This window comes from Lampris incognitus, chromosome 17 (assembly GCF_029633865.1).
Source record: "Lampris incognitus isolate fLamInc1 chromosome 17, fLamInc1.hap2, whole genome shotgun sequence".
NCBI classification, from domain to species: domain Eukaryota; kingdom Metazoa; phylum Chordata; class Actinopteri; order Lampriformes; family Lampridae; genus Lampris; species Lampris incognitus.
This window is the reverse complement of record NC_079227.1, coordinates 24,332,929-24,477,107: the sequence shown is the minus strand read 5'-3', so window position 1 is coordinate 24,477,107 and position 144,179 is coordinate 24,332,929. Positions and strand designations below refer to the sequence as shown.

General features: G+C 45.0%; 7 protein-coding genes, 1 long non-coding RNA gene and 1 pseudogene across 8 annotated transcripts; 7 read left to right on the top strand and 2 right to left on the bottom strand.

The window, feature by feature from the left end:
* Positions 1-19,611: 19,611 nt before the first annotated feature.
* On the top strand, positions 19,612-28,691 carry LOC130127685 (elongation of very long chain fatty acids protein 6-like). The gene is made up of 4 exons (XM_056297399.1): positions 19,612-19,880; positions 23,505-23,636; positions 27,205-27,356; positions 28,261-28,691. Exons 1-4 carry the CDS (start codon positions 19,786-19,788, stop codon positions 28,689-28,691), a joined length of 810 nt encoding a protein of 269 aa, XP_056153374.1. The 5' UTR covers positions 19,612-19,785.
* A 5,898-nt stretch (positions 28,692-34,589) lies between these two features.
* On the top strand, positions 34,590-63,816 carry LOC130127742 (transmembrane protein 150A-like). The gene is made up of 8 exons (XM_056297466.1): positions 34,590-34,808; positions 35,197-35,325; positions 42,462-42,509; positions 47,628-47,714; positions 52,384-52,451; positions 56,442-56,569; positions 61,669-61,846; positions 62,397-63,816. The coding sequence occupies exons 2-8, from the start codon at positions 35,261-35,263 to the stop codon at positions 62,642-62,644; spliced, it is 822 nt and encodes a 273-aa protein (XP_056153441.1). The 5' UTR covers positions 34,590-34,808; positions 35,197-35,260; the 3' UTR covers positions 62,645-63,816.
* Positions 63,817-65,516: 1,700 nt separating this feature from the next.
* Positions 65,517-75,221, bottom strand: LOC130128030 (S-adenosylmethionine synthase-like). Its single transcript, XM_056297741.1, has 8 exons — positions 75,106-75,221; positions 73,643-73,720; positions 72,602-72,724; positions 72,163-72,275; positions 71,941-72,084; positions 67,154-67,372; positions 66,407-66,589; positions 65,517-65,654 (listed from the first exon to the last, which is right to left on the bottom strand). The coding sequence occupies exons 1-8, from the start codon at positions 75,194-75,196 to the stop codon at positions 65,517-65,519; spliced, it is 1,089 nt and encodes a 362-aa protein (XP_056153716.1). The 5' UTR covers positions 75,197-75,221.
* Positions 75,222-77,581: 2,360 nt separating this feature from the next.
* On the top strand, positions 77,582-79,325 carry dydc2 (DPY30 domain containing 2; the record flags this gene model as incomplete). The annotated part of the gene is made up of 5 exons (XM_056296729.1): positions 77,582-77,725; positions 77,882-78,001; positions 78,089-78,160; positions 78,883-79,074; positions 79,260-79,325. Coding segments are annotated over exons 1-5 (594 nt in total), but the record flags the coding sequence as incomplete, so codon positions are not given.
* A 1-nt stretch (position 79,326) lies between these two features.
* LOC130128039 (uncharacterized) lies at positions 79,327-81,029 on the top strand. Its single transcript, XR_008811863.1, has 4 exons — positions 79,327-79,409; positions 79,830-80,006; positions 80,335-80,601; positions 80,833-81,029. It is a non-coding gene; the product is annotated as an uncharacterized LOC130128039 (long non-coding RNA).
* Positions 81,030-81,167: 138 nt separating this feature from the next.
* Positions 81,168-83,425, top strand: LOC130127585 (peroxiredoxin-like 2A). Its single transcript, XM_056297263.1, has 5 exons — positions 81,168-81,498; positions 81,728-81,819; positions 82,010-82,150; positions 82,450-82,614; positions 82,811-83,425. Exons 1-5 carry the CDS (start codon positions 81,345-81,347, stop codon positions 82,910-82,912), a joined length of 654 nt encoding a protein of 217 aa, XP_056153238.1. The 5' UTR covers positions 81,168-81,344; the 3' UTR covers positions 82,913-83,425.
* Positions 83,246-90,545, top strand: LOC130127157 (peroxiredoxin-like 2A; annotated as a pseudogene).
* A 21-nt stretch (positions 90,546-90,566) lies between these two features.
* LOC130127291 (PDZ domain-containing protein 7-like) lies at positions 90,567-105,341 on the top strand. Its single transcript, XM_056296885.1, has 16 exons — positions 90,567-90,729; positions 91,176-91,313; positions 92,328-92,502; positions 93,824-94,000; positions 94,775-94,922; positions 96,810-96,870; positions 97,135-97,312; positions 98,414-98,640; positions 99,854-100,006; positions 100,421-100,545; positions 100,819-100,910; positions 101,945-102,036; positions 102,817-102,888; positions 103,105-103,734; positions 104,457-104,557; positions 104,776-105,341. The coding sequence occupies exons 1-16, from the start codon at positions 90,567-90,569 to the stop codon at positions 104,959-104,961; spliced, it is 2,718 nt and encodes a 905-aa protein (XP_056152860.1). The 3' UTR covers positions 104,962-105,341.
* Positions 105,342-105,568: 227 nt separating this feature from the next.
* Positions 105,569-142,936, bottom strand: LOC130127292 (leucine zipper putative tumor suppressor 2 homolog). Its single transcript, XM_056296886.1, is given in 8 exon segments — positions 105,569-109,632; positions 111,217-111,363; positions 111,573-111,695; positions 112,033-112,629; positions 112,851-113,286; positions 113,288-113,415; positions 125,938-126,071; positions 142,711-142,936. Coding segments are annotated over 6 exon segments (2,112 nt in total). The 5' UTR covers positions 113,389-113,415; positions 125,938-126,071; positions 142,711-142,936; the 3' UTR covers positions 105,569-108,924.
* Between the last annotated feature and the right edge of the window lie 1,243 nt (positions 142,937-144,179).

Below are 144,179 nucleotides of genomic sequence, written 5' to 3'. Positions count from 1 at the left end.
AAAAGCCTTTTGTCTCTCTCTCTCTGCTCTCCTCTTTTCGTCACCTAAGCTTCCTGTTGCTTTTAAGAAGGATCATTGTGGGGTGTCCCGGTGGCTCACGTGCCAACATAAGGCTGAATCCTTACCGCAGTGGCCTGGGTTCAAATCCAGCGTGGGCCCTTTGCTGCATGTCTTTCCTGTCTCTGTCTCTCTACTATTACTGTCAAATAAAGGTGGAAAATGCCAAAAAAAAAGAAGAAGGATAATTTCATCCTGTCTAACACAGAGAATCTGGAGCCAAATCAAAAAAATCTTGCGCGCTTCGAAACACATCGATACACACCTGAATTTGGCACAACCATGCTGCCTTCTTGCCATTTTTTGCAGATACTGCCTTTAAAAGGTGAAAGTTATAGTTACGATAAAGGATCTCTACATAAACGGACACTTTAACTCATTTGAACAATTACAATCTAAGGTCTCACTGTCTAAACACAATTTGTTAGGTATCTATAATTAGTAAATTACATCTGACAAAATATTCAGTCTTTTGAGTCACTGCCCAGGGATAAATCACTGTTCAAGCTTCTGCTGGGCTCTCCAGAAGCAAGAAATATAATTTCAGACTTTGCATGCATCTTCTCAACCAAACTAGATAAACCCACCTCCAAAATAAAACAAGCATGGGAAAGAGAGCTAAACATTGAAATTAATGATGGGACGAAGCGTTAGAAAGAATAAAATCCTGCTCTATTAATATCAGGCTTCAACTGATCCAATTCAAACTAATACGTAAACTACATTACTCTAAGGCTAAAGTGCACAGACTTTTTCCTGATCTCTCGCCTTTATGTAATACTAGGTGCAAGGGTGCTGAGGGCATGTCCATTTCCATGTCCTTTTTTGGACATGTCCAAATCTCCATAATTTTTAGTGTCTTCTATTCCAATGGTACGCCATTGTTTTTAAACTTAATTTAACCTCTGCTCCTGAAACTGCTTTACTCGGGTACTCCACAACTGTAGAAAATTTAGACCATAGTGCCTGCACAGCCTTGGTGTATGGCATGACAGTTTCAAAGAGATGTATTTTGAAACCGTGGCAATCTAACTCAGCCCCCCAATTTGAGATCTAGTTAAGATAATGGTGGGCATTTTGCATGTAGAAAGACTGAGATACGAACTGTCTAGCAAGCTTCAGAAGTTTTTTCAGAATACGGAGCCCAGTGTTACCGCACATCAAGGATAAATAAAACTTTTCCTTCTTTATATAACACACCCTTGTACCTTTTTCTAGATGGGCAGTGAAAACAGAAAAATATTAATGAAAGTGTTGCCCTAATGTTTTTATTTAAAAAAAAATTTTTTTTTAGGTATTGTACTTGTCGACCTGATTTAAATATCTCTTGTCTACCTTGTCTTATTCCATCCATCCATTATCTTAACTACTTATCCTGCTCTCAGGGTCACGGGCCTTGTCTTATTATATATGCAAAATCTCTATAAATAAATTGTTAAAAAAAAGAAATGATTCATCATATGATAAAGGTGATCACTCAGAATAACTTTGTACTGATTTGCAGTGACCCTTACCTCGAGGGGGACATGTGGACCCAAACCATGCTAGGAAAATGCCCCCGGATAACAGAGCCCCCGGACCCCCTCACTGTAGGAGTCAAGCATTCAGGTTTTTCCTTTAATTTGTCGTTCATCTGTATGTTTCAGGTTTGCATGGGATATAGCACTGATGGGTTTTTGTTTTACAAATTAAATGAACGATGAACATACCAAAAGTATTGAGAACAAATGCCCAATTTATACTCCAAATGTCGGTTAGCAGACAGATGTCTCTCGACAATTTTGACGTCATGAGAGACACTTTTTGTGTCTCCCAGGGCTGTCGTGTACACAACACATTTTCTTACGTCGGTTAGCAGACATTGCTAGCCGACATTTGGAGCATAATTTGGGCTTAAGGAGTACTTCCTGGTTACAAATACTGGTGTGTTTTTTGGACATCATTTCCTATGTTTCTTATTTCCCGTTGAACTTTTTCCAACAATTCAAAGTTTGTCCCAACAATTTGTCTCCATGCTTGACATTAGAGATGTGAGGCAGTGGGACATCTTTATCCTCTGACCTCCAGTTAGCCCTTGAGCATGCAGCTCATTTATCTAAATATAAACCCCTGTCTGAGACGACGTCAGCAGAGTTGCTGTGTCACAGCAGGCAACATACAGTATCTCCCCTAACACCGCAAAGGATCATGTCTGTCTGAGGAGTAACAAGCTAATCCTGTCTGCTAAGAAGACAGAAAATGGATCACAAAACTTACAGCGAAAGCAGATTATATATACTCATAATACCTTGAAGGGTTTGGGGATGTTAAGCTCCCTATACGCCTCTACCTGGGGGATTCATCATACTCTGAATGTATTTCATCATCGCTCATCAAAATCTATCCTTCCAGGCCTTCATTCTGGTCTGATAACTCAATAAAGAGGATTGTTTGGTGGTTGTGTGATCAGACAGTTTTCACCAACATGCAGAAGCATACCAGGAATAAAGTGTGCAAGGGCTGCAGTGTCCGTAACTGGACAAAATGATGGGCAGCAATCACAACCGGTCCTGATCTCTGCAGACTGCACCAACAACACCAAGCCAGCTTTGCACCTTATAGCAGTGTCAGCACTACCGAAGCAGATGCAGATGAGAGTCTATTTATATATTTATTTCTGTTAAAGTGGTGAGCCATTCAGTCAGCTGAAACAGGCTGAACAAAAACAAACTGGGCCACTTCTGACCATACCCCATGTACTATTTCAACTAAACAAACTAATCAACTACTAATTAAAGGATTAGGTTGATTGCTTTCACCAATGCGGCAATGTTTTTTGTGCATTCAAGTGTCTTATAACAAGTGGTCAATGGGGTTTCAAAAGCAGGCGTCCCACTGTGACAAGTAGCGAATGGAGATTGGATTTTCTTGAAGGTCAAGAATGTAATTTACTTCGATTTATCCTAACTGAATTAGGGGATACGAAAGCTGCGCTCTACGTACCCTATGCAAGGGAGTCAAATATGAAATATTTAGAAGCTATGTATGTTACACAGCTTCAAACTTGTACCACTCTAATACCTTAGATGAGGCTGAAAGTTTATTGGCGCTCAGATACTACAATAGCTGTCATTTTTATGACATGTATTGTAGTATCCTAGTGTAGATACTACAATAGTATCTATTGTAGTGTTGTATGACTATAAAGCAACAGTTAGAATAAACTGCCGAAGAAAAATGTTACTTGACAAACAGCTCACCCAGGCTGAGATTGAAGCCTAAGTCTCTTAATTCATTGCATTGGCTCTCTTTGAATGACACAAGGCTGCCACAAAATGGTATAAGAAGGCATTTCATAGCAAGGAAAGCATGGCTCCACAACAGATTTGTGTTTCATTAATCACACAGGATCCAGGCCACCGCAAAGCGCTCCATCTGCAACACAGCCAACACAAAAAAAAAGAGAAAAAAAAAGATCCCCTCGGATTGGAGCAGCTAGCGGCAGACCACTTAATACAACGAAACGCAGCAGGATTGTAAAATGCTAATGCTTGCCATCAACACACCAGCTCGGTGTTATCCAAATGCTAACAGGCTCGTTTCAGTGCCAGCGCTCTCGCCTCCCGAATACTCCCACTACCACACATCCAAAGCATCTTGGCTCTTGGCACTAGTTATTAAGATTGGAAAATGAGCTGTGGAGATCTTTATCGTGACTATACTGATTTTAGCGTTTCTTTCCAAAGCTCCATTCCATCTCAGATCGTTTGTTAGCTGTCATTTTAAAAAAACAAAGAGAGAATCCAGAGTTAAAAGAAATTAATGAAAAATTAATGAAAAAGGCAAGAGGTGGGAGAACATGGCCTAGTGGGAGGAAGCACAGAGCGGGGGAGTGTGGAAAGATAGAAAAGGAGGACTGGAAAGGAGGGAAAACAGTCTTTGAAGACTGCTCAGGCAACTAATGCTGTTTTCTTGGAATCATTAACAACATGGCGGGGGGGGGGGGCAAACACAGTCTTCCAAAGAACATTGATTGTGGGCCAGATATTGTTGTTAGCACTAACCACTTTCCTATCCTGCTGCTCACACATGGCCACAATGGAAGTAGCCGTTTGATGCAAGTTTTGTGGTACCTCTTATTTTGGGCATTTGCAATCTTCCATTAAGGGTCCCTCCACCATGGAGAATGAGGAACCCTTAATGGAGCATAGCAAATAAGTCATTAACTTGGTTCACGGACATATTTGCCTATTTTGGATTTTTCAGCTGACCAAGAAACTTAAGTTCATTTCTTTCTTTCTTTCTTTCTTTCTTTCTTTCTGTCTGTCTTTTTTTTAAGATTTTTTTTTACCCCTTTATCTCCACAATTGTATCCGGCCAATTACCCTACTTTACTGAGCTGTCCTGGTCGCTGCTCCACCCCCTCTGCTGAGCCGGGGAGGGATGTAAACTACCGCATGTCTCCTCCGATACATGAGGAGTCGCCAGCCGCTTCTTTTCACCTGGCAGTGAGGAGTTTCGTCAGGGGGACGTAGCGCGTGGGGGGATCACGCTATTCCCCACAGTCCCCCCCTCCCCCCAAACAGGCGCCCCGACCAACCAGAGGAGGCGCTAGTGCAGCGACCAGGACACATACCCACATCCGGCTTCTCACCTGCAAACACGGCCAATTGTGTCTGTAGGGACGCCCAACCAAGCCGGAGGTAACACGGGGATTCAAACCGGCGATCCCCTGTGTTGGTAGGCAACGGAATAGATCACCACGCCACCCGGACACCGACTGAAGTTCATTTCTGTCGTGGCTTGTGTGAGATGGCATCACTCTGATGTTTGACCATGAAATTGAAATTCAACATGTAACATTTTCATGACACGAAATCATGACGATGTGATTTGACGTTGACGGATGATGAAGTAAATGGAAACTTGGCAGTTTGACAAAAAGTTTAAAAAGTTATTACGGCGCATTGACAACTAGTCCCCAATAAAGGTGTGTGTGTGTGTGTGTGTGTGTGTGTGTGTGTGTGTGTGTGTGTCCCGGTGTACTGTTAGCGTGTCTTTGCCCATATTTGTTTTCTCTCTCTGTGTGTCCGGCGCGGATGGGAATAGAACCTGTGACCACCTGTGCCATACAGTCAATAAAGCATCGAGGAGGAGGAGGCGAGACTGAGCCCCAGAAGGAGAATTCACAAACTGCCATAAATGAAGAAAAAAGACTCTGAGCTGTGTTCGGCAGGAGCAACAGGAGCCATCCGACAGGGCCTTAAAATGTGACCCTGTCGCCAAGCTGCAGAACAGCCTGCAGCGTAATTCATCATCACCAGCCCCCGTCAAAATAGCAGCTATCCTCCTCATCTCTATTGGAGACCCTTACTGAATATTAACTCCTATCCCGGAGACACTACAACATGATGCCTGGTTAATATGCAGCGGCTGTATTAAAACAGCGTCGTGATGCAAGGTTGTTCAAGCCTGTTGAGCCCCAAATCAGGGCAATCGATTCGACGAAGAGTCCGATACAAACGACAACAGTGTCTGAGAATCCTCAGACACGACAACATGCATGCTAGCTCATCAGCTGTCAAGTTTGCGTGGAAAGTTGAAAATAAAAATAAAAATCAAGGGCATCCTGCGGGAATTGCAAACAGCCCCTTCATTCACTTCGTGCACAATGTCAGCAAAATGTCAAGATGCACCTGTGCACGTGCCTGCTGACGGCTCAGGTGCAGTGGGCCAAAGGAGAAAGTTATTTGAAAATCCAGAAGCACATTTTACAAAAATCCCCTCATCGCCAACTTTTCCAGACAACGGCGTAACTTAATAAAGCTATTAGGCTGCACATATGCAACACAAAGATGAGTCACTGGCAATCCTGTTCGTCGGCGATGCCCAGTATCGTGTATGACCTTTCTAGAGGTTGCACATCCTACAGGTTCACGGAGATGCTTATCCCTCTGTGATGCAGGGTACCATGGTTCAAGTTGTGCACTTCAATATACCGGTTTATGAAGCCTCTGAGATATAGCAGCGGGAAATGGCAGCGGGGGGTTAAAAAAAGCACAGTGCCTAGGCGTCAAAACAGACAGGGGGAGAAAAAAACCCCACAACTCGCTCCTTCATATCTCTACTTTAACGAACGGGTGTCTGCTTACCTGAAAATCTGCTTTCTCTGCAGGTTGCATTGCCTACCGGCTGCCACAGACGAGAAGATGCGGATGCAACACCGTCGGCGTGCCACTGCAGTCCACATTTATGCTTCACCGAGCTCTTTGGTGCGTGTGTGTGTGTGTGTGGGGGGGGGGGGCGTGTATGAGTGTTTCTCGTCAGGTTGAAATATGCCCGATGCTGAATAGCGATACAAAGTGGTGGTACTGAAATCGACAGCTCCCCGTCCGCTCGTTTGTGCAAGCGCATGAGAAATACGCTTCAAGTCCACCCAAACATGGTATAGCTCACAGACAAGACACCAAAACACTTACTGTAGTCATCTCTCTCTCTCTCTCTCTCTCTCTCTCTCTCTCTCTCTCTCTCTCTCTCTCTCTCTCTCTCTCTCTCTCTCTCTCTCTCTCTCTCTCTCTCTCTCTCTCTCTCTCTCTCTCTCTCTCTCTCTCCCTCTACCGGCTTGGGCATGCCCAGTCACCACCTCCCTCCCGGCAGCAGTCATCCCATGCAGGTGTATGATGTTATTCAGGTATAAACAATATCAAGCCGTTCAGCCCAGCCGGAGAGTCATGCCCACGACGTTTAGACGACACGTTGCGACAACGGTGGGAAATACACCAGCAATTTCTCCATATTTGAGATATTTAGCATAGCAGCCCAGTGCTCTGGTTTAATGGTGGTCATGCATCTGTAAAAAAAACATATTTTTGGGGGCGATGTCGTGCAGATCCCCCGTATTGGTTAGAGGGTTGCGGGTGTTGTGTGAAATTTACTGCCAAGGTGTAAAGATTCGTGCTTGAATTTTCAAAATATCGCCAACAGCCTGGACAGGTCTAGTGGCTCATAAAACAGACACTGTTTTCTTGAGGGTTAAGGACTTACGCTTTAAAAAAAAAAGAAGTTGGATGAAAGTTTGTATGAAGTGTGCAACATTATTGTATCACTTCATCCCCCCAAAACTGAGAGCAATGTCGACGTCGGGTAGTTTATAACCGGCGGTATAGGATAACTTAAGCCACAGAGATGATCAAGCCATCAGAGAAGGTCCATATATATAATAACGTGGTCAGCTATGATGAAGGGCAATATCATCATCATTATCTGTCTGATGGGAACCACTGTCGATTTGCTCTGGCGATAATGTGTAGCACCAGGAAGGCAAGATAATCTGGTGCGCACTGCTTTCCTGAAGCCATTAGCATTTCACGAGTCATTATTACCTATGCCTTATTCAACATGCATGGTTTAATAAACATGCAGCATATCTAAATAATGAAAATAAACAGTATTTTACCACTGTAGTTTTGTTTCTCGTAGCGCACAGCAATGGCTACTTGCTTACGTTGCCAATCTCAAAATTACAAGGCAAATTATTCGTATGTAGCCTTCATTGGCTTGAAAACGCTTCTTCACGCGCTTTCACATACATTACGGTAGGCCTACCTCTGGACGTCGTCCACGAGATGGCGCTATACCCATTCTAGTTTCATAGGACTCAACCTGCAGCAGTTTACCGGAAGATTTTTTTTCCCTCTCTCGAGTCTTTCCAAAATCGATCAGATCATATAAAACATGAACGATTCCTGTGGGAAAATTGATCATCGCAGCAGCATATAGAAATATACAGAAGGGCAAAAACAAGTGGCCCAAATAGACGAGAGACAATACAAATAGCAAGATAGGCGACAAAATAGATATCTTCTTTCGATAAATTTACATCTACATGTTAAGGTGGATGTTCAGGTGAGCATTTCCCAATTAAACAAAAAAAAGGAAAAGCAGATGTCTTGACCCATATGAGGAAAACAAGTAAAAAGTCGAATTCCTTTTAAACTGTTAACCCTCTTTTTAATTCACCACTGCATTCAAGCATCGGATGTGACGTATGAAGTTTGTCCGACAGCGAGCTATTTCAATACATTGGCTATTTCTCCAAGCCAAATGACCTCTAAATGTGGCAATTTGTTGAGTATACGTACAATTCAAATGAAAAATCGTGTCCAGATGAGAGAAAACTAGAAGATATTACAATGCAATCATCCTAATTTCATCTGCACTCTTTAATAGTTGCTGTTTATGTAAACGTGGCCTTTTGCACCTGGGGCAACCTTTAATCAAACTCACTGAATTTTGATCGAACGCTGCTCACAGGTAATATGACAGCAGAGGCGGATGAAGGTTGCCTTGTTTGTTGACATTGCCAACAGGTTAAGAGGTGGAAGAAGTTAATTTCTTTATCACAGAAAGTTGAATCAGTTCATCTGGACATAACATTTATTGAGAGAAACGTTTCATCACTCATCTAAATGATTTAGTCAGTCTCAACTGACTGCAGGCATCCCCACTCTTATAAACAAAACAGTTGTATAATGACTGAATCAGCGATCCGTTTCATATGCAAATGAACGTGACCGTTAACTAGAGTTACAAGAAGAAGAAGACAGAAAAAGAAAGCCACTTTATTTTGTCACTGTATTCTTACAATGAATTGTATTATTACAACGAATTTGTTCTCTGCATTTAACCCATCCTATTGTATAGGAGCAGTGGGCAGCTGCGGCGCCCGGGGACCAACACCAGTTCTTCTTTCCATTGCCTTGCTCAGGGACACAGACAGGAGTATTAACCCTAACATGCAGGTCTTTTTGATGGTGGGAGGATCCGGAGCACCCGGAGGAAACCCACGCAGACACGGGGAGAACATGCAAACTCCACACACAAAGGACCTGGGACGGCCTGGGGTTCGAACCCAGGACCTTTTTGCTGTGAGGCCACAGTGCTAACCACTGGGCCACCATGCTGCTCAAACCAATTACAATGGCCATTGTAATATATTCTCTATATTATCTGGATGTATCTTATACTGCTAATATATCCATAACAGTGATTTGAGCTGGAGACCAATTCCCAACGTCTGGCCCTCTTTATTGTAACTCTCCGACTGGCGCAGCAGTCAACATCCGGGGTATATGAGAGCCTAGCTTAACCACCACTAGGTAGCGCTGTTGGTCTACTAATGATTATCATTCAGCTAAGCATTTAGTATCCATATACTACAGCCATGTGTACTATTCACAGAGGATTGGGGAATAGTTGCAAGCATAGCATCGTAAGGTGGCTACAGATATACTCTCTATACAAGGTGCTGTTTAGCCCCCCCCCCCTCGGTTCAGCGATGGTCATTCCATCTTCACATAGATGGCCTCTTTGACTCTCCATTCAAACCATCATTCTCCCTATCAAGGATGTGCATATCCTCATCCTAGAAAGAGTGGCCACTGGCCTGTAGATGGGTGTAGACTGTGGAGTCCTGGCCTGACGTGTTAGCTGTCCCGTGTTGTGCCATCCTCTTGGCCAGTGTCTGTACAAGTCACGGCAATCCTCCAGGCACTTAACAGCATGCACTATACAACGTACACTAAAAAAGAGGACAGAAAAAAATTAAAATGAGGGCAGGAAAGGGTTTGAAAATAAGAAAAGGATGAAGAATACATCAAATTGCTCAAGCAATTCTAGTCAGTCATTGAGAAAAGGGGAGACTTATCTCTTTTGGATGATAGCCGTGACAAGAGGAGAAGGGATTTTCAAGGACCCACAAGAGGTTGGAAAGTGTGTAGGGAGAAACCTGGAGATGTATGATCAATAAAGATAACTAGAAATGTGACGGTTATCGCTGATTGTATCTCAAAGTGTGAGAGAGATGGAACCTTAGGATCGCGGTATGTAGAGGTTATCTCTGTGTGACTTGCTTCCCACTCGGAATAAGATTACATTACATTACATTGCGGTCATTTAGCCGACGCTTTTATCCAAAGTGACTTACAATAAGTGCATTTAACGTAGGAAATCAGGAGAACTACTAGTCATCAGAGGTCATAAGTGCATCTAAACAAGCATCTAAGAGCAAAACCAGTGCTAGAGTAAAAGTTCAAGAGAGACATTTTAGAGGGGAGAGGGGAGTGATAAGTGGCGTGCCACTGTCAGAAGAGGCTGAGTCATTTTGGGATGTCGCAGGTGTGCGTGAGGCAAGAAGAATGACTAGATTTCAAGAAGGGGAGAAGGAGGACAGTAATTCTATGTGTTTTGAAGGGGATTTGCCGTAAGTGTACCTTGATTATGTGAGTCGCAGGGTGAGGCCATATGAGACAGCTCCTCTAGGATGTTTTTGCTGTTAAGAATATGGACATGTTGCTGCAATATGTAATAGAGTCAGAAGATGTGGGGAGGACAACTGCAATGTAGAGGAGTGTAAAGTTGAGAAAGAGCAAGCACAGTGCCTGCACTGCAAGGGAAATCATGACACGGGGTCGGCACAGTGTCCAAAAAGAATTAAGAAAGAGAAAGTGAATAAGATGAGAGCAGAAAGGGGATTGTCGTATGCAGAAGCTGCTAAGAGAATGGAGAGAACAACGAGAATGATGTGAGACAAGGAGCTGAGGAGGACAAGTTAGTCAGGAAGCATGCTGTGTTTTGCTTTTGTAAGGACCGGATGAAGTTTTGGGCCTTTTTTTGTGGCAATGGTAATTAACTGTACTGCTGGAGTAGAAAGAAAATCTGAGAGAATTGGCACAATTGTAGATGCAGCAAGGACATTTCTGGGTGTTGCGGGAGTTTCTTGAGAAGGTGTGCAGCAGCTGCTGAGAGAGGCTTTTAGTTCCTGTCAGACACCTGGGACATAAGAGAAGTGATAGCAGCGTGGGAAACGGGTGGGCGGGGCATTATCATTATTTTACGTAGTCAGTGAGATATTAGTTTAAATCCAGTAGATGGCGGTAATGCAACATTTCGGATGCCAACCGCCACTAAAAACCAATAATAACAAGAAAAAGAATCGTAACATCAAGTCGACACTGATGTGCATCCATGCAATCATACTTTTTTTTTTAACCGGGATTTTAAGAATGGAGGGCAGTAAAAACGAACTATGTTGCGCGATTGAGAAGATATGCCGTCTGTACATTGTAAAGAGAAAAGCCCTGTTTTTATTTTGGAAAAGGCAAAACTCTCATAGTTTGTTTTTGCAAGAGACTCATTCTTCTGACGTGATGCGACTCATTGGACTATCAATGGGGAGACAGAATTTCACCCGGTCAAGGTTCTAACCGGTCTGGAGGTGTGGCGATGTGCTTTAACAAATGCCCTGGAAAAATTATGACTCACAGCACTGATGGAGATGTTTTGGAGACAAAGCAAGAGAGGCAAGATAGAGATGGTTTGGACATAGGTGGCGGAGAGCTTGTGGGTATATTGGGAGAAGGATGCTGAAGATGGAGCTGCCAGGTAAGAGGAAAAGAGGGAGGCCAAAGAGGAGGTTTGTGGATGTGGTGAGAGAGGACATGCAGGTGGCTGGCGTGACAGAGGAAGATGCAGAGGACAGGAAGAGATGGAAACGGATGACCCGCTGTGGCAAACCCTAACGGGTGCAGCCGAAAGTAGTAGTAGTAGTAGTAGTAGTAGAGCTGACGGAGTTGGTCACTGGCTGACGGTGATACTGAAAATTGAAAGTTTATTTTTTATAACTAATACTTATGGTTATGATAATGATGGCCAAAACAAAAAGCTAATGGAAAATATAACAAATGTGATTTTAGTGTTGTACCCTACTGATTATACCTTAGTAGAGGTTACTTGGAACATGACACCAGACGAGTGGGACTGCTGTAGAGAGGGTCAAGAGCTTCAAGTTCCTCAATGTCCACATTACCGAGGATCTCGCCTGGGATGAACACACGAGCCATGTGGTGAAAAAGACACAGCAATGCCTCCTTCACCTCAGGCGAGTGAAGAAGTTCAGCATGGGGCCTAGGATTCTACAGGCCTTCTACAGAGACACAACCGAGAGCATCTTGACTGGATGCATCACCGCTTGGCATGGGGACTGTACTGCCCACAACTGCAAAACACTGCAGAGGGTTGTGCGGACGGCCCAGGACATCAGTGGATGTGAGTTTTCTTCCATCCAGGACATATACAATAGACGTTGTGTCAGCAAAGCCTATAGGATTATCAAAGACCCCAGCCACCCCAGCTATGGACTATTCCAGCTGCTACCATCAGGCAAGCGGTACCGCAGCCTCAAAGCCTGGACCAGTAAGCTCCGAAACAGCTTTTTCTATGAAGCAACCAGGCTTTTGAACAAAGAACACTAAAAGACACTGAGCCTGGTACCGGACTGATAGTACTGACCTGTGGTCTTCAGTGGATCGTTGGCTTACACACACACACACACACACACACACACACACACACACACACACACACACACACACACACACACACACACACACACACACACACACACACACACAGGTAGCTTGGCATGCACAGACACACACGGATATGCAGACAACTACACACACACACACACGTGTGTGCACATTTATTGGGGTTGGGCCTACACACACACACACACACACAAAGCACCTTACATACCCCTGTACATCACACACTATTATTGTTGCTGTTTTTTTGTTCTGTTTTGTTGTTGTTCAGTTACTATTGTTGCTGCAGCGTCAAGGAGCCAAAACTCAAGAATTTTGCTCTCTTATACTTTTATAATGAGATGTAACAAATAAAGAATCTTGAATGTTGAATCTATAGGCAGAGTCTTATCCTGCAAAGTGGTGACCACGGATGCCTCATTAAAGGGCTGGGGGACCATGTGCGTAACAATAATAGTGAGGGGAGAGTGGTCACCTGTGGAAAGCAAGCGTTACATAAATGACTTGGCGCTTCTAGCGGTGTTTCTAGCGCTACACCACTTTCAGTCTGTTCTGGTGGGTCTCCATGTTCTGATCAAAACAGACAACACGATAGTGGTGTTATACATAGACAGACAAGTGGGCATTCGCTCTCATTCCCTACTTCAGCTATCTCACTCTCTGCCAGTATGGACCAACGTGCATCTTTTGTTGATCAGAGCAGCACATGTTCCTGGTCACTTCAATTGAGGCATGGACCTCCTCACCAGAGGAGGCCCTCTGGTCAGAGAATGGAGATTTTACCCTAGGGTGGTGGCACAGATATGGGATCAGTTTGGCAAGGCCGGCGTAGACCTCTTCGCTTCCAGAGAAAACACACATTGTCCTCTCTTGACAGACCCCAGTGCACCACTGGGAATAGATCATCTGGCTCATCCATCGCCTCAGACTCTACTGTATGCATTCCCACCAGTGAAGTTGATTTTGCCCACTCTGGAGAGGGTCCACCAGGGGGGATTAGCTATGATTCTGGTGGCTCCCTGTTAGGCAGCGAAAGTGTGGTATATAGAGATAGTCAGCCTCATGGTGGCTTGAGGCCTTGGTGTCTCCCAACCTGCAAGGATCTTCTATGTCAGGCAGGGGGAGGGATAGTGCATCACCACCCAGAGCTGTGGCATCTGCATACTTACCTGATGAGAGGTTAAAATTAATGGCCAGGGGCCTACCTTTCAATGTTGTAGCTACCATTCAGAGTGCAAGGGTTTCATCCACCAGCGACCCCTATGCTTATAAGTGGCATGCATTTGAGCAGTAGTGCCAGGGACGGGGTTTGATTCCATTTCAGTGTTCTATGGTGGATGTTCTGACATTCTCTCAGGACCTGTTGAAGGGCCATTCCTTTTCTACTCCTAAGGTCTATTTAGCTGCAATATATTCTTGTCATGTGGGTTTTGATGGCGTGTCACCGAAGGTATACCCTCTGGCCATATGGTTTATGAAAGATGTATGGTCTTTAAAACCGGTTGTGTGGCCCAACATTCCTTCCTTCCTGGGATCTTAACATAGTTCTTGATGCTCTGTGTGAGCCACCTTTTGAACCCTTATAGTCAGTTGACATAACGTTTCTCTCATATAAGACAGTCCTCCTTTTAGCATCAGCTAAATGGGTAGGAGATTTTCATACTTTGTCAATACATCCAGTGTGCCTGGTTTTTGGACCAGGGGATACTAAGGTGATGCTACGCCTGACTATAGCATACATTCCTAAAGTATGCTATATTCAGTCTTGCTGAATATAGCATCTTCAGCAGGGCTGAATTCCACATATTAATAAAGCAATGTCTATGTCCTGCAGTTCATTGCTTTTGAGTTAAGTCCACTGTCCCCTCCTCCTTTCGCTTCAGAGGAGCACAGAAGGTTGCATATATTGTCTTCTGTGAGGGCTTTGCGCATGTTAACCTTACCCAGCCTGTTCGTAAATGTGATCAGCTGTTTGTCTGCTTCGCTAATCCAGTTAAGGACAAGGCTGTGTCAAAGCAACGTCTTTCTCATCGGATAGTTGAGACCATTTCTCTGGCATACAGCAGCAAGGGCTTGAGTTTACCTGGGAGAGTGCGGGCATACTCTACCAGAGGAATAGTTTCATCTTGGGCCTTGTTTAAGGGCTTGTCTGTCCAAGACATTTGCACAGCAGCTAGCTGGGTTTCTCTACAAACTTTTGTGTGATTTCATCATTTAGATGTCGTGGCCCCTTCAGTGGCTCACTCTGTGCTCTCTGCTGGGTCTACTTGACTTTGAACCCAGTGGGTTGGTTCGTTCCTGATTTGTGGGGCGTGAATATACATCCCATACAATATGTGTTGTATCAAGTGAATCGACTGATAGGGAACATAGGGTTATGAATATAACCACTGTTCCCTGAAGGAGAGGAATCACATTGCTCAATACCGATTATTAAAGTACTTTCCGGGCTATTACTTCTAGACTGCAGAAAGGTATGTCGACCATAATTAGTGAGACACAATCAGGATTTTTGAAAGAAAGGTCGATTCATAATCACATAAGACTTGAATTAGATTTACTTGATTATACCGATAAAATTCAAGGAAGTGGGTTTGTTTTCTTTTCAGATTTTTATAAAGCATTTGATTCTGTTGAACACCATTTCATAGTGAAAACTCTGCATTACTTTGGATTTGGAGAGAGATTTATAAACATAATAATTACCATGCTTTATAATGGAATCAGTAGTTGTGTAGCTTTAGGACATGCCGCTTGTTCAACATTTTTGGGACTACGTCAAGGATGTGGTAACTCACCGTTACTGTTTATAATGATTGCAGCGATGTTATATATTTTGATCAAAATCAGTTGTATTGAAGGGTTAAATATGAAGGGAAGGTACGTATTAATAAGTCGGTTGGTAGAGGACACTTTATTTTTAAAAAAAGAAGAAGAAGAAAATCAAATTTCCTTAGCCTTGCAGTCTATTAACCAATTTTCAAAAGTTGCAGTCCTGCAACCGAATTTCAATTCAATTCAATTTATTGTCATTAAAAACAACGTGCAGGCACATGTTAAAAATGAAAGGAGGGCTGTGGCTTCACCAAACAGTGCAAGACAGACACAGACAAACACAGCAAACACAATATAAGAATTTAGATAAATGTGAAATATTAACTTTACATTACTATCCCCTGCAGCCATTATGTAATACAAAGATTAAGAAGGATGTGGGGGCGCCCGGATAGCGTAGCGGTCTATTCCGTTGCCTACCAAGATGGGGATTGTCTGTTCGAATCCCGGTGTTTTAGTCGCTGCACCAACGCCTCCTCTGATCGGTTGAGGCACCCCTTCGGGGGGAGGGAGAACCGGGGGGAACAGCGTGATCCTCCCACTAACTGGGGGGAATAGCGTGATCCTCCCACGCGCTACGTGCTCCTGGCGAAACTCCCCACTGTCAGGTGAAAAGAAGCGGCTGACGGCTTCACATGTATCGGAGGAGGCATGTGGTAGTCTGCAGCCCTCCCCGGATCGGCAGAGGAGGTGCAGCTGCGACTGGGACGGCTCGGAGTAGTGAGGTAATTGGCCGTGTACAATTGGGGGGGGGGGGGGAGAGAGAGAAGGAGGTTAACTATTTGGGGATTTTTCTTTCTAATGATAAAACAACTGAACATATGAATATTTGGAATAATATAGACAAGTGTAATTCAATTCTAAACAGGTAGCTGTAGAGAGATATCACAATCTTTGGGAGAGTGTTATTATCCAAGAACGATAGTTTGTCCAGATTCATTTACCCGGGCTTCTTCTTACTCATATTAGCAAAAGTGATTAAATCAATAAATGTCTAATTTTAGATTTATATAAAGAAACAAATTTCAGTACATAAGAAAGATCGACATGGTTAAAAACTCTGAAGATGGGGGTGGGAATGCGATCGATTTTGATATCATGAATGGTGTCTTGAAATTGAAATGGCTAAAATCTTATTAAGAATAGTCAAGTCAAGTCAAGTCAGTTTTATTTGTATAGCCCAATATCACAAATTACAAATTTGCCTCAGTGGGCTTAACAGCAACACAACATCCTGTCCTTAGACCCTCTCATCGGATAAGGAACAACTCCCGGAAAAAAAACAAAACAAAAAACAACCCTTTAACAGGGAGAAAAAATAGAAAGAAACCTCAGGGAGAGCAGCAGAGGAGGGATCTCTCTCCCAAGACGGACAACGTGCAATGGATGTTGTGTTTATGTAGCGAATTCGGGGGGGGGGGGGGGCGCAGTTAGGTATCGCCGCAGCCGGGACGCGAACCCGGGTCTCCCGCACCACGGGTGACTGTTAATCCGTCGACTAGAGGATCCGACCTGTTAGCCAAGGGCTAGCGAGTCTATTTATCCGTGAACGTTACATTAACCCCCTCCTTCAGCACGCCTCTGGGCGCTCGCGCTTCCGATGGCCTCACCATCCCACTTCTGACACCAATGTAGCGAATTCGGGGGGGGGGGCAGCTAGGTATCGCCGCAGCCGGGACGCGAACCCCAGTCTTCCGTACCACGGGTGACTACGTTAACCAGTCGACTAAAGGGTCCGACCCGTTAGCCAAGGGCTAGCGAGTCTATTTATCCGTGCACGTTACATTTACACAATACAACACTGAAAGAGGATAGACACTCTTTTGGGTTATTGTTCCCTGTGTGATTTAAAAAAAAAGGTGGAATAGAGTTTTTCTATGTTGTGATTATGATTGTAGCTAAACCAGTTAAACGTTCTGCTTTCCATCAGCAAGTCCTTCTCTATTGGAAATTGATATGTATGAGCGGAACCATCTGCAGTACAATGTGATTAAGACAAAGGAGCTGGTTGTTGACCTGAGGAGGGACATGACACCAGTGACCCCTGTTTCCATCCAGGGGGTCAGTGTGGACACTGTGGAATATTACAAGTACCTGGGGGTGTATATAGACAATAAACTGGACTGGGCTAAGAATACTGATGCCCTCTACAAGAAGGGACACGGAGCCGTCTCTACTTTTTGAGGAGGCTGAGGTCCTTCAACATCTGCCAGACAATGCTGAGGATGTGGTATGAGCCTGTGGTGGCTAGTGCTCTCCTGCTTGCTGTTGTGTGTTTGCTGTTGTGTGTTGGGGCAGCAGGTTGAGGGTAGCGGATGCAAACAGGCTCAATAAACTGATACGCAAGGCCAGTGACGTTGTGGGGGTGGAGCTGGACTCTGGTGGCGGTTTCCGAGAGGAAGATGCTGTTGAAGTTATGTGCCGAAGTTACGTGCCATCATGGACAATGTCTCCCACACACTCCATGACGTGCTGGTTGGGCACAGGAGTACTTTTAGTGATAGACTCATTCTGCCGAAATGCACTACAGAGCGCCACAGAAGGTCATTCCTGCCTGTGGCCATCAAACTTTACAACTCCAAGACTGGCCCTTCGACTTATTTTACCCTGTCGGGTGTTTGTTTGTGCTGTTTGTTTCATGCTGCAGTAATACAGTATAGAAAATAGGTAAACATATGTGCACCATGCTCTAGCATATAACACCCTATGTATTATATGCTAGAGCATGGTGCACATATGTTTACCTATTTTATTCTTATTTCTATTTCTTATTCTATCTTCTATTTCTATTTTCTTATTTCTATTTATGTCTATTTTCTTGTTATCTTGTATCTTGTCAGTTTTTCTTTAATACTGCTACTTTTCTTTACTAAGTGTAGGACCCAATTCCCCTTTGGGGATGAATAAAGTATTCTGATTCTGACAGTTTTATTAGAAACATTCTCTTAAAGGAATGCTACCCTAACCCTGTAAGAAGAAAATATGTTCTTAGGGAATTTGGAGTTGAAGAGGTTAAGAAAATGAGAAAAAGACATATTTAATTTTCACTCCCTCTTCAGGCTTAAAGTAAAGGAAGCGAACTTGAGATTTACCCTATGAACGAATTCTCAAGACTGACATTTAATCTTGATGGGAATAACTTGTGTATTTTATGAAAGGAAAATTGAAAGTTTGGATTGTGTGTTTTTCCATTGCGAGTCAGTGTAGTCTTTCTGGAGCGATATGCAGAGCTGGCTGCAGGCCAAGGACATTGTCCCCCTTGTCAGTGAAGACAGTCAGGTTTGGTGTTTTTGTTGAAAACGGGAATTTGGACTTTGTTCTCCATATAGTGTTGCAATTGGGGAATTTTTTTTATACTTTAAGACAAACCCAGTTTGAACCCCTGGAAGAATTAGTCAAATCTATTTAGTAAGTACTAAAACTTCTTAAAGACAAGAAAGCTCTTCAGTTGTTTTCATTACTTGATATGTTTGAGTTAATTTTAGATAATAATAATAATAATAATAATAATTACATTTATGTAGCGCTGCTTTAGATTGCCCTGTTTTTTAATAATTTATGTATCTTTATTTGACGTATATATATTTCTGTCATATTTGTATTTGCTTTTGATCTTGCTCAACCTGACAGAAGATTTTGGCGAATAGGACATGAAAATGTGTCTTTGTTTGTTTGTACTTACATTCTCAATAGACATGCCGTCTACATGGCTTGACGATGACGTTAGTCCCGCTCATGGCGCTGACTGGCTAATTTTTAGTCCCGCCCATGGGGCTGATTGGCTAATCACTTTTTCAACCAGAACAGCGGTTTCTTGGTTTCATTTCTTGATGCCGGACCAGAATCAGCCAACGGTGGAGTGGGCAGATAAAAAAAGTCTGCTTTCAGCTGCATTCTCCTGCAACGATACGATCAATTTGACAGATAAAAAAGTTAACTGAGTGTTCACTGTGACGGATCTTCAATCTCAAGCAAGTTCTCCTATTGATTTTCATACCACAGTGAAATTGATGGAAACGAATGGCTGGGTGGAAGGCATTAAAAAAACGAAACTAAAACAATATTTATGCTTTGGAAAATGGTCGGGAGTGACATAGAGTATGCTATTTGTAGTAAATGTTCTAAAACATGCAAAAGAAGAAGAAAAAAGGCGGTCTGGTCCTTTAACGTCAGGTCCAAGCTCCACCTCCTTTGCTTCCATCAGTGGATGATCTCATTACCTTCATAGGGAGTGGACGCACTTCTTCCTCCTGTTCGCCGCCCGGGCTGTCTGCCGGTGTATGCGGAGGTTTAATGAGTGGCGGAGAAGAAGTAGGTCTGGCACCGCATCCTCCCCTCGGACACAAATCGACCCGGATCCGATTCATATCTGTTGGATATAGGAGAAGTAAAACAGTCTCATCGATCTGCGGACTGGGTTGGCTCGGTTAAAAATTTCCCCCTCCCATAGAAACCTTAGCGTGTGCGTGTATGCTCATCAGGCCCCGTTGTGAACATCGGCAGGAGAAAAAGTCAGACGCCGTGAACGAAAATGAACGAGAGTGAAAGCGGCTCCCCGCTGGAGGAGTATGATTTTGAGCGACGGTTCGACGAAAGGGAGGCTTTGGAGTGGATGCAAGAAAACTGGTAAGTTGCTTCGGGAGTAAAAAAAAACCCCCACCTTAGAAACAAGCAAAGAGACACCACACACACACACAGACACACACACAGCGGATGAATGGCAGCGCTGCAGGCCGACATCTGCTCCCGTGCACTGTCAGGGCTGCTGCACGCCATGCGTCTGTGTCCGAGGATTTACCGGCTTGGTTACGATTTGGTTAAAACTTATTAGTAGCCACCGCTCCGCCCGCCAGCCGACGAGAAGGCTGCAGCATGCATGATGGATTTCGGTTGTGACCGAGTGATGAACAAAACATTTACCCGCTCCTAGTTCACATGTCCTTGAGGGATGCGTGACAGACCCGCTCCAACTTCGCCTCATCCACGTCCACACCCCCATACGAGGCTCCGGCTGATGGAAAGCTGACCGTGCCATGGACGGAAGAAACGCCATCGTTTCACAGCGAAAGAATAAACCGCACCTTAGCATATTATGAAGCATGCTTTTTATTCAACGGCCACTCGTTTTCCAAAAACGCATGGCAAAACCGTCAAGGCAGTGGTGAAAATATGACACGTTGTTGTGGACGTACCAAAGGATTAAGTGGGAATGAACAGAATGGGGATTGAAGGATGGAATCTCTGCTCATCGATATTTTCTTTTTAAAAGGGAGGAAACGATACAGTCAACTCACAAGGCACGTTGAAACATTGCCTTCCTCATTGTCCAATGACGTATCTGCAAAAGAGGGCGGTACTCAGTTGTCACACTACCTGGTGAGACCACATTTTTTTGCATTGAGGCTCTTTTTTTTGCCCCTTCCCATTACCATGAGGTACACGGACCTTATGTGCGGCTTTATTTCTGCTTCATTTGCAAGCAAGCTGTCCCAGTTAACTTGGGAAAAGGCTGGCAAAATGGGCGGCAGCAGCCCGTCACGTGCCATTTCTCCTCAACCTGAGATTAAACTTCACATTGTGTGTACTCGGCACTGATGCTTTGCTGGTATCTGACACCTGAGTCTGCGAGACGGTGATTAATGAGTTGGCCCTGCCTCAGCATCCTGTCTGCTGATTAGCCAAATAAAATTGCTGCAAATGCACTGGATTCTGCCTTCCAGTTGCATTTACTGCTCTACACACCCATTCCCTTTACCCAGCCAGTGTCTGTCTCTCTCTCTCTCTCTCTCTCTCTCTCTCTCTCTCTCTCTCTCTCTCTCTCTCTCTCTCTCTCTCTCTCTCTCTCATGTATATGAAAATCCTCACTATCATCATCATAGAAATCGCCGCCATCATCACCACCAACGTCAATATGTCATGCCACCTTTTTTGTCATCTGCTGTGTCTTTTTGCAGACGCACTAGTGAGTGATTGTCTCTCACATTCTCAACGTTTTAGAGCATAATTGCAGCAACGGGATATTGAATTACCTCAGACCACTTCAGTTGACATAGAAGGAGGGGCTGTCTGTAGTATCAGTTTTCATTGTTGGGTAGTATCAATTAATCACATACATTAAGCTAGCAACAATAGGGCTCTATTATATACCCACACTCTTGTGCACATACACACACACACACTTGCGCACACACACACTCACTCTCTCTGTTTCATGTACACACAATCAGATGGCATATATATTATATCTCAATACCGACCCACTAACATAAGGTTTTTTTTGTATTTTCGTGTGTGTGCGCGCGTGCATGTGTTTTACACAGAATTCTGAAATTCTCTTTTTAAACTGTTCTTCTGCCATTAGTTTCCACTATAGGACCCAAGGGCAGTCAATGGTTCAGAGAAGACTTTTCCACATTTCACAGGAAGGGACTGGGAACGACCATCAGAAACCCTTGTAGGCTAAACTGGGTCAAGCATCAGCATCTCCTCAACTTAATATGTATTCTGCCAATCTGGATTAGTCATCTGGTCCATTCCCAAACCCCTCCAGACACGCACAGGCACAAAGAAAGTATATGCACACATGCAAGCCAACACAATTGTAGAATATTTTCATCATTTACCAAGTCCATTAACAGCAAATTCTTATTCGCAGCATTGACTTGGCACACACACACACACACACACACACACACACACACACACACACACACACACACACACACACACACACACACACACAAACCCTATTTTTTTAAAAATAGAATAAGTTGGTGTTGATGTGCTGGAGAGAAAATCACCACATCATCACATCTAATTGCCTCATCACCCCATGCTGGCAGTCTAAACATGGTCAGTGTGTCAACTACCAATCTCTGCTAATCCTCTGCAATAAATAGGAATTAAGAGGTGAAGACGGAAATCCTAGCAAGGCTCGCGTAGAGGTCACTAAAAGTTATCCAAACTCATCTCATTTCACTTTATTCAGCAAGGATAATCCATTCAGCATCAGGATATGCTGATTTCCAAAGAGCTCTGTATATACATATCAAGTGGTTGTGGGGGAATATGTAACATACTGGCTTTATGAATTTGTTTACGGACTACAGTGAATAGACTTTGGCAAAATTTCAGCATAAATATCAAACAGCTAGTATGTAATATGTCGACCATGCAGGAAGCCTGACAATCTATTAGATGTCATATTTGTTTGACTGTATCGGTCTGGGCCAGTCACAGCCTTGCTAATTGTGTAAAATAAACTTGCGTATCACCACCATATAATCTCTTACTGTTTCGATAACTGACTGCAGTGATGAGACATTAAGCAGGGCAGGTTCTCACAGGTCGAGCAGGTTGGGGAAAGATTGAAGGGGGAAAAAAAGCCACACTTGCGCTTGACTCAGAGTTCACCAGGAGGCCAGTTTTCTTTCACTTTTATTTATCCTTCCGTGTAGAATTTATGCCGTAGCCTATGCAAGCAGCCTACACCGTTGAGCATTCATACTTGTGCGCTGGTGTGTCTGCATCGCTCTGCAATTACACCACCAAAAGGCTAGTTGGCGGTGGGGGTTTCCATGCCACTGTGTTGAGTTTCTCATAGACAGTAGAAGCTTCTTCATGTACTTCAAACAATGGTGACTGAACCTGAACGGATCATGTTGGAACAGACGAAGAAGAAGTAGCAGCTGAAAATGCATAGGAGGAAATGCGATGCTTCCAAGTGGACCAATCAGTTGTTGCGGTCTGCGTCGCCGCGGCGAGTAGTTATATTTCTGGGGAGGTGCATGTCAGGCTACAGCGTAGGGTACGGGGCTACGGCGTACCTACGGAGTAGATTCTACACAGAAGTATAAATTGGCCTTTAGGGTGAAGTAGGGGTATTGTAGTTCGTATGTTCTCATATTTCAAATTCAATACAGGCTCTAACTAAATCTTTTTCGGTGACTTTTGTGACCTCTCTTTGTGAATATTTTACTATGCAAAGGGGAAATTAACGTGTTTTGTTTCTGATCAGTGGTTTTCAAATGTATCACTTTTTTCAGTGCCAGTCAAATCATGTTGAACTTCTTTTTTTTATTTTTTATAAAATCCCCAGTATTCAAGTTTGCACTGAGTCATGTTTTGCACCGAGTCATGTTATGTGTCATATGCTTTATATAGCCACCCGGGTTAGTCGACTAAAGCTCTATTCTAAGTACTAAATACAGTGTGTGGTGTGTGTGTCATGTTGTGTTTCCTCCTCCACAGGAGCAAGTCCTTCATGTTCTGTGGCCTGTATGCTGCGCTCATATTTGGGGGCCAGCACTTCATGAGGGAGAGGCCAAAGCTGAACCTGCGTCGGCCGCTGGTGCTGTGGTCTCTTAGCCTGGCCATCTTCAGGTGAGGGAAACTCAGGGCTTACTGGGATTTCTACACCGCTGTCAGTCATCATTTTTAGAGAGCTTTCTAAACAAGATAATCCAGTGTTGGGTAGAGTCCTCAGCTAACAAACAAGGTCTTTCAGTGCAGAAAATCAAATTGAATTGCATTATAAACATTTCTGAATATTTTGTGGCTCTGTAGCTCAGTGGGTACAGCATGGTACTCATGCTGCCAGGGCAAAGGGGGTTCGATTGCTACCGGGGCTTGGAGTAAAAGCATCGACCAAAGCGCCTTCTCTTAACATACATATGCTGAAAGAGAAATAATGTGATGTGAGGGTCCTGTATCCCAATTTCGAATCTTAAACCTAAAGCAAAAAAACAAAAGTATGTGATTTTTTTTTTTTAACAAGAGACCTTATCTTTAATGTAGATAAGAGTTGTCTCCGTTAGTGTTGTGTGGAGCAGTCGGCGACTTTTGCTTTACAAAAAAGCCTCAGAGATAATTCCACTACCAAAACTAGACTTACTGTGCCGTGACACCCATTTTTGTTGGCGTTACCGGCAAGATGAACTCAATGGGTCTCTTTTGTCAATCGTTCGTACGTACAAATTTGTTCTTACACACCCATGGGGTTTTTTTTTAGCCCTGAAATTTGTCTCAGCCTGGGTAACCCCTGAATGTAGACACCAATTAGCTATCACTGATGTCTTTGCAAGCCTGGGTGATTGCTCGTTGCATGAGGTAGACAATAGATGTTATGGGGAATGCGTTACAAATAACCATCCCGAATTTGTTTCTGCCAGTCAGACAATCTTGAGAGCTAAAAAAAACCCATGGGTGTGTAAAAACAAAATTTGTACATTACGTACGTACATATGAATGAGGCCCATTGTCTTTATATGTGCCCTATTTTGAGAGGCCAAACCTGCTGGATAAATGCAGGAGGGAATGTGCTTGAAGGCCATAAACCATAAACTGTCGCTGCATTCCAGACAGGCTTGTAGGCAGTGTTATGTCAACAAAGGAACAGCCCATGATTAATGGTAGATGTTACAGATGATAATTTGCAGATGTTAATAGTTCTCATTTTACAAGTCCCCTGTCCGTTGCTTCTACAACATCTGCCCTGTCTACCGTGACAGACACTGTAGATGAGTCTGTACAGTAGAACAAAATGGATATTTGATAAAATGAAACTAAGCACCTGTCTCTTTAGTACCAGATTGAACAACAGTTTATTGTTCTACAGATAGATAGGATGTCATTGGAATTTGTCAAACAATTCCTCTTGGGAGGGGGCCAGCAGAGTAGCGGAAGTACAACAAAAATGCAGCGAAATGCAGAATTTCTATGTGTTCATCTGTAGGCTATGTATTTTGAATTTTCTGATCTTTGTTGTTTTTGCCATTTGGGTGAATTTTATTGCTAGAAATCCTGTATGTACTTTAGCACTTGGAAATTAAATGGCCACATTTTATATGCACACTGTTAATTTGTTGCACAATGATAACAGGTTTATGCACTTTAGATGATATTGCTCTTGAAATCCACGTACCAGCCACTTGTTTGATATTCATGTCATCTACTTCTGACAGTGATTGTGTTAATGGTGTTGCTTTTCCTCCATATTTGCAAGTGAAATAAACCCTATCAGCAGAGTCAATCTGTAAACACAGCCCATATTTCAGATGACATGATCCGCATGGTGACCCAGTTGGCAGGTCACGGCAGACGGAGCTGATGTCCTGAGCTCTGCAGTATGCACAGAAGTTCATCAGTTTCTGTCTGCACACCACCGAGCCCTCTTCCTAATCCTAATCCCACAGCAGTGGCCATGACCTGCCCATTCGATCCCTCTTCTGTCTGCACACAGGCTGAGACATCGGTGCTTTGTGATGCCCCGTTGGCTTAGGTTAGCTAAAATGTGTAGCATCTAGTGAGCTACAATCCGGTCCATGCCCTATGTTGAACACCACCCCCACTATCTTTCCTGTCAATCCATTCTCCAATAGTTTATAATGCACAAAACCATAGAAAAAATAATCCCCTTAACAGTGGCCAGTATGGCCACAGTGCAGTCCACTCATCGCTGTGCCATTTCAGATCCACAGTATGGAGGACCTTTGAGTGATTTACCTAAAAAGACATCATTATTGATAAGAGCTGTTCGAGTACCATGTTACAACACAACAGTGACTGTGCAGTTTCTAGTGTTTGTAGTATCAGGGCCGGTAAAGATCAGGTTTTATATTACATGGGCAGTGAAATTACTTAATATAATCTGTGGATCAATATTAGTATGAAAATAGGGCTTTTTGTGGTTTTTTTGGTTGGAGCTGAAAGTATTGAGCATTGTTGCGTTAGCGTGGCTGGCAGCAGAGCTGAAACAATGCGCAGGGGGATGCACTTTGTTCTTCCCCGTTATATTTTATGATCAACAATATCTTAATTTTGTGTCGTAAGGGAAAAGGCAAAAGATTTAAGACACTGGAAACCACAGTGAATCAGTTATTGCCCATGGCCAGACTTACTATATTTGGATGAAAATGTGATCTACACTTCATCATGTGTGCTGTACTATATGTATATGAACTGTACAGTGATTATTTACAGGATGATTACAGGTTAGAGCTCACTATGCGAATTTACTGTGGAGTGGAGGTGGAAGTAAACCTGGGAAGGCATTATGAATTCTTGCGTTTCAGATCTTAAAATAAGTGATGATAATTACATACTAGCTCGAGCCATCAATTTGTGTCAGAAAGTGTTTTTCAAGGGAAAGATTTAACATTGTCATGGTGTTCATGGCTGCACGATTCGCGTTTGCAGCAGCCTCACCAAGTGCTGGTGTCGGAAGATGGTGGCACGAATTCATATTTGTGGCTGCCTCACCTAGTACTGTCCATGCAGTGTCTTTGTACACGTTTGCGTTTTGTCTTTGTTTGATGGCTGGGAGAGCTGGCGCTGGATTGGCTGGGAGAGCAGGGCAGGCTAAGATAACTGCTAGCACATGCAGACCGGCAGTTCCGATAACACCGAGGACGGTCTGGTGATGGCCTCACCTGGCCTTGACTGTGGTGTTTTTGATGTCGTCATGAGGAGTGCAGGGAGGTGTGTTGAGGGTGTGGGAGTCTGGGAGAGCTGGTGCTGGATCGGCTGGGAGAGTTTGGTCTGCTTCGTCCGGTGGGCCCGGGGACCATGGCCCCTGCCTGGAGCTGCGCCCAAGGAGGAAATGCCGAGGGCGGTCTGACAGGACATGGAAGTGGGGTGGGCTAAGCTAACTGCTAGCCCATACAGTTCCGACATTCATCCTGACTGCTGTTCGTTCCCTTGGACAGTGACTTTTTGTTCAGTTTTGATATGTGTTGGTTTGGATATGTGTGTTCTTGTAGTTTTTGGATGTGTTTTTGTCTTTGTGTTGTACTGCTGTGGGCTGGGGGGAACAGCATTTGATTTAATTTCATGTATGCAAGTGCATGAAGTGAAATGACAAAGTGTTCCTGATCCTGTTCAATCTGTAGATTTTCCATATTGCATTACCCATTTGCTAATGTTTTTGCATGGGGTGGGGTTCATTTCGCAGTATCATTGGAGCAATAAGGACCGGCTGGTACATGACGCACGTCCTCACCACCAGTGGCTTTAGACAGTCAGTGTGTGACACCAGCTTCTACAGCGCCCCCGTCAGCAAGTTCTGGGCCTACGCCTTTGTCCTCAGCAAGGCCCCAGAGCTGGGTAAGGTTTCTCATTATGTTACCTGTGAAAATGTGCCAACGTGGAATGATGATCTATCTATCTGTTATGGAAGGGGAGGGAAACAGACAAAATTTGCAAATGTAAGGTTCGATAAACTTCAGTTTAAGCATGAATTAATTGAGCAATATTTTGTGGAGAGCCAGTCTCATTTGTTTCTAACATATTGATTTATAGATCAAATTGGTTTCGGTGATAAATCCTCTTTGAACATCATGTCAGTATAGTAGTGATGTCATGGCCTATAATTGGCTTCTAACATGAGCCCCATTGGTAATTTATATTAATAACCTTGAGTGACCAAGTCATTTTTCCACTCGGTCATTTTACCTTGAACACTTAAACTTTCCAATGCGTCAACATTGATCAGCAGATAACTATTATGTTAAGAGCTATGTCTCCGAATTGTGATGCTAAAGCCCTGTCTGCACAGTAATCTAGTCACTTCTTTCTCGCTATCAGACAAGACTCCATTAACCTGGTAAATGAGAGTAGATGCTGAGGGGGCAAAAAAATAAAATTCCATTAGTGTATGATTGATGTACAGAATGGCTCTGCAGCTGCAGACAGGAAGGACATCCTAGTGCTTTGGCTGACTGAGCCATTATTTAACATCTGAAACAGGCACTATGCCAGGCCTGGGCACTGCATATTGCCCGCAGGCATGGGAATTCTGATTTGTACAAATAAGCACTATAAATCACATGCAGAGCATTGTCTTTGAGGTATGGGGAGCAAAGCCTTGTGAATCATTGACAGCCATGTTTGTGCCTACACTTCATTCTGTGATTTATGCTGATAGTGCAGTTTGCCAGCTGAATGCACAAATATGCACCGTATTTGCATTTATGATGGTTTATGACCTCTTCTCCATCCTCTCTCCCAGGCGACACGGTGTTCATCGTACTCCGTAAGCAGCGCCTCATCTTCCTCCACTGGTATCACCACATCACCGTGCTGCTGTACTCCTGGTACTCCTACAAGGACCAGGTGGCAGGTGGGGGCTGGTTCATGACCATGAATTACATTGTGCATGCTCTCATGTACACGTACTACGCCACCCGGGCGGCCGGCCTGCGAGTACCCCGTCTCTGTGCCATGGTCATCACGGCCACCCAGATCATGCAGATGGTGATGGGCCTGGCCGTCCTAGGCCTGGTGTACCGCTGGATGCACGAGGTGCGCTGTCCGTCCTATGTCGACAACATCGTGTGGGGATCTCTAATGTACCTCAGCTACCTGGTCCTCTTTGCCTCTTTCTTCTACAACACCTACCTCAAGGGCTCTTCTGGGGACAAAGGATCCAAGGCTGAGTAGGCTGCTTTCGCAAAGGGGCAAGTTTGTACTACCCTGGGCAGTCATATTAGAGTGTGCCATAAGTAACAATGACAAACAGTGTTGTACCATAAAATGTGAGTCACAACTAGTTTGCTGGTTGCTGGGTCCAGGTTTAGCCGTTTTTTTTTTTTTACTTGACTTTTTGTATGCATCTATAACTCAAAAGGCACCTGTAGCGCAAAAGAACAATAGAACACAAAACACTAGTGAAATGTCAGGAAAGGGTGGACCCTGAAACCAGTGCATTGTCAGCACACTTTAATATGTGATCCCTTGAAGAATAGGGAGCCAGCACAGGAAGGTTTGAATTAAGGTGATGTACATTGACATGTTTATGTATGACCAACACTGAACTCACTTCGTTTAAGTTATTGGCTTTGTTACTCAGACTCTAGAGCAGAGTCGAGAGCCTTGCAAAAAAAAAAACCCCACCGAAACAGCCATTTAATGGTTAGTCTTGGGTCAAGGTCAATATAGAACCGCTCACGTCCACGTTTTAACAAAGAAGGGAATCGATGTTGAACAGTGCTAGCGATCAGGTCAGTGCTGTAGCACAAGCACGCCTGTAATGCACAGTATAATAAATTATGCGGTGATGAGAAAAGGGAACTTAAAAAGTCAGATTGTACTGAACGGGTAAAAGCTGTTGTAGCAACTAACACAAAAAGCAAACGTTGGGCACAGACCACTTGAAACAGGCCCGTGTGAAACTAGCTGGAGTGCCCCGTGCGTTCACCTTGTGTCGGTATCCTCATCGCTCACCGACTTAACAGAGGCATCGATATCCTCCCACTGCCATACTTGCATAAATTGCCGACTGTCATCCTTATCTCGCCATGCTTTTCACAAAGAGTTACTGATAGCGACGGCGACAACGATGCATTATTCCATACATGAAACGCAGCTCAAAGTGCTTTACATTGGCAAGAAGCAAATTAAAACCTTCACAAGCAGAAAAATAAATAAATAAATAAATAAATAAATAAATAGTCGTTTTAGTTTAAAGGTGCTTCACAATCAATATGAGAGACTGGGGGAGAAAGTGCATGAAAGATGATAGAAGCAGCATTACAATAGAGATGAATGTGGAAAGCATAAAAAAATTTGTGCATTAATTATCAAGTAAAAGCTACTGCAAATGAGAAAATGAAAGGCAGGTTTTAATTAAAAGCTATATTAGAAAAAAAAAAGATGTTCAAGTCATCTGGGTTCACCTAGTCTTTTTAATGGAAAATGGTAGTCTTGACCCATTATGTGCTTAGTTTCTATTATGCAGAAGCGACTATGGGGTCGGTCACATGGGGAGCCTGAGTTCATAATGTGGTTTCCTTTACTAATTATAAGAGCGCATGTGAATGCTGTTTGGCTAACACATGTTGTTTCGGGAGCCAAAACTCCACCCTAGCTTCAACCCAAACATTCCTCTATGCTGCTTATAAGCAACCTTTGTTATTTTGTTACTTTTAGTCATTGCAAACTCCACCCTCTGCAGATATGCCATTGTACCGGTCTATTCAGACACATCCAGCTCAACTTGGGATGGGTAAAGTGATTAGGAAATTGCCTCAATAAAGATGGATGTATGTTACAGGTGGGGGTAAAAACGCACACACACACACACACACACAGGCAATAAAAGCATAAAACCCGTGGCCAATGCAAAGTTTGAGTGATAACATAGCATGGAGGTTTTACACTATCGTGGGGTGCCATTTCAGAAATGGCGGACTCCATCACGTCGCGGAAGATGATGGGATGTTTGATGTGCTGATGAAGCAGCTACATTTGGGGAGGGAGGGGGACAACGAGGGGAATTACGGAGGAGGGTGGTGCAGAATCGAGTGAACAATGTGTCCACTGTAAATAATATCTGTAGAATCTATTTATTTTCTTAAGGGGTCATCGGATGTCTGCAGCTCCCAAGGGTGTGTATTCATTGATTATGCAGTCTTTTTCTTTGTTTTTTTCCCCCTCTCTTTTTATACTCGCTGTGTTCCTTTTATTCCATCCAGCCGTTTTTATCCCTTTCCTCATTCCGTTTGTTCACTCGATTCTCGGGAACAAATCTTTCCTCTCAGGTGTAAAACGGCGGAGGATGATGGAGGTTAACGGTGTCTGTAAGGTCAGAGGTCGCCTTACTCAAACAGCCTGTAATACATGTCATTAAGTAATGCACTTAACACACGCTATAATAGCATAATCTCAGACCCAGTCTTTTTTTTATTTCTTAAATTATGTGCTAGCATTTCTGCAAAACAGGAAAGTTAATCACAATGCATGCTTGCACCTTTTTGAATTAATTCCCTCAAGCGGCATAGAAACGTATTCCCAAGAATGTCCAATAGATCAGGTTTTGTAAAGATGTCCATTCATCACTGTTGGTTTCGCGTGAGAGCTGGTGTCCACTGGATAATCTGTATGAACACATTGCAGTTTACACACACGGTAAACACTGAAGGGTGCTTTGTCTCAAAGTACATTTAATACAGATGTTTGTTTAGCTCTACTGTCTTATGTAACCTCTTCTACTGTATGTTCAATTCTCGGCAGCTTATTTGATTTTTTTTTTGTTTGTTTTTTTTATATGGTGCGAATAACCCTGTGTTCACTGTTGTCACTTCACTTGCCATACTGTCACAAGCCATAGTATGTGCACATTACCGTGTGGTAGTTTTAGTTACTGTGGGTAGTTTAGCGTCTTTTCAAAAGTGTAACTTCCAACTTGCCTTCCAAAATGTGTAATATTTCAAGCACTTGCTGGAAATTTCTCTTTTGTATGAATTATTCGATCGCTAACTCGGAAGTGGCTATTGTCGCTGCACCACTTGCACATGCATTAGCTGTGACTCACCGTACAAGCATTGCTGCAGGTGCCCTGTGTTCTGCCTTTGCAACAGGAAACGGCCCCCTGTAGAGGAGCGGCACTCAGAACATTGTGACGATAATCTCAAGGTGGTACAGAGTTGAAAACCTGCGAAAAATGTGATCATTCATGTCATTAGATTTTAGAGATTGGTCATGAATTCTGAGGGCTGATAGGCTTACTTATTGGCCACCGCTCAACTTGAAGCAATTGTTTGAAGAGTCATTTGTGTGCCAAACTCTATTCTGCAGTTTTGTGTCATGGCTCAGTGTCAACACACTCGTGTTAGATTGTGCGCTCTGTTTGCTGTTGTAAAATGTTGGGACACATGCTTCTCACACCACCTGTGGTTTCTACTGTCAGCTGCAATGAAACGGGGGGGGGGGATGTCCAAGGGCTTCAATGTTTAAATGTTCAAATGAAGTTATGATAATAAATCAATGCTGGTTTTAAAATGCCTCATCCCGTTTCATCTCCTCTGCATCTATTCCCTTGCTGTGTACTGAGCTTGATTTATATGTATACATTTAGAGTAAATATAGATGATGAAACGGTAGTTTTTCATTTTATGGTCATGGGGAGTTCATCCTTTATCCCCTTTTTGTTTACTACATGCACTGTACTTTGGGCAACAGTTGTGTAAAATGATGCCATATTTTACCTTAGGTACTGCGGTTCCCTTCTTGTTGATATGAAACCCTACTGACGAATGATAGTGCCATACCTTTTTCAGAGGGTGAGCATGTTTTCAGTAACGCACTTTTGAGTCATATTTTGACCCACTGTGTAATTGAAAAAACCGCACACCCACAATATTGGATGTACTGATGAATAATTGATTGGACCATGGAGATTTGTATAATATGTGCCTCCCTGTAGCCAGGAAACCTGTCGGTCTGCAGATGTCCATCCAACCATTATCTTAACTGCTTATCCTGCTCTCAGGGTCGTGAGGATGCTGGAGCCTATTCCAGCAGCCATTGGGCGGCAGGCGGGGAGACACCCTGGACAGGCCGCCAGGCCATCACTGCCACACAGTGTCCGGGGTGAGATAGGGGCTGGTGGCAGAGGTGTGGTTTGGAGGAGGACTCGGGTGTGCTCGCCATGTTGGTCCTTTAACCTGGGGGTGGTCACGTGGGGGCGTTGAGGACGGGTTTCCTCCGATGAACTGGAAGAACAGAGTAGTCCCATACAAGAATTCATAACCGTGAAAGCCAATGATAAAAAAAGAAAAGAAATCCTGCTGCCTACTTCCTGGAAATGACTGACTTTCATGACATTAAATGTGATTAGTTGAGTTCACCATTTGCCATATCATCATTGGATGTATTAAGACCCTTTGATAATTGTGGGTATCCAAGGGGTTAAAGAGTGAACAGGTCCTTACCATTTGATTGATTTTAATCCCTTTTAATTACATCAAAAGTATGAGATCTAGACCTATATATGTAAATCGCAAGCCAATAGTATTTTCTCAGACCATATTACTTTCATGGCTGGTGACGTATGTTGGGGTGTTTTGGATTTGTGGCATTTAATAAAGCTAAAAGTTGCCAAAAAAAGAAGTTTATTACACATTATCCAGTGAGTTTAATCGTAATTTTCTTCTTTCGTCTTGTTCCCTGTTTCCGCAGTGGTTTAATCGTACTATAAGAGATTATTCATCTTTTCAGCAATTTAATTTCTCTTCTCATGCAGTTTGTCCATAGAGACTCTTTCGGGTCTCTCTGGGAAACCAGTCATATAGTCTCGTCCAGTATCAGGACTCGGGGATAGGTCACCTGCACACGTGACATGTAATTGGCTATAAAGTGATACAATGAATAGGACGAGCTTGTATTGCAAATACGCAACATTACAAGCACATTGGTAAATAGACTGATATAAAGATAAAGTTCAATTGGGTAAATATTTTGAATAGATATAATATGGTTTCGGTTGATGGGTCTGATCTGACACTCAAACAAAGGTGAAATATGTCATTTTAATTTACCATTACAGCTCAGGAAGCTTATGGGTGTGGATTTGAAACCAAAAAGAATACGAGTCCAAAGAATAGCGGAAAAAAGAGTTAGAAAAGTATTAGAATTATAAATACTTGTTTTTTCTTGACTCCTAACTCCTCGGACTCGTATGTCGGGAATTTGACGAGGTTAATGGGACGGGGGGGGGGGGGTAAAGTTAAGTCGTTACTGCCCCCGCGTGGTATAAATGCGAATCGTTTCTAGAGGTTTCCCCGGTGTGGATGGAGGACACGGGGCTGGCGACCCTGCGGGTTGTACACGGAGCCGCCATGTTTATCTCCCGCCAACCGGGATGGACTTAATTGAAGACAGCTGTGGAGCTCGCGAGGCAACGGCGGATGTGGGATGCCACGTGAGGCGCCATGTGAGTCCGCCGCTTCCTTTGCCAGGAACATAAATACAATAAAATAAAGCAAAATAAATAAATAAATAAATAGATACAAACCCCGCTCGGGCTTCGGTTGATTAAGAAATAAAATAAGAGGCATCAAAACAAGTGTATGCCTCTTTCGCCTCACACAGTTGTGAGGCTTATTGTGAAACCCCGTTTTCCAGGAACTTTGACTAGATGGAGAACGAAACGTATGAAAAATACACCCTCACTTAAACCTCAGTGGCCCCCGATGATTCATTTAATTTAATTTCATATCTCATTCGGCAAATTTTCAGCAAAATAGTGCGATAGTCATCTCTCGCGCGCTCTCAAACACGCGCGCGCGCGCACACACACACACAAACACGTTTTACCTGCCTCTGTATCAGGTGCATGCACAGCGCACTGGCTGAAATAAATGACAATTTCAACACGACTTTTAAAAGGTAGCCTAGCTGGCCAGTTCTCGTTCAGTAACGGCGACTCCTTTCGAGATGAATGAATAAAGACGGGATAAAAACTTCCTTTAAGGGGGCGGGGCTTGATGCTCCAGCTGCCTCTCTTCATGTGGCATCTCGTATCGACTCATAACAAACAGGCTGCAGAAGGAGCGGGCACCCCCGGGGATGAATGGAAAGAGGGAATACGGTCTCTGTCCCGTCTGCCATGAGATAGTCGATATCTGGCTTGTAGACGATGAAAACATTTGCCTCGACACAGGAGAGAGAGATAGAGAGAGTTTGGCTTGACGGGATCTTCTGAAAAGTTTTCCTCGGATCTGTGGGGGAACTGAGATGAGGTGGGGAGCCTGAAGGACATCTCTCTTCCACGACAAGGTAAACTCGCTGTTTACCGAAATGCTCATAATTCACTCTTTGGTGAGCCCCCCCCCCCCCCACTAGCAATAACACACCAGGACTTGCAAAAGGTTTAATTGATGATAAACTGCAACATGAATGGATAGTCGCACTATGGTCAAATGCCCAAGCTTCCTTCACTTTTCGATGTCTGTTCCTCTAGGAAAAGTTTTTTTTTGATAACTCAAAATAAAGTGAATTTAAAGACAGCCATAGCGTGCAGTTAGCTGCCTTACAGTCTGGGATCGTAAATGCACGTATACATTCATGTCCCAAAGTCTCTATAAAAAAAGAAAAAGTAGTGGATCTGATTCTGAATTGTGGACTGGCATTGAATGCAGATGTGTTCCTTGAAATCCTTTTGAAGGTGGGGAAAATTTGTGGTGCTGCTTGTAGTGGTGCGGACAACAATATACACATTGGAGATCAACATGTCCTTGTGGATGATCCTTCCAGTCAGCCTACCTGTCTTCACCATCACTGGAATATGGGTTGTGTAAGTCCTGCCGAGCGATGAAACCACAGACACATTCACTGTCTTCATGCCTCCTCTTGCATGTTTTTCCCTCTGAAGTTTGTTGCGCGACTGATTATCAGGACTTCTGACTTTGCTAAAAACGCTTCGCCCTTGTCTGTGTGGCATTTTTAATCATGCATGGACTTGCAATAAAGGCCTCTTATATGTATGGGGAAAAACGAGACAACGGTGCTGTTTTTGATATGCACCATTTGACATCTGTCAGTATTACTCAACAGGTGGTGGGACCTCTTTGGGTATCATCATACGGAAATCTGTAGTAGTGTCTGTTAGAAAAGGGAAAAAAAACTTCGATGTGTCGATCTTTAAGTTTTACGGCGACATTACAGTGGGCCAAGCGCCCACAAAGGTTGCGTTGCTTTTAAAGGAAGTTACAAGATTGATCAAGTGGGATGAAAAGGGTGATGCATCAGGGAGAGCGAGGGAGAGGGAAAGAGAGAGACTATACATCAAGTAATGGTGTTGGCATATCATCCCACCTGTTCTCCCTCCCGCAGTGATTTGCTGGCGTTGAGGAGGAGCCGATAACCTGACTGGCTGTCAGCTGCTGACACGGTGGAATGGCTGAGAGAGGGGGGGGTGTTCAAACAATGCATTTATAACAACAAACAGGTTTTCAAATCTTCCACACTACAAAATGATGAAAAATTCCTGCAGAAAGGACAAACATTGGTGGGAGGGAGGGGGGCGGAGGGAGAGCGAGGGCATACATGACTGATAGAGACTGAGTGGGAGAGTGTCATAGAGATAATGAGAGAGAGAGAGAGAGAGAGAGAGAGAGAGAGAGAGAGAGAGAGAGAGAGAGAGAGAGAGAGAGAGGGGGCTGTTATGTCTGCACAAATCGACAGTGCTGCATTTGATTTGGTGCTGTTCTATTGTGCTGGGATCGATTGGTGATGCCTAAGGGCTCTGGGTTGTTTGATCGGGTCTGCCTGTGATGCTGTGTCAGTCTAAATAAAGAATGCAACGTAGCGGTTGTGTCGAGCGACAGCGCTGTGTCCTGACGTGATTTCTAAATACAATATTGGCGACGAGGATGGCTGATATCTCTCTCCCACCACCTGCCCCCTTCCTGGCATTACCTGGCGAGCCTCTGGTACCATGGACTCGCTGGCTACATAGTTTTGAAAATTACATCATCGCCTCAGGGCTCGACGACGTGAGCCAGGCTAGGAAGACGGCTCTGTTGCTACACCAGGATGCCTTTCGGTCTCAGCTCCGCCCCTAGCTGCTTCCAGAAAATCATGGTCTCCGTGCTGGCTGGCATACTGGGCGTGGCCATTTATCTGGACGATATAGTGGTACACGGGCCCACCAGGGAAATCCACAACAAGCGCCTCAACATGGTATTTGCAGCCCTGTCAAGGCACAAGCTAACTCTCAATGCTGAGAAATGTGTCCTCTCTGTGCCAGCCATCGAGTTCGTGGGGTTCCGGCTGTCAGCGAGCAGTGTAACTCCGCTACAATCCAACGTGGACGCCATTCAGGCCATCCCTGAGCCCAGCTCGGCCGCCCAGGTCGCCTCCTTCCTGGGTATGACAAGTTACTACCTGAGGCTTCTTCCCCAGTACTCTGTGACCACAGCCCCCCTGCGCCAGCTGCTGCATAAGGACGAGCCATGGGTGTGGTCAAAGGCATGCAGTGACGCTATGCATGATCTCAAGACTCAACTGACTTCACCACCAGTGTTGGCTCACTTCGACATCTCCAGCTCCACCTTTGTGACCTGTGACGTATCAGCCACAGCGATAGGGGCTGTGCTGTCTCAAACCCAGAACGGTGTGGAGAAGCCCATCGCCTTCGCCTCCCGTGCCATCAACCTGACCAAGCAGCGGTACTCCGTGGGTGAGCGTGAGGCGTTAGCCTGTATCTGGGCTTGTGAAAGGTGGCACCTCTACCTCTATGGCCGCTCCTTCACCCTCAGGACAGATCACCAGGCCCTGACAGCGCTGCTGTCCACATCTGGGACAGGCCACAAACCCCTGAGGCTGCACCGCTGGTCTGACCGCCTCCGCCAGTACAACTTCAGCCTGCAGTTCACCCCAGGCAGAGACAATGTTGTCGCCGACCTGCTCTCTCGCTCTGTCTCCACCCCAGCTCCACAGACGGGCAATGACTGTGTGGAAAAGGACATTGTCCAAATGCTACACACACGCCTTCAGGCCACTGTCTCTCTGCAGAAGCTGAGGGCAGCCTCCGAACAAGACCCTGTCCTCTCCCAGCTCTGCACCTACATCCAGAACGGCTGGCCTCACAAGGTCCCAGAGGAGCTGGTTGCGTTCGCCCGAGTCAGACAGGAGCTCTCCTGCTGGAACGACACCTGCGTGGCACGTGGGTTTTGCACAGTGGTCCCAGCTGCTCTCCGTGCACGTGTTTTGAATACGGCGCATGAAGGCCACCTGGGTATTGTGAAACTGAAACAGCGCTGCCGAGACCTGGTGTGGTGGCCGGGGATAGACAGAGATATTGAGGCTCTGGTGAAGGACTGTTCTGCCTGCCTTGTGAGTGGCAAGACTGGCCACCAGGCTCCCCCACCCCTGCAACCTCTCGCTTGGCCCTCTCAGCCCTGGGAACACCTGCAGTTGGACATTTGTGGTGAGATCCATGGAGTTCCCCACCACCAACGCTTCATGGTGGTTGCCTACGATCTACACTCAAAATGGCCTGAACTCACCACTTCCGGCACTGTGACCTCACAGATCATCATCGACTTCCTGGACTCTCTTTTCTCTCGCTGGGGCCTCCCAAAGACCATCACCACTGACAACGGCCCTCAGCTGGTCTCTGCTGAGTTCACTGCTTATCTCGAAAGCAAGGGCATCCGTCATATACGCACTGCGTACTACCACCCCCAGGCCAATGGCGGCGTTGAACGTTTTCACCAGTCACTGAAGAACGGCCTCAGAGCACACATGGCCCAAGGGTGCTCTTTCACGCAGGCCATCCGTCACACTCCGCTGCACTATCGGGCCACACAGCACTCGACCACAGGCGTCTCCCCAGCCTCTCTCATGCTAGGCCGGGAACTGTGCATGCCCCTTGACAGGCTCCGCCCCTCCACACCCCAGGCACCTCCCTCTGGGGTCAGAGCCTCAGTCACTCGTCAACAGACGCGGATGAAGCAACGGTTTGACCAGTCAAAACGAACCAGGGTGCCAGACATCAATGTGTCAGACTGGGTCAGGGTCCGCAGGCCCCACAGGGACAATAAAATGGCTTCATACTGGTCCTCTCCTCTCCAAGTCACCCGTCTGCTGGGCCCAGCAACTTACCTCCTCAGCGATGGCACTCGGTGGCACTCCAGTCGTCTACGGAAGGTGTCAGCTCCGCCACACACAGCTGGTGACACAACCTTAGCCATTCCCTCAGCATGGCGAGATGCCCCGGGGCTTCATGCAGCTCCTACACGGGCCCCAGACATTCCTGGGCCTCAGCTTCCCCTGCTTTCTCCCTCCCCACCTCGGCCTGCCCAGCCTCAGGCCGCCCCGCGACCTGTTCGCACACGTTTACGCCCTGGCCACCTAGAGGACTTTGTGTCAACCTTTCATGTTTGAAATCCTACCGGGGGGGGGGGGATTTTATGTATGCACACATCGACAGTGCTGCATTTGATTTGGTGCTGTTCTATTGTGCTGGGATCGATTGGTGATGCCTGCGGGCTCTGGGTTGTTTGATCGGGTCTGCCTGTGATGCTGTCAGTCTAAATAAAGAATGCAACGTAGCGGTTGTGTCGAGCGACAGCGCTGTGTCCTGACGTGATTTCTAAATACAATAGGGGCAGCTTTTCAGTTTAACATTCAAACCTCCGTTTATAACAGAAGAGAACCTGTAAAAAGTGCACACGTGGCTGGAAGACGGGGGACTTAACACTCACCCACCTCTTGTCACGCGGAGGCCTCACCCCTGAAAGTCGCCCAAACATTTAAAACGCTCCAGAAATTTTCGTTTCCCCCTATGGAGAACTTGTTAACCAGGATCAACAAAAAAAATATTTTTTTTCTGAACCGTATGCAAATCACAGTAGCGATGTCACTGTCACACGCGGATAGCGGATCTGCGTGCAGGCTCGTGCGCGTCCGTAGTTCGCACGTGCCGCAGCAGCTGTGATGAGAATGACCTGTTGATTGGAGATTGGCGTTACGGGTAATTGGCGTTTCTCTAATCTCGCAAAAAGAAAACAACAACAATCCATTTAGTATGGAGATTTGTCCCTAATCTGGGAAAAATTCTTTGTGAAAGCATCCTATTCTCCCCTCCCGAGCTTAGAAAAACAAGGCATTTGGTTGAATGCATGAGATTTAGGCTCCCTAATACCCATGGAGAGGACCCCCCCCATCAACCCCCCTCACCCCGTTCTTCTATTATTATTCTTTGTTCTCGCTCGATAACAGAAAGGTCACAACATCAACAATAACAGCAAAAGCAATTTGATGGATAATACCCAAAACGTTCATTCAGATATCAATAATCTGTCAATACACTGGTACCACATACTGTTTCCAGGTGATTGGAGGAATTTCAGGTAATTGGAGGAATTTCACAGAAGTACTAGAGACCACCGGCTCTGGCCTACTGTTTGCTTTCCAGAGGTCATTGTTACTGAGAGAGGAGCCTGTACAAACGGAACTAAATACCTGTATACATGCAGGGTTTGCATTAGCGGAGGGCCAGTAGAATATATTATGAAGGCTTGGCCGCTGACGTGGTTTCATCGCATGGGGGCTATTGCTCAACACAGGTGCATGCAAGTCCAGAAACGTGGAGCGGGTTTTTACAGTCAGCGTTTCATATTCTGAAAAATGCGAATGACACGTTGGGTCTACGCGGTAAAACATGCTGGTGCATTTGTTGTATAGTCTGCGGTAATGATCAGATGTGACTAGACATGACTTTCTTTGTACTGATAAAAGACCCCTCTTTTTCTGGTGCTTTTTTAAAACAATTTTTCAGATGGTGAGGTTTCAGGAATGCATACGATCGATTATTATTAACGGCCTGTCCAATTTCACACACTCTGGCTCATTTCTGCTTTACCATGCCCCTGGTCAGCCTCACTTTCTGTCCATCCCTTCATCTCTGTGGGTTACTGTATATAGGTGTATTTCTGCACCCCCCCTCGTCTCTCTCTCTCTCTCTCTCTCTCTCTCTCTCTCTCTCTCTCTCTCTCTCTCTCTCTCTCTCGCTCTCTCTGTTTCTCTGTCTGTCTCGTTTTCTCGTTCTGTCTCGCCCTGAACTGAAACTGACGGCATCTCCACTGAGTCCACTGTGCCATGCCATTTGAAACCTTTGGAAAGTGGGCGCCAGATTTTTTTCTTTCACACGGGGTCTTAAAAGCCCCCCAACTCACCCCACCCTACCCCCACCCCATCCCCACCCAGTCAGTTTGACCAGGGCTGTTGTTTCACAGCGCGTGCCCGCACAGGCCGGTGACTCCTGTTATGTAATTGTATGACTAAGAAAACGCAACTGCAGAAATATACAGCCTGGCCACTTTCTTTTTGGAAAGTAGCGAGGGGAAACGGCTATAAAAAGTGGGAGTTGACTTGTTTTCCGAAAATAATCCAGTTGAATTTTAAAACCATCTAACCCAGAGACATGCCTCTAAAATGTGTTGCGAGGGCGCATTATTCGTTTTTTCTTGGAAAAACTCAGTGATTAGTAAGTTATTGAGAAAAACAACCAGAGAGGGTTTCTTTTACGTTATAACCATTTTAACCAATACGGTCCAACTTATTTTTACTTTGGGTTTCATGTGGCGAATTAGGGGGGGCGGCCCGGGAACCGCCACAGCCGGGACGCGAACCCGTGTCTCCCGCTCCGCAAGCGACAACGTTAACCAGTCGACTTAAGGGTCTGAGCCGTTGACAGAGGACCAACGTGTCTACTTATCCATGCACGTTACAATATACAGGGTGTATGTCGTGAAACTACATTTTCCAGAAGTTCTCCCACCATCACCTACGACCAATAAAGTCGCATCGACCATCACGCGTCCAACTTCCAACTTTTGTATACAAACTGTCGCGTCAGTGACTTGTTTTGATGAAATATGTGATGATCTTATCTGGCTGTGGAAAAACCTTTTCCCACTATGAGGCTGTGGGAGTGCAGGAATGAGGAGACGGAGAGATCGAGTCGAGTCAATTCCGTTTACTCGCCACACAAAACCACACCGATACAGCACAATCTCTCGTGGCAACCAGCTAACCGCTAGGCTACTGCCAATATGGCTCCGCCCCGGAAACTCTAAGCAGTGCCTACGTCAGCACTCTGAATGTCTGCCTTAAAGGAGCAGCAGCCCCGGGCGAATCTACCCTCGTTTGTGTATCACCACAAGGCAATGTCTTGAGTCTTTGGAAGATAGCTGATGTTAGGGTTACTTGTACTAGGATGTGGTTAAAACTCTGAAAGACTGACTCAGAAACGTGTTTCGTATCAGCGACCATCGCATGTCCCACTGGCTGAAGTGTCCTTGAGCAAAACAACGCTCTACTTGACCAGTCATTGTGGGCCGCTCTGGATCCGGACATCTGTTAGACACGTTAAAAGATAACCGTCGATGTGCTGAACGGTATCAGGACAGAGGCCAGGTTGTGTGTTCGGCTCCTCGCCGGAAAGAAGAGCAGCGCCTGTCAGTGAATACGCGATCCGTAGCAGCTGCCTCATCCATATGCACATGCGCAAAACTCCGCGCATGCGCAGAATTTAACCTCGACACCCCGATCCGTTCCCTAACCCTAACACCTAACCCTTGGACAGGAATAAGCAACAGTCTCTCTGAATTTAAAATGTAGGTAAGAGATCACAGGCTGCGGAAGTGACACTTTGTCAATATATGTGACGTGTATTTTGGATGTACGCACGTCTTTTCCACCGGAGACCCTTGGATAAATCACAACGTCCAAAAGTATAATGGTCCCAGTCTGGCTTGCTTTGGCAAACATCAAAATAACATTAGAGAGGTACTGTTCCTCAAACTTTCAGGATTTCTAACACTACACACAGATTTTAGTCTTGATTGTGTCCTATAATATTTCTTGACTTGCCTGACTGACTGGTTCATTGAACAAATGTTTCTTTGTCCTTTTTCGCAGATATGCGATGGCCCTGTACAACCAGCACGTCTGCCCTGTGAGCAACTGGTAAAGTTATCTACACACACTCCTTTCTATCCTTATTGTTGTTAACTGACCTATGATTATACATATAGCAATGTTACTTGACACATAATGCACTTTATCTGCCCCAAGACAGTTGAGTAAGATTTTACGCCCAAATGAGCTTTTTGGAGCAACAATAGCAGCCAGGATTTTAATTGGATAATGTGCCCCTATCAAGAGTTGCCAACTTGGGTAACTTGGCCGGAGTGAGATTTTGTGCACGTGCACGCGTTCACGCGCTTTCATTCTTCTCTCTACCATGCACTTAACGTTAGACAGCTAACGTAAGCTAGCTGGCTGTTTACAGAGCATTTATTCAACACAGAGATCATCGGCGGTCACATCCGGATGTGGGCCACTTCAGGCAATGATGCGGCACTGATGGCTTTCTTCTGGCCCTGACAAAATGGATGTGAGCCTGAAGTGGCCCACATGTATAACAGCATATATGGCTGAAATATGTCAAATCAAATGTGGGCCTTTTTTGGCAAAGATGCAGTGCTCTCGGCAACATGTAATCTGGAATAGACCCTGAACTGGCCGATGTGGTAAATGGTGAATATGGCCCAAATATCACAAAACAAACATGGGCCACATTTGGCAAATACACTCACCGGCCACTTTATTAGGCACACCTGTCCAACTACTCGTTAACGCAAATTTCCAATCAGCCAATCACATGGCAGCAACTCAATGCATTTAGGCATGTAGACATGGTCAAGACGATCTGCTGCAGTTCAAACCGAGCATCCGAATGGGGAAGAAAGGTGATTTAAGTGACTTTGAACGTGACATGGTTGTTGGTGCCAGACGGGCTGGTCTGAGTATTTCAGAAACTGCTGATCTACTCGGAGTTTCACGCACCACCATCTCTAGGGTTTACAGAGAATGGTCCGAAAAAGAGAAAATATCCAGTGAGCGGCAGTTCTGTGGGCGAAAATGCCTTGTTGATGCCAGAGGTCAGAGGAGAATGGCCAGACTGGTTCGAGCTGACAGAAAGGCAACAGTAACTCAAATAACCCCTCATTACAACCGAGGTATGCAGAAGAGCATCTCTGAACGCACAACACGTCGAACCTTGAGGCAGATGGGCTACAGCAGCAGAAGACCACACCGGGTGCCACTCCTGTCAGCTAAGAACAGGAAACTGAGGCTACAATTCGCACAGGCTCACCAAAATTGGACAATAGAAGATTGGAAAAACGTTGCCTGGTCTGATGAGTCTCGATTTCTGCTGCGACATTCGGGTGGTAGGGTCAGAATTTGGCGTCAACAACATGAAAGCATGGATCCATCCTGCCTTGTATCAACAGTTCAGGCTGGTGGTGGTGGTGTAATGGTGTGGGGGATATTTTCTTGGCACACTTTGGGCCCCTTAGTACCAATTGAGCATCGTGTCAACGCCACAGCCTACCTGAGTATTGTTGCTGACCATGTCCATCCCTTTATGACCACAGTGTTCCCATCTTCTGATGGCTACTTCCAGCAGGATAACGCGCCATGTCATGAAGCTCGAATAATCTCAGACTGGTTTCTTGAACATGACAATGAGTTCACTGTACTCAAATGGCCTCCATAGTCACCAGATCTCAATCCAATAGAGCACCTTTGGGATGTGGTGGACCGGGAGATTCGCATCATGGATGTGCAGCCGACAAATCTGCAGCAACTGCGTGATGCTATCATGTCAATATGGACCAAACTCTCTGAGGAATGTTTCCAGTACCTTGTTGAAACTATGCCACGAAGGATTAAGGCAGTTCTGAAGGCAAAAGGGGGTCCAACCCGGTACTAGCAAGGTGTACCTAATAAAGTGGCCAGTGAGTGTATGTGGCACATGCGGCATTGCTATGGCTTGGTTCTGGCCCAGATCTGGCAAACAGGAGTAGACTGCCCAAGTGCCATCATTCCATGTGGTATTTGGGCCGGATGAAGTGTCAGGTGTGGGATGGGTCTGGACCACAGTAATTTTGCTATCTGGGATCGGGGTCGAGTATGACTGTCCTTTTAGGTCCTTGTGGGTATCCTTGCGGGAGAATGCCTGCATGTGACAGCTTTTTACGTGGAGTGGCTGATGTGCCTGCAGCCACCACACGGTCCTTGGCAGGGGGTGGCTGGAGTGGCATGGAGAACCAAGACGATTGGGGACCACCCTCTCTGTTGCAGCCTTCATCCGCCTTCACTGGCATTGTCTTCTGCCAATTCCGCCGTTGAGGTCTTTGTTGGATCGCACTTCATCTGGAACCTCCCCCTTGATGTATCTGCCTTGGGTGACCCTACTAGGAGCCAAGCTCCGGACGGCATAGCTTTTGGGATCATTAGTACACACAAGCTTCTCCACCATGACATGATGGCGAGCCAGGGGAGGACACGGAGATAAGCATCGCCCATCAATCATAGAGTAATTTAAGATGCATCTTAAAGGAAACACCCACATAAAAGACCTAGTTTTCAGATACCGTCAGATGCTGTCTTCTAGAATCAAAGTTGTTCGCTTGGTTTAACTGGTACTATACCAGAAACTTTTGTTTTATTTTATTTTTGGATTCCCCCCCCCCTTTTTTTCTCACCAATTGTATCTGGCCAATAATCCCACTCTTCCAAGTCGTCCTGGTCGCTGCCCCACCCCCTCTGCCAATCCGGGGAGGGCTGCAGACTACCACATGCCTCCTCCGATACATGTGGAGCCGCCAGCCGCTTCTTTTCACCTGACAGTGATGAGTTTCGCTAGGGGGACGTAGCGCGTGGGAGGATCACGCTATCCCCCCAGTATCCCCACCCACCCCCAAACAGGCGCCCCGACTGACCAAAGGAGGCGCTAGTGCAGCGACCAGGACACATACCCACATCTGGCTTCCCACCCACAGACACGGCCAATTGTGCCTGTAGGGATGCCTGACCAAGCAGTAGGTAACACGGGGATTCAAACCGGCGATCCCAGTGTTGGTAGGCAACAGAATAGACCATTGTAGTGTTTTGGCGTAAGATTTGCCATGGTGTCACGAGAGCATGAGACTCACACCAGATGCATGAGAGTTGGAAACCCTGCCATATCCTTGGATGTGAGAGTCAATGCCAGGATGAATCTGTCTCTCTTATTTCTGGTTGCAGCGCCTTGATGAATTACTGAATGATGAAGTGGTAAAGTTTTTTTTTCCCCCTCTGAAATCGTTTTACAGTGCTAACAGTTGAAGACTAGGCCATTAAAGAAAACGGAAAAAAATCAGATAAAATCGATATATTCTGATGAAGTGAACGTTTAATTTCATCCAAACCTGAAAGATTCCGTGGAAAAGGTCGGACGTATAAAAAAGCAGAAAAACAAGTTGTCACAGTCAACATGTATATCCAACGCCGATTCGGGAAAAAGATAATTCGTGGCTCGCTCGTTTTGTAAAAGGGAATATAAACCCTTTTTTTTCTCAGCCTACATCAACAAAGCCCCATAGACTTCCTTGGCAGGAGTCCAGTTCAACTTCAAACATATCTGAGACACGTGAGACAGCGAGGGAGAGGCGAAGGATGGAGAGAGTGGGCTTTGAGGAAATAAAGTAGAATCGATAGAAATGGCTCGGCGTTGACATGAAGAAATGGAGGGGGTTTTCAGAGAGGGTGAGCAAGGGTTTGGGCTAAAAGCCTGGCTGACAGAGCAGTGGGGTGTGAATGAAAGGAGGCAAATTGTAACTTGAATTTGGGCGAGCGCGGCGCCCAGATTTTTATTGGGATGGAGCAAATTTTGTGGTATGTGAAAAGTCAACGGTGGGGGAGGTCAAGATCATGTGCTCGCGCCCTTAGTACAACTCTTTTTCCATCAACAGAGCAACACTGCAGAGGAAACTAAGAAGCACGCCAAAAGACATTCATAAAAGCGCTGGCTTGCTTTTTAATCAAGAAGGGGTTCCCTACACATGGAATTATTCAGAGATTCAGCAGAAACTTATCGTTAGATGTGTACAGAGCTAATGCATCTGCCTTGAGTATGACAGGACCTGTGTTTCATTTACCATCAGATTAGATTTAGATTTACAGGAGACGTAAGTGTGCCGGTTGGAGAAGTTTGGTTTCCTAGTCCAGTCGCCCTCGCCTCCATTCTCAGTCATGCATTTTGAAACGGCCCAAACTTGGATGTTTTAACAATGAGCAAATGATTGGAAACATGGCTTGACGATTGCATTTTCATGTAAATAAGTGTCTAAAAGGATTGCCAAAAATGTTTGTTCACCAGACACTGTTTTGGTTGCCTTTTACTTGCAAAGTGTTGTATGATGGTGTTCTGTACTTCCAGCAAAAATTGCACAATGTCATGATGCCTTTCTGATGTCTTTCACCTTAAAGGAATGCTCATGTTGTGTCTTTCTCTCTGAACAGTCTTTCGCTGTCCAACTCCTGTTCAAAATTCCTTGGTAGCACGCCACAGCTACAACGTGCATCTTCATATTGACTTAGGAAGATGTTTTGGCCGGCGGCATTGTACAAAATGCTTACCCTTCCACCTGAAAAGTATTTTAGGTTAATGCTCTACCATCATCTGTGTAAAATATGAGCCGCGGACTGTCTGATTTGCGATTTGGTGCTGACACATTAACAGAGTTCAACTAGTGTGTTTACCCTGGTCTTGCTGTGTGCTTGGTTCATCCTGCACCAGGACGGAGGCATATGGTGTGTGCAAAGATTAGACATCAAATGAGAACGAATTCATGACCTTTGTAGCACTTGGAGACCAAGAACCCATAAGTGCCCATGTGTACTAAATACTACACAGAAGTCAGCTTGTCCCCAACCCACGTTTTAAAAGCATTTGAACAACACACAACACTAACCTGCCTCCGAACAATTCATATCACCCGAGCCTAATGTCCATCCATCCATTATCCGAACCGCTTATCCTGCTCTCAGGGTCGCGGGGATGCTGGAGCCTATCCCAGCAGTCATTGGGCGGCAGGTGGGGAGACACCCTGGACAGGCTGCCAGGCCATCACACAGGGCCCTGAGCCTAATGTCTCGTTGATAAATCAATGCTAGTACTTGATGTCACTGTTTAGCTATGTTTGTTTTATGTGTTCATATGTGTTTCCATGTGTGTGTGTGTTTTGTTTGCAGGCTTTATAATGAGTCATGTGAGGAGCAGCTTCCCTTGCAGAGGGGTCCTGTATTGTGCTGCACCCTGGATAATGTACCACTGATCAGGTTTGTGTGGAAGCTTGTTATTTTTCTTCCTTTTTTGCCATCTGTAATTATTACAGGAGTTTGGCAGTAGCATTTCGACACGACTTACCTGCGTGTTAGTCCATGATGCTATTGTGAAACCATAAAGCACATGCCGTAGTGCGTTTTGTCATGGAGTCTGCATTCGAGAACACTAGAAAATAAGTTATGAAATCCTGTGCTCTCTAAATCCCATTCTCCCAGTTATTCCATTTAAACTGAACATGTCGTACACATGATGTGAACCATGCATAACTGATGAGAAAGCGACTGGGCTTGTGTTACGGCCCCAGTGCTGTGTGTTATGTACAATTACCCTCTTGTATACAAACCCAGGGTTGGTATTTATGGGAGTGGGTGTTACGGCCCCAGTGCCGGGTGTTGCAGTTACCCTCTTGTAGACAAATCTAGGGTTTGTTTTTATGAGAGGGTGTGTTACGGCCCCAATGCCGTGTGTTGTGTATGTGATTACCCTCTCATATACAAACCTAGGGTTTGTACTTATGGGAGGGGGTGTTACGGCCCTAGTGCTGCGTTTCTAATTTTCCCTCTCCAGGTAATGCCCTGCCTCCTGTGGAACTGCTGATTGAGCCCAGGTGACCCCAATTGCTCATCAGCTGGGTATATAACTCGGAGAGAGACACCCAACAGTGCCAGTGGGCCATTTATTGGCAGCTAGAGTGAGAGACGGCCAGTGGGCCATTGTTGTCAACCAGAGAGCACGCTCTTGTGTCTATACTCCTTGAGAAGGAGGGTGAAACCTATTAGTGTTCTTGTTTCTTTCGGTTTGGTTGGCTCTGAGTTTGTTTTGCTAAAAGCCTGGTTAGTTAAGCGCCAGCATCTTTAGTTGCCTGTTTATTCGATAGTTTGACTAAAAGTTCGTTTTGTTAATAAATCTGTTTTTACACCTGGTTCCGCCTCCCACCTTTCTTATTCCCCCGGGATACTTTTATTTTCTTTGTTACTTCCCCTCATCCCCTGGACCTTTAACGGGGAACGTAACAGCTTGCGTCTAGGATTTTCAATGTAGGCACGTTCTCTCATTTCTTGTTCTTGATTTGTAGACCAAACACACACAAAATTGTAAGAGAAAAACAAAATAAAAAATGTGTGAGCACCTGATGTTATGCCGGGGTTTGTGTTAGGTAGGCAGGTAGGTCTTTATTTCAAACATAGAAAGCAAATATTATTTCAAACACGGCAAACAAACAAAAGTTAGATGTTTAAAAAGAAGCAGGAGGAAGTTTCTGCTTATAATATCCTGTCCCCTCTCTGATGCTCAATCTATACAATCACATTAATAAACTTTTTTCTTTACACATCAGAGTATGCCTTACTCATATACCTTGTCAATGAGTCAACAACAAAAAACCCCAATAAGAATAGTAATGATGGAAATTAAAAATGGAATAAAAATAAGAAAAATAGTTGAAAAAATGAAATTAATTTGTGTGTTTGTGTGTGCGTGCGTGTGTGTAAGCACACACTTCTGTTTTTTGTTTCACCTGCCCTTTTGTATGTGTTTAAGTGGGAGAGTACTGCTGGCATCGTGTGTGGCTGCTTCTCCCTCTCGTAGCCCCCCCTTCCCATCCACCCCTGTATGTCTGTGTTATGTTTGCTTGTTTCACCCCGTTTATTGTAAAGTGACTTTGAGTGTTAGAAAAGTGCTATATAAGTTTGATTTATTATTATTATAAGCAAAGGAATTAAAGCCATAAAAATACTGAAAACAAGCGAAGAAGAAGCCCAGATAAAAGCAATAATAATTGTGTCCCATTAGACAAAGAATGGTGACAGCAATAAAATATTGGAAAAAAAAAGATCCCCAACAATCAAAACAATAAAAACAATGATGAGGAAGTGGAGGTGTTAGCCCTTGCAAGATGGTGAGAAAACCGGGGTAAAAAAAACACACACCTCTCTAACCTATTCTTGTGAAGTTAAGTATTTGGAAGTCAATTTCATGTGCTCCCCTGCTCCCTTGCACCCCTGCAAGGTCACCACGAGGGGTGGGGCTGTGCAAACTTGATGTGCAAGGCCCTGGTCATTGACATGCATGGATCACGGTCTTACACACAGCTATTCTAGTTCAACTGCATGCATAATCTTGGTGCAATACATTACACAACAAGTAGAATAATACAGCATCATCATGCACGTAGTCTCAGCTATGAAAACAAATCAACTGTATCACCGTCAGGTCAGCTCAGCTGTCAGGTCAGCTTAGCTGTCACTTTATTTTGGCATGCTGAAGAATGACAGTATGTTACAATTCAATATTTCAGGTCTATAGCCTACATTCCATTCAGATTTTAGATCACCTTTCAGACCGGTCAGTATACGTAGCCTACGGTCACAGCCACATGCACCCGCTAGCTTTGGACACCTGCTCAGCCACAGAAGTGTTGACAAATTTACCCACCGATTGTCGCAGCGACTTATGAAATTCTGGTAACACTTTAGTATGGGGAACATAAAAAAACTTAATTACTAGTGAATTAGTAATGATCAAGGTGTCACTTTAGTATGGGGAACATATTCTAAGTAACAAAAACTTAATTTACAGTAATTTAACACTATTAACACTTGTAGTTTTGTGTTTTGTTATGTAAGAACAGACCATATTCATTAAGTGTTAGTAAGGGAGAATAACTCTTCTTGTGGTACTACCACCTTATAAAGTCCATACTAAGCAAAGCATATTGAGATGGTACTACTAATAAGCAATAATTCTGAGGTTATAGAGGGAAAACTCATAGTTAATGGCTTACTGGTTGTATAATAAGGCCATGCAGAATAAAGCATTAATGAGTACGTAATAATGACCATTAAGAGCCAATATGTTGCTTATTTGCATGCTAATAAGCACCTAATTAATGGCGACTACGTTCCCCATACTAAAGTGTTACCGAAATTCTTTCTTCTTCTTAATTTCGTTTTTTTTTCTCAGCACCCGACTTGTGTTTATGGAATTGGTCGGGCTCTTGTGCAGCCGACATTGTTTCTTCTTCTTCCTCATGGTACGCAGCGAGATGGAGCACGCGCTACGGAAAACTGAATATCGAAAATGAAAAAACACGAATAATTAATTAGATTTTTTTTCCATGTGACCTTGAATATGGATAATGAAATTGACACACAGGAATTTAATTTTAGAAGCATGTTGGGTCAAGAACAGTCCTAAAAATAATATATATAGCCCATGCAGATCGGCAGTTCCGATAACACCGAGGGGGGTCTGGCGGCCGCCTTGCCTAGCCTTGACTGTGTTTTTAGTGTCGTCATGTGGAGTGCGGGGAGGTGGGTCGAAGGTGTCTGGCTGGGAGAGCTGGCGTTGGGTCGGCTGAGGGAGCTTGGTCTGCTGTGTCCTGTAGGCCCAGGGACCACGGCCCTGACCGGAGCTGCGCCTGAAGAGGAAACACCGAGGATGGACTGACAGGCCGCGGAAGCGGGGCAGGCTAAGCTAACTGCTAGCCCATGCGGACCGGCAGTTTCAGCAGTCATCCTGGCTGGTGTTCGTTCTCCTGGACAGTGATTTTTTTTTTTTTTTTTAGTTTAGATTTGTGTTAGTTTGGATATATATGTTCTTGTAGTTTTTGTAGTTGTAGGATATGTGTTTTTTTCTTTGTGTTGCACTGCTGTGGGCTGGAAACGATGTTTCGCTTCATTTTATGTGTGCAAGTGCATGAAATGAAATGACAAAGTGTTTCTGATTTCTGAAAAAAAGGACTTGCAGGACTGCAGGCCAGGCACGAGGCCCTGTACGGTCGCACACTTGGCACAGCCATGTGACGGTTCTGCTCCCCTGTAACTGATGACCTCTTTGACATGTGATATTGGGCTATACAAATAAAATTGACTTGACTTGACGTGTTGACAACCTCTGTTGACATGAACACGGTTAACCTCAGCTGTTTAGTACGCCACACGCTAAAAATGACCTATTGTATGTGTCCCAGCTTCTTGTCCGCAGCGTGTGTGTTGGCCACGTAAGACAAACCCACATTTGTTCATCTGAAGTGGAGGAAGAGACCTCTGTACCAAGACAGGATGAAGGCCTTTTGTTTTGTTTAGTGTATCTTGCATGACTATTTAAACCTTCGCCACACTGAGCTGAAGAATGTAAACAAGAACATTGTTTTCCTGGGTTAAGAAAAAAAAAAGACCCAGGTTGTACTTTTGAAAAGGGGTCTATGTTTTAATCTTTAGGTATCTTTGTGTCTGTCTTTATGGATATGTGTGAAAGACTTTACTAAGACTTTCACACATATCCATAAAGACCGCGATATTCAAAAGGTCTCTTGATTCTGGGATAAACTCCTGAATTGGCCCAAACTGTGCCATCAAGCTTGCCTTGGCTTTTCAGAAATGTTCCTCGCTATCCGTCTATACAATGTGGTGTCACTGAAAAAACCCTCTAGAGAAAAATTACTGAGACCTTATAGCACCCACAATAACCTTTGACACTAATCAGTATTTTCCCGGGATTATTCTTGAAGCATTTATGCTTTACTAGATACCACACTGTAGAATAGAAACAGACAAATGGCGACTGTGGTGATGTTACGACAAGTCACACGAATCATGACCTGATGTGATCTTACCAGGAGTTTCCTTCACTGACTGACCTCTGTGTCTTTCTTCATTACAGTAAATGTGGGACCGTGCCACCTGAGAGTTGCTTCTTTAGTCTCATATGCAGCACTGGGTCCTTCATGGGTAAGTTTCTATATTGTTCGTTGGTGTAGAAAACAGGCTGTATGGGTTTGAAAGTTATGGTAATTTATGTGCCTACTCTGGGTTAATTACAACATAGCATGGTTGGCATTGCAGATAGCCATCCCCTGCGAGCATTTATCCAGCCATAGCACAGCAGAACAATCTCAAAATGATCAAACTGACATTACAGGAGGGCATCTGGGTAGCATAGCGGTCTATCCCATTGCCTACCAACAGAACGCCGGTTCAAATCCCATTGTTACCTCCGGTTTGGTCGGGCGTCCTTATAACACAATTGGCTGTGTCTGCGGGTGGGAAGCCAGATGTGAGTATGTGTTCTGGTTGCTGCACTAGCGCCTCCTCTGGTCGGTCAGGGTGCCTGTTCAGGGGGAAGGGGGAACGGGGGGGAATAGCGTGATCCTCTCACGCACTACGTCTCCCTGGCGAAACGCCTCACTGTCAGGTGAAAAGAAGCGGCTGGCGACTCCACATGTATCGGAGGAGGCATGTGGTAGTCTGCAGCCCTCCCCGGATCGGCAAAGGGAGTGGAGCAGCGACTGGGACAGCTCAGAGAGCGGGGTGATTGGCCAGGTACAATTGGGGAGAAAAAGGGGGGAAAATTTAAAAAAAATTGACATTACAGTATGGTCTTCCTCTCTGTAAGAGTGATTGATAACATTTTATTAGAAGGATAAACCCTTTGAGATGAACCATCTCGTTTTCAAGGGGGTCCTTGGAGTGATTTCAAAAAGGGGAGCGGGGTTATGAAATTCCAGCTACAGGCTTAGCTACTGATCCAGAGGGACTATATAGGTAGGACACAGTGTACCAAAAAGAACTGTAAATAAAATTTTGGGATGTTAATGGAGAACGGTAACTGTATTCATGTATAAGCTGTATCATAAAACAAGTCACAGGACCTGCTGCCATCTATCTAGCATTGCCAGTGTATGATTTTCTAAATAACTCCACCTGAGGCCAGAGGGATGCTGCAGCAGGACTGAAACAAGCTTACGATAAGCAATTACATCTGTACAGAGTCTCTCTACCTTCCCTCGTGTTGTACCCTGTGCACTGTTCCTGGTTGACTGTGGCTTTATGCGTACGATTTCAGGCTTGTTTTTCCAGCTGTGGCAGTGGCTCCAGCCAGGTCTCCGTGTTCCCTCTGAGCCCCCTCGCTCCAGCAGAAATCTACTTTATGCCCTGAAACGTGCTTTTCTGTGTGCCTCCCATGACCCAATAATACTCTTGACCACAAAGGCCAACCACAGTGGTGCTGGCCCTCTCTTGGGAGATGTCAGACTGTGCCAAATCTACTTTGAGCCATCTATTTTGGATGTATAATCATTTACCCAAGATTTTTGGAACTGATGTGGAATAAATATGGATCCCCCCCCCCTTTAATGTTCACATTGCAAAACAATTCCTGCATAAAAGGAATTTCCAATCAAGGAAATATACCGTATACCTTGTATAACACACTGTGAAATCAGAAAAAGATGGCATTTAGGTGAACGTTGCACAAGGGTATTATGGAATAGTCCATTTGATGCCCCTCGTGGGTTAAAAGGTGCTCTCTGATGTATTGACTGAGACTTTTAGGGCAACTGGGTTGGAATGAAGGTAACATGAAATGGTGCCGGTGGAGTCGTCCCATTCCAACAAAGAAAAAAAAACGGCTGACTTTGAAATTCCACTAAAGAAATACAAAGAAAACCACGGTGGCCGAGAAGAGTGTGTTGCATATAGCTTTGAAGGAATGAGAAGAGACGTAGACTCCATGCAAACACCGTTTATTGTCATCCTTGCTGTTGTGGGTGTTTTCCACTACAGACATGGAGTAGGCGGTTTGCCTTTGGAGGATGAAATACTGCACATGGCGAGTAGTACGTTGCACAGAGTACATTTATTCCCTTCCATCATTTCACTATGGTGTCGTTTTCCAAAGGCTGAGTGTGGCAGGGCTCACCGGGGCACACCTGTTTCTTATGTTTACAGAGAAAATACTGGAATTTGGGAACTTTTAACAAGCCCGTTAACCTGTCTCTGCTAAGGTTTTTTTTTTCTGCATGCACTATTTATCCTACAGCTTGACTGTTAACACCCACTGGGTGTGTTGCCGGACCATATGACTTCTGGTAACCAAAGTATTTTACAATAAAACCTAAGTTTGATTTATGTAATGTAGAGCGGTACGTGCAACACCTTTCAAGCGGTTATAATTTCATTGTTGTTAAACAAAATGGTGTGTTCCCTTCAGCCGTTATCATATGCATCCAGTAACTTGTAGCTCGAGAGTAACTTGGCCTTGGCGAGGTTAAAGGAAATTACATTTGGGTAATTTCTTCCTTTTTTTTTTTTTCGTGGAATTTTTCTCCCCAATTGTATATGGCCAATTACCCCACTCTTTTAAGCCGTCCCAGTTGCTGCTCCACTCCCTCCGCCGATCTGGGGAGGGTTAAAGAGAACCACATGCCTCCTCCGATACATGTGGAGCCGCCAGCCGCTTCTTTTCACCTGACAGTGAGGAGTTTCACCAGGGGGATGTAGCACATGGGGGGATCACACTATTCCTTACAATTCCCCCTCCCCCTCAAACAGGTGCCCCGACCGACCAGAGGAGGCGCTAGTGCAGCGACCAGAACACTTACCCACATCCGGCTTCCCACCCACAGACACGGCCAATTGTGCCTGTAGGGACGCTCGACCAAGCCGGAGGTAACACGGGGACTCGAACCGGCGAGCCCCCGTGTTGGTAGGCGACGGAATAGACCGCCACGCTACCTGGACACCCAATTTGGGTAATTTCTTTTTGGGCCTTAGGGTTGATCGGCCCGAAGTGTCAAAATGTATTTTGAATGAGTCAGAGCAGGATTAACAATGGTAAGCAAAGGCGGTGATGTCATTCCATGGGGGATCTGTAGTTAACCCCTTGAAGGTCAAGGGTCAGGTTTTGGAGAGTAAAGTTCAAGGTCCAGCGTTACTACGACTTTAAGCATTAGACTGAAAGGCCCCCCCCCATCTTGACAGCGCTCTAATTTTTTGTGCACGCACACCTCGGAAATTTCCCCGACATCAAAAGCTTCCCCCTTTTCTACCCCACCCTTGCAAACAATATTCTGTGTATTCCTGTGAAAGAGTTTGTTTAACTCCTAGGTGTGGCGCAGGTTGTGATGAGAAGAATAGGGATGCCGGGAGCCCCACAGACCACAGAGCAGAATCTCTCGCTGTGTTGCGAACCAATGGATTGTCGGGCAAAGCGGCGAGCTCTGTCGCACCGTACGCCTGATCATCAGAAACCAGGCTGTGTTGTGTTTTTCCACACTGGCAGCGGCGAACATCAAAACAGCCATTCTCTTTAAGCAGCCAGCTTGATGCATCCCAGATGTGCATCAGTTTGTGTTGTCGCTGAGCGGTGTGTTATATTTGGATGTGTGGGGAAGACGCTGTGAACAGATTGGCAACAGCAGTCAGGGAATCTGCTCACACTGTGGTTTTCAGTTCCCGCCAACATCATCCTACCACGTTCTGACCTCGGGCCCGTGTCCTGCCTTCTGTATCCACTTTTCCATCTTGAACCTTGAAATGCGAGCGTGGGTGTGTGTGTGTGTGTGTGTGTGTACACATTTTGTGTGGGGAGAACAACTCAGCACTGTAGAATGGCTCAGTAATGTTGCATTATTCCTTATTTTCAGTTTTTTTACCTTGTGTCAGCAGAGTTAGGGTAAAAAAATACACTTATTTATAATGAAACGGCAACCTTTGACCCATGTAGTGTTAAGTAAGAGTGAAAAGTAGGAAAATACCCAAAGCTATATGAACAGTGTACAAATACGGTTCACGGTGCAGCCACAATTCCTGGAAGAGAGCACATTTGGGCACATCTGGTTGACTACACAAGCGACAGAAGACGTCATTCTCCTCCTCCGTGCCTTTGTTCTCTGCATGCTTTTCATTATGTGTTACCTGCTCTCTCTCGTTTTCATCCAGTGATGCTCATCGGCCTGCTGCGATATGCCCACGTCATAGAGAAGCACCAGAACTGCGTTCTCAACACTGCAGGCCTCTCCACAGGCTGGATCTGTGCTGCCGGACTTATCATGGTGGGAAACTTCCAGGTAATTGACTCCAAATAACCGGTTGCCAACAATAATGAATGTAAAGAGAGGGATGCACACGTTCAATACAAAGATCCCTGCTTTCACTCAGTGGCACAGTTCCTGTCGTGCAGCCATTTTACGTTTCACCGTGTAGTCGTTCGGTTTAAATCAATCAAGCAACCAAGTCTTCCTCTTTCCGGCTACATGGTGAAACCTTCCTGTCATAGCTCGTTTTTGACTCATATTAATATTCATGTCTGTTGACAAATAATCACTGGGACCGTTTCTTTGTTCAGCTATGAAAGCCAGTTCATTATCATTTTGTATTATGGTATGGTAGGGTCGATAGTAACATCTCTATCCACAAAAAAACAAAAAACATAAGGGGCTCCGTACGACACGGGGCTCCATAAAAAAAAGATAACAAACATGTCTAAGTTACATAATTTGTTACATAAATTCCACACAATATTCATTTACAAAGGCTGATTGCTATCTTACTGTTTGTAGTTTTCACTACCTCCGGCCATTGTAAATCACAATAACTTTATTGAGGTGAACATTGACATTTGATCTTTGTGAGTGAGTTGGAGGTCCCCCACGTGTGATCTAGTAACCCTGGGGTGGGGGGGAAGTGTGTGTGTGTGTGTGTGTGTGTGTGTGTGTGTGTGTGTGTGTGTGTGTGTGTGCGTGCCTGTGTATGTATGTGTGTGTGGGTATGTGTTTGTGTGTGCATTAGGGGATGTGCAAACATGGATATTGCAAACAAAACTTGCCAGCCAAATTATGTGTAATTTAGCTACTTTTTTTGTTGTTTGTTTTGTTTTCCCCAAAAATGCTTTATTCTCTTATTGGTAAAGGGCTGGTATGGCTCATGCCACACATAGACCATCATGCAGCATGACAGACAGGGATTTATGGGTGGATACCATAGCTACTGAAAGCAGAGGGTCTCTTTGGCCTCTGTGTAACATAAACAGCACAAAGGTTAGAGGTGGGCCATTATGGAGCACCCACCGTGCTGCCTGTCTTTTCCAAACTCACGGATACTCCGAGGTAATGGCCAGGACCTCTGGTGCAGGAATGAGGCTCGTGCCACTAAATCATCTATACTGTGTGTACGAGTGCAGAATAGAACTGGCTCCTTCCCTCCGCTGTCCCCACCGACATACCTACTGCCGAGCCACTCTGACTGTGCAGTCATAACACCAGCAACAGCCTCGTAGGAATTCAGATAAATGCTTCCGTAGATGATTTCGAAAACAAGGGTCGGCGTTTGCAACCCTTTGCCACTACACATACAGTAGAGATAGCATCATCGCTGTGAGTCTCGATTCATAATAGGTCCCGTCTTGAAAGTCAAGCCTCTTCACTTCTATACAGGATGCTGCTGGTTGAATAATGGTCCGCTGTGGTGCGGCCGCTGAGCATTTTTGATCCCCCCCCTCCCCCCGCTGGCCTCGAGCTCTTTGTGTGCCTTCCAAGCAAATCTCTCTTGATGTTCGTTCTGTTTATAAATGGTCCGGCAGCTTCCCTGTGGTAGCATGGTCTCAAAAACAAGAGGTTTCTGCTGGCTGGCCGGCTGCCAGTGTTCCTGTCCTCAGCGCACACACACAACACGCAGAGGTTCAGAGTTAAGGACGTTGCTCTCGTAATGGATCGTGTCCTCAGCTCTCCTCTCCCCACCTGCACCATGCGAGTACCCCCCCCCCCGCTCGCTCGTTTGTACGGCCGTCATCAGGTTTAGAGTTGGGTTCTGCATAGATAGAATGGCTAAAATAGAAACAGGTGCAAAAAAAAAGTGCATCTGAGGAAAACCATCTCACCTTGACAGACAATTAAAAAGAAACCAAAAAAATAACAAGTTAACAAACGAAATGTTTGTCCGTATAACAATAACAGAACACTTAAGTGACAATGCAGTCAGGATAAAAACCAAACCAGGAAGGTCATATTGAGTGCTGAATAGGCACACTGTGTCCTCTGATCGCCGTCTCGTTCTCACCGTTCTCAGACGGGCCAAGGAAAATATACGATGTGCTAGTGAGATCAGCAAGTCACGACTTGTGCCGTTTTCACATACATACACACACACACACACACACGCACGCACACACACACACACACACACACACACACACACACACACACACACACACACACACACACACACACACACACACACACACACACACACACACACACACTCAATACATATTCACTCACACACGCACATGAACACACACTCACTTATAGAGGTACACTGCTTCAGGTATTAACAGAATTAAGCTTACCAACACCCCAAGGTTAAAGTAGCTGCTGGGTTCTAAGTGTTGGTCTCTCTCTCTCTCTCTCTCTCTCTCTCTCTCTCTCTCTCTCTCTCTCTCTCTCTCTCTCTCTCTCTCTCTCTCTCTCTCTCTCTCTCTCTCTCTCTCTCTCTCTCATACACACACACACACACACTCATATTTTAGGGTATAACAGCCAATGTAATAATTAGTAGGGTGCCAGTTGTGTGTGTGTGTGTGTTGTGTGTGTATGTGTGTGTGTGTGTGTGTGAGAGAGAGAGAGAGAGCAAGAGAAAGAAAGGTCAAAGTTGGGGGGGTAAGTCTTCTCCTTGGTCTGTGGGGTGTGTGTGAATTCCTCTTAGATTGTCTGCACATACCCAGTGCTCACCAGTCAGGTTCTGGCTCACGTGGCGATACCTACAGCTGAACGTCGTTCCAGGGGTCGTTCTTATAATTTGCCTGCTAGTGGTTAAGGATGAGGGGGTGTGGAAGCTGATCCCTGCGTTGCACCCCAAAGAAACTCCACCCTCGCGAGTCTCCACCTCAACCCCACACTGGCCTCTGTCCGCCTCTTCCTGCCGGCTCCTGATTGGCTGTCGGGTCCTCCTTTCTCTCTTTGCTGTTATGTAATGAATCCTGCTGTTTAACCACGAATAAACATGGCAGGAGTCTGTGTACCCCCGATGTATATAACTACGCCTTGTCGTTGCATCAGCCGCATGTGTTTTTCATTGGTGCTGTAAACAGCTAAATACACAAGGCTGACTGTTTACATCCGCGTTGCATTGAGTCAGCCTCTCTGTCGGAAGAGATGAATGAAACGCCGAGAGCATGGATGCAGGAAATAGTTGCGAAATAAACAAAACAGCATCGGACCTTAGCTTGCATATGGTATGAAGTGTCTCAGAAAAGGATGGCTGACCCGACATCTGTTGGCTCTTGAGGTACATTTGAGGTCATAGTGATCATTAGTCATCATCAGTTTTCCCTCATAAGAAATCCTGCCACGAAATGCTCCAGACACGGCAGCCATGGTCGCTCATCTGGTGGTGCATTTGTTCAGGTATGATCAGGAAAAGATAAAAATGTGAAATTACCGCCCCCCCCTTCCCCTCCACTCGACCTTCCATCGCACTGGAGCTTGTGCAGAGAATAAACCCTGTAAACAAGAAGGAAGGCTGTCTGTGTATTCTGTATGTCTGCCCCCTGTCATTACAAAGGCTCAGCAGCTGTCTCAGTTTTTCTTACAGGTCACCATTGTCATTCACGTGTCATCATCCTACCAGCTGTTGCAATTATAAATTCTGTGTGTGTGTGTGTGTGTGTGTGTCTGTGTGTCTGTGTGTGAGTGAGTGTGTTTGTCCTGCAGACTTCTCCTTTGCACCAACTGCTTCACCCCAACAGAAGTTATTTCGTGAATCTTAAAATCCTCCAGGGGAGATACACCCCCCTCCCTCTTCTTCGCCTTACATTGTGTTGTGATCTATATTTTTCAAAATGATTTGTAGATTGAGAGAAGTAAGTCTGTGTGATGCTCATGTTTGGATGGGGATTCGTCACCGTGTAGAAGAATGCCCTGTTTGAAAGCTACCTCCACGGCCCTCGCAATAATTTTCAGGCCTGCCTTTTAAAAATCTGTGTTGAGCTTAACTGAACCAACTTGGATAAATACATGTTTGATTAATGAAATATATGAATAAGTACTAACTGGTTATACAGTGGATATACCTACTAAAAATGAGTGTAACTTGACACCATCCCGTCTCTATCACCCTGACATGTACTGATGATGATAATGGAATAGCTAATCTCTTTGACTGCGTAGTTAATTATCATTACCCTAATATTGTTTTCTGTCGTCTGCTTTCATCCCCTGTGTGCCCGGTGCATCGTGTGCTCGTGGAGTCAAGGAGGGCCGTGTACACGATATTCTGCATGAGGTGATAATGTAACAGCGATTATCCCCAGAAAGGTGCTGGTGCACGGTCGCCACGACCGTGTCAGTGTTTTTACTGTCTTGGTTACGTCAGAAACTTCCTCTCGCTGAACCCCCCCACAATGCACCACCGTCATGTTTAGATGAACATTTTCTGAAAGAAAGGGCTTTGTACGGGTTTAACGTTTGGAGGTTGAAGTACAGTAGGGTTTGAAGTAGAGGTTGAAGGATGCAACACAGAGGTTTAGAATATAGATGTTTGGGGGGCGTCCGAGTAGTGTAGAGGTCTATTCTGTTGCCTACCAGCACGGGGATCACTGGTTCCAATCCCCGTGTTACCTCCGGCTTGGTCAGGTGTCCCTACAGACACAATTGGCCGTGTACTGATGTGTTGTAATAATGTAAACTAACCTACAACACATCATTTATGGTTATTTTAGCCAACCAATACAGGCTGGGTCTGTGGGTGAGAAGTCGGATGTGGGTATGTGTCCTGGTTGCTGCACTAGGGCCTCCTCTGGTCAGTTGGTGCGCCTGTTTGGGGGGGGGGCTGGGGGAAATAGCGTGATCCTCCCACGTGCTATGTCCCCCAGGTGAAACTCATCGCTGTCAGGTGAAACGAAGCGGCTGGTGACTTCACATGTATCAGAGGAGACATGTGGTAATCTGCAGCCCTCCCCGGATCGGCAGAGGGGGTAGAGCAGCAACCAGGACAGCTTGGAGAGTGGGGTAATTGGCCAAGTATAATTGGGGAGAAAAGGGGAAAACCCCCCCCCAAAAAAATATAGATGTTATTTTTTGAATTTGTCACAAAAAACATGTTTTTGTATATGTGTGTATGCGTGTGTTGCATGTAGTCACGTGTGTATTTCTCTCTGCCCATATCTTTCTAGGTGGATTATGCCAAAGTCCTCCACTATGTTGGAGCCGGGGTGGCCTTTCCTACCAGTATGCTGTTTGTGTGTCTCCAGTCAGCCCTGACCTATAGACTGGCCAAGACCCAGGAAGAGTATCGAATAGGACACTTGCGTCTGGGGATGTCGCTGCTAGCACTTATTGCACTTGTGCTCAGAATCCTTTCAGTGTGTGTTGGAGTTGTCAATACTCAAGCTAGGAGTTGTATTAAAAGACAGCGCCACTGAAATCAACTTTAACTTTTGCTGTGAACGAACCCAGTTAAAAATTTCTCAATATATTTCCCGCCCTGATTTTAGGAGTTTGAAGGAGCAAGGCGATGCAGCCCTCTGATGGCATTGAGTTCCAGTTTTTGCAAACTGTCATTTTCTTGCTCCTATATTAAAGCGTATAGAACAATTGCAGCAAAAACACATAGACATGTAATATGACTTTGGGCTGTTCGCCAATTCAAACACGTGTTGTACCTCCATTATGTCGACAGCTTATATTAGGTTGCATGGCCCCCTGCTGGAGAGGTATCTGACATCAAATATTTTATTGTACAGTATTATCTCATTTGTGTGTGTGTGTGTGTGTGTGTGTGTGTGTGTGTGTGTGTGTGTGCGCGCGCATGCATGCATGCACGTGCAATTGTGTTTACTTGTCCTCGCACACCCTAAACTCCCGCTGTGCAGCCATTGTTCTCCTTAACTCTCTCCTGCAGGTGGAGTTTTCTTTTGTCAGGAGAGCTATGCCTTGCAGCATGCTTCAGCCATATTTGAGTGGATCTTTTGTATGCTCATCATGCTGTTCTATGGGACGTTTGTGTTTGAGTTCGGAGGCATGTCAGGTGACACCCTAATGGTCCTGTCCAGAGGAGGGGGGGTGCAGAGCTTCTCCGAGTCGGACCATAAGGCAGAGGTGGCGGTAAGGCCCAACCACCACCAACCGGAGAATTTGGCTATGCTTTAACCTGATGTACTTGCGACGTACCATCGTGGCCCTGACCAGTGATGTGAGCTTGAAGTTTATTGATAGACTTAGAGACCAATCACTGAGAATCTGGAGGGCTGAAAAGCATCTTTCTTTTGTCATGTTTCATCAAGGAAAATGAGAGCGTTTGAACTCTGCATATCGCCATGCCCAGTATTGTGCACAGCCACAGAGCAAAAGCTATTCTAACCAGCAGTGACCAAAGACTTAAATAAATTCTATAGACTACTGTGCTGCTCTGTGCAAATGCAGACCGGAGCAGATTCACACTGCACAGCGTTGCCTAGCATTATGTGCATAAATGTGTTTTGCAATGCAATCAACACCAGTGCATGAATGCAAAGGATGGACTGGATGCATGCAGATGCAAACACAATTCTAGTTCTTTGCTTTCACCATCATTATGTAACTTCTGTCACTTTCAGAATTGTTGACACCAGCTACCTTTTCATCTGATTCAATATCTTGAAAGGGCCTTAGATGTCTTAATTTACACAGCAGAAAATCACAGGTTCAGTATTGGTGTTTGTTTTTCACTTGAAAGTTCAGACACCAAACTGTATTGTTCTTCTCAGGAAATCCCTTTTCCATCACCAGCTTTCTCTGAGTGCCTCAAAAGTCATTCCTAACCTCTGACAATAGAGAGATTGTTATGCTGTGCCAAAAATTGTTTCATATAAACGGTTTAACTGTTGTATTATGTGAAAGGAAACGTGCTGTTACCCAAAATGTAATGGCTGGACACGTCTTGCCCGGTTGTGTCCAACAGTTCTCTGATATTTAGAGTTGTATATCCACTAGGGGACGCCCAAAGCTTGTGTTGTCCTTTCATTTTGAGACTGTGACACCACACACGCAACAACTTTTACTACAAGATATACGTAGATGTCTCAGTACTCTTGCATTTAATCACAGCAACCAGTTGTCCAGTTAAATGCTACTGCGTATTTTACTTTTGCATATTTGTGTCTCACTTTAACTCCTTGCCAAGAAGTTGCCAGTTAAATGACTGTCTTCAGGGACAATGACCACCTCTGGTGCATTAAGGGGACCAAAGCAAAGGAGTGAATCACCATGCTGTATTTGATCATATACATCTCTACATCCCCAAGATATACAGTTTATTATTGTATGCTGTCTGAGATAAAAGCAAGTGTGTGAATTTTTCGTGATCCCATCTCTTTGAATTTGTTGATATATGGAAAGAGAACGAAACAGCTACCTTCTTTCAGAAATTGTATTGTTCAAAAAGCATATTTACATTGTTTTCCAGCTCTATTGATAAATTAATGTGTGATGAATCTTACATGGTCAGTTTAAAGAAAAGCGCTGAGAAAAGATGACACAAAGATGATTAAGGTTCACATGACGATTCAACAGGACCGCAAAATAATTGGAGTGAGGTGACCATTTCTCCTTACTGAATAACATTACACAAAGTCTCCTTTTTGTAGCCATTTTTGGGCTATCAAACACAGCTAAAGTTAAATTTCAATAATCCTTTGTATGAAGTCTTGCATAAACAGTGGAAGCAACCAGCTATCAAATTCAACAACCTAAATAAGAATATGCATACAAATATGGTGGTAGACATGGAACAACCCTGCCCCATATAATCTCCATATCCTGAATTTTAGGAACAAAAAATAAGTCCAATTTCAATGCACAAGACAATCATAACCTGATAACCAGAGCTTGGTTATTTTTTTATATTGTAATTATTATCAAGACATGAATAATAACTTGCGCTAACATATTTATTCTACCTTTGGATTTGGTCATTTCTTTAACATTGAAGAACTGTTTCAAAGATAAAAGGCCAACAGTTTAATATACAACCTCCTCAACCAGCTAAACCTCTTAAGACATTACAAAAGATTTTGAAACAATTTTGAAAAGCTGAAAGTAAGACATATGCGTGACAGACTGTACGCATGGACTTATATATCTATGCATGCCATGGTGAAATGCCAAACAGCTAACTTGTAGCTGTGATTAGCACCGAGAGAGTTATAAATTACAGTCAACGCCCCTTTCCTCCAAACCCAGAATACCGTCATGAACGAGGGGCTACGCAACACACCCACCCTTGGCCATCTTTCCTTCCGCTCCCTCATGCTGTAACAGCCATCTTCTACCCTTACTGGGTTACAGGGATATGGTGGAGCGGACAGCTAAGTTGGTACACTGACACACACACACACACACACACACACACACACACACACACACACACACACACACACACACGCGCGCGCGCACACATTCATACTCACACAAACACACCCACCACCACCCCCAAAACAGTTCCTCGTGAAGCATTAGCTCAACACATACAAATAAACAGGCACCGTGGTATACAAAGATGAATAAACTTAATAGACGCACACACACAAACTAGAAATTGAGGTCCTTGGGGACCTCCCAGGGAAAGTCCTTTCTGCCAAAGTGGCCATAGCACGCTGTCTTCTGATAGATGGGCCTCTTCAAGTCCAGCTCTCTGTAAAACAATCCATCAGCAGTCAGGGCAGCCGTACTTCACTGAACAAATGGCACAATGCATGGCCTTTGTTTGTTAGAGGTCGAACCTGATAATATTAGTGATACAGTAAAAACTGACACGATCTAAAGTATGTACTATTGATGTGATAAAGCTGAATGCCATAAAACAGATTAATGTAAAGTAGTATCTGCCAATACACACGACATCATCCTATATCTAAAGTTAGACCTGGCTGGCAGCATGCACTCCACAACTATCATCCTGAATATATTGCAAACAAGATCTATAAGTTTCTATAGCGAAGGATTTTGTGTTGTTCATCGCCTTGCAATTTTTATAGCCCAATGCCTACCTGACAATGACCCCGGGTCGAAGGTCAAAGTTCTTATTGACGATTTTTAGCAGTTCCATTTCATTTTTCAGAGAGGAGCCATAGGTGAACAGGGAAATGGACAGTGGATGGGCCACACCGATAGCATAAGCCACCTGACAGCAGAGACACAGGAAACACATGAACTTAAAACCCACAATAACACATGACAGGAATTCAGTGTAGTGAAGTCCTATTTACACCATGAGCCAATGCAATGGATTTTCACCCCTTTTTCTCCCCAGTTATATCCGGCCAATTACCCCACTCTTCCGAGCCATCCTGGTCACTGCTCCACCCCCTCTGCCGATCCGGGGAGGGCTGCAGACTACCACATGTCTGCTCCGATACATGTGGAGTCGCCAGCCGCTTCTTTTCACCTGACAGTGAGGAGTTTTGCCAGGGGGACATAGCGCATGGGAGGATCACACTATTCCCCACAGTTCCCCCTCCCCCCTGGACAGGCGCCCCGACTGACCAGAGGAGGCACTAGTGCAACGACCAGGACACAAACCCACATCTGGCTTCCCATCTGCAGACCCAGCCAATTGTGTCTGTAGGGACGCCCGACCAAGCCAGAGATAACATGGGGATTCAAACGGGCGATCCCCATGCTGATAGGCAATGGAATAGACCACCACGCCACCCAGATGCCCCCCAATGCTAGATTTGAAATAGTATTTGTTTGCAAACCGAGTGTCACTCAGATCTTGAAATCTCCCCAGTCAGGAAAGTTTTCGCTCACAGAGAAAGATATGATTAATGGAAAGATTCTGACACCAAACTTCCAGTAAAGGCACCATCATTCTTTGCATACTAATGCATTTCTTAAGGACTTATTTGACCAAAAAAAAAAATGACATCACACCTGTACCAAGACCCTCCTACAGAGTTGGGCTTTGACCAGGGACTTGGCCACCCAGCGGGCAGCATAGGCGGCTGAGCGATCCACCTTGGTGTAGTCCTTCCCAGAGAAGGCTCCACCACCATGGGCACCCCATCCACCATATGTATCCACAATGATCTTCCTACCAGTAACACCAGCATCACCCTGCCAGAGAACAACACTGAGTTTTATGGGTGTATGACATACTAAATAAACACATGTACATCGGCTCTTATTAAAATAAATAAATAAATAAATGTGAGATGAACACAAAATAGCAATAAATGGATTCTTTAATACGTCTTTAAATGACTATTTTCAATTTTGTGCAGAGTCTAATTCTTTCATTCATTTTCCAAGCCGATTATCCTAATTAGGGTCACTGGGTGCTGGAGCCTATCCCAGTGCTCATTGGGCGGAAGGTGGGGAAACACCTTGGACAGGTCGCTAGTCCATCACAGTGTGCAAAGACTGCTCTCATGATATGTTTTGGGTTTGCTATCCTATTTCTACAAAGAAGAAAGGATCAGCATGAATAAAGAATATGTTGACTTAGATGCCATGTTATGTGTTATGCATTTGGTGCTTTGTATATCCCTTTGAGACAGACACACATGTGAGCATTTTACCAGAGGTGGTCAGGATGTAAGATCAGCCACAGGAGCGGGCCGGTTTCTCAATCAAACCCCAACACTCAACTTGCTGCCAGATCACCAGTAAGACTTTTACCTGGGGTCCACCAATGACGAAGCGGCCACTAGGCTGCAGGTGATAGACGGTGTCCTTGTCCAGGTACTTGGATGGAACCACGGCCTTGATGACTTTCTCCTTCAGGATCTCCTTCTGCTCCTCCAGCCCCACAAAGTCATCGTGCTGCACCGAGATGACTATGGTGTGGACCCTCATGGGGATCACCGCACCACTCTCCTGGGCGTAATGAACGGTCACCTGCAATATGGACGAAGGGAAGGGAGACGGAAGGAGAGAGCAAGTAAGGAGACAGACAGACAGAAAGATTAGACGAATATAAATAAATGCAGGAGAGAAAAGGAAGAAAAAGAGAGAGGATACTGTAGTAATGGGCTGTAACATTTTGGAGACAGCACACTATATATAAGTTGTTCTATCAATGATATTGAGTTGGTGTCACTTTTTTCAAATCTTATTTCGGCAGAAAATTTGGTAGGTTCTCAGTGGAGAGTTTCAGGAAACGGACTATTAGTATTTATCAGTATTAGTATTCTGCCCCCACCCACATCTATCTATCTATCTATCTATCTATCTATCTATCTATCTATCTATCTATCTATCTATCTATCTATCTATCTATCTATCTATCTATCTATCTATCTATCGATTCCATTGTGCTCTTCCAAAGCTGGACACTTGTAACATGGAATATAACATAAATTTTTAAGTAAAAATCACACATGGAGGTTAACCAGATGTGCACAGACCTTTTGGACCAAACGAGTTAAAACACACTCATTGGCTTGTTGGCTTTTTTTTTTTTTAATAAGGGAACTTCAAAAGAGCCTGAGGCTTTGCAGCGACAGGTGGGTATTTGGTTCAAAGGAACCCACAGGCCTTGCTCATGAGACTGTGGGATTAGAGACAGCAGAGGGACGAGTGAGAGCGACAGCGTCGGTAAACTCAGAGACCCTGTATTCTGGTATGCTCCGGTCTCTGTCGGTATGAGTATTCTATATCAAGACCGCTAGCACGAGGTCGCCGTTCCCATGCACAGCAAAACCAGCGACCAGTGTGTTCAGTGTCATCACAGAGACTAATGCTGTCTGGCACTTTCCCTTGTTTTACTGTTAAATGAGGGTTTTATAGGGGAGCATGTCTGCAAATTGGATAATACTTCATGGTTTTCAGGATATGTTATGATCAAACTGTTATGCAGAAGAGGTCCATCAGGGCCTTCAGAGCCTTCTCTTCAGGCCCTGGCATTTTTGAGAGTTAAGTTTTAGTTCATAAAATATTACAAATAAGTCACAATGTTTTGTTAAAATAATTTATTATACGTTATTAAAACTATTTATTTGATTTAAAAAAAAATCGTTTTGGTTCGATTTCAGTTACTATCATAACCATGAACCCCGCTATCTGGAGCTGGAACTTGATTTGCCTCTCTGCCTGTGCTTCTTCATACAGGGCCTATTGTGTCCTTGTCTGCAGGCTCTGCTCATAGCAGTGGTGATTTCTCTCGGAGGACAAGGGAAGCCCCTGTTTTTTGAGGCTGTGGTTTTTATTTTAATAAACACTTAGTTTAACAGTTTCGGTAACTCGCCTGTGCTGTTGCTGCCATCTCTTCCCCATTTCTCATTGAGTGTTTTACAATGAGTGAAACAGCGTCCCTCTAAGTGTTAATTTGTGATGCATGTCAGTCAATGTGTGTGGTGAAACACCGTATTGCATTCCTACATAGTCATATCAAATCCGTGGGGAGGCCAGGCCGGAGTTGGCTTCCCTTGGTGGAAAAAAAATGAAGGATTAACCAATTAGATGAGGCCACTGCCAAACTGCAATTAGTCAGGATGAATTGGACCTCTGCCAAGGGAAGCCAATGGAAGCCAGCCGCCCTCTGGCCTCACACCAATCAAATCATAGCATGTTATCAACATAATTTGAATGGAAAAAGGGGGGGTTGATTTAATTGTTAGCTTTTCTTCTTTTTTTTGCATTGATATCACCGTTAGCAAGTAGTGGCGTGCAGTTATGGCGGGTGGAGATTTGGAGTTTTTTTTTGAGGGGGGGACAACTTTACCAAACTACCACTAGAGCAGCAACTCAAAATCAAGACTGACAGCAAAACTAGAGCTGCATACAGAGAGAGAGAGAGAGAGAGAGAGAGAGAGAGAGAGAGAGAGAGAGAGAGAGAGAGAGAGAGAGAGAGAGAGAGAGAGAGAGAGAGAGAGAGAGAGAGATTTAAATGAATAAAATTATGTCCGCGCAAAATACTGCCTGGTGGCACTAAACTTCAGCAGCTATTTTGCTGCTGAAGCTTTCCTCTTCAAATAGGGTGAGTGAATTGCACACCCCCTTCTCTCTGTGGCTTTACTGTTGACAGAACTGCCCCTGTAGCTAGGTGTGCAATTTTTTTGATGCGGTTGTATTACTTAGGTGTATTGTGCCTTGCTTGACTGGATTTAGTTGCATGTGTTAGTCAGTCCACAGAAGTGATTTTATTGCGGTTGTGTACACACAGAAAATAAGCACCACAGACAGCACCCAAAGGAGCAGGTTACCTGTTTAGATGAGATGCTGGTTATTTGTAGCCTCTGCAGGTCTGGTACTTGGTTGTTAGTCTTTTAGGCCATGTTGTATAATGAATATTTGAGCTAATCTTAAACAATAAGTATGGAAAGTATTTGCGTATGTCAAGCACGTACAGCGGTGTTTGTAAGTCATGTGTTTGAAACACGTTGCCTACTGATACTTTGTGATGTGAACGTAAGACGTACGTCATCTGATAGAGTTTGTGAATGAAACTTCTTATATGCATTATTGAATCTGTACCATACATCCGAGTAATTGTGTGATATTGTATAGCCTACCCAGCAAAAAAAAAAAAACGTCCTCAGCACGTCCCCTACAGGTCCTCTCCTATTCCGGTAAATGTCATTGTGTAGGGTTTTCATTACGTCACGGGGACGTTATTGTGGGACGTCCCAGGACGTCCCAGGGACGTTAGGGGAAAGTCTTCTAGACATCCCCGGGACGTCACGGGGATGTTGTGGGACGTTCTTTGAACGTGTCGCAATAACGTCACCGTGACATAATGAAAACCCTACACAATGACATTTACCGGAATCGGAGAGGACCTTTAGGGGGCGTGTCGGTTGACATTTTTTTTGTTTTTGCTCGGTTTACTTTGTAAGAAGGTTGATAACTAGCGGGCGGAAGTTGTAACAGTCGAAGTTGGGAGGTGTACCTTTAAGACGGACTTGCCTGGATGCGGGGGAGGCGGCATCATCAGACGGCGCCCTGTGTTCTTCAAGTTAGTTGAGCGGCGCACACACTAACAAACGGCTGACGTCACCGAGCTCCTGTTTATTTTGCCTCTCAGCCTCAGCAGTAACGTGTAGTTTCCGTGTGGCCTCTGTTTGTTCATGTAGGATTAAAATAGTAGCCGTACAACCGGGCTCGGTAAGGTTGATGTGTAGTTAATAAACGAAGAGCATTTGTGAAATCCCAGCACTTGTGTGGATGTGAGTTTTTGCCGTCGCCCTCCACTGCCTCAGCCAAGACGCACGGACCAAAACCGTTACAAAGTCCTGCATCTGTATGGTACAATTTTTGTAAAATGAGACCAGGTGCTCTAATAGCTCATCAGGTTGCATTACGCTGGCTGTTAAAACGGGAGCTTACTCCTGTCAAGTAAGACCCCCCCCCTCGTCCCCCCCACACACAACGAAGGACACAGATTAGAGGTCTTGTCTCACGTGGCTTCCTCAAAACATTCTCCCAGGCCACGCCACTGGCTCATACAAAGTGTACTTGGCATTAAACAGAATGACAACAAAATTAACCAGTCAAAAGTTGATTTGTGGTGATTGGGATGGCCCTAGGGCCTGCTAGAAGGCCCCAGGTGATGTCATTATCCATCCATCCATTATCCAAACTGCTTATCCTGCTCTCAGGGTCACGGGGATGCTGAAGCCTATCCCAGTAGTCATTATATCAACCAAAAATCGTAGGCGTTTCATATTACATTTGTATTATGCATCTGCGATTGTTGGGAACCAAGAAATTGACAACGTGTCTGATTTGCTTCGGATTCCATTTTCCGGGCAAGGTTATGAGCACGAAACCGTTCAGACCTGCAGCCCACCTAATGCCAGGGCATCCTACTAAATATGCCTTGTAAGCATCCCTCTGAGGTCGTCCATGAGTGAGTGAGTGACCACAATTTGCGATGCATAGCCCATGGCGGCAGTTGTGCGGCCACATGGGAAAAATATTTGAAAGGGAGAGACCATGACCTAAACTCGGAAGGGTTCACACAGGCAGGCAAGGGCTTCGTGAGGCACTTCACCAAAGCTGAAGGCGATCGACTGTTTCATTAGAAAGGAAAGAAGGATGGATTTTGTTTTAAAGTGACTACTGAGTCCTGCTGTATTAGTTATCTATAGAGTTGAGTTGATTAAGATGGTTGTTGACAATGCTCGAATTTTCTGCCTTGAGATATGGCCTAATTTCCACCTTTCAAAAAAATCGTACCTTTATTGTTGGCTGATTATTGAGCAACATGAGCAAATATCTAGGCAACTGGAAAGCCGGTCGGCAGTTTTTCTATTCCATTTTTCTTTGTGAGAGAAATAACTAGGTTTGCATAGTTTGAGCTGGTTGAGCTGATGGTTTGAGTACATGAGTCTCTGTGCATTTACTTTTTGTGGGTTTTGAACTACAGTTGCTAATATAGCTCAACCATGTTATCTGGCCATTACAGACCCCGTTATACAGGGAGCATAGTGTAATATAATATACCACTGAGATTCTGATCAAACCTGTGTCTTGGAATCAGGGCGCAGCCAAGGCACAGTTCCGTTCCTTCTCAGTTCAGCCATCTTGGCGTTAAGTTTGTGGGCGAGGACAATAGTGAGAGGCATGCACTCTTCTGTCTCATCAGTGGCATATCCAAACATCAGACCCTGTAATCAGAGATGACGTATATTTAAACTTGGATTCTATTATGGGTTTGATACTTGTATGGACGTTTCCAGGATTACCTGGTCTCCAGCGCCAATGTCATTCTCCGATCGATCGACATGAACTCCCTGAGCAATATCAGGGGATTGCTGTTCCAGAGCCACCAGCACATTACAGGTCTTATAGTCAAAGCCTAGACAAGTGATGAAGAGAAAAAAGAGAGAGTGTAAAAGAAAGAAAAAACAAACAATGAGAGAGATTTCAGAATCACTTTACTTCAAATGAAAGAGAACGCTGCTCAATTCAAATGTAATGACATTTTGTATGTGTTTCAATGCATGCACACTGACACTTAGTACAAGTCCAATGCTTTCATTCTAGGATATGACACAATGCTCTCTAGAAAGGGTGCAAAGCAGCCGGAATGAAATCACTGCAGGCACCGAGCTCTGACTTCAACTGTAAGTAAAATACTCTAAAGGTGTAATGGAAAGTGAGCATCGTTTCTACTGTACATACCTTTATCCGAGTTGTCGTATCCAATGTGTCGAATGGTGTCCCTCACCACCTTCTGGTAGTCCACATTGGCCCGTGATGTAATTTCACCACAGAGCAGCACCATGCCAGTCTTACAAACAGTCTCTGTTTCAATACACAAACATTATTCTACAGTCGTCACTGTGGCCATAGCACAAAGTCATATGTTGTTCTGTGATTATACTGTAAATAGAGCTGCAGGTGATCACTGAAAACTGTGTAATTCTACCTGACCAACAGGCACTACAGTTTAAATCATCTCTTTCTAAGAGAAGGGAAACAATTGATTTGTTTTCAGCTTGCTTTTATTTTAATATCTACATGAAGAACGATGCAGTTACTGTATTAACGATAAAATATTTCCCTTTCCAACTCTCTGACCTGCATGGGTGGACTCATACATTTATAATAGTATTTACAAAGGCCACCTGTCTGACACCTTAGTATACTAAAATAATTAAACGTGTAATGCCCCATAACTAGGCTCAGATCTGCTGACACTAGATAAAGTATTTGATCTGTTCTTTCTCCCCCCTTTCTCTCCAATTGTATCTGGCCAATTACCCGACTCTTCTGAGCCTTCCCGGTCACTGCTCCACCCCCTCTGCTGATCCGGTGAGGGCTGCAGACTACCACATGTCTCCTCTGATACATGTGGAGTCACCAGCTGCAGCTGCTTCTTTTCACCTGACAGTGAGGAGTTTTGCCAAGGGGACGTAGCACGTGGGAGAATCACGCTATCCCCCCCCCCAGTTCCCCCTCCCCCTGAACAGGTGCCCTGACCGACCAGATGAGGCGCTAGTGCAGCGATCAGGACACATACCCACATCCAGCTACCCACCCGCAGACATGGCCAAATTGTGTCTGTGGGGATGCCTGACCGAGCCGGAGGTAACACGGGGACTCGAACCGGGATCCCTACACGGGTAGGCAAAAGAACAGAACGCCACGCCACCCGTACACCCCATTTGATCTGTTCTGTGTTGTGTTGCCTCCACTGGGGGGATTCTCAGTGTTACTCACCACAAGCCACCTTAGCGTCTGGGTCTTGCTTCAGGTGAGCATCCAGCACAGCATCGCTGATCTGGTCACATATCTTATCTGAAAAATAGAGGGGAGACCATTACAAAGTAAGCAGCACTCAGTGAATTGAATTTCACAAAACGCAACAGTGAGCAACTATCTCAGTTGGTCCTGTTGGGTTGTCTCCTTGCCTGACCTTTCGTGGGTAGGGTTGCAAAATATTGAATTTCAACCCTTGAAATTACGATGAGGAGCTACAGTTCTAAGAATAGACTTGGTTTGGTGGATGCATACCACTGTGGCTTTGCTACACTCCAAGAGTGTAACAGGTTTATTAGAGCAACCAAAATATCACCACATTTCAGTCATGTACAAAACTTAACTATATCTAAGTATTCTTTCTATTTAATTCTTCGATAAACAAGTGCATTACTTACTCTATTTAGGATGCAATACCTCTGGCTGCATGACAGGATCTCTCAGAGCCATATGGTGGTTTGTCCCCTTAATTTTGCATGCATACATGGAGATTACAAGGGCAAACAAAGAATCTATTTTCTTGTCATGCATTCATGAATGCAAAAAGCTGCTGAATGCAGGTTGTGCTTTCATAATTAAAGACTTAAATTTGACAGTGACAGCATTGCTAAATGTGTGGCATGAAGAGTCTTAAGTGATACCAGGGTACTTTAAGCAGGTGTGAGTGACCATATTTCATGAAACAGGACCAGTAATGTACGTCATCATCAAATTAGTATATCTATGCATTCGAGTGTGGTCTGAGCAGGAAATATGCACCCTAACGATAATGGCAATTATATCCACTGTGCAGGCTAATGTGTTAAATATGATTGATCCCATGAGGTACCATTTGACTACTTCTGCAAAGGCTACATGACACTGCATGCATATCATTACCATGCACATTTTTTTGTGGAAAATTACAGCACTTAAGTTACAAGCATACAGACACAACATTCTGTCCCCAACACCGTCAAAGACTAAATTGTGCTAAATACAACTAAAAACCCTTTATCATTTGTCTCTTTATAAACTTAGCAGGTTGAAAAATTGGTCAAAATCCTCATCTCCATGTCAATACAAAAAAAAACAAAAAAACCCCAACAAAATCACCATGGCAATACGAATCAGTTGTGTGTGGACAATTACAACTACTTTCCTGCATGGTGCAATGCCATGCATGCCTTCATGGTTGCGTTCTGCATCCTGCAATGTCCATTTAGGGATCTATACATTGCACAAGGTGACGATCAATCAGTAAAACACAAACAAGCCTCTATACAGGCCAACAACAACCACTTGATTGAGATTTGTTTTCGGTGGTCGATCCATTCTCTTATAGCGGACTGCAATGCTGCTACATTCCATTGCTGTGTTTCTGCAGCATGCTGCATGAATGGAATGCTTCTGAGTAATTAAGAAACATCATGTCCTCCACTCACCAGGATGTCCCTCTCCCACAGACTCAGAAGTGAACATAAAAGACCCATCATGTTGAGTCTGGTTGTACATCCCATTCTCTGACCTATTCATGATGTCCACCTACGAGCAGTTCCACAAGGCCAAAAACTAGAAAATGATAAGGAAGGGAAAAAAAAGATTACGAGTGCTGAAGCTGTTGTGGCAGCTGCTGCGTCCTTATGTGCTAATAAAGAAGGGATAACAATGAGATACGGTCAGTGACGGAGACTTTGGCTGCTCCTTTGCACCTGTACTCCGACAACTTTGTACTATATAAGGCAAAGACAACATACACTCTGGTTCAGACACACATGCGGTCCCTCTCACAGGGGGAGGGGGCCATGTGAACCAGTGGGCTAGACCATTCAGAAGAGAGAAAATGGAGGAGGGATAAATTTTTCCTGGAGAAACTTTTTAACTCCTTGTGTGCCAAAGATTTTCACTGTGTCACAGCTAGGCCTGTGGCCAGGCCAATCAAAATCAAATCCCTGTGCAAAGACATCCCAGAAAGCTCTTAATAAGACAGAAGTAGGAGTTACTTTGAAGTTCTGCCATCCGCTCAATCTGGTCCTGTTTTCGTGTGTAGCATTGGGGCCACTGAGTTTCCCATCAGGATATCTGTACGCACAAATCTTCCTGAGTTCTCTGCTGCTGCTCTGCCCTTTTCACTAAATACATTGCATTGCTACGAATGGATTATGGAAAGACATGTAGAGTCACGGAGAGATGATGAAACTTTGTAACACAAGATGATGTTGCCTGCAATATTTGCACCCTTATATCATTTTATTTATTTTTACCTTTTTTTGTATTGCTGGGAACCTGTAACTTTCAAAGAGCTAAGGTTGTCCAAATTCAATTTGGGTAAGACCTGTAAGACCAGTAAAATACTCTCTTTTGTTTTGCTGCACAGGTATTGTAAAGGTATTGTTATCAATTGACAATATTTGGTTTCATTTCAATGTGTCATAATTTGTATGCAGCTCATGACTGTGCAGAAGTCATAAGCACTTAAACAGGTAAGGGTCTGCAAGTGTGCGTGAACGTTGGCAGTGGCTCAGACCACTGTCTGTGACTACTGTATGTACCCCATGTGTCAGGAGGGTGCTGTGTGAGGTGATATCGAGGTTGAGGTGCTGTGGAGGTGATATGTGCCTTAGCTGCTGGTCATTGGCACCGTGAGGTGAGTAATGCACTAAGATCCCGTTTCCCCTCCAGTAGTTCTGGGGAATGTGGCAGCTGCTGGGTGGGTCATCCATCCAAGTATATTTCAGCACATTCCATCTCCAGCCAGTCAGCAGCGTTTCTCCCCCGATGTGAAGGCTTGCATTACAATCCATTATTCAGTTGCCTTGAATAAGCAACTGAGACATCACTAGATGAAAACAAATAAAATATGTCAGACTGGTTACAAATGTATTAAAGTGTTTTGTAATTTATTTATTTACTTATTAATTTGCCGAAAACTTGTTGATCTTGGAGCGATGCATTGAAAAGGGTGCATTGTGTGTTTACAAATTACTATTGCAGTATCTCTATAATCTCATTACCAAATAAACGCTATTATGTAAAAATGTCAACATAAAACCCACCATTAGATGACACAATATCAAATGTGATCACTGTGTAACTTTGATTACTGTTGTGAATCCAAAGACCAGGACACTGAATGTTGCCAGCTTGAGATAAAATGTGGTTTGTGTTGCGTTTGTGATACACATCTGTGTTTGTTTAAACCCTTTTGTGCATATGTGTGTATTTGTATATAGTATATATTTGCAAACGTGGGCGTCTGTGTGTTGATCAATTCTGTTACTACTTTTAAGTTTGTGTGTGCATGTGTGTGTGTGTGTGTGTGTGTGTGTGTTTGTGCGCGCGCATGACACCTGTTCCAGCAAATCTAGAGGACAGAACTCCCAGCACGACTGTAGACCAGTAGACGAGCTAATTCCCACTAATAAGTGGGAAAGCAGCACCGTATCGTCGTTGAAATCATTAAATTTGTTAACAAACTGACAGAAAACAAGACCTAATAGGCGTTTCAGACCCAGTGTTGTGTTTCCATTTAGGTCGGAACCCCTTTTTATCAGGACACGGAAGGGTTAAAGAAGGACACCGTTACCACGGACACCCAAGCACTGGGTCTCCATGGTAACAGTGTACGCCGTACATCCAGGAAGCTCAGCGACGTGAAGGTTTGTGCGTGGCAAAGCCTTTGGCAAATATTTTGTAAATTTTAACAGGGCTGCTGATGTTTTAGTAACAATTGCGAAACTGTAAAAACGGTACGTTTTTTAAATTTGTAATGTAAAAAGATATGTTGTAATAAGCAGACATTTCAGTCGTGAACGGTAGCGCGTCAGATGTGGGCGAGTAATGCAATGCTTGTTTAAAACGAGTTAAGCTAACGTTGACTCGTTATTAACTTTACGTTTCAACCACCGCGGCAGGGGAAAAATGGATTCGGAGTATGTTAAAAAACATCTGGGGAAATGTCTTGCCGAAGGACTTGCCGAAGTGGTAGAACGGCGCCCTGCAGACCCAATCGAGTATCTTGCCCATTGGATTTACAAATACCATGAAAATATTCAATATGAGACGGTAAGTTTGCTGGGTTATTTTATGCCAGCTGGTGGCAGCATTGCACCACATGCTGTACACCTAGGCTCTTCGGGAGAACTACGAATCATTTCCCACTGACATTGCTGATGCGAACAGCTGTATTATCCTTTACACTACTATTTCTTGTCATTTCAGCAGAAAGAGAAGCTGGCGTTACAGGAGCGGGAAAAAGTCAAAGCCAGAGACAAGGCAGTGCACCAGCAGAAACTGGGGGAGGAAGAGAGAAACATTGAAGAGGCCGAGGGCGCCAAAAAAGTATGTAGAGGAACAAAATTCCCTTAATAGTGGAGCTATAATTTCTTTGCTACCTATGCCACTAATCTGAATGTCTGATTTTTAAAGGTATCTGAACCCAGGGTTTTCACACCTCCAACAGACCTGCCAAAGGTTGCCACACCACAGGAGAAAGATGATGTAAGTGTTTTCTTTGTTATTAGATATTTTTTAGGCTCTGTTTAACAGGTTCAAGGCTGGTTTTTGCATTATTGTTTTTACTTAGTTTCATTATGGATCTTAATTGAGCTTTATAGTCCGAGATAAAGGACTGATATATTGAGAGTCAATCTATCAACAGTCAGCAGGGGCAACAAATGAGGAGAAATTTGGGTAAGAAATCACAGAAATGTAGTCCACACACCTCATGCTCCCATGGAGGGAATTTATTAAAGCCTCACATGATACTCTACACAAAGGTTTTACACTATAGCCTTTGTGTATTTCATCAACACACTACTAAATCTCTCAGAAGGAATGCTTAGGGTTGACTGAGACCACAGTGGCCTTAGCAGATAGTGGGGAAGAAAACAAGGCCTTGAATGCAGAGGAACCAGTCACCGCTGATCCAGACAAGAAGCATGAGACGGAGGAACTCCAAATCCAACCTCAGGAAGATAAAACTCAACAGGAGGTGATACGTTTGGTCTTAAAAGACAAATGCCTGTGTGCCTATGGTGGTGGGTCCTTTCTTGTATCACTGCAATCTCCTCTGTGGTGACTGTGTTAGGGTGAATGATTCTTGCTACCATACATTTTATTTCATGTAGTGCCTCATAGCTTGGTTTGCATTGTTGTGGGAATGGTCGTCAAATTATTTATTTCAGATTGCATAAGGAGGTGGTGTGTCTGCTTGGGTGAAGGTTACAGATAATGTTGCAGCTCCAGAGTCCAGTGGGTTACAACCTGTGGGGGTCAGCGCTTCTCCTTCTGAGGTCCCCAGCACTGAAGCCAAAGAGGAATCCAAAGAAATGCCTGATGGTGAAACTGAGTCAGAGTTAAGCAATGCTCGAGTAGAAGTTGAAAAAGCTACAATTGAGCAAGATGAGGATGAGGTGATGAGTCATTTTCTTTGACCAGTCATTTTCTGTGACTAATCAAATGAAGAGACATGTAGTATATTTAAAGCAAGGTACATCATCTTTAAATTTACAAGAGCAGGGGGTAAAACATCTTCATCTGCATGTAATGCTTATGTGGTCCAATATCATGTTGCTCTGTTTCACGTATTGCTCAGCAGGGGGCTGAAAGAAATGAGGTGGCTGAACCCGAACTCACCACTCTATTAAAATCTTCAAGCCAAGACGCTGATGATTTTAAATCAGACCAAACAGAGGAGCTACACGAGAAACAAAGCTCTCCTATCCATGACCTTCAGCACAAAGAGAAGGTGATGCTGCTGAAGTTTGGACTGTGCAAACATTCACCTTGTGAGAGAAAAGATCTTATGTGCCCAGAGCAGTGATTTATGTTGTCATGTGTTCAGTTGGCAGAATCCACAGACATCAATAGGAAAAGAGAACAAGGAGAGAGAATGGATGGACAGAGAGGTTGAAAGATTATAGCCAAAAAAAGAAGAAGACAGGTTTAAAGTAAAAGACCAGTGGGACAGGAAAACAACAGCTAGTAAGAACGGAGTTAACATTTTGAATGTGTTTTTCCCAAAGAAAATTCTAAGAGGACCAGGTTGAAGAAAATAAGTTAAAAACACGAGTCGGGCTGAGCAATGGAGGGAGGACAGGAGTGAACTGCAGGTCATGTTGGCCATAATGTAATTTACACCCTTTCCTACCTGGTACCATTTTACCAGATGATCAATGAACTGGAAACCAGTGAACCCACGGATTCCATCCAAGAGAGATCGGCCTCTGTCCCAGAGAGTGAGGGCCTCTTACTGGGGGAGACCCTCTCTCTGGAAGAAAAGATGCAGGAGGAGGAAGAAGAAACTGGCAAACCAGTTTCTCCTCAACATCAGGACCAGGAAAAGGTGACTGCTTTGATGTTCTGATTCTAACAAGCATATGAATTCATTCATTCATTAGAGTATTGCAAATAAGATGAGTATTCCTGGACTGGACAAGAAGTATCCCTAGACAGTATCTGTGTGTGATATAAAAAGAAATTCAGTGGAGGCAGCAGTGTGAATCCTAAGAAAACAAGCTTCCGGTAACAATGGAGATTTAGAAGCAGCTTTTGAGATTCTACCAAAGGGGGGCAGATGAACAGTACAGCACTATGGGTGGTGATACCCAGATGCAGGAATGCTCAATTCAGTGGTTTACATCTCCTCTGTTAATCTTTTGACATTGTCCCAGGATGCAGACGGGCCCATGACCCGTGAGACCACTGATAACACGGCTCTGGCTATGAGGGATACAAACAAAGAGGAGACAGAGTTGGGTGAAGGGTCCGTAATGTCACGGGGGACCCCCGGGGAACACTCTGCCTCTGATAATGGAGAAGAACAGAAGAAGGTAGAGGACCCCAAAGGAGTTGAATCAAGTGCAACTGGACTTGGTTGAACTTGATTCAACTCCTTTGGATAACCATGACCTGGATGAATGAGAACATTCACAGAAAAGGTAGAGGGCTGTGTTTCTAAAGGAACAAACCATCTGTCACACAAATCCCAGGTCGACAAGTAACCGTTGAAAGTAGTTATCATTTGAAATATTCTGGTGAATAAGTTCGCCCATAGTGTGGTGCTGTGGCCCACGCTAATATCAGCCTCAAAGCCCACACATGATTCAGAACTGTGTGAGGATTTATCACTGGTGAATAATCTAACTGAATCCTGTTTTTTATTTTTTCAGGAGGAAGAAAACGAGGCACACCAGACATAACCTCCTCATTTTTAATGTACTTTTTGTTTTAAATGTCATACTTTTGCATTTATGTGTGATTACAAAATAACTTCTTTATCAAACCATGTAGTATCTGTTCGTTGTCATTGGGGAGAGATGTACATGATGCATGTGAATATGTAACTGTTGGGTCAATAAAGAAGTAATTAAAGCAGCTAGTGTCATTGTTTCATATGCGTTTTATCACGGTGTCTGCTGATCCGGAGAACTGTATGGTGATGCAGTTTTAATCAATCCGTTCTGAGCAGCCACAGGAGGGAGGGCAAAGGGCGGTGATGCAAGGTTCATGTGACTGGTGAGCACAGCTGATCCTCATCAAGGCTCTGGTTGGGGGGGAACTCACTTTATCCACCCAACTTCTCTGAGAATCTCGGAGATACAGAGAAGATGGTGTGAGAGAAAGTAGACGAGCTTTCTTGTGATTTGTTTTATTTATTTTTTTTGCGCGCGCGCATTTCGTGATGGCGGTGATGGCAGTCATAGCGCAGGTTTTGGACGCGTGCTGCACCTTCATCGCTGTGATTCTGAACCATTTGACGGACGGATTCCTCACACCGCCGCTCAAAGCCACTCTCAGACACTTGGAGGAGACTGACCTCAAGACTTTGAAAGGAGGTAAGCGGTTATTCACTTGTGAATTTCGAGAAAATGCAACTTTTTTTTCTTTTTTCTTCTTCTTATCGCTCGTACCTCTGTAATGATATTTTTAACCATGGGTGGGCGCTGTTTATTTTACAAAATAAGTGAAGCGGCTGGATACTTGGACAAGCATGCAAATGCAAATCTTGAGTTGTGCCTCCGGTTTATTGCCTAACGGCCCCTTTCCCCCAATTTCGTCACTCAGAGAAAAAAATGTTCAAAGCCAAAACTCTGTGGGGGGACTCTGGAGCCGTCATCATGGCGGTACGGCGGCCTGGATGATTTTTGTGCAGAGAGGTAACATATCCATAAAACCCTGTTTATATCCAAGTTGTCTCACAGTAGGCCTACCTGGGTTAGATCCGAGTCCTCATTGACTTTAAGCAAACAATGTGATTGGAGTAGCAATTCACAAAGCGCAATTTAAGCTGTTGGATTTTGAAACGCCATTTCTTTCCATCCGTAACTGCATAATCGTTGGTTGCAGGAGGCTGCAGAGCTGTCCTCTCTGAAGCCCCAGCTGGATGAGCTTGGGGTCCCTCTGTACGCTGTGGTGAAGGAGGACGTCGGTACAGAGGTCCAGAACTTCAGACCCTACTTCAACGGAGCGATCTTCTTGGATGAAAAGGTGCTTACATAATGATAATAAATAAAACTTGTATAACGCATTTCCTTGCATAAGTGAGTAACTCTGATGAATCGATCATTGTTCGTTCACTGTCCCTCTGTTGCTATTGTCTCCACCCCACCCCACCCCACCTCCCGTCCGATCCGAATTATCCAGCTGCTTACACGACCACTGAGCAACCCAACTCCAGCCCCCATCATTTTGTGAATACAGTAAAGTCATTCAAGAAGCTGCATGTGTGAAAATCGATGTTTTTAGGGCTTCGCTGAAACATTGAATCACTGTTTGTGTCCTGACAGAGACGTTTCTATGGGCCCCGTGAACGGAAGCTGGGTCTCCTGGCCTTCCTCCGTGTGGGAGTGTGGATGAATGGCCTGAGGGCCTTCAGGAATGGATTCATGGGGAATGTTTTTGGGGAGGGCTTCGTCCTGGGTGGGGTCTTTGTCATCGGCCCAGGACAACAGGTAACATTTCTCGACAGGGAAACCAAGACACATTTTCTAAAACTTAGTTTTATAACTAAGAAATGTTGATATAATTTACTAGTGATGTGTCCTTTTTTAAATTTGTTAACAGTCAAGCGCCATCTTCACAGTAGACTACTGACTTGAATAAAACCAGAGTCTTGTTCTCATTGCACCCATGTTGCTCCTCTTCCAGGGAATACTGCTCGAGCACAGAGAGATCGAATTTGGGGATAAGGTCAACATCCTGGATGTCCTCAGAGCTGCCAGGAGAATATCCCGAGGAATAAATAATTGAATGAATGAGTAATTCCTCATAATGCTACAATTCCGATCTGAAAAGTTAATAATCTTAATCTTGTACTTTAAGAAACTACTTGACAATTATGTCTTCAAAAATTGCAATTTTAAATGCTTCTTCTGCACCATAGTATGACACTCCTTAAGGACAGTCAATTGTTTATTGTTGGAAATTTTTTGAAAATGGTTGTTTCAGAGATTTGTGAGGTGGCTGCATTGTCAAAAAAACAAAACTTAACTGTAATCTAAGTCTACAGAGGACCGCTCGAGTTTGTTAGTGCTGTAGCCTCTTGGGAAATCTGGGATTTCTGTTCTGTTGCTTGCTGAGGGAATGTGTAGTAAGCGATATTCCGAGGGTGTTAATGATGGTCTGCGTCTAAACTCAAAAGAAGGAGCAGGTCTGATGCCCGACACTCGGTCTCCCTTACTGCCACCCACCGTAGCGGATCTGCTCTCCCCGGAGCCAGGAGACTGACCACTGAACAATAAAGATATCATGCTCTGTACATTGTCTGTTACTCTTTGTTATTCACTGCTGGACTCTTATGAATTTTAGAGAACCAGGAACAAACTTTTTTGTAAAACAGTCCAGCTTTCAGTCACGAGAGAGCGAGTGGGAGAGAGAGCGCGAGAGCCACTTCCGCAGCCCTCCCACACAGAGGACACGCGCTGGTGGTCGGAAGTAAGTGTAGCATTTTGAGGCTGTCGTTTGACAGCAGCCATTCGGTGTAAGTGTAGCATTTTGAGGCCGTCGTTTGACAGCAGCCATTCGGTGAAGCTGGAGGAAGAGTATACTGTACATCAAATTGGGCCCTTGCTCTCATACTTGGAATATCTTTGGCAGCAAGTTGGTACCTTTGTGTATTTTAACGAAACAGTATTCACAACGTTTAGAGATCGGTTGCAAATAAAGTTTGGTGCTTCAGATAGGTGTGAAAGCTACCTCAAACTTGGTGTTAAATAGCTCTATAGACTATCTCAAGCTCCATTTGTGAAGAAGATTCCCCGCCTGCCCCGTCTATAAACCTGCTGAAATTTTCATCTAAGCTCAAGTTTTTCATAAAGAATATTAACCCAGGAAAACCCGTGACAGAGAATGGTGTACTCCCCCCCCCCCCCCCCTGCCGTGAACACCACCATAGCTGATAAACAAAGCTGGCAGTTCATGTTAAGGGTGTAGTCCATGATGTGAGATATGAAAGTTGTTTTGAGATATACATTTTTATGTTCTGTTAAGTCTTTGAGAGCTTGAAAATTTTGGCAACTTCTATGATCAAAGTCATAGTCTGTTTTTTATTTCAATAAAAAAAAATGCAGCTGATTTTTTTCAGCATTTCCTGACAAAAAAAAGTAAACTAACATTTTGTCAGGGTGGGAATGTGTGCTGTATTGGTGCTTTATCAGTGCTGCCCTTGGAAAACTCAGTTGTTTAGAGTGTAAAAGCAGACAGCTGAGATATTGAGTTTTTTTTTTTACATCTAGAAGAAAAATAACATTGCTGCCTTGAATCATTCTGAGCAAAAGGCCACTTCCTCATGAGACGGCTTTAGAAAGAAATAGCCCTGCTGGAGTGTGTAGGACGCTTCTAAAACATTTTCTGTTTTTGCTGACAAGAGTTATGATGAGATGTGAATTTAAAAAAGAAATTGTGTAATGCAGCTAACACGTATTTACGACTAATCAGTATTACTGAGTTAGATGTATTGTCAGGGTTATATCTCTCGCCACTCTACATGTTCTGTGCAACCAAGCACAATATCTGATGCAAACTGCATCCATTTGTCTGTTGTAGTGCTGTCCTCTCTCCTGGAGAGAGAGCTGTTCACTGTGTACTTTCTGGGTCTGGGGGTTTTGGTTTCAGTGGTGGCCAAAGCCCTTGCCAACACTGGCCTGGTCCTGAGTAAGCCACATAGGGCTTCCCTGGAGCAGCTGGAGAACACAGACCTTAAAACAGCAGCAGGAGTGGATGCGAAGATTGTGATCTTTCTGAGAAAGAGAGTTTATTCTGCCTGCTCCTAGTAGATGAACTATATGGGCTGGGATTATTTAGATCACTTGTTATTGCCACTGTCAAACTATGATGCATACATCTCTGACTCATAACCCAATGGGCATAAACTGCTGTTGATAAACACTGTTGACCAAAACCTGAATTTGTTTTAAAGCGTGTGGGTTGTGTTATGTTATAGATAGGAAGAAAGTGAAAGGCCAAAGTCTGTGGGAGAGGAATGGAGCAGTAATTCTGGTTGTGAGGCGCCCTGGATGAGCCTTGTGCAGAGAGGTACTCTGTGTGCATGCAGCTGGATTAATTGTGTGTGTGTGTGTGTGTGTGTGTGTGTGTGAGAGAGAGAGAGAGAGAGAGAGAGAGAGAGAGAGAGAGTGAAGGAGAGCAAGAGCACAGCAGAGTCTTTAGAGCCTTTAAAATGTTCAGCACTTAAAGGACAACCATAGACTACTTAATTTTACTTGTTTTTAAGACACTTTGAATTGGAGCTTCCACCAAATGCCATTTGTTGTTATATTTTGCATTTCTAACCTTGCACACCAAGTTAAGTTTGATCTGACTTTGCTGTCCCTGACCAGTTTTGAACATTTTTTTGAACAGTTTTTTGAACAGTTTTGCTACATTTTTTGGCTTGATCATCACATGCATCTGTCACCGGCGCTTCCTTAAAAATGATCTAACCCCAGACTTTGTAGAAACTCTTGCTGTACAATCTTTTTTTTTTGTCTAAGACATTTTGAGAAAGTCAGACATGTTCATTTATTGTCTCTAATCCATATAATGTCTTCATTTCTATCTCATATTATGTTTGATATTTAATGGCATGATTTTTAATTCAAGTTGTCATCAGGCATTTAGCTCAGCTCTCAGATTGAAGTCTCTAAATGTATGTTTAATGAATGGGGAACCTTGGTGGAAAAGCAAGAACTCAGAAACAGGACGCATCTGTCCACTGGATAGCCAAGCCATCGTGATGACTCCTAGTTCCAGCTGTAAACTGCCCTCAGAAAGACAGCATGTCCGGTCTGCCATCATTTTCAACACCAGATTGCATGCCATGCAACAAACTGACGATATGTACACAACAGTGCCAGTCTGTTTCAAATCACTGGCTGGGTGAGAGTGTACTGTGTGTGACAGAAAGAGAGAGGAAGAAGTTGTCTTTCACAGAGTACTGTGCATTGTTATACTGAATGTCCTGAGACACCTTAATGGGTAGCGATCCATTTGCACTAACATGTCATCCCCTGTGACAGACCTGTACTGGGGCAATTGGACCTGGGCATTCTAACTAACCCTGTTACTTGAAGATCAAATCAGCCTCACCTCAGGTCTGCTCCCTCACCCTCCAGGAGGCTGCACAGCTGTCCTCTCTGAAGCCCCTGCTTGAGGAGGCAGGGGTCCCTCTATATGCTTTCCTGAAGGAGGACATTGGCACAGAAGTCCAAAACTTCAGACCCTACTTCAAAGACGAGATCTTGGTGGACGAGAAGGTAATTTCATACAGGGTTTGACTAACACCCATTAGCAGCAACTCAAACAAGTTTTTTTTAAATAATGTCCTTCCTTCCTTCCTTCCTTCCTTCCTTCCTTCCTTCCTTCCTTCCTTCCTTCCTTCCTTCCTTCCTTCCTTCCTTCCAGCAAAACTTCTGTGGTCCAAAGCAGAGGAGAATGGGTCTGGGTCTGGGTCTTGGCCTTGTTTGTTGGAGTGTGCTGTGAAACTTGGTCCATGCTCAAGAGAAGGGCTACCAGGGTAACAAAAATGGAGAAGGTTTCATTCTTGGTGGCTTATACACTCACTGGCCACTTTATTAGGTACACCTTGCTAGTACCGGGTTGGACCCCCTTTTGCCTTCAGAACTGCCTTAATCCTTCGTGGCATAGATTCAACAAGGTACTGGAAACATTCCTCAGAGAGTTTGGTCCATATTGACATGATAGCATCACGCAGTTGCTGCAGATTTGTCGGCTGCACATCCATGATGCGAATCTCCCGGTCCACCACATCCCAAAGGTGCTCTATTGGATTGAGATCTGGTGACTGTGGAGGCCATTTGAGTACAGCGAACTCATTGTCATGTTCAAGAAACCAGTCTGAGATTATTCGAGCTTTATGACATGGCACGTTATCCTGCTGGAAGTAGCCATCAGAAGATGGGAACACTGTGGTCATAAAGGGATGGACATGGTCAGCAACAATACTCAGGTAGGCTGTGGCGTTGACACGATGCTCAATTGGTACTAAGGGGCCCAAAGTGTGCCAAGAAAATATCCCCCACACCATTACACCACCACCACCAGCCTGAACCGTTGATACAAGGCAGGATGGATCCATGCTTTCATGTTGTTGACGCCAAATTCTGACCCTACCATCCGAATGTCGCAGCAGAAATCGAGACTCATCAGACCAGGCAACGTTTTTCCAATCTTCTATTGTCCAATTTTGGTGAGCCTGTGCGAACTGTAGCCTCAGTTTCCTGTTCTTAGCTGACAGGAGTGGCACCCGGTGTGGTCTTCTGCTGCTGTAGCCCATCTGCCTCAAGGTTTGACGTGTTGTGCGTTCAGAGATGCTCTTCTGCATACCTCGGTTGTAATGAGTGGTTATTTGAGTTACTGTTGCCTTTCTGTCAGCTCGAACCAGTCTGGCCATTCTCCTCTGACCTCTGGCATCAACAAGGCATTTTCGCCCACAGAACTGCCGCTCACTGGATATTTTCTCTTTTTCGGGCCATTCTCTGTAAACCCTAGAGATGGTTGTGTGTGAAAATCCCAGTAGATCAGCAGTTTCTGAAATACCCAGACCAGCCCGTCTGGCACCAACAACCATGCCACGTTCAAAGTCACTTAAATCACCTTTCTTCCCCATTCTGATGCTCGGTTTGAACTGCAGCAGATCGTCTTGACCATGTCTACATGCCTAAATGCATTGAGTTGCTGCCATGTGATTGGCTGATTAGAAATTTGCATTAACGAGCAGTTGGACGGGTGTGCCTAATAAAGTGGCCGGTGAGTGTACATGGTTGGAGCAGGAAAACAGGTAATCCATATAGTCAACCTCTACCTTGTCATCAGTCACAGTCAAATCAGTATCTTTGGTTTTCATTGACTGAACTATAGCAATGATATTTTTTTCATATCCGGGTATGCTGTTGGAGCACAGAGAGAAAGAGTTTGTGCACAAATCTGAGCCTCTTTCCATCCTGAATGCAACAAAGAACATTCTCAAATGCCAATAGACTGTCTAAGGGTTAGAGGCAAAGTATGAGACTGTACTCTGTACCATTAAAATTTGCATTATATGCACTTTTATTTTTAGAATTACAATTTTATCAGAGGAATATCAAATAGGGAAATGTCCTGTCGATGTAAGGTGCACCGGCATCTGGAAGTTCACTCATGATTAAGCCCAGGATGTGCTTTGTTGACCGGCGACCGGCTTGTTATCGGTGCTGTGCTATATTGGTGTTTTCATGATAATGTGTATCCAAATCATTGAAGAGATAGACTCGATTCATAACACCTACATTTCAAAATACAGCACTATTGATTGATAGATGTATTATGAATAAAAAAGACTGCTTTCGATAAACTGAATTGATGCACTGGTTGAATCTGTTGTCTCTTGCGTAAATGTAAAATCCTCAGTATGACATGCGTTTGCAGGCTTTCTGTAAACTTTCCGAAATTGTAAACATAAATTGAGTTTTAATTGGTGCATGTGGTGGAGTATTGAGGGAGCGGGGTGTTGAACAGAACTGGCTCCACACCCTCATACGAAGACACAGGGTACATTTCCAGTATTTAACGGGAGTAATTAAAATGTCTTAAGTAATGTACGGACGCTCACTTGGCATAATTGGCACCCACTCAAACGCTCTCTCAACTTACAGCGGTTCGACCAATAGGCGAGACGCGGGGGCGGGACCATTGCCGGTGACAGAAATGTCCCAGACGATTTCGGTCGTTGTGCGCAAAATGGACACAGGTAGGTCAGCCATCCCGATTCCCCCGTTCATTTATACCGAGCATATTTGGAGCATATAGATCCCTATAGCGTACAGTTTTTCATTCAAATCTACAGGTATTTGAGTCGCCTGCCACTTTGTTGTTCTCTTCAAATCTCTCCCGAGTGTGTGATATTGGGGGGGGGGGGGATTTCTAGTTCCAATTTCTAACGGTAGGCTTGTTTCTAACGGCTACAAATGTTTGAATATAGTCTGCTAACTTTTTGCCAACCGAGGGCTACAACCTCCTCAACGCCTTAGACAAAATGTTTCGTGTGAAACTGCGCATGAAGAAATAAAATATAAGCTAGTTGATGAAGACGCCGATAAGCCAACATAATGAGGCTCTGGCCTTGATGTTATATGATATATTTGCCTGTTTATATTAAAGTTTAACTTCGGTTGCGGTCGCGTTGTTTCCACGCGTCGCTGTCCAACGTCCTGAAAACCCCTCTAACGCGCGCGCGCGCGCGTATAAGTGGGTATGTGTGTGTGGGGAGGGGGACCCTTGGTGACGACACGAGCGCGAGCTGTGAGTTTGGTTGCGGGTATCCATGGGACCGACACCACGTGACATCCTCGAGTCTTTAAGTGGGTCAGGAAGCGGAAAGACTTACAACCATTAAATCCGATTTCTAAAGGAAGCGAGTAAACATGTCTGGTAACCTTTCAACCAGTGTCCTTTTACGTGAACCCTATCAACATTATTATTTTTATTATTATTATTATTATTATTATTACAATTACATTCCTCTGCATATACTGTTGTATTTCCATGCCAATTGTTAACGTTAGATTTAATGTGCGACTTTAGTTTAAAGTTAAGTTTATTCCTCTGCAGCCTGTAAACACTGGGGTTTTAGCTTACTTTTAGAGTTTAGACTATTTTGAGTTATTCTAACTTTAGTTTTTAATTTCTCATGCTGGACTCTAAATACTGTGATTTTAGAACGTTATATTTTATTGTTAATTTTTAAAACATTTTTTTTAGTTTTAACTTAATCTGTTATGTCATATTCTTTAGCTTTTTATGAGGTTAAACTGATCCCTAAACATTTCATTGCCAGCAATGCCTGCCACGCTGTTTTGCGCATTTGACAGATAAAACGACTTGAGCTTGAACTTATTAAGTTCTTGTAGGACCACACCCTCTTCATACTTACCAAAGAAACGATCACACATAAAAAAAAGGATGCATTGCTCTGTTGTTCTGAGTAATGATGTACCTTTCCCCTCTGGGCCTGACTGTGATGTGTATCTTTCCATCTGAGACTTGGACAGGTGACTGGGATGTAACATGGATGGGAATGGACCAACGTGTGACTCCAAGGAGAGACAGCCATCATGTCACCAAGAAGTCTACAATGGTGAGTTTGGTTGTCTTGCTGTTTTCACCGGAAAATGAAAAGGGACCACTTTGAAATACTTTATTTTCATGGAACGTGACAAAGTATGTACCTTCTACCTGCCACTGTGTCAACTCACTTTTGTCCAAAGGTTAACATATTAGAATTAGTTTCATTATGGAGGGATCACAGATTAAAGGTAGCCTTAAGATCCCCTTTCTCTTTCTGCAGGCTCCTCCTCCATCCATCGCTGAGCCCCTGGTGGAGTGTCTGTGAAAGGGGACCCTGGCCACAGCCATGGCTCACTCATCATATCAGTCCCGCAGGGAGACGACACCCGGGACCCAGGGGTCACACACGGCTACGCGCCATGTCTTACGGAAGAAGGAGCTTCGTCAGCAGGGAATCCGATCTTCCTCTCCCATGGGCAGGGTCATCCTTATTAATTCTCCCGTGGATGGTAAGGAGCTGTTTGGATGACTGCTTTTTATAATATGCACAGCAAGCCATTGTAGACTAAAGGCTGCTTTGCCTCCAGGAATGTCAGAAAAACCGGGATAGGGTACATCCAAATTCAGTCTGCCATATAACAACCATTTACAATAAACTGTCAGATACAGTATTGAATCAAATTCAAACATTTTATGGATTACAATTTTAAAAAAATCAGTGTTTTTAATAATTGTAATATGCCATAAATTCCAGCAAGGTAGTATTTGTGTTTTTCCTCAAATGAATAGATGAATCAGATGCATGAATTACATGACATCAGTCGCTGATCATGCCAAAGTAATTACCCCCAAAATCGGCGTCACTTGTTAGACTTACTGAACTATTCCATAAAACATATAGCATTAGTACATGCATTTATACTCAACGGCAATAAACTTGTCTTGGTCTTGCCAGGTGGAGATGACAGTGAGGACATCCATACCATCACAGTGGATAAAAGTGTGGATGGAAGGCTGGGCTTCAGTGTGCGGGGAGGCTCAGAACATGGCCTTAGCATCTTTGTCAGTAAGGTGGAGGATGACAGCACGGCAGGTAAGCTCTGTATAAGGTGCTACTGCAATATCTTTTCAACCTCATCACCAAAATAAATGCTATTATGTAAAACTAATAACATATAATCCCTGACAGAATAACATGTTATTAAATGTGATGATTAAGGGCATCCGGGCAGTGTTGCGGTCTATTCTGTTTTCTACCAACATGGGGATCGCTGGTTCAAATCCCCGTTTACCTCTGGCTTGGACGGGCGTCCCTACAGATACAATTGGCCGTGTCTGCGGGTGGGAAGCCGGGTGTGGGTATGTGTCCTAGTTGCTATACTAGCGCCTCCTCTGGTCAGTCGGGGCACCTGTTCAGGGAGGAGGGGGAACTGGGGGGAATAGTGTGATCCTCCCACACGCTATGTCCCCCTGGTGAAACTCCTCACTGTCAGGTGAAAAGAAGCAGCTGGCAACGCCACATGTATTGGAGGAGGCATGTGGTAGTCTGCAGCCCTTCCTGGATCAGCAGAGGGGGTGGAGCAGCGACTGGGACAGCTTGGAAGAGTGGGGTAATTGGGGAGAAAAAAGGGGGGGAAATCCAAAAAAAAATGTAATGATTACACTTTAGACTTTATCGTCTCCAAGGGGAAGTTCCTTTCCACAGCACTGTACACATCAGACAACACAACAGCACACAGTAGCAACATACAATGACAGACAATAGTACACACTCAGACAGGTTCTTTAAGGCAGCTATGGCTGTTGGGATCAGGCTTTCCCCCAAAGCAAGCCCTGCTGTTACTTGCACATCAGTAGGGTAATGTGCAACTAAGATTACATAATATTCAACACACTCACAAATGCAACACACTCACTATACAACACACTCACGAATGCACACAACAGCACATGCACATATATAGACATGCTAACATGATCAATCTCACAATCATATTGAGTGTGTGCATGTGTGTGTGTGTGTGTGTGTGTGTGTGTGTGTGTGTGTGTGTGTGTGCATGTGTGTGTGTGTGTGTTTGTGTGTGTGTGTGTGCGTGCGTGCTTACAGAGCGGGCGGACCTCCGTGTGGGTGATAAACTGGTGGAGGTGAATGGCGTCAGCCTGGAGAGCATCACGATGAGCAGTGCTGTCAAGGTCCTGACGGGGAACAACAGGCTGAGGATGGTGGTGAGACGGGTTGGCAAGGTCCCTGGCATTCGCTACTCCAAGGAGAAGACCACCTGGTGAGAGGGAACAGACATTAATATTAAAACTGTTTAAATTCACCGGATAAGCTGCACATTCTTATATAGCGCTAAGATCGCTCTTCTGCTACAGTCCAACTATTGTTTTTTCAGCTTTTATTTGCAATGCGCTTCCATGTCCATCTGTCCACTCATGGAGAAGTAGAAATATAGTTATGTGGATCTGTGTACATTGAAATAACAAGGGGGAAAATTAGGGACAGACTGACTGCTTAGCTTTATTACAGCGGCTGAACTTGATCCTAATGCTGTTGAAGGCACAATGAACAGGATTTGTCGGTTGCGGTTTGTAAACACAACATTCAAAGTTGGCCCCTCCTCCCGGGCTCAACGACACCAGAAGCGCACACCCCCTGACCGCAGTTGCCAGAACACATCTCAGTGTACAGGCCAACTCCGCGTCGCTCTTCATCCCCATCCTGCCCTTCACTGCTCGCCAGCAGGTGAAAGCCAACCCCGCATTCACTCTCGTTTTGGAACGAGCTTTGTCCGCTTGGCATCTCGCCTCGCTATGTTTTCATTTTTTCCAGCTCTGTGTCCACCATTGTTGTAGCTTCCTCTTGGATGCGTGCTTGTGACCTGGCCACACTATGTTTTTATAGAGTCCCGCCCTCACACCCTGCATGCTGTTATTGCCTGGGGGTTACACACTCACTACCAAAAGGTTAACACCCAGAAAGGTCGTGTACACAGCAAAATAAGAAAATACAGGCAGAGGACATGGTCTCTACAAATACAGACACCGCCACACACACCTAGTGGGTCCTACTGATGATCGAGAGGGATTCTATTTGTATGAGTCTATACATTGCCCCCCCCTTTTCTCCCCAATTGCATTTGACCAATTACCCCACTCTTCCAAGCCATTCCGGTCGCTGCTCCACCCCTCTGCTGAGCCGAGGAGGGCTGCAGACTACCACATGTCTCCTCTAATACAAGTGGAGTCGCCAGCCGCTTCATTTCACCTGACAGTGAGGAGTTTCACCAGGGGGACATAGTGCTTGGGAGAATCATGCTATTCCCCCCAGTTCCCCCTCCCCCTCCCGAACAGGGACCCCGACCGACCAGAGGAGGTGCTAGTGCAGTGACCAGGACATATACCCACACCTGGCTTCCCACCCGCAGACACGGCCAATTGTGTCTATAGGGACGTCTGACCAATATACTTTTTTTTTCTTTTTTTAGGACAGTTCTACTCATTCTGCCTTTGGAGTTGGACTGATCCACTGTGTTACATAACACACATTACACTGTGTATATTACAGTATTTGTTATTCTCTTTTTTGCCCACATTTTTCAGGGTGGATCTGATCCACAGACGCATGGTGGTGGAGGAGAGCGGGCGGACGCCATCGGAGGCTAGCTCAGGCAGCGCCCTCCAAAGGATCGTCCACCTCTACACCACCTCGGATGACTACTGCCTAGGCTTCAACATCCGTGGAGGGAAGGAGTTCGGTCTTGGCATCTATGTCTCCAAGTAGGTACATCTGCCACAGAAGGCAAGAAGCCTGACTACTTGATAACAGAGGCATGATTAAAAAATGTCCCTGCAGGGGGCGCCTGGGTAGCATAGCGGTCTATTCCATTGCCTACCAACACGGGGATCCCAGTTTGAATCCCTGCGTTACCTCTGGCTTGGTCGGGTGTGCCTACAGACAAAATTGGCCGTGTCTGCGGGAGGGAAGCCGGATGTGAGTATGTGTCCTGGTTGCTGCACAAGCGCCCCCTATGGTCAGTCAGGGTGCCTGTTCGGGGGGTAAGGGCAACGGGAGGAATAGCGTGATCCTCCCACGCACTACGTCCCCCTGCCAAAACGCCTCACTGTCAGTCGAAAAGAAGCAGCTGGCGACTCCACATGTATCGGGAGCATGTGGTAGTCTGCAGCCCTCCCCGGATCGGCAGAGAGGGAGGAGCAGCGACCAGGATGGCTCGGGAAGAGTGGAGTAATTGGCTGGCTTCAATTGGGGAGAGAAAGGGGGGGGGAAAGTTCCTGTAAACAACAGATAAAAATGTGGAACGCAGATGTTGTACTACATTGCTCTTTCATTATATGAACATGCAACCACTCAAATCAGACATTTACATACCTCCTCTCTTACACTAGTTTTTGTAAATGTGAACCCTTTACCTGGGACAGTACAGGTCTTGTATTGTTTATCTGGGACAGCTGCAGGAATACATGTTGTCTCCAGTAGATCTCCTGACTGTTTTCTCTGCTTTTGTGTATTTTGTCTTTGTTTTGTGCTGTCAGACTGGACCCTGGTGGTCTGGCTGAGCAGAATGGGATCAAAATGGGGGACCAAATCATCGCTGCCAATGGAGTGAGCTTTGAGGACATCAGTCACAGCAGTGCTGTGGAGGTGCTGAAGAGCCATACACACGTCATGCTGACCATCAAGGTAAGGCGGAGGATAAGGGGATCAACTGTTCAAAGTAACGGGGAGTGTGGCAGAGAGGTGAAGAAGAGAGTGCAGGCAGGGTGGAGTGGGTGGAGAAGAGTGTCAGGAGTGATTTGCGACAGAAGGGTACCAGCAAGAATTAAAAGGAAGGTTTCCAAGATGGCAGTGAGACCAGCTATGTTGTATGGTTTTGGATATGTGTTTTTGTGTTTGTGTTGCACTGCTGTGGGCTAGGGGAAACGATATGACAAAGTGTTCCTGATTCCTGATGGTTTGGAGATAGTGGCACTGACAAAAAGACAGGAGGTGGAGCTGGAGGTGGTGGCGTTGAAGATGCTAAGATTTTCATTGGGAGTGATGAAGAAGGACAGGATTAGGAATGAGTATATTAGAGGGACAGCTCAGGTTGGACGGTTTGGAGACAAAGCAAGAGAGGCAAGATTGAGATGGTTTGGACATGTGTGGAGCAGAGATGCTGGGTATATTGGGAGAAGGATGCTGAATATGGAGCTGCCAGGGAAGAGGAAAAGAGGAAGGCCAAAGAGGAGGTTTATGGATGTGGTGAGGGAGGACATGCAGGTGGCTGGCGTGACAGAGGAAGACACAGAGGAGAGGACGAGATGGAAACAGATGATCCACTGTGGTGACCCCTAACGGGAGCAGCCGAAAGTAGTAGTAGTAGTACTTTTTTAATTTATTTTTTGTCATTTTCCGCCTTTATTTGATAGCGATAGTAGAGAGTGGCATGAAAGGCAGGGGTGAGAGAGGGGATGACATGCAGCAAAGGGGCCAGGCCGGATTCGAACCCATCCCGCTGCGGTAAGGACTCAGCCTTATGTGGTATGCGCTCTACCAGGTGAGCCACCGGGGCGCCCCAGTAGTAGCATTTTGAGAGCTACACATAAGATGTATGCATGCATGAATACATGCATACATACATACATACTCTTATTTTTGTTTTTGCTCTTTACAGTGAAAAGACTACAGAGAGTACTTAACAGGTGACCCCACATCTTAAACATTCATTCTATGAGACAAGATCTTAGCAATGGTGAATCAGTGGGGAAAAAAGTGTAAGCATTTTCTAAAAGAACCAAACTGTAAGCACAAAAAAAAATACAATCTTCTTTCTTTATTTTTTTTTTTTAAAACCAGTCTTCAAATGACTTCAAACCAGCAGTCTGCTACGCTCTCCTATTGTGTTACCTGAGTCGAGTATAGGGGTGTTTGCTGCTGGATTTTGTGTTGATGACAGGCTGAAGAGGCTATAATTCATTCCATAACTATATGTGATAAACTCTGTCTTGACAAAGTAGCTTTGTCATCATAGGCTCTACCTATATACATTATATACATTAACTTACTCACCTGTTCCCTATCTCGCTTTCTCTCTCTCGCTTCCTTCCGCACATATGCATGCCAATATGTACACACACACACACACACACACACACACACACACACACACACACACACGCTTTTGTTGCGTTGCCACTCGTGCAGGAGAGCAACGGTTGCGTGGCAGGACGTGCACAACAGCTGGTATGCAGTCGTAATATTCCTCGCTGACTTTAGTTGTCAGAGCTTGGGTTTCGTGCTGTGAAAAATAGCCAGGCCGTGTGCATTATTCACCAGGCAACTGGGATCAGGTGGTGATCAAAGCATACAGCCTTGTTTTGTCGAAGTTTTGCCCTTCAACCCTTCTTCGCTTTGCTCTGCCCCTGCAACCTGCTCACCCTGCAGGGAAAGGGAAGCACTTTTAGAGGCGGACGGTTTGGGGCCTCTCTGGGGTTCTAGGGTTACTCTTTATCAAATATAGCCATCCCATAAAAATTTCAAGGTCTCTACTGTATCCCATTTGCATATCTCTTGGCCATATCTTTGCAGGAAGCAGGACGATACCCTGCCTACAAGGAGATGGTGGCAGAATACAGGTGGCTCAATAAGTGTAGGTATCTGCTGTTGTCTCAGATGCCAACGCCAGTGTTTTGTTATCAGAAAATTACACCCTGCAATTTCTTCATATAGGTGTTTGAGTTTGTGTGTGTGTGTGTATGTGTGTGTGTGTGTGTGTGTTTATGTGAGGTTTTGAATTTGAGCAGCCGTATGTTTGTGTGTGTGCTTGTGTGTATGGCTTTTTATATATAATGTGTGGTGATGATATTGAGAGATGATTATTTCTCCTAATCCCATTGTGTGTATTCTTTCCCAGTGGCCAATGGCACCCAGAAATCTTCCTCCCAGGGATCAGAATCCACTTCCTCAGCCTCCTCTCTGTCATCTGGGACTCCAGTCAGCTCTCTGAGTGGCCTTTCGCAGGTTATGTTCCCCCCCAGCTTACCATTTGGCTCAGACATGGTGGATGTCTGCATCTCCACAGAGGACCAGAGGTCAGGCTCTGCTCGGCTGAATTCACCTTTATGTCCTCATGTAATGATATTTAATCTTGCAGAAACAGTGACAAAGACCAGATCTGTTCAAAATACTATTTATAAAGCTGCAAAGATTGCTAAAAATGTTTTGGATACAAGTATGACGAATGTCTGCATCTCAGAGAACCAGAACTCAGGTACAGAGCAGAACCCATCACTTACACAACATGTACATGGCCCAACCAACTTCACATACACAGGAACACATAATTTGTCCAAGAAACCGTGTGTGAACAAAGACCAGGGCAGACCTGGTCATAGTTCACTTTATTCAATGAGTCAGAGCCTTTGAGTTGGTATTTTTAAATATTTCAGATAAAACACTGCTGCTCTTTTATCATTTCAGTATTTGCATGGTCCTTTAGACACTGAGGGATATTCTTATGGTGCCGGTTTCAAAGACATGGAGGACACTTTATCCTTAAGGTCATCTGAGATGTACCATGAAATGTAATATTGCTTAACCAAGAATCAAACTCAATCCTTGGGGGCATCCGGGTAGTGTAGTGGTCTATTCTGTTACCTATCAACACTGGGATCCCAGTTCGAATCCCTGTGTTACCTCCGGCTTGGTCGGCGTCCCTACAGACACAATTGGCTGTGTCTGCAGGTGGGAAGCCAGATGTGGGTATGTGTCCTGGTCACTGCACTAGCACCCCCTCTGGTTGGTTGGGGCACCTTTTCGGGGAGGGGGAACTTGGGGGGAGGAATAATGTGATCCTCCCACGTGCTACATCCTCCCTGGTGAAACTCCTCACTGTCAGGTGAAAAGTAGCGGCTGGCGACTCCACATGTATCGGAGGAGGCATGTGGTAGTCTGCAGCCCTCTCCAGATTGGCAGAGGGGGTGGAGCAGCGACTGGGATGGCTCGAAAGAGTGGGATAATTGGCCGGATACAATTGGGGAGAAAAGGGGGAAATTAAAAAAATAAAAAGAATCAAACTCAATCCAATGTCTGTGACACCACTTCATGGATTAATTGTGTGTTTTGGAAAATGTCCTTCCTTATAGTTAGTCCTTGAGTAGTTCACTTAATAATGTGGTCTATTTTTTGCCCAGGATGGAGTCAGAGTGCACCGAGACTGCCATCCAGACTGATCTTCCTTCTCCGAGGATGGGAACAGACATTAAACGCGGCCTGGGACCCACCACCCTCCTTAAGGATACCTTCATCCATGGGGAGGATGGCAAGGGCAGGCGAGAATCCCCCAAGACAGCCATGCTCCTGGCTCTCAGCAGACCCAGTCGACCCATAAGCCGATCACAGAGCCAAGTGACTGTAGCCGGTGAGGTGAAGTTCCTTTACATTTTCCGCTCATTTGAAGGTTCAGTGCGCTTAAAATGTGTTAGATCCAACAAATATCACAACAGTGCATGTGACATGTAACACCAAAACCACAGCCAAGCAAGAGGTTTTAAATAATCGCACTAATTTTGATTGAAATGTAGTACTAGTAGAAGGATGGGGTTCATCAGAATAATTCCTGTGTAAACTTTATGGGCCTTGTAATGCATGAAAACTTGGGAACAGATCAAGTTTTTTTGGGGGGGGGAGGTTCCCCCTTTTTCTCGCCAGTTGTACTCGTCCAATTACCCCACCCTTCCGAGCCATCCTGGTCACTGCTCCAACCCCTCTTCCGAGATAGGGAGGGCTGCAGACTACCTCATGTCTCCTCCGATACATGTGGAGTCGCCAGCCGCTTCTTTTCACCTGACAGTGAGGAGTTTCACCAGGGGGACATAGCACGTGGGAGGATCACACTATTCCCCCCAGTTCCACCTCCCCCCTGAACAGGCGCCCCGACCGACCAGAGGAGGCACTAGTGCAGCGACCACGACACATACCCACATCCGGCTTCCCACATGCAGATACGGCCAGTTGTGTCTGTAGGGATACCTGACCAAATCGGAGGTAACACAGGGATTCGAACCAGCGACCCCCAAGTTGGTAGGCAACAGAATAGATCGCTACGCTACCCGGATGCCCAGAATAGATCAACTTAATTCATTTTTGGCCACTTATGTAGTTTGGTAAGATCAGAAATGCTGCCTTATGGGGTGTCCGGGTGGTATGGCAATCTATTCCGTTGCCTACCAACACAGGGCTCACTGCTACGTGCCCCTGGCCAAACTCCTCATTGTCAGGTGAAAAGAAGCAACTGGCGACTCCACATGTACCGGAGGAGACATGTGGTAGTCTGCAGCCCTCCCCTCGGCAGAGGGGGTGGGGCAGTGACCGGGACGTCTCGGAAGAGTGAGGTAATTGGCTTGATACAATTGAGGAACCCCCCCCAAAAAAAAGAAATGCTGTTGTATCCGCTTTCCAGGGAGCAGTTTTAGGAGGTTCAGTTTCTTACATTAATTTTCCTTGTCCCGCCTGCTGCCCGATAGCTGCTGGGATAGGCTCCAGCATCCCACGACCCGACTTCAGATAAGCAGCTTGGATAATGGAATGGATATATGTGCATGCCCGATCTCCTACTGTTTTCATGTCAATAGAGATAAAGCAGAAAAAAGACAAGAGGCATCAGAAAGGGAAGGACTCAGAGGAGAAAAGCACCCTGCAGCGCTCCAAGACGTTTGTCAACCTGCTGTTCAGGGGTGGACGCAAAAGAGACACCTCCAGGGGGCGCTCTAAGTCCCCTTCCAAGGGTACTGGTTGCTTTCACTCACTAGATGTTACATCCTTAAATGAAATAAGCCATGTTATCTGTGACAGGGGGAAATTGCTTCAGATGGAATAGAAGGATTAGCTGTGTTCTGAGAAACTGTACTGTTGACGTAAAAGACTTAAAGCAACTGAGACTGCACAAAAAGTATGTTTTTGTAGTTTGGCTGGATTCATCCTTGTGGCTAGCACAAATGAAAAAGATTTTGGATCAACTCATAGTTAACAGGGTTGTCTGATAAATTGAAGCGCTAATTGTGAAGCATTCGACTCGTATGTGTCCTGAGTATTTTTAGATACAACATGGTATGAGCAGCTTAATAGTGTAACTTACACCATATTGGGACTCCAGTGTTATAGAGATTGCAGAGAAAGAGCCGGCTTTCTAATGTTTCCAGATGGTAATGGTTTACGGCAGCCTGGTGTGATGCCAGACCCACAGATGCTCAGTGTGGTGGAAGATATGGCCCGCAGACTGCTGACCGAAGAGGAGGCGGCTGTTGTGATGAAGACCTGCCGCAGGGTAACCAGCTTATCCCAGAGCTAGAGACAATTCAGCCTTATTTAAACTCTCCCGTGAAGAATGATTTATTCATTTATTTAGTTATTTATGACGTTTGAGTTTGTTTCTATGTATGCTTCTCTTCGCAGTTTTTTTCGCTGTGCAAAACTCTTAAGGCCATAATTCATAATTCTATTCCATATTCAAATCATTATGAAAGCAAATTTTGCCCTTTTTCAAAGGAGTCATTGTTAACAGTCTGCTGAATGGCTGACATTGTTCCTGTCCCTGTAGTATGTAATGGAGCGCTCAGTGGAGAACTTGGTCCATCATCTGCTAGCTGTGCTGGACAGACCTGAGAAGTTGCTGCTGCTAAGGGAGGTCAGGTAAGGAAGGACTAGACCCACAGCAGGGCTTAGTAAGGCTTTTATCAGGGACTGGAAATAGTTATTCACAATATCAATGGCAAGAATACAACACATTCATGTTTGGTGGAAACAAACTTGAACTCAATAATAATAATAATAACAATAACAACAACAGTAATAATAATAATATTGTTCTTGATGACAATGTCTGGTCTTTGGCCTTTATCTCACAATCTGGCTGTATTGGCATGTCCTATAAGATTGTGATGTCATCTTTTTCTTTTACTCCTTGGGGCTCGTGCTCGTACCATTTTTCTTTTCTTGTTGATGTATTTTTTGCAGATGTTCCAGTGCTGGTATGTGGCGGCCTTGTTGTTATTATTATTATTATTATTATTATACAAATTTCCTTTAACTTCATGCCATAATACAACATAATATGGGCCCGGTTATTATGTTGTATTATGGCATGAAGTTAAAAGAAATTTGTATAATAATAATAATAATAATAATCCATCCATCCATTATCCAAACCGCTTATCCTGCTATCAGGGTGGCGGGGATGCTGGAGCCTATCCCAGCAGTCATTGGGCGGCAGGCAGGGAGACACCCTGGACAGGCTGCCAGGCCATCACAGGACAATAATAATTACATTTATATAGTGCTTTTCTGGGCACTTTCTATACTGACTTTAAATAGTCCATTTGGAATATGTAAGACAAAATGTCAGGTACATATGGTCAGAAAATTGAATTTTGTGTGTGTGTGTGTGTGTGTGTGGTGTGTGAATGAGTTTGGTGAGGGGGATTATGGGTTTGTACTGTAGATGGAAATGGGTAAATGGTTGCATTACAAACCAGTAGGGGATTAAGTTTTGTTTTTTTTTTCCCCGGATAATCACTTCAAATCCAAATAGTCAGTGGTAATATATTTTGGACTAATTAACAAAAGGGTCATAACCTCAAACACAATAGGGAAAATCCATGACTCATGACTATTATATTCTTCTCGCTATTATTTTATTCTTCTATTATATTACTCTTCTTCCTCAGAATGGTGATTCCTCCCGCTGACCTGGGTGCATTCAACGTCATGGTGACCCCTGTGGAAGTGGAGGCCTACGATATTTTAAAGTATCGTTCATGTGCGTGTGATCAATTCTTCATTCATCAGTGTCAAAGGAATTGGTTCAGCAGTGTGTCAATGGGCACAATGCACATCACCTGTACAGGGAACCAGCATCAAACATGTGTATGCAGTGCTGGAAAGGGCATTGCTGTCTTTCCTATCTTAAAATCTTACTTACTTACTCTTATTATTATACAGGAGACGATTGAAAATAACCTTACAGATGTGAAAATGCATTACATTTAAACTGGCCCGACTCAGTTAAAACTGTTTTACAGCAAGTTCCTGTTCTGCAGCACATAAAAGACAGGAGCACATTACAATACAAAATAAAAGCAGAAAAAAAATTACCGAAACAAAACAACAGTAAAGCATAAACAGCTATGCAGTCTCTACAGAGGGGTGGACTTAAGTAGGGTAATATGGTATAGGTGAGTTGAATCAGTGGTTGCAGGTGTGTCCTTCCATGAGATACCTTTTTGAAGTGTATAACAGAGGTTATTTTTTTAATGTAATATGGCATTCCAGATTTTAGTGTATGTGTGAAAAAAATGATCTCTGGCCATAGTTGTTTTTGTGAGCTGGTACTGGAATAAGTGCATGTGAGGTTGATCTAGTGATGTGTTCTTGCCTTGTGTTGTGTCTAGAGCATTAAGTGTTTTGGATCTGGAAGTGAAATGTAATTGGCCAAGTTCTTCGTGTATTTCTGAAAAGTCAGTGGGTTAGAATGTGAAAGTGCTGTGCAGCGGTGAAATCTTATTTTAAATAGACTAAAACTCTCCTCTTTGTATTGTAGTCAGAACTCCTCCTCTGCGCTCCCCCACCTCTGGCCGAGCTCCTAAACGACATCTCATCACTCCCATCCCAGGTCAGGGCTGAAACTTCCTTTGCTGATGCAACATTGGCTTCACTTTTCTGTTGTCAGAATTCCTGCAGGATGCTGTTATACTGTTGTGTCTATGACAAACAAACAAAAAAAATCACAGATGCTGGCCATTCATTGGTCCATAAGCATGGGCTGATACAGCAGAAAGAAATATGAATATGACTAATATGACTATGGTAATATATATTCCTGATCCAGACCTCAGGGGAGGATTCGAGCTCCATAGTGCTTGGGAGGTAGAGAAAGAGAGCCACCTGCTGGAGGAGCTGGAGAAGCTCCGTCTATCAGGACCCCGGTCAACAAGGGAGAGGCCCCACACTTCCAGGGCTTTTACACCCCTGCTAGACATCCCCATAGATGGATATAGCACAGAATATGGAGATCTTAGACCCTCCTCTGCCAGCCCCATGCTCCCCAACTGGCTTTTGGCCCACAACACTGGCTCCCGGCCCCCACCCAGATCGAACATTGGCACCATCCGGTCTGTCCACTTTGACGAGGTCTCGCTGCACTCCACTTCAGACAAAGGAGACTCCATCTCAAAGAGGGGGAGGACCTTGTTAGAGAATGGGAATTTCAAAGGCAAGAAAGAGAAAAGCGTAGAGAGGAGTAAAGACACTGTGTTCACACTGCAGAGCGCTCCCCGCAGGAGTCGACCTTTATTGTCACAGGTGTTTGGTTCAAATCTGAATGCAGACAAAGAGGCGGAGCGTGGACAGATGAATGGCCATCAGGCTTCTTCTGAGAATGGACTCAATGGCACCGTGCCTGTCCACAATGAGTTTGAGCTCAAAACTGTCAGCATCTCTAAGACCAAACAGTCTTTGGGTAAGTGTGTTTGAATGTGCCCGAGTTCTGAGCAGTTAAGTCCTATGGGAAACAACAGACAGTATGTCATTATTTTAAACTAAATAAAGGGAACAGTGAATAGATAAAATGTATACTTCAAAATGTGTATGTATTCCTGGGGGGGGGGGGTCCGGGTAGCGTAGCGGTCTATTCCGTTGCCTACCAACACGGGGATTGCCGGTTGGAATCCCCGTGTTATCTCCGTCTTGGTCGGGCGTCCCTACAGACCCAATTGGCTGTGTCTGCAGGTGGGAAGCTGGATGTGGGTGTGTCCTGGTTGCTACATTAGCACCTCCTCTGGTCGGTCAGTCGGGGCTCTTGTTGGGGGGGAGGGGGAACTGGGGGAAATAGCGTGATCCTCCCACGCGCCACGTCCTCCTGGCAAAACTCCTCACTGTCAGGTGAAAAGAAGCGGCTGGCTACTCCACATGTATCGGAGGAGACATTTGTTAGTTTGCGGCCCTCCCCAGCAACCAGGATGGCTCAGAAGAGTGGGGTAATTGGCCGGGTACAATTGGGGAGAAAAACGGGGAAAAACGGGGGGGAAATCCTCCCACCCCACCCCAAAGAAAAATGTGTGTAGGTATTAGTTATTTTTTACAAGCTGGTATATCAAATTTTCATCTGCTCCCATCCCCATATACACAAACACACATACACAGACACTCAAATAGACCGTTCTTATTGTCTTTCTACTTCAGGCATCAGTATATCTGGTGGGATGGAGTCCAAGATTCAGCCGGTGGTGAAGATAGAGAAGATCTTCCCTGGAGGGGCCGCCTCTACCTGTGCAGTGCTCAAGGTCATAAGTCATTTACACACACGCGCGCGCGCGCACACACACACACACACACACACACACACTATGATTGAGACTGATAATGTTAACATGTAAAAATGTATGTGTACCGCTGTGTGCATTCCTGGGTGCATCATATAGTTTCACCTATTTGTTTGTGCACACCAACCAAGCAATGAGTCGATGTTTAACCCTTCTCTCTCCTTTTCTATAATTCCCAGGCTGGGTTTGAGCTGGTGTCTGTGGATGGAGAGTCTCTGCAAGGAGTCACCCATCAACATGCCGTTGACATAATCCGAAAAGCCTTCAGCAACAAGGCCAAAGACCCCATGGTGTTTATGGTCAAAGTCCCCAAAAGCTCCCTGCAGGATACCAACTCCACTCAACAACGGTTAAAGGGAGACTGAGAAGCCCAGTAGTAATATGGCGGATTTCCCACAGCCACTGAGATCAACACTGAGACAGTAACCGGACAACTCTAGCAACACAGGGAGGAACTAGTCATAGCGCAGGATCGATCCCGGGGTCGGTTATGTAATTATGCCACTAATGATGAGCCTTGGAATGGAGACTGAGAGGCCTGTCACCACTCAGCGCCAGGGTATCGACCTTAAGGGCTGTTGTGCACACAGGAGACGGTGATGGGGACGACTGAAATATGTTTGGACAGAAAGCCGTTGACTTGGTCTTAAACAAAGACAGCCTGGGAATGCAGGCCACAGATGGCTGATGTAGTACCTGCTGTTGTGTTGTCCATTTCTCTCCCACGGAGAAGTGAGACGCTGAGTTATACTGTGTGGGTGGATGTGTTTACCCAGGAGGATCCCCCCCCCCAACGAAGATAATGGATACAGTACAGGAAAGAAAACAGCAGTACCCACATTAAAAGGACATGTAGAGGAAAAATGGACCCCCCCCCCGTCAATTTGAGGGGAGCCATTTCTGAAACGCCTAAAATTATGAACAAGGAAAAATGCGATGCTTCCAAGAAACCAGCCATTATTGTGTGTTTGTGTATACACTGTTTTTCTCCCCAGTTGTATCCGGCCAATTACCCCACACTCCCGAGCCGTCCCGGTCGTTGCTCCACCCCCCTCTGCTGATCCGGGGGAGGGCTGCAGACTACCACATGCCTCCTCCGATACATGTGGAGTCACCAGCCGCTTCTTTTCACCTGACAGTGAGGAGTTTCACCAGGGGCACGTAGCGCGTGGGAGGATCACGCTATTCCCCCCAGCCCCCCCCCCCCCGAACAGGCGACCAGGACACATACCCACATCCGGTTTCCCACCCGCAGTATATTCACTGTTTCACAACCAAACAGCCAACATCAACCATCGTCACAGATAACACTGTCCATGAAACGAGCAGATATATCATGGAGACATCTGATGCATCGCACGTAAATTATTAAATATGTGGGCTTAATCTGCAGACGGTAACCCGAGTGCCTTAGAAGATCCCCGCGGACGACACACACCAAGCAGTCTGACGCCATGTGAGAAGTTGGCCCGGAAAACAAAAGATTTTTGTTGGCCTGCGGAGGGCAGACTTTAGCCTTTCGTCAGACGAGGCTAACAGCTAACGTCGTCTTGTATGTCAGACCTGACCAGCGAACTGAAAACAGTCACCATCTCCCAAGTAAAACAAGAATTGAAAATCGTCCCAAGTTGCCATGAGAAACACGAAGCAGCCAGACCGAGAGCACGCTCCCTATCTCCCACCGGGTGCTCTCTTCATTACGCGGCGTGTATCTGGCCAGAGATACGGCGTATCTGATCGAGACAAGTCATTGTTCCACACCCAAACTCAGAAGAAACAACACATTGTTCGTATAAACATCCCACCGAGTTTAACAGCGATACTGGAGAAGGTTGAACACCGGGTTAAGCAATATTGACTCGTCGAACACAAGCTCTTCCTTTTGTCGTTTTTATTAAAAACAAAGATTGTTCAAGAAATTTACACCATGAAAATATACATTTGATGTCTTCATACAAATACTGGGGATTATAAATTTATAATATAGGCTACAGGGGGAACCAAGGCAAGGACTCACACACGTTAATATACAGGCATTGCATTGTGGGAGCAGAACCGGATGTGCGACGTTGCTTTGGTCTATTCACAGTGACTGTGTTGTTTTTTTTTTTTAGATAGATAACGTTTCTGTAAGAAACCTGTTATGCTTATGCCATATGTGACCTTTATTAATATTGAGGATATCTACACCGAACGAGTGAGTCGATCTGATCACCAGTTAGGGAACAACGTGTCTACCTTTTTTTATTTTTTATTTTGCAAATGGGTTGCCTGTACAGTACCGGGAAGCGATTACACGAGACAGGTCCTACACTACCGAGGGCTGATGGAAACATAACAGTCGCGTCACGGTCAAACTAATTTGACTTTACAAAAGTAGCAAAGCACCCATCGCTTCAGCTCATCATCTTCCTCTTCACACAGCGCTGCAAAAAGCACTTGCACAACAACACATGAACGCTGAAGTCCCCCACACAGAAATCCTGCTGCACCACCTAACGTGATAGTCAAAGTATTGTGTCTTTGCAATAAGATGGAAGAGCCATTATGATTTTGCTTTACCATAGTGATATCTTTACATTTCACACGTATTTACAAGTTGTTTTGCGTGCAAAACAAAAACAAAAAAAGAGGGGGAAGGGGATGCACACACAAGGTGCAAGGAAACTTTTGGTTGTATATCAATGTGTTTCAACAAATGACTTTTTACATTACTGGAAAAAGGACAAAATCCAATCGTCATACCAGAGGCTAGTTTGACAAGGCTCGTCACAGTATTATTCTACATGTGGTGAGGACCACTTGTATGTCCACACAAGTCATGTTAAAATGGCTGAGTGTGAATGGGATGTAAGCCACAGATGGATTCCTAGGCGAGGCGCCCTCATGGGTTTCATAGTAATGATGTTGGGTTTCCAGTTAATCAGTGGTGCCCTAATAATGATCATAAAATGAAAAAGCAGTATTACTTGCCCCAAATATATATATTTGTACAAAATGCTTTGTGGGAGTCATTGGAAGGTCTGCTTGTATAGCTAGCACAGCATTTTTATTTTGACAGGTTCTCCTGAGATTTTTTTATTCATCGCAGTTCTTGTTTTGGACCAGTTTTTCAACTGTTGACCTATTGTGTTATATATATAGATATAGATCTATATCTATATGTGTGTGTGTGTGTGTGTGTGTGTGTGTGTGTGTGTGTGTGTATTTGGTGTGAAGAGGGACTGTACACTATAGTCAGGCTCCACTACTGAAACTGGCAAACTAAGAGTGCCAAATAGATTCATATCAGACTAGAGATGCGTTTAAATGAGTCCCAGAAAATCTGATTTGGTCTGTAATGAAAAGATTTGCCATTTACTGTCAGAATTCATCATTATTGTTTTTTTGCTTGTCTGTCTTGCCTGTTTGCCATTGAACCTGCAGTTTGTTAACACAATCTGCTGCAACAGTTCCTGAATATTACCAGGGTTCATGTCATGATGACAGAACCACCCATGATGGATGAGCAAGAACCAATTCCCTGGAAATAAATAGCCCCCCCCCCCCAACACACACACACACACACACACACACACACACACACACACACACAGTTTACATGTTGGTCATCAAGTAATTTAGACACAAACACTAGCAGTTCTGAGACAACAGGATGTAGACATTTATACCCACATCACCTATCGCACAACCAGCCTCACTGCTGCTCCGGTTCGATTCAGTCCCTCTAATGGTGGATTTGGGATGTTGTCCTTTACTATAGATCAATGACAACATTGTAATGTAAAGCTGACCTGTGTCAGCTTATCAAGTCAAATGTTCTGGTGAGATGACAACGTAGGAGAACAGTGCTAAACGCAGCAAGGCCGGTGGGGCCATTACCAACTCATGAAGGATACACAGCAGTTGCACCAATATCTGTGGTCAGTGCTGCCATTTTCCCGGCTAAGACTAAAATTGGGAAAGGGGGCAAGGGAACTGATCTCTGGTGTACGCTCGAGGCAGCAGACACTAATAGAAATGTGAGTGGAGGTATGGAGGAGAGAGATGACCTACTAATGACTAATAGAGGTTATTGGCTCTCTATAGGGACTCTTTGGGGACGAGACCAAGAGGGCGGAAACGGAGTGCAACTCAGTTTAGATCTGTTTAAGTTGCTTCACATTTGAGATACTGATCTGACCATTTCCTCGCTGTACTAAATATAGAACAAACAAAGGTGGCAATCAAGAAATCCCATCTGTGCCTCGCCGATGACAATTAAAAATCTAGCTGAAACACAATTTAGTTGACAGTAGTGCAAATCAGGAGATGGGATGATACAGGGGTCAGATTTCAGTGGCAGCAATCTCATCAAAGTTTATCTCGTTGCCGCTGCCCTCATCCTCCTCTCTGCTCTCCAGTTCCTGACTAAGATCTCTAAGGAGCCGCTCCAGCTCTCGGTTCCTGCGGTACATTTGCACATAGTTCTCCTGCAGCTGCTTCTGGTAGTGGATCACCTTATCCTTCTCCTCCTGCCACACCCTGCGCTCCTCCTCGAAGCTGCCTGCTTGCTCCTCAGCACGCTGCCGCTCGAAGGCCAGCTCGGCCCTCATCCGGTCCATCTGGAGCCTCATGTTCTGCAGGGCCTCGCTGCTGCACTGCCGCTGGGCCTTGGCCTCATCACTCTCGTAGGCGAGCAGGCGCTCCTCCGCATCTTGGAACACCTGACACTGCCGGTTTCCTGGGCCCTGATTGGCCAGAGCGTCTTTGAGATGGACCAGCTCTTCCTCCAGGCGTCCCACCTTCTCGCGGAGGAGCTCCGCCTCGCTCTTGCGGCGCTGGAGCTCGTTCTCACACACCTCCAGCTCCAGGGTGCGCGTGCGGCTTGTGGCATGGGCCTCCTGGAGCAGAGCCTGAGTGTTTGTCAGCTCGCCACGGGTCTCCCTGAGTTGACCCCGTAGGGACACGATCTCCCCCACACGCTGGGCGAGCTCACCCTGCACCTCCTTCAGCTGCTGCTTCAGCAAGGAGATCTCCCCTGACTTCTGACATACCTGGATGTGGACAGATGACGTCACATTGATGAGGCTCATTCAGTTTATACAAGATTCAAACCTTTACTGTCTATCAAACAAGCTTACCAAAACTGTTTGGCGCAAAGGCTTGTAAAAAATACAAACAAGAGGTGAGGAAGTTTCTTGTATAAACTGCAGCTGGACAATCTTTTGGGAATATTAACATTCCCACAATTCAATTATCATTTAATGAGTTAGTTACAGTTGGGCGGGGGCAAATGTTGCAGGTGTTGAAGGTCCTATGAGGTGACATCCTACTCTATAGTCATCTTGAATGCATGAAGGGTCAATATCGTCTCAGTGGGATGAAAACCTGCCCGACTGATGTGATGTTTCCGTAGTCCCTGGGAACAAATCCTTTGTTGGGAACAAAATTAAATATTCTTCCAAAAAGCGAAGGGGATCCATTTCATTACTAACCTCTGTCTGGGCATTACTAAGATGCAGTGGGCAGCAGACAGTCCATTCTGTTACTTTATGTGATAGATGACATTGCCAGACCGTGTCTGGGTGTAGTACACACACGAAACGCGGGGCAGCATCTTACTCTGTCTGTTTGCCTGGATGTACCGAGTCATCCTTGCCGTCTTACAAACAAACAACCTACCTACCTAAATTGCCTGTCAGACTGTGGTAAAACCTATAACTCAAAAGAAGCATTAAAACCTATAAAAAGCACATTCTATCCACAATTTAACGTTAGCATAGGTTTTTTTTCCCCTCCTTTTTTCTCCCCAGTTGTACTTGGCCAATTACTCCACTCTTCCGAGCCGTCTCGGTCGCTGCTCCACCCCCTCTGCCGATCCGTGGAGGGCCGCAGACTACCACATGCCTCCTCCGGTACATGTGGAGTCACCAGCTGCTTCTTTTCACCTGACAGTGAGAAGTTTCGCCAGGGGGATGTAGCACATGGGAGGACCACGCTATTCCCCCTCTCCCCCCCGGACAGGTGCCCCGCCCCGACCGACCAGAGGAGGTGCTAGTGCAGCAACCAGGACACATACCCACATCCAGCTTCCCACCCGCAGACACAGCCAATTGTGTCTATCAGGACGCCCAACCAAGCTGGAGGTAACGCGGGGATTTGAACCGGAGATCCCCATGTTGGTAGGCAACGGAACAGACCGCCATGCCATGCGGATGCCCCAGCATGGGATGTTTGAATGTGTGTGAGATTAATTACACAATTGTGATCATTCTACATATACAGTAGCTTTCCTTTCAATTGACTAAATCAAGTTAACTTATTATTAATAAAATTAAATATTTTATGGAACGCAAGGGCAACTTGAGAAACTGTACTCAACATTATGCTCTGCTCTCCATTACTGCAATGTTAATATGCAGGCAATCCCTAAAGCAAAGCAGATTAGTAATCTCAAGGAGGATGAGGAAAATGCATTTAGGGTTCAGTAGGGAGGGCTCTTTGCATTAAAAGGAGTGAAACAAAAAGAATATTAGTCATAAATGTTTGAATGAAATGACATCATGAGTGTATGACTGAATGTCACTGATATTCTTGACCAAACGGAGTTCTCCTCTGCATTCGTATCCTTTGCTTACCTCCCACTTGGTCTCCTCCAGGCGGGGCCCTAACTGGATCTTCTCATGCTCGTAGGAGGTGCAGCGCTCCTCCAGTTGCTCCCGCTCCTGCAGCAGCTGGGCAAAGTCCTCCTGCAGCTTCTTCTTCTCCTGCTGAAGCTGAAAGACCTGAAACCAAGATACAATGCAACCAAGAGCCACATTAGCCGTTCTGCTTACTGAGACACCAGAGGCCATATTTGAGTGTCAGCGCTACAGAGGGCATAGTTATAATGCTGCATATTCACAGTCAAAACTATGGGGTGTTAGAGAACGGCCAGCAATATGACACAAACAGAGCACAGCTTTATCGAACTTGCTCCGTTAATGGTTCTGACCTGCAACTGAAGCACTTGCTGTGCTCGCTGGGCCTTCTGCGAGGCTGTCTGCATCCTGGTGGCACAGCTCTGTCTCAGCTCCTCCAGCTCCAGCTCAAAGCGCTTCTGCTTCTCCTCATACACCTGAAAGAAGAGTGGATGAAACAGGTGGCAAACATGCTAGAGAGCCCCATCCTGAAACTGAATAAACAAAACAGCAGTCTTATTAATATACGCTTTGGTTTGGAAACTATTCAACTTTTAGTTTTTACTTTTCTGAGCTTGACACAAGCTTATGCTTGTGTCATTATAATAATATGCATTGTGATACCTAAATTTGTGTTGTGAATGCTACATGAGCTTTGCTTTATGCAAGCATGCAACCTTTACTTTTGCAGCAAATCCCTTGGAAAGAGTTGGCACAGAACACACATGCGTGTGTTCTGTCAGTTGTTGTAGTTAGACTGTGTAACGAACCAACCTGGCAAATTGCGGCTTCATTCTCATCCAGGTTGTCTCTGAGCTGCTGCAGCTCTAACTCCCTTTCCCTCAGCTTGTCCTCCAAGTCCCTCACCACCCCCTCATAACCCTCCACCGGGGCAGGGGAGCGTCCGGTGGACCCGCTGTCCGACAGGGGCTGCCCTCGCCCACCCAGCGACCCGGACCCAGTGCTCTTACTGGAGGACGAGCGCCCGCTGTCAGAGTTTGAATGGGCATGCCCATTGACTGTCGGGGCAGTTTTAACGGGATCCAAGTGGCCGCCAGGGGCCTCTCCAGTTGACAGGCTGTAGCCAGTGCTGCTGTAGGGTGGCAGGCTGGACAGAGATGTGCGACCAGAGTCAGAAAGGGAGCAGGATTGGCTGCCACCGCCGCCACCATTGCGCCCCCCGCTGTAGGAGCTGCGTTTCTCTGAGCAGGAGGGCGACGCTTCTCTGTGGGTGGGGCTGAGCAGGTTCAGGTTGTTCTGGCTCTCTGATAGGCTGGCACCGTGGCGAGGGGAGAGGTACTGCATGGAGTTACGGCTCTTGGGGACCACAGGTTTAAAGGCGGTGGGCCGCAGCACTGTTTTCTCCATGTTCTAGATGGGGGAGATTCAGGATGAATATCAAACAGAGGAAACTCATGCCGATTCAATAAGAAGGTGTGGCGGAAATTTTAATTCATGTTCGCTGAAAGCATTAATGTGCCAGAGAGATGTTGTTGCATCAAAATGATTGATTTAATGGGTCATGCAAGTTAATTATATCTGAAAAACACTGTTAATTACTCAAGGACTCAATTTAATGATTGAAGACTCACTTTCTCAAGTTTCCCTGACACAGGAACCAGTTTGGGAGGAGGCCCTCCCATGTTCCCATTCAACCCCAGCCCCTCCTTCGTCTCATCTGCATCACTTCCCGGGCTGATAGGCGTTACATGGTTGTCATTCCAGTCTCCTATGTAGTCCTCATTCAGATAAGTATAGTTCCCATTCCCACTCTCCTTCTCCAGGCTCCTGCTTGAGGTCAAGGAGGACTTCCTCCTGACCGGAGGGGTGTGGCTCTGCATCAGGGGGTCCTGGGGTGAATCAGAGGTCAGGCAGGTGGCGCCTGGTGTGGGCCGTCGAATCCTGGCTCCTAGGTGGTCGACTGCAGAGCGGCTGTGGCGGTCATGATAGGTGCTGGGACGGGTGGCAATGAGGCTGCTGACAGAGCCCATGGCCTCCAGAGAGGAGGGGGAGGAGGGCGCAGCGGTGTGGGGGAGAGCGGGGGCCGGAGGGGTGTCGTCCCCGCGCTCCTCCGCTGAGGCCTTGGTTGAGGGGCTCAGCAGAGATGGGCAGAGCCTGAACCAGAGCCATGGTGGCTGCTCGGTGGGGCCACTAGCTCTGAAAGAGGCAGAGAAACACAGGAGACAAAGGAGAGGGTCAGAAAAAACGTTTAGTAATAGCATTTGTTTAGAACCTAAACATTTTTGTTAAAAATAACACAAATTGCTTGCTGATCCTGTCACAGTTTTTCAAGAAACTGATATGATGGCCTTTAAAACACATAAAATACCAACCAAGCACTTTATATACACACACACACACACACACACACACACACACACACACACACACACACACACACACACACACACACACACACACACAGTGGTATCATAATCTCCACTAGAGGGTGCGTTCCAAAAAGACCACACAGACTCTATGACCAGCAAAACCAAGGTTGATAGAGATTGAAATTTACAGTTAAATACAAGACCATCTGGGCCCACACACAGAGTGAACCAAGACGGGCCATTCACTGAGCCCATTCAAGTAGCACAAAGTGGGCTTGAGGCCTCTTGTCTGCAATGCAGAAGGCAGCAGAGGCGAAGGGTCTCTTTTCATCTGAGAAATGCAAAATGGCTGCTGACATGCTAGCTTCCTCTCTTGACAACAACAAAGGCCAGTGTCTCCGCACATCTCATCAGGCCCAGTAACAACCATCAAGTTTACTACTGTGGATCGCACTTCAAGGAGAAACCCACAGCACAGGGCTGAGGGGGGAGGCTCTCACTGATGTGGATGATAGGTGAAGCAATTACAGCGGAAAAGTTGTAGAGTATCTTTGTAAGTACACAATGATTATTTAAAAAAAGGTGTAATATCGCTATGTAGATAGCACAACTGGTACACGCACGCAAGCCTACATGCACATGCTCACCCCCCCCCCCCACCCACACACACACACACACACACACACACACGACTGATATAAGGCTGTTTTAGATAGCCATAGACAAACTATGATATCATCAATTTGTCTCATGGATGGCGAATTGTCTGGTGGTGCGATAGGAACAATGGCAGACAGGACACATGGTGATGAAGTCATAGTGTGCTGCTCACTGACAGGCGATTAGAGAGAGGGAGCCAGCTGTGTTTTAAATGCATCATCAGTGCAAGTGAGAGAATGCGAGGATATCCAAGTGACAGGTGTGTCCTGTTTCTCCCAAGTTTCAGATTCCCCAGCAAGTAACAAGCCGACGTGGAGGAAGGACTCGGCCAGAGAGAAAACATTACAAGTATGCAGTTCCCGGTGAGAGAAGAGGTGCTATCATATAGTACAAGGGAGATGCATATTAGCACTTTTTCAGTGTGGCCCTGTGGTCACACATCCTGACAGAACGTTCTCCCCACGTCCGTTTTATTGACTTGGCAACCGGGTAGACCTTTCTGTTGTCACAATTACTATCGAGATTTGAGGAAGTGCACCGCTCAATGCAACCAGCAGCCAAGGTAGTTGAATAAGGTGAATGATTGGCTTGTAGAGAGCTAATGCCAACCAATAACATCACAAACCTCTGCCAGCCTGGCACCAGTAGGACAGTGACCATGCCAAGTCTTGGGCCAGGATACCAACCGCACTGATGACCTGTGCAGCTACTACAAAGGTTTAACTCTCATTAGCCAACTAATTAACACACTTAAATCAGTCTGATCCCTACTTATAGACTCATAAAATCCAATTTAGGACAGATTAATACAGCCAAGCAACAGATGAAATGCACTTACAGTGTAAACATAGGAAAACAAGTGTTTTATCACTTTTCACAGCTCAAAATCATGAAGCAAGAAGAAATTGGGCAGCACTACAAACAGCAGGTAAACCAATCCATATCCCCATAAACGTTAATTGGTCCAAATGTTTATAACGCTATTTCTACCATGGTGGCAATGCAAGCGGTGTGGTACTGGCCTTCTTGTAAAGGTTACAGAGTTTTACATACAGACTTACATATTCCAGTAGTGACACCATTAAATTAAAATGCTGGGACGACAGAAGGGTTATGAAACTGCCCACCCCGAGATCCATTTGACAAAACTTTTGAGGCTGTATTTCAAACTGGGCAAAAAATAATTTCAGCTGACTCGAGACGACGCAGAATTTCCAACCACAATTCTGTCTACTTGCCCTCCCGTGACACAATGAGCAAATACAATTGAAACAGCGATCGCAGAATTGACATGTGGATTCATTTTGATGCATTGCAGCAGTGCAACAGCAAAAGGCAGAGTTAAGCTTGGGATGTGTCTCGACATAGTAACTATGTATAAAAAAAATTAGTGATTGAAAATGTAATCTTTTCAAAAACCAACAAAACATTATTTGGGTTGGCATTTTCATTTCAGACGATTATGTTTTATCATCTGTTAAATATAAACTTTTGATTCAAGTGAAGTTGTTTATACACGTTTTAAATAAAGATTTGAATCCCTCGCCCTACAGGGTCCAAACTGAATCCCAAAGTTGACGTGAATGTCAAGCGGCAGCTCATTAACAGAGGGAAGTCTCCGATGCATTCCTCGGGTCTCTTTTAGTGGTCAGGGCGACTCCGGTCTTTGCCCTCAGACTCCCTCCGAATAAGTGAATGAGCTCTAATCCATTCGGACACAAAGTGACCCAAACTATGTAGGAACTTAACCAGGGAGTGCAGAGCGGTCTCCCAACAGTTTTATTTGAAGCCCCCTTTTTGTTGTACTGGGCAGTCCCAGTTTCCCTTGGTTGTCATGGCGATCAGGGCCTCCACCATTAAAAGACGGGAGGGGATGAGGTGGGTCAGAGGGCAGACAAAGAAGGCAAGACCCCTCCTTAGTTGTCTTAAAACCCCTGGACTCCAATAGAGAACATAAGAGCCGGCCGATCTACCGCTCGGACAATCAAGCAGACGCTGCAGGAGGGCCTAGCACAAAATAAACGGGAATTAGCAAACAGACTGCAGGCATCGTTGGTAAAATAGCCATTGCCAGCTATGTAAAGTGGCAAGAATAATACACATTTAATGTAATATGGAAGTAACATTCCAAGTAATGCATGGAACATTTGCAATTTAAATGAATAGTTGGACATTTCTTAAGTCTACCTTTGTTTTATACTGACAGCTCATGCAGCACATAGGTAGGTTTCATTTTCACAGTCGTCCATCCCTTTATTCATACTGGGCACAGTTCCAGCTTGCCGTCTACAGGTCAATGCAACTAAATGGGGACAAATCGATAATTCTCGTACAATGCAAAAAATATAAATAAATAAAATAAAACACTCCACTGTTCAGTCAAAGCTAACTATCATAGTGAATCAGGTGGCCATTTCATTTGATAAATTCTGTCTCGCTTTCCTGTGCTGCGACAGTGACTCCTGCTGATGATCACTTGCAGGCTGTGCTGCAGGACTTAAGAGGGCAGGAAATGACCATGAACAAATGTAAAAACGAAGATAAACGTTTAAAATGACCACTTGATTTTGCTATGCGACTGACTGCTGCAGCATCACGTTAGCTTTGGCTGAACCATGGAGTGGGGGGGGGGGGGGTTGTGCCTTGAACAAGGATTGCGGCTTTGCCCCCCATTAATTGCATTGAATTATAGATAACAAGCTGAAGCTGCATACCCAGTATGAAGAAAAGGATGGACGACTGTGAAAATGAAGACTACCAATGTAACACATGAGCGATGAATATATAACGGAAAACAGAGAAAGAAGAAAATCCAAACGATTCCTTTGGGGGGAAAAAAAGACAAAAACAAAACAACTAAACAATTGCACTACGAGCCAAATCTTTTGACCAAACCCATTGCAGGATTTGAAGCAAAACAAATGAAGCAATGATGTTCTTTGAAAATTAAAACCAAATGGAGCAATAAAGCTCCGGTCTCAGCTGAGAGCTGAGTGCGGCTGTGAGTCAGAGTTGTGTGTGTGTGTATGTGTGTGTGTGAGCAGATTGTTTTTGTCTGGGAAAGTGCTCGAGGGTATTAATGCCCCTTAGTGAAGCATGAGACAGACTCCATAGTCACTCACACGGGCCGCCCCCGACCCGCAGCCGGGCAGAAGGAATGTGTGGGCGCTGAAACCAACGAGAGTTTATCCTTTAAACATGGACAGAAGAGGGGGCTGGTCAGCAGATTCACTCCTGGCAGTCGCTCGGCAGATAAGGAGACTGTACGGCCACTGTTTGTTTGGCATCACATCGGTCACGTGACGTGGATGGGCGGGGGGGGGGGGGTTAAAGCAACATTTCACCTTGATAGAACATTTTGCACTCTTCAGCAACTGCAACTCCACAGCAGGACCCTTTCAGGAGGGGTTTGCCTGGTTGCTGTAGCAGGAATGAGTCCCACAGAAGTATTTGTGCTCAAAAAAAAAAAGAAAAAAAAAGAAGACAACTGCTGGTTTGTTTCACACACAAGTCATATTTTCTGGGAAAAAATGTATTGCGCTTACAGAGGTAGGAGCAGAGTCAAGGGGCTTCTTCAATAGCCACTACAATGTACTACTTAACATTGTGCAGAGTGACACAGGAGATGTTAATCAGCTCCGTATCTTTTTTTTAATAAACTTATTTCTGATTTTTCCCTTTTTCTCCCAATTTAGTGGCCAGTCGATCCCTATTTTAGTTCAAACACCCACCCTTGTACTGCATGCGTTCGCCAACTGCATCTCTCCGGCCGGCGGTCTCAAAGGAGACGCCTCCCCAACTTTCGTGACAAGGCGAATCCAGGCCGAACCACTGCTTTTTCCGACACACACACAGAGACGCATTCATATGACGAACACCAGCCGACTCCGCCTCCCTCCCGAAGACAGCGTTGCCAATTATTGCTGCTTCATAGAGTCCGGCCATAGTCGGATCTGACGAGACCAAGGTGCGAACCCCGGTCCTCGGTGGGCAACTGCATCGACACAAAGTCGATGCTTAGACCGCTACACCACCACGGACCCTATTTGTGTGTGTGTGTGTGTGTGTGTGTGTGTGTGTGTGTGTGTGTGTGTGTGTGTGTGTGTGTGTTTGTGTTCAACATAGCATGAACAAGTAACCATGATGTGTGTTTATTTTATTAAGGTTTCAGAAGTTTTGCAAAGCAAATATGTTCATGAGCTCCCTATCGGTCATGATATGGCTCCATATTATTTATTTATTTATTTCCCTCCCCAATTGTATCTGTTCAATTACCCTATTTTCCGAGCCGTCCCGGTCACTGCGCCACCCCCTCTGCCGATCCGGGGGAGGGCTGCAGACTACCACATGCCTCCTCCGATACATGTGGAGTCGTCAGCTGCTGCTTTTCACCTGACAGTGAGGAGTTTCACCAGGGGGACGTAGCGCGCGGGAGGATCACGCTATTCCCGCCAGTTCCCCCTCCCCCCGAACAGGCTCCCTGACCGACCAGAGGAGGCGCTAGTGCCGCGACCAGGACACATACCCACATCCGGCTTCCCACCCACAGACACGGCCAATTGTGTCTGTAGGGACGCCCGACTAAGGCAGAGGTAACATGGGGATTCGAACCGGTGATCCCCGTGTTGGTAGGCAATGGAATAGACCGCTACGCTACCCGGACACCCATGATGCGGCTGCATATTTAAAGGATTTAAAAATATGCAGCTTGATATATGTGTCACAGCTGTCTTTATTCATGCATTGTATTGTTTTGTTAAAACTTTACATTGTTGTATATTTTTCACCAAGTCGTTGACCTTTCTCTACACAGAATGGACGGTTCCATGGTTAAAAAAAAGGGAAAAGCAACTGAGGAAAATTTCTCTGCACTGAAATCAATGCATATTTCATTAATTGCAGAGGTTTCCATCGACTAAATCTGCCAAGCACACTGCAGATGACAAGTGAAAAAGTAAGGAAAAAACAAAATCCATAACTTGGTCCTTCACCCACTGAGACAGGTCTGTACAGTTAGCGGGGGATCCACTGGGCTTACAACACACACAAACCCACAACATATAGTGAACTGACCCTGTCTCGTCAGGCTGCAATTTCACACTAAGGTGCTTTGAGATCCACTGAGAGAGCGTGCACTAAATCCCTCTTTGTCAACGCCACGCCAAAAACCACATGTCCACTGCTACGGGGGCTAGAGTCTAAAAATACTGCCCACACCAGCGCTGGCTAAAGGAAAGCTCTGTCTTACTGGCCCCCATCTGACGGCAAGGCACTGAGAGCAACGCCACCTCTGACTCGGAAAAGATGTGGCGAGACAAAGAGAGAAAGGGGAGAGACAGCGAGAGAGAAAAGACGGTTGTCTCACTTTCCAGCGGAGAGCGTCTGTGTGGGCAACTGGGAACAAATGAGAGCCCGGAAATCCCCTCCTCCACTCTCTGCTTCTCCCAGTCATGTAAATCCCCATTTCTCTCCATCTCCTCTCTCTCTCTCCTCTCTCTCTCTCCTCCTCCTCCTCCTCCTCCTCCGTCCTCATCTCTCTTCCCTCCACCCCCTTTTCTCTGTCTTTACTGCTTTGACACTGAAAGTGGAGCACAGGGGGGAAAGTGTGACAAAGTTATTTTGGTTCCAAAGACAACCTTCCTTTCCACTAGCACAGACCTGTTGTGCTCAGAAGCCCCAACAGTCACCAGGCCAAACCCTGCCGAGTACCGCCAACACACAGGAGACTGAATACATCCCTACACACTGCGTGGTATATGCTATACAAATGACATAGCATGAATAGGTGGTCCCACCGGACACCATCTAGTAATAACCCGTGTGCAAAGGAAATGGTTAGATATGAAATAAGCAACATCTCTATCAGGCTTACTGGTGAGCATGATGCATTAACAGAAGGACAGCACGGTCAATGATTGAACGACATTTGGAAAAGAGCAGAGGCTGGCCTCTCTCTTTCTCTCTCGTATGTATGCACGCACGCACACACACACATTCATACCGACAGTCATGCATGCACACACACACACACACACACACACACACACACACACACACACACACACACACACACACACACACACACGCATTCATACCAACAGTCATGCACACACACACACACACACACACGCACATTCATACCAACAATTATGCATGTACACACACACACACACACACACATTCATAACGACAGTCACACACACACACACACACACACACACACACACACACACACCCCTGGAGAACCCCCCTCCCTCCCTCGCCCAGCCCGTCACTGTCTTTGTTTTTATTTGTGTGAGCGGTGAGAAGGGAGACAGAGAGCTCTCCCACACTGCACCGGTCTCCCCAAGTCAACAGCAAAGTTTTGTTTGCCGCTGACTCGACTAATCTATTTTTCCACTGATTGATGGCTGCGTGAGGAAAGCAAAACTTGCACGTCTTGTAATTGTGTTGTTTTTGCACACTAACACTTACCATACAATGTGCAACACACACACATTAAAGACCTATAAAAACAATTCATTCAAACATCTAAAGAGCAAAAAAGAAAAAAGAAAAAAAAAGAGAAAAGAACTAATCCAAACAGTAAGGGAAACAGGAATGCCTGTCATGTCCGTTCACATTCGCCTTGGACATTCCCATCATGCCTGTCAGTCCAACCGCTGAGGTAATAAAGTCAGCTTCCCCTTTCTCCAGCGTTTTATCCCTGGGGCCCGAGGCCGAGTGACTTACCCCAGGGAGAGCCCTGCATAGCGGTGCCTGGATCTGGCCAGCTCCTCTTTACTACCCGGTCTCAGATCCTTCGGGTCTCGAGTCCAGATTTAGTTTCAGTCGATACAGGCGGCCCGTGCGTTCTGCTGTGTTTCTGAGCAGCCCTCCAGAGGGAAACTTCTCCACCAAAAAATGCAGCTCATTCTCAGGCCAAATGCCGCCAGGGTGAATGGGATTACAGTCCCCTCCCCTCTTCCCTCCCTTTCCTCTCCCCTGCACCCCCCCCCCCGTTCCACCACAATCAGCCCGGCCCTCCCTCTTCTCTGACACATGCGCCTCCTCTCCTCGCTCCCTGCTTCTCTCCTCCACTATTTCCTCTGACCAAAAGACTATACTCAGTACAGGGTTCGATTGCCTTTGTCAAGCCTTGAAAAAGGGGAGGGGGGCGGGCTAGGTGCCAGTGAAAGACCATTTTGCAGTCCCTCCTTGGCTGATGTTAAGGAGCAATGCAAGGTTAAGGAAACTGGAACTGTCTGGAGATATCGCCCCGCTTGAAAAAGCGTGTGTCTCCTGATAACCACACAAACACACTTTGGAGATTTCGCCCGCTTCACTTGTCTGAGTGAGAGTCTTCATCTGCGTGCGGAAAAGGGAAAAGATACACGCTGAAGGACGGATAAGTGACAACAATAAGGAGGTAAGGAAGGAGATGAGGACTCCAATCTCAACTTGGGCAGAGTTAACATTAAGGAGTGGGAGATACAGTCGGAGGTTTGGGGAGGGAAGACTGTCACTAGACAGGATATTTAACAGCAACTTAATGATGCCTCAGCATACAGCACTGTCCTGTATCTCCTCTGAACACACACACCCACCCACCCACCCACACACACACACACACACACACACACACACACACACACATCCTTATAAGGATAAAGAGGATTTAGTAAGAAATACAAGAAAACAGGTGTGTGTTCGCATACAAACAGAAACAAAAAACACACATAGGCTTCATAATGACTAAGCAGTTGAACCAACTGGCCTTGTACTGATCAGCATTGCTGTTTCTTGAACAGAAGAGAAGAGCAACTGCACTTTAGTACCTGTGGTACTGGTACACATGGTAATTAACATTTCCAAATTTCCACATACGTCCAAGTGACACACACACACACACACACACACACACACACACACACACACACACACACACACACACACACACACACACACACACACACACATTATTCAAAGCAAATGATCAGGGCGTAGGGTTGGAGCGACGTCGGAGTGATTTTGGAGTTCAGTGTCTTGCTTAGGGGCACTTTGGCAGTTGCAAGCCAACTGCCCAACAGAGGTTTCCTTTTTTTAACTGCATCACTTTGGCTGATATGCGATATGACATTTGGCCATAGATACTATGTACAGTACAGCAGTTGCTGGTGATAAAAACCCCAGTTGTCTCCCGTTGGGCGATGGAAGAGACCTGACAGATTGGATTTTGACTAATGCAGTATTATTAATTCAGTATTATAATTTCTTGTCTTTTTATGTTATTGTATTGGGATGAAATTTTGAAAAAGTCATACCGTGATACGCTATTTTCTTGTCTAAAATTGACGATGAGAATCTTGTTTCCTAAAAAATTTCACAAAATCAGGTCAAACATTTGAAGTGATTATTTGAAGAGTAGGTTTCACTTGAGAGACATTAGCATGGCACCAGTGGTGGAATGTAACTAAGTGCATTTACTCAAGTACTGTACTTAAGTACAATTTTGAGGTACTTGTACTACACTTGAGTATTTCCATTTAATGCTACTTTATACTTCTACTCCACTACAATTCAGCGGGAAATATTTTGCTTTCCATTACATTTATTTGACAGCTTTGGTTACTAGTTACTTTGCAGATTTAGATTATTAATACAAATTAAAAATCAATAAATTATAATTGTCAAATATGACCTAATTTAGGTAAATGGCTCCTGGTGCTCCGGTTTCCTCCCACAGTCCAAAGACATGCAGGTCAGGTGAATCAGTCATACTAAATTGTCCCTAGGTGTGAATGTGTGTGTGTCGGCCCTGTGATGGCCTGGTGACCTATCCAGGGTGTCTCCTCGCCTGCTGCCCAATGACTGCTGGGATAGGCTCCAGTATCCCGCGACCCCAGTTGGGATAAGCGGTTTGGATAATGGCTGGATAGATATTTCTACAGGCTAAGCTACCCAGTAGTATATTAAGTAATTAGAATTAGCTCCACCTTTACCAGCTGCAACATTAAAGTGATTAACACATTAGCTCATCAATAATTATAGGCCAATAATATGATACATATGATTCTGAACTGGGCCATTCTGCATAATGAGTACTTTTACTTTTGCTACTTTAAGTATATATTGATGCTAATACTTATGTACTTAAGTAAGATTTCGAATGCTGGACTTTTAAAGTATTTTTACACTGCGGTATTGCTACTTTTACTTAAGTAAAAATCTTACTACTGCATCTGCCACCTAGTGGTCAAAGAAGGAAACAACACAAGAGGTAGTGCTGCGGTCACATCTTTAAAAATCAATACAATATTGTGAAAGTGTCACAATATTCACGTATATCGATATTTTCCTACGATATTTTCCTACAATGGTGATCTCAACATCCTAAATCTCTACAAGTAAATCTATGTTTTCTCTCAAATTTTTACCTTAAATCTACAATAGACAGGTGAGACGCATCCCCCCTCCCCCCGGCAAATTCGTAATTTGTAATGTTGGGCTATACAAATCAAATTGACCTGACGCATTTAATAATCTGTGTCCCAGTTGAGCTTTACGAGTCAGAAAGTGCCTTACAATGCCCTTGTCAACATATTTTTGCAGGAGGATATTTTGGGTCATGAACGGCCCGTTAAAACTCACACACTCCAAAGTCTCTGCCATCCCCGCTACCCAGCCGCTGTTTCTAGCCTGTCAGCTTCCAGCAGAGTATCCTCCGGTGACAGGGGAAGCATCCAATCCCAGCCTTGACCTGTAATACACCATCTGGCACAATCATTGGAAAAAAAAAAAAAAAAAAGACAACAGAAAAAGTTGGTGCAGTCAGGCCTCAGCGACACGGCTGCCTAATGAAGAGAGGGGTAAAGTAGGGTAGTAGAAATAGGCTATAGTACACACACACACACACACACACACACACACACACACACACACACACACACACACACACACACACACACACACCTCAGCCCTTCTCTCCATTTCCCTGCTCCTTTAAGTGGGTCACATGCCTTGAGTTTGTCCTAATGGCAGTGAGGTGGATAGAGCTGGTGGGTCGGGAGGGGTGTGGTGGGATAAAGTGTGTCTGGGAGTGGCAGTACAAGGTCACGCTTGAGTGTGCTGAAGAACACTGAAGTTGCCTAAAGTGAAAGTCCCATTACAACGTCAGCTGAAGTTGGGAGGGGGGGAAAAAATACTCCGGTGAGTGTCCGAGACTGGACAACAAACACCATCAATCAGTCGCTCCAAGGCCACCAGCGCGACGATAAAGAGGCAGGCTGCAAATCACCCCATGACTGCCACCATTAACACTACCTCTTTATGGGCCTGAGGAGGGCCCAACATGACTCAGCCCCTTTGGAGGGAGCCCAGATGATTTACGGGGCAACGCAGTAAAGTTAAGAAACCAAGCTGTGGCTTCCCTCCATCTATGCCTCTTCCACAGCACAGCTGGGAAAAAGCCATGGGGAAAATCAATGTTAAACACCAGTTAAACAAATAACTCCAGAGTGGCTTTCCCAAAATTGTGGGTGCAACGGTCTGGTGGTTTCTGGTTTGTCTTTAGCCACAAAGCTTATTATCCCAGAAAGAACACCAAGCACTGATGTACCCAATGGGATATGTTCTATTGCGCTCACATTTTAGACCACAGTCATTTATATTTCCCTTGTAAGTGGTCCTTTGAAGCCACAGTTATAATTTATCTGTATCTATAGAGGATGTCCAGCAAGTGGCCATCTATCATTGGAGGCAGAGCTGCCACTTCAATGTGGCCCCGTCAGCCTGCTTCCTTCTATCTTTTCATAACAATGGCTTGTGTCTGGGTCCTGTGATGGACAGAAAGCTAGGCCATCCATCAGTGTCCACGCTGCCTCTGCATGGGGACGTTACTCCCAGTGGGCACAGCAGCTAAACCTGGCTCCGACCATCAGGCTCTCAAGACCGCCTTCTCCCCAATAATCCACCGTAGCGCCAGGCGATCTGTATGCACCTCCAAAATAAAAACTTGCACAGAAGTTTATTGCTTGGCACGGGGTATGTGCATCTGTCTCAGAGAGAAATGAAAAGAGGGGAGAGAGGCCTTTGTAGATTGAAATAACTACTCCTTGTAAGTCCAGTCATAAATCCACAGAAATGTGCCAGCTGTATTGACTTGGCAGGGACCTGATTTAGCCACACACTGATTTACCGTATAATGTGCCAAAGAGATTAGAGTTACGCCTACAGCCCTGGAATTACAGCAAAACCCCATCCATGATTAAGATCTGTTGCTAACTCCCACGAAGCATTTACCCAGCGCAGCAGGAATGCGTTAACATCCATGCTTAGCAGAATGTAATTGCTATGCGTGCAATATGCTGTCGCCTATGACTTCAACGAAGTCTTACTAAAAAAAAAACCCAACAACAACGACAACAACACCTTTTGAAGTGAGAGAACTAGCTGAGTTATCAGGGAGCAGATGCAACTAAAAGCAGCTGTGCAGCTCAAAGACAACTTTGTTAGCGAGGATTCCTGTGGTAACCTGAGAATGTTTTCTTGAAAAAAAAAAATCAGACTTCAATGTCAGATGAAAAAGTAAAAAGATCCCGCAAGAAAGCCACGGCTCTCCGCGGAACATGTCAAGGAACCATCAGAAGGTGCAGAGTTCTCGTTTGATCTAACCAAAACCACGTCTGGTCCACATAGCTCTCTGGCTTACCTGGCACTGGCACCCTGTCTTCAGCTTCTGGAGGCCTGAGAAAAGCAAGGACAGGGTCGGCCGACCATCCCAGGAAATCACATTGGCGAGAGGGTCTCCCTTTCTCCCTTTCCCTCTCGTTTCTTCTGACTGAGCTGAAGAGGGGAGAGGAGAAAATGCGTTACATAGAATCAGGAGAAGATAGAAACTACCACCGCTGTGCAGAGTTGGAAAACCTTAATTGTGACAAGTGTGTTTATAAAATCATCCAGAAAGAGGAAAATCTGAGTCACGACGGCGAGACCTTCATAATGAAGAAGGTCGCGGCCGGGGGGATTTCCCACGTTAACGGTGAGTGAGTATCAAAACAAAACCGTGCACCCAGGTCACAAAAAACAACCCCCGTGTTAAATCAAATTAACCTTTGATCTTTCCTTATTTTTCCCAAATAATCAGAAAATTTCAATTTCCTTCGAACGTTGGCTGTTATCTTTAGGGTCATAGGAGGCCAAGCTCATGAAGACAGTACGACAATCAGGCCATGTTTCTAAGGGGAAATAGGCCTGTGTTGTTACGGCCAGTAACAAAATGAATGACGCCTCCAGAAAACTGAAGACAGCTTTTGGAGGCTCTTCAGCCTGTGCCCTGACATCCAAAATCCACAGGAGGGGAAACACACTGCCACCACCTGGACAGAGGTACACACTGCATCGGCACGTCCCTATGCTGGTGAGTGAGTGGTTAAGCGACATTTTAGTTTGGTATTTCAGCGTTGGGGGACAGGAATCCTGAACACACCAGAGACAGTCACTGGCATTATTGGAAGCTTAGACTCATCTTAGTGAACATATCGCTACTGAATTGAGGTGAAGTATTACTCTAAGTTTCACTACCGGTTAAACAGCAAACAATACAGTGTAATTTCGATGGTATACAGAATGAATTGATTAAGCAATTACAAAATGGTAACTGAAGTAGTTGTTTAGAATGACCACCTATGGCAGTGGTTTTCAATCAGGTCCTCAGGGACCCATGGTACTGCTGGTTTTCTATTCTGCCAGGTAGTTAATTACATTAAACTGTTGTTCCAGGTCTAAAAAAAAAAACTCGCTGATTAGATGTGTGGAGCACCTGACAACAGCTGAGCATAATAAACTACCTGGCACGATAGAAAACCAGCAGTGCTATGGTCCCTGAGGACCGCTTTGAGAACCACTGCTCTGTGGCACACTCTTATGTTACTGGACAAGCATACAGAAACCACCTCCTGCACATCAGGATCAGGGTCAGAACCAACTTCATTGGCCAAGTGTTCTTATTCATACAAGGAATCTGTAACTTAATACAACTTATTATACTTATATATTATATTATAATATTCTATTATATACTAATATGTATTTACCTATTTATAATTACATAATTATATACTCATAGTATAATTATAGCAATAATAGTCATTTATAACCGGTATACAGCAGTTGTATATGTATTTACAACTGTACATTTGCATTGCACATCGGATTTAAAAAGAGGCAGTGCACATCGTAGATATGTAGGTGAGACATGTTGACTAGACGGGGCTGTTTACAAAGTGTCATGTTTACATAGTAAGTGCCCGTTACTGCACCATGCTGTTAAGTGTTCATGAGAGAGATGGCCTGTGGGAAAAAACCGTTCCTATGTCTGGTGGTTTTGCTGCACATTGCTGTGTAGCGCTTGTCAGAGGGTAGGAGTTCAGATAAATAAAACCTAATGGCCTAAAACATCAAAATCAAATTCTTCTGGGGGTCATCTACCCCCCCCCTTCTTAGCCTCCTTTTTTGGGATGCCCTCCATTCCTCTCTTTTTCCACAGGGTGACACAAATACATAACTTTATAATCTGTTGCTAGTTGGTGTGCGGAGGTGTCAAGTTTTCCCTAAATAAATGGAGTGCATGTTTGGAAACACATCATGAGGACTGAAAGACAGTTCCACTGCAAAACCTGTAATGACCGAGCATCTTTATTTGGACTCTATAATAGTCAACACTGCAGAACACTGCCCATGCCAGACTGGACCTGCACTGAGGCTGGTGTTGGAAAGCAGACCTGTGGGTTTTAAGTTATTGGTTAGACTATGATGACTTGCGGTAGAAGCCGAAGCTGAAATTACCGTGGACAGGAGTGGGTAGGAAGCAGCTAACAGCAGTCAAATGTGCATACTGGTTTCACTGCAGGATATGGGATGTTTGCTAGAGTCATCGTTGTGTTACAAAACAGCCTATAGGGCCACAGTGACAGTTTATCCTCTGGTGCTTGCTTTACTTAAAGCTGTAATCCTGAAGATCGTCGGTTTTGATTAACTTATTTACACATGGAGAAATAGGTGCTCAAGTCTCAGACATCCAGTCCAAATCAAACAGTTGACCGTGTTGTGTCAGCACCTTCCCAACCAACAAACTAACAAACAAACAAAAACATGGTTTAACCTGAGATTTAGCTATTAATATTGTAGTACTGCTGCATCAAGTTTATCTACAAGACTGGTCTGCCATATCTACTTGATAGCCACAACATGGCTCCTTAGAGCAAGATGCCACCTGTCGGGGCATCTGGGTAGCATAGTGGTCTTATCCGTTGCCTACAAACGCAGGAATCACCGGTTCAAATCCCCATGTTACCTCCGGCTTGGTCGGACGTCCCTACAGACAGAATTGGCCGTGTCTGCGGGTGGGTAGTCAGATGTGGGTATGTGTCCTGGTCGCTGCACTAGTGCCTCCTCTGGTTGGTCAGGGCATCTATTCAGGGGGAGGGGGAACTTGGGGGGAATAGCGTGATCCTCCCACATGCTACACCCCCCTGATGAAACTCCTCGCTGTCAGGTGAAAAGAAGCAGCTGGCGACTCCACATGTATCAGAGGAGATATGGGGTAGTCTGCAGCCATCCCCGGATCAACAGAGGGGGTGGAGCACCGACCGGGATGGCTCGGAAGAGTGGCGTAATTGGACGGATACAATTGGGGGAGAAAGGGGGGGGTGCTATTTGCCTTCTCCATCTGGCTGCAACATAAAACCCCAGCCCAACAAGGGACTATTAAAACAATTAGGCTAATAACAAAAGCATTCGTGATTTGGATATTCCTAGATTAAGTATTGCTTTAATTACGCTAGCAATAGACAGGATTAAAAAGGACATTTGTTTGCATGTAAATCTTCAGGACTGTAGCATTAAAGCTGAGCAAAATAGATGTTGCAAACAGATGGAAGTGCAGCTTCCCAGCCACATATAACTCAGCACGATCCAGATGGCTTTCATTAGCCAGCTTCATAAACTTTGCACCGTGTTGGTTCATAAGAACGTTAGCTGTACGTGGTACTAGCTTAGATGTGAGAGACATGGAAAAGCGGTACAAGTGCTTTAACATAACACCATAATAGTTATTTGGTGTTAACACTGTCAATTGGCTCACAGATTATAAACAGGTTTTTAGGAAACTTGTTCCCATGGATTAACGGGTGTGATCCTTTTTTATTACACTAAAGATGCTCTTGCAGCTCGAAAAAAAAAAGGAAGAGTAAAAAAGGAAGAAGGAGTTGAAAATGGGGAAAGCTAGCAAAAAGAGAAGGGAGAGGCGGGCACACGAGATTACAATTTCATTTCATTAGCCTATTCTTCTGCTGAAGAGTCACCTTGAGAGACCATGAAACGTCACTGTGATCCATTTACTCGCCCCAAAAAAATAAATGACAATCGATGAAGCGGGGGCATGGAGAAGACAAGGAGCTTGTTCATCTCCGATGTTAGACTACAACGAGCTTTTGTGGGTGAAATATCTGGGCCGAGAGTATTCGATGAGCTAATCGCATTCAGCAAATGTCTTTGAACTATACTTGAACTCTGCTTTCATGACCCTTCATAGAAGATAATATGCATGCAAACACTTAACATAATGAAAAGAAGCTCCTCTGATTCACATGGTGATTGGTTAAGCTTAATAAGGCAACCAACTGCCCTTTTACTTTGAAGAGGCTTTGTTTTCCCTTCGAGCGATCGCTCTCTTTATGTCTTTATGCATGCTCAATAAGCCAAGTGAGGAAATCACAGAAAGGTGAATCAGTTCATCTGGACACAACGTTTATTGAGAGAAACGTGTCATCACTCACCTGAGTGACCTCTTCGGTCTCAACTGGCTGCAGGTATCCCCACCCTTATAGTGGCCTAACGACTGAAAACAACGATCGGTTTCATATGCAAATTACCGTAACCATTAACTAGAGTTACATTGGCCATGTGTACTATACACAGAGGATTGGGGAATGGTTGCAACACAGCATTGTAAAGATGGTGACAGATGTACTCTTAGCACCCCCACCTCGGTTCAGGGATGGTCGTTCTCTTCACAGTGGCGGTTGCACTCTTTCAAGGATGAGGATGTGAACAGGGAGTCAAAGAGGCCATCTATGTGAAGAGGGAACGACCATCCCTGAACCGAGGGGCGAGGGGGACGGGGGGCTAAGAGTACGCCTGTCACCATCTTACAATGCTGTGATTGCAACCATTCCCAAATCCTCTGTGAATAGTACACATGGCCATTGAAACTCTAGTTAATGGTCACGGTACTTTGCATATAAAACTGATTGTTGGTTTCAGTCATTATGCCACTGTATTGTTTATAAGGATGGGGATACCTGCAGTCAGTTGAGACTGAAGAGGTCACTTATGCCCCTTTTCCACTACATGGTACCGGCTCAACTCGACTCGCAGAGTGTCGTTTTCCATTACCGTAACAGTATCCTCTCAGTGTAGCTGATCTGCACTGATTTTGGTACCCGCTGCAGTTTCTTTGGAACCTCGACAAAGGTGGTACTAGAAAAGTGGTAACAGTTGCCAAAATGCCAGTACTTTCCAGTGATGGAAAACAAAAAATTCAAGTCGAGGTTGAGCCAGTACCATGTAGTGGAAAAGAGGCATTAGATGAGTGATGAAACGTTTCTTTCTCAATAAACATTGTGTCCAGATGAACTGATTCACCTGTGATTTCTCTTTATAATTTCCCGACTCTCTATTACATAAATACAATCTGCTACCCTTTTCCCCGCCTATATCTTCCCCTCCATATTCCACAATTTTTATAAACAGCATGCACATAATCTCTGGGAAAAAAAACTTAAGGCTTTGGTTTGTGCTAAATGAAAAGAGCTGATTGGTCACAGTGAAAAAACCCTAAAGATGATTGTCCAACCTCAGGGTGTATGGTATGACAAGCTAACAGAAAACGAGGACCGGAGGGAAACATCTGCCAATCTGACTAGTCACTCTAATGACAACACAGTAAAAAATGTGTTGTTTTTTTTTAAAGAAAAACATACATATTGAGTGCAATGCATCAATATGCTGTCCTCTCCAAGTAAAACAGATATTATGTGTTAAAAATGGGCCAAACAACAACCTATGAATCCCAGTCATGTTGATTTGTTCCGAGGGAAAGGCGAAGACCACATTTTAAGACACGCTCCATTTTGGGACTTCATCAGTCCAAAACATTTGAACTAACTTCGTCCATTTTATGCAATCATCTGGAATGGCTGAACACCAAGCATTAGATAGTCTATGACGCTTTTGCATAAGCCGCTATGCTTGTGTGCAAGCATGTTGGAGGACATTCAGGGCACACTCTGTCTCGAATACCAGTTCAAAGACAGTTAATATCTTCTAAAACCTGACACCGGTGACTGGCAGATGACAGGGGGGAAAAAAAGAGAGAACACAGATTAAGCCTTAATCTGCAGGCAGGAAAGCCAGAAATCTCCCTCTAAATCTGAGCAGAAAACCTCCAACAGGAAACAGAGCCCTGATAGTTAGATTAGGGCCACCTAAGGTCCTAATAACGCGTGGAGAAAAGTAGGATACAATCTATCATTTAAAGCAAAACAAACCAATGAGCATAATCAAACTAATCAAACTATCTCTCTATACCTTCAATGGCTGATAGTGTTGAGCAATACCACTATATATATATATAGATAGATAGATAGATAGATAGATAGATAGATAGATAGATAGATAGATAGATAGATAGATAGATATATAAACACTGTATATGGCTGCAGCTGCTGCAAAGGAGAGTACAGTGACTGGCTATTTGTGCATGGCTCAAGTGCATTGTGAAGAACGACATACATGAGATGCATGAAATTAATTGTTAAAAAGAAATATTGGGACTGTGATGGAGAAAAAGCAATGAAGTTGAAACACCTGGACACGCACATGCGTCAATGGGAGTCTGTAACACATAAATGCATAAACACGCACTGTATTAATGGACTGGGAGGTGGACCACTTCCTCTACGTCTGAAAACTGCTATCCCACACCATTCACACATTTGTTATTATACGGTGCCAAAGGTTCCAGACGAGCAACCATCCTGCCCCCTTAAGAGACAGTGGGACCTCCACACCCTGAGCAAAGGTCACTGTGCAGGAAACAGGAAAGTGATGTTGCAGCTGGGGTGTGGATGCCAACAGACACACTGTTACTGCATTTGAGTTGTCTGAGACATTCCTATGCAAACCGAAGTATGTGAAACCACTGATGATGTTTCTGAGAAGCCATTTGTATGATTACAAACATGCACACACAAAAAAGAAGAGCAAAAAACTTTTGTTCTCCCATTAGAAAAGAATGGGAGCCGACATCCATATTCCGTGAATCCACGTTGTGTTTTTTCTTTGTTGTTATCTTTAACATGGACCTACCTTTGTGTCTGAATAAAGTAAGATTTGTTTGTTTGTTTATGTCTTATTTGAACAGATGCCATGAAATTAAATAGACACTGGCTGGGCAGAAAATCTACCGAGTAGACTGGCATGTCTGCCTTGTTTGGACAGCATGAGGATGGGCCACAAGGAAGGCATTCCACCATAAGAAGACCAAAATCCTAGTTTATTTTATCTGACAACCTCATTCAGAATCAGACGGGGGCCAAACCTCAGCCATTTCCCCTGTCTTAAAGCCTTACTGAGGAAAAAAGCCCCATTCATTTCCACTGTATGTTGAGCGGCCATAAGGAGAGAAGATGAGGGAGAAATGAGGCCAGATGTAGAGATCAGGGGGAGAAATGCTCCGTTCCCTACAGCAAAAGACACAGAGGAGGAGGAACACGGAGATCAGGGGAGCACAGGGAGACAATAGGTGTGGTTGTGCAGAGGATAAAGTGGTGGGTGCACGGTGACACCCTTATATGCAGAACTTTATTCCAAAATCAGATTTAAACCATTAGAAAAATATAAATAAATCATGAAAATTGCATTTGGGTTCAATGTAAACGCCACCTATTATATATATATATATTATGTTAGTTATACATAATCATAATTTATCTTAAATACTTTTTCTGTAAAACTTAATCACTATCGAAGATTTATTAAGACTGTTATGAAAACAGTCTAGAGTACTTAAAAGGCAGACTATGTAAGAGCTTCATCTACAGCTAGCCTACGATTTGATGTTCTCAATCCGGCTAAAGACACGGTGAAGTGTTTCTGATCTGTTCATATTCCATGTTTGCTTGTGTCCCCTAGGCAGGTCGTTTTTTTTTTTCTAATAGTCTACAGTATGTTCTCCTGTATAACACGGGCCCCACCATTATAAATGCTCATGCTGAACCACAAAGGTTGGAAAGGCACTGCAAAGTGGAAGAGTGGCCAAGGTAAGTAAGCAGATGCTGTGTAACCTTTTACGCACTTTTTGGTCTTTTATAATCTGCATTATGCTACGATCAGTTATATGACAATCATGTTCGAGAGAGAGACAGAGAGAGAGAGAGAGAGAGAGAGACACAGAGAGAGAGAGACAAGAGACACACAGAGAGAGAGAGACACACAAACACAGAGTGAGAGAGACAGAGAGAGAGAGACACACACACACACACACACACACACACACACACACACACACACACACACACACACACACACAGAATGAGAGAGAGTGAGAGAGAGAGAGAGAAAGAGAGAAAATGTGTGCCCAGCAGTCAGTTTAGGGCTCTGGCACAACAGACCACACCAAATCCCTGCAACCAACACAATTTTGCATTGCCTACTGCTAAGCTGACTATAGCCCCAGTAGTCGCTTTATTTACTCTGCTCCACCGTCAATCCACAGAAGGTTATGTTATACTTTAACAGGAGTTTAGGGTATAACCACCATCTATCACTGAGGGCAAATTATAGCGCCCATACATTTTCCTTAAGCACTCATGTGATTGTGTTGTTACGCAAAGTCATACTCACTTTGCTTGATAAGAGGTGTATGCTTTGGTGTTTTAGATCTCTTCACTTTTTTTTTTGGATTTGATTTTGATATACTATGTTAATCCCTGTGGGGAAATTCCTCTACATTTAACCCATCCTAGCTATGTAGCTAGGAGGAGTGGGCAGCTGCCGTGCAGCATCCGGGGACCAACTCCAGTTCGTCTTGCCATGCCTCGGCCAGGGGCACAGATAGGAGTACTAACCCTAACATGTATGTCTTTTTGACTGTGGGAGGAAACCGGAGCACCCGGAGGAAACCCACACAGACACGCAGAGAACATGCAAACTCCACACAGAGGACGACCCCAGGACGACCCCCAAGATTGGACAACCCCAGGGTTCGGACCCAGGACCTTCCTGCTGTGAGGCGACAGCACTAAGCACTGGGTCACCGTGCCGCCAAGAGTGCTGTGGGGGAGGGCGCAACCTTACATAGCACATCTTTAACACGAGGCCAACTTGTGTTTTGCATGTGTGGATACATATGATTTTTGAGTGAAACGCATATTTTAGCAGTAATTAAGTTAATTAAGTTGATGAGTGGGTGTGCTCAGTAACCGTCCAGAGGAACAGTTAAATTACACTTCATATAATTGTGTGACTCCTGTATAAAAGCTAGGGAGGGGAAGAGGCACGGCGCCTGTATTTACAAAGTTCCCGAGAAAACTTTCATTTAGGACTGGTTTTTATCTTCGTTTGTCTCTCGGTCATGTCAGCCGACTACTGACATCCAGATAAGTATCTCTATCGTGTGATGGAGGCCTGCATGGGAAGGACTGCTGATACAGCAACAAACGACTACTTAGCATCTCGGGGGGGGGGGGGGTAAACGATTTGGTTTTCAAAGCCAGAAGAGACCAGCCTAAACGTTGCTGTAACGTGTGTACCTTCCCTGTTGACTGAATAGATGGGCTCAGGTTTTTCCTCACGTCTACAACCTCTCAAAGCGTGCGAGCAGGACCAACAGCTCTCCAGACTAATTACTTCAGATTCAGCTCCCCTCTTGCCAGCGTAAGTCCTTATGCAATGCTCTGACGCGTTATCTCCCCCCCCCACACACACACACACTGCCCACCACCCACATAGCAGCCTCTTTCTCCCCTGCCGCCTCGCTCTCCATCCACCTCCCATCACACTCTCTACCACGCCAATCAAAGCCAATAACTCCCGAGTTCAATACAGCCGCTGGAGAGCACTCGGCAACAACCGATGCTGATATGCAACCCGTCTTACTCCTCCGACCCCAACAAAAACACGGCGTTTAGTTTGTGTCCCTCTCGCTGAACTCTGTGTGTGTGTGTGTGTGTGTGTGTGTGTGTCGGAGTGCATTTTGTTGCGTCGTCTGTCTCACAGCCTCTTGGCACGAGGCTAATCAGGCCAGTAATCACACAGAGGGAGATGAGAAATGTATTTAAAAATAACCAAACAAACAACCTCAGGGAGGGGTCGCCCCACTTACATAAGCCCAGTTAAATACCTCTGGCGGGGGGAAAACTCAAGAGGAAGGGGAAAAGGACAAAAGCAAGAATTGCTACGGCGGCGTTTTAACCTTTTAGCACATGCGCCATAGCTTTTCATCTCTCTGTAAATGCAGACGACTCGAGTTAGGCTCACTCTTGGGAACTTCGAAACAGGACACGGATTAACACAAACTATGGCTGAGTTTCCCTTATTTGCACATATCAAAGCGGTAGGATATATGACGTTTAAGACAGAACGCAAGCAGCACTCAGTACAGTTCCACAGAGCACCCGATGCAAAGCATCCATTAGCTCCCCTATAAGCACACCATCTAAATAAAGCACACAATCTTCCAAAAGTTCAATGTCACCGAGAATTGAGTGTGAAAGAAGGAGGAAGGATGTGTGTGGACGAAGAGAAGACCAGATCATCGACTTTGAAAGCGTGAGGTGATGAAGCAAAGTGAGTGGAGGAGTCAGGGGCGGGCGCATAAGAGAGATCTGACCTTCGTTTAGGGGCAAAGAGTTTAGACATGATTCGTTTAAATGAGTATTTCAGTCTGTTTGACGTATAACGGATTACTTTTTAACGGGCAAGAGCTTTTTCTTCCCCTTATATTAGCACTGGGAGGGCCCCCCGGGCCATATAACATCCACATGGGTGAAGACAGATACCTTAGACAGGATACCTGGCGGAAGAATGAGGCAGAAGGAAAATGGATGAGGAGCAGAGAGAGAGAGATAATGAGATTGAACGAGCGAACAAAAGATGGACAGAAAGGACAAATGAATGAAAGAACAAAAGAGTGATGTGGGAATAAAGGAGACAGGGGGAGAAGAACAGAGTGGGTTGGTGAAAGAGAGGCGGTATGCGGTGCATACATCAGCACATCTGGGGCTTTGCGGGAGCAGCTGTGAATGTGTCATAATCACATTAACTGCTACCGCCAATCACAGCTGCTCAGGACAGCAACACAGAGACGGCGCGTTTAATCCCGCCGCACTTCTGACATCTCAGTGTAACATCCCGAGCATTAATCAGCCACAACTTAGCGCACATCATGAAACAAAACTGCGCGAGCGGTGTTGTTTAGAGTTTCTTCCCAGGGGGCGTCTGGGTAGCGTAGCGGTGTATTCCGTTGCCTACCAACATGGGGATCACCGGTTCAAATCCCCGGGTTACCTCCAGCTTGGTCGGGCGTCCCTAAAGACACAATTGGCCGTGTCTGCGGGTAGGAAGCCGAATGTGGGTATGTGTCCTGGTCGCTGCACTAGCGCCTCCTCTGGGCGGTCGGGGCACCTGTTCAAGGGGGGGAGGGGGAACTGGGGGAATGGCGTGATCCTCCCACACGCCACGGCCCCCTGGAGAAACGCCTCACTGTCAGGTGGAAAGAAGCGGCTGGTGACTCCACATGATTTGGAGGAGGCATGTGGTAGTCTGCAGCTCTCCCCGGATTGGTAGAGGGGGTGGAGCAGCGACCGGGACGTCTCAGAAGAGTGGGCTAATTGGTACAATTGCGGAGAAAAAGGGGGGGTTTCTTTAAAAAAAAAATAAAAAAATAAACTGGACTTTTAATAGACACAAAAATAGAAGGCCCCGGATTTGAATGTAGCTGAGGCACCGGTCCAAAGATGACAGAATTCGGTCTACACCCTCCAACCGGCCCTGAGGTCTGAGTCAAAATTATCCAAATTATCCTCTATTTGCTAAGTTCTGCTTCGGCAAATGCTGGGAGGGACACTTCGTCTCTTTGGAAAAGGGCACACAGCCAAAGCCTCGGCCTGCTGCTCCAGATGCAAACAAAGCGCCATTAACGGAGGGCATCAACGCGTTCCCTAAAGTCTTCTGTCTCTACCTTTAAAGTTATCCTAGAGGGGAAAAAAGAAAGGGGCCTTGCTTTCCAGGACACTTTCCTCTTCACTTAATGAGTGCCAATGGAGGGTGCAAGGGCTGTATAGACGTCAGGCTCTGGCATCTTGGCAGGGCTGTTTATGAAACCGCTAAACTAATCACGGCTGCTCGCGTTCCTCGGGGCCCAAACTCAGAGTGGCGTGCAGGGGTTAGGCCTATTCTGAGAAAAGTGGACGAAAACTTTGTGCAAGGTTGAAAAACAATGTAAAGTGGTTACTGCGGTGGAGAAGCAATGGAGTAAAAACAGGAGGAGTGCAGTTTGGTTTTGACCTCATAACTGCGTTTCTCTGTCCCGTGTCCTGAAAGCATCCAGGGCAGAGAGCCATGTGGCAGCTACAGTCATTAGCATCCCACAGACGAGCGTGGCACATTTCCTGACAGTTTTCTTTAGAATAGAGAATAGAGAACAGGCTCGGTGGTATAATTTCCTGTTCCCTCCCCATTCAGATGTACAACAGTCTTCCATTGATTTTTTTCAGCAAGCATGTTCCTCTCAGTAACTGTTTTACTGTGTTGTTGTTGGCACAATGGGAGATACTTCTTTATATTGGTGTGCCAACACCCTTTAAAACAGTTTACGACATGTGGGACCATTCCAGCTCTACACATAAATCATGTCTCTTTGTTTTTGAGCAGCATTTGGTTTTCAAAAACGATGTAAAAGTGTTGATAAAGAAAAAAACAACAACAACCAACTATGGATCTTCACATCCTAGCTGTGCATCTTTTTTTTTTGATCCCCCCCCTTTTTTCTCCTCCCTAGTTGTATCCAGTCAATTACCCCACTCTTCCGAGCCATCCCGGTCGCCGCTCCACCCCCTCTGCTGATCCGGGGAGGGCTGCAGACTACCACATGCCTCCTCCGATACATGTGGAGTCGCCAGCTGCTTATTTTTACCTGACAGTGAGGAGTTTCTCCAGGGGGCATAACGCATGGGAGGATCACGCTATTCCCCCCAGTTCCCCTTCCCCCCCCGAACAGGCGCCCCAACTGACCCGAGGAGGCGCTAGTGCAGCAACCAGGATACATACCCATGCCCGGCTTCCCATCCGCAGACACGGCCAATTGTGTCTGCAGGGATGCCCGACCAAGCCGGAGGTAACACGGGGATTCGAACCGGCGATCCCCATGTTGGTAGGCAATGGAATAGACCGCCATGCTACCCGGACGCCGTAGCTGTGTATTTTCACTAACTTCCCATATTCAAAAAGAAAGATAACGTCATTGCAAAAGATGCATAATTTAAATGTAAAGAATGTACATTTGTTGTTTTGCTTTTTCTCAGTTGAACTTGTGGGAAAGTCGACAGGAAGAAAGCGCGGGAGAAACTCGGAGTAAAAGGAGCTGGGGACTTGAAGTCCCCTTTGCATGGACGGGACTGGTGTAGCCTCTCTGCGTAGGTTTCCCGTCAGTTTCTCTAAAAAGGATAATTTGTGAGTATTTTGGAGAGAAGTGGCGTAGCACAGAGGGGGGTAGTTAGTCATAAAATATGGATACGTAGTTTTTGTCTGTACCGTAGTCCATTTGCATTGAAATGAGGCCATTAGTCAAGCAGCCGGGGAGGGAGGTGAGGGCGGAGGAGGTAAGAGATGTTCCTGTCTACATATCAACGGCCCTCAACTTTACACCCAGGAGCTACAACGCGGCCGGCTGGGAGGCCTGTTGTCACCAAGTCCTCTATATCAATGTCTCACCGACCGAACTAAGTAAGATACTGCCACTGAACAAGACAGATTCACAGGCGACATGACCACATCATAACCCCCAATATCTCTCTCTATCCCCTATGAGCCTTAGGTGATACTGCAGCTCTCAGACTGTAACCCCTTTTAGGTCAAGACAGTTAATTGCCTTTGGACAATACTGAGACAGGAGAGGAAAGGAGTCCTGACCTTTTCCCAGGCTCTGGGATGGTGGGTGTCTTTAGCGTCAGTCCTGCCTCCCTGTGCCCCCCGAACAGCTGTGAGGTCCAGCTGTTCACACAGCTTAGCGCTGGCCATGACAGTCAGAACACCAACCTTATTCTAGGAAGGAGTCCGTGTTGCCAGGCCTGTGCACCGCGACAGCCGAAAGTGAGAGATAATCCGTGTGAAAGGAGAGCCGCTGTATAATGGCTGTACGTATGGGGCCGTGTCCCCGGAGCAGTGCACTGTCATTTTTTCTTTTACGGTTTCAGACTCTATGGGCCGTTTGATGCGTGGGGTTTGCATCAAGTTTTAGAAGATCCCAGGGAGTTACGTGAAAGTTAATTTCCTGACTGACAATTTATGAAGCGGTCTCAGCGGTCCTGAAATTCTTACCCATCTAAAAGTCTGAACAAGCTGAACCAAATGGTAAAATAATTGGCAAAAACGACATGACCCACAGATGCACACAAACACTTCAACGTTACGGTAGAGGAAAGGGATGGAGGTGAAGGTTATAGGCAATGAAGACATGTACGGTATTTACTCAGTCTTACCTAGTGTGTTGTGGCATCTGTTGGGGTCCTAGTCAACCCTTAAAACCAGCGTCTCCAGAATGTGCTGATCACTGTGGTCTGATAGAAACTCCTACATCCAACTCAACCCTCCCACAGTGAATGAACCAGGATGCTTCCCAAGTTCTCCATAATAACACAATAAAACTTTCCCTTCAAGTAGTTTTTTTTTCTTTGCTCCCACTTAAGCCCAAGAACCTAAATGAGAGATTTAGTCTGTCATCTAGGACTCAAGCTCATTCACACATATTCCTGCTTGGGTCACATGGACGCTTTGGTTCACCGCTCACTGTTTGGACAGCCAAACTACAAGGGGCTTGCTATTTCAGACTTTTTCAGCAGGGTGGTGAAGTGAACGGAGCCAGATATGGGACTCTACACAATGGGACAGAGTATAAACATAAGCAGTCCCCAGAATACAGTATCAGCCTTTCATTTCACAACATCACAAAACTCCCCCAGTCCAAGAGCAGAGAGGTCATGCTGCAAGATATAGCCGACTGTGCCCCTGTCGTTGGCTTCTCTTCTAGTTTCCCTTGTTTTTATTGTTTCTTTAAGGAGACCGTTTGCTTATCCCTCTTTAAAGAAGAGAGCGAGTCGACCTTCAGTCTCGACGTCTCTCAAGGCCAAGATTCACTGCGGCACGGCAGACCGGTATCGCTTACAGAAAAAAAACGATATCCATTATGAAACTTGGTCTTACTCTGATGAATACACACATTACTTCTTCCCTCCCTGTAATCCAGCATGAGCAAGGCGCATTGTTTCAAATGATGGAAAAAAAAGACGTGTATCACACATTTGCACGCGCATATGGACTTGAAACAGACACCCAGAGGAACACACTCGCACACGCGCACACACATTTAAGAGCAATCTCACCTCCACACTTGGAAGCCTCTTGAAGTGCATGCACGTATCTCCAGGCGGCCACATCTCTAAACACCTGCACTCAATGAAAGCGTGGCTTGTTCAAACAAACCTAATTATCACATGAAAAGATAGGCTGCTCCTTAAATAAATCTTGGCTGGCCTTCATACTGGAGGCCTGAACGGTGATAACACAAAGCAGTGAGCACGGTGGGCATGTGGCTCTCGGGGCGGGCGAGGGCCCCAAGCGGCCAAACAAACCTCTCGCCCAGAGGTTTGCCCTAAACATGCTGATAAGAATAATAGAGCAGCCAACTCGGACACGCCGACATCGCAGTCCTCCTTAAGACTGACGGAAATCGCTTGAGATATCACCCGTGCAAAATAAACCGTTCCCTCCCTCCTGTCGAGGTTACGCTCCCCCCACAACCACCAGACCAGTTTGCTGAGGTACAGAGGCATCTGACCTCCCTGTGTAATCTGCAAAATTAGAATATTAACGAATCAGATTAGAACATTAATGGATCGTGGGGGGTGTTCAGACATGAAGGAGCTTCAGATTTTGTTTGTTGTTGCTTTGTAATTAAAAAAAAATGGGGAAGGATGGGGAGAGGGGGTGTTGTTAGTTGAAATAAATGTTAACATCTTTTCCCAAGCACTTGGTCTGTGTTTACAGAAGTAGCAGCTGTCCACAAAAATAGATGCAGAGATGAGTGTTGTTTTTTTTAAACCAGTTACATCAACACGCACAGGGAAAACGAGTCCAAAACAGAACATTGTGCGGGCTCGGGTTTACGGTGTTCCCATAGTTGCACACCGTAAATTTCACAGACTAGCAATCTGACTTGACAACAAACTCACTTTTAAAGCTGAAGACACTGAATTACAGAGTTGTCTCTTCTGCCGGTTAGTAAACAAGTGGTGGGGAAGTGTAGTCGCACAATTGTAGCCACCAATGCAAAATACTGTAGAAAAACACGTCTGTTTGGCTCACAGAAGGGTTGTTGACACAGAGCTGAAAAGGAACCTGTTCTAGGTTTAACTAAGAGCAACTGGAAATGACATGAGGACACGTAAACCTCCACCCCCCACCACACACACACACACACACACACACACACACACACACACACACACAACAGAGTTGGAAAAATCCCTGTAAACCCTGTAGTCCTCTCAGATAATCAATCACATAAAAGTAGACTGTCGTGAAACAGAAGACACACCGTCCAGGATGCTGAGGGCCAATGATGAGAAAAACGGTGAATGACTTCATACAATACATGAGCCTGGATATACTGCAGAGGCGTTTTGTTGCTGTTTTTCTTCTTCTTCTTCTTTTGGGACTGTCTAAACCTCACTCGACCCGCCATGTCTGCAGCATTACAATGCTACGGGGCAAAAATTCCAGAGGGCAGTTTAATCACAGGTGTGACCGACCAAACGGCCACATTAAAGACACTTCCAGATCCCTAAACACCGTATAATCCGTATGCTAACTTCCACCATAATGTACAGAGGCGGACACGATTAGGGGGAATATGAACGGGGGGGGGGACCCCAACTTAAAATGATCATGACCTTCCTACACCTGTGCAAACGGAGGTGTAAAAGGAGAGTCAAACTTGGATTTCGCGAGCCTATTTGTTTTTTCATTTGGCATCCCATCAACAGTATTTTACTAATGACAGTTTGCTAAATCAGTTGTAATGTCGGTGAAATACACTCATATCAACTTGAAGTTAGCCTGTAAAATAACACTATAGCCCGCTTACCGTGCACGGTGGATCGGACGGTGCGCGAGGCTGTCGGGACAGTTTCTGTAAGTCTTGCTCAAAAAATACGCAGGATCTGACGAAATGTTTCTGTGCCCTCGCTTAATCGTACCGCTTCTGGCTGTTCCAGCCCGAGTAATCACCGCATTTGGGTGAATTTCCTTTTCTTCCTTTCTTTCTTTTCTTTCTTTCTTTCCCCTCTCCTTAGCCCGTCTTCCTCCCTCGAAACGCGCGTCTGTTGTGAGGCTCTGCTGCGCGCTTCCGCCGCTTTGAGCCCCCTGCTCCGGTGTCGCGCCAAAAAGTGGTCGTCCGCCGAAAACTGATTGCCGGCATGCAGCTTGTTAAAGCTGTATCCGTTTTTTTTTTAATTTAAATATTCCGTTTTTATATTCATTATTATATTCATTATATATATTACATTACATATACATTATTATATTCATTATTATATTTAACATTCATTAACAAGGTCTTGTCTTTAAAATTTAGATCAAGTTATTTTGAGGCAGAAACAACCTTTCGGTCACAAGGTAGTGGCTGTAATCACTTTTTGGCAAGTGCAAAAGTGTATTTTATACGTTGCCCCTTTAAAGGTGTTTCAACTGGTAAAAAAAGGACTGAATGAGCTATAATCTTTAAAATATAACCTTCATGAATGAAATCACGTCATTTTGAGGCAGAAACAACTGTTCAGTCACAAGGTAGGAGCTGCAATCACTTTTTGGCAAGTGGAAACCGCAGACGAGCGCCGGATTGGCGACAGACAATCGCTCGCTGGCTGTGCACGCAGATTTCGCATCCCCAACAGAATCTTCCATCGTACGTGCGTGGGGTCGCGGGAACGCGCATACAGTCCGCGGGACATTGATTTTCTACTCGCGTAAGCAAATGAAAAATAGCAAGTGGATTGTTTCATTGAATTTTTTTCTTTATCGTTTTTAGATTAACAACATGGCTTTACGAATATAGTAGGCTACCGAAAGCGCAGTCGTTTTTGGGGTTTTTTAGGGTTGTTTTTTTTTTTTGCAATTTGCGTTCTTTCTGTATACTACTTTGTTTGTAAAACGTGTTGATAATCCAAAAATAGCAACAACAATAACAACAACGAAAACAAAGCAAAGACCGCGACGCCACGGGTATATGTGAACATTCTGTTGGGGATACAAAATTTGACATCACATCGCCTCACTTTCCTCGGTGTGCCCTGCCCCGACTGCTAACAAACTGTCGAGAAAACAGCTACAAGGCTGCCCGCGGCCTGCAACACTATGCACCCCGACAAGGATTCGGTGAATTCTTCCATAAGCATTATTACCAGTCTTCTTCAACATCCAGCCGTTTCCTGTTCTCGCTGCCTTCTTAGGAGGCTCATACCTACCCAATAATTATCACACAGCACTGACTCGCTTACTTCCTAAAAGAAAGGCCTAAGAGCTTTTCACTTCCAGGCCTGCCTTAACCTTTAAATG

Excerpts from the sequence above, each read along its gene's own strand:
- LOC130127742 (XM_056297466.1), top strand. The coding sequence starts at position 35,261 with ATGTCCTTGTGGATGATCCTTCCAGTCAGCCTACCTGTCTTCACCATC. Across the intron at positions 42,510-47,627 it reads GTCTGCCCTGTGAGCAACTG|GCTTTATAATGAGTCATGTG; the intron begins GTAAAGTTATCT and ends TTTTGTTTGCAG. Across the intron at positions 61,847-62,396 it reads ACTTATTGCACTTGTGCTCA|GTGGAGTTTTCTTTTGTCAG; the intron begins GAATCCTTTCAG and ends TCTCTCCTGCAG.
- LOC130128030 (XM_056297741.1), bottom strand. The coding sequence starts at position 75,196 with ATGAATAGGTCAGAGAATGGGATGTACAACCAGACTCAACATGATGGG. Across the intron at positions 72,276-72,601 it reads ATACGACAACTCGGATAAAG|GCTTTGACTATAAGACCTGT; the intron begins GTATGTACAGTA and ends TCACTTGTCTAG. Across the intron at positions 66,590-67,153 it reads TCGTCATTGGTGGACCCCAG|GGTGATGCTGGTGTTACTGG; the intron begins GTAAAAGTCTTA and ends GTTCTCTGGCAG.
- LOC130127291 (XM_056296885.1), top strand. The coding sequence starts at position 90,567 with ATGGCTCACTCATCATATCAGTCCCGCAGGGAGACGACACCCGGGACC. Across the intron at positions 100,546-100,818 it reads TGATGAAGACCTGCCGCAGG|TATGTAATGGAGCGCTCAGT; the intron begins GTAACCAGCTTA and ends CTGTCCCTGTAG. Across the intron at positions 103,735-104,456 it reads TAAGACCAAACAGTCTTTGG|GCATCAGTATATCTGGTGGG; the intron begins GTAAGTGTGTTT and ends TTTCTACTTCAG.
- LOC130127685 (XM_056297399.1), top strand. The coding sequence starts at position 19,786 with ATGAACGAGAGTGAAAGCGGCTCCCCGCTGGAGGAGTATGATTTTGAG. Across the intron at positions 19,881-23,504 it reads GAGTGGATGCAAGAAAACTG|GAGCAAGTCCTTCATGTTCT; the intron begins GTAAGTTGCTTC and ends CCTCCTCCACAG. Across the intron at positions 23,637-27,204 it reads CTTAGCCTGGCCATCTTCAG|TATCATTGGAGCAATAAGGA; the intron begins GTGAGGGAAACT and ends TTCATTTCGCAG.